This window comes from Calypte anna, chromosome 1, assembly GCF_003957555.1.
Source record: "Calypte anna isolate BGI_N300 chromosome 1, bCalAnn1_v1.p, whole genome shotgun sequence".
In the NCBI taxonomy this organism is placed as follows: domain Eukaryota; kingdom Metazoa; phylum Chordata; class Aves; order Apodiformes; family Trochilidae; genus Calypte; species Calypte anna.
Genome location: NC_044244.1, coordinates 155,973,869 through 156,118,047, shown reverse-complemented (window position 1 = coordinate 156,118,047; position 144,179 = coordinate 155,973,869). Strand labels below are relative to the sequence as shown.

At 38.0% G+C, this 144,179-nt stretch overlaps 1 protein-coding gene across 1 annotated transcript; it reads left to right on the top strand.

Moving 5' to 3' along the window:
* Positions 1 to 76,422: 76,422 nt before the first annotated feature.
* On the top strand, positions 76,423 to 125,251 carry SCEL (sciellin). The gene is made up of 18 exons (XM_030466408.1): positions 76,423 to 76,459; positions 83,042 to 83,115; positions 86,800 to 86,917; positions 87,579 to 87,641; positions 87,984 to 88,055; positions 93,608 to 93,676; positions 95,501 to 95,566; positions 96,774 to 96,839; positions 99,654 to 99,686; positions 100,844 to 101,107; positions 112,877 to 112,936; positions 114,151 to 114,207; positions 116,097 to 116,156; positions 117,641 to 117,730; positions 120,985 to 121,059; positions 121,729 to 121,837; positions 124,185 to 124,287; positions 125,058 to 125,251. Exons 2-18 carry the CDS (start codon positions 83,073 to 83,075, stop codon positions 125,072 to 125,074), a joined length of 1,365 nt encoding a protein of 454 aa, XP_030322268.1. The 5' UTR covers positions 76,423 to 76,459; positions 83,042 to 83,072; the 3' UTR covers positions 125,075 to 125,251.
* The last annotated feature ends 18,928 nt before the right edge of the window (positions 125,252 to 144,179 follow it).

The window sequence follows — 144,179 nt, the reverse complement described above, 5'->3', positions numbered from 1 at the left end:
GAACTGTTTCTCATTCATAAACTTGCATGTGTGTATTCAGGGTAAATACACTTTTCAAATCTTTATTGATCTCTGGGATGAATAGATGTGATAGTAACAGCAGGCAGACCTGCTAACTCCTGCAAGCCTCTAAGAGTTAATGTACTTTCTATAATCCCTGAGAGTGTAAAAGGACCAGCCCTAGCTTATTAATTATCAGTGTCAACACCTAAGATATAATTAACATTTCAGACCATAAGATATAAATAAAAAATTGCATTTCCTTCGAGAAGTGGGTTGCCAGAAAAGAAAGTGTTTCAGCACTGTTCCTGAAGGAGCAAATAGAAAAACAAATTTACTGTAATATATGAAGCTCACAAAACAGATTACAGTGTTAGGGCTCTACAGGCTATGAAAGGAAATGCTGTTATAGGCAAAGGCTGTTGGCAGTAAACAACTTAGCTGTTTAAACTTAGAGGTCTTAGATGCTTTTAGGCATCTGTGCCTGTGCGTGGCATACAAGAAAGCTGAGCTAGTGACCTGAACTATGAAAGGAAAGAATCTGGAGCTTCAGAATGGGAACTGCTGTATCTGACTTAATGGAAAATGCTGCCACAGAGCAACAAGCACTTAAAGATTACAATTCAGAAATACATGTCAATTCTGCTCTTCTCCATAGTTTTGGTGCCCTTCGCTGTCTGTAAAGAAATGTGTTCTTATGCTAGAAGTGTACAGGCTTGAATTCCATGTAAAAAACCCATGTGCATATATTGTTTATTTGGTGTTGTGTTTTTTTCTTTTTCTTTTTTATTTTTATCAAACAAGTAAAAATTATGTTCTATTTTCAAAAGAGAGGTGTAGGCTGAATGAATTATTTCACTCTATTGTCTTTTAAACTATGATTTGGGATGGTATCCAAGGCCAGCTGAAACAGGAAAATTTAAGTGGGACTGATTTATCTCTCTAGTTTAAGTAGGGTGTTTTCATATGCAGGAACACTACATGGCTTTTGATATTAGTACCAAAATGAAAACTAATTGTCCCTGTACCAGCTTTGTTGGCACAGTTTCACAGTTTCTATAATCCAGACACAGCCATTCATGTTACTACTCACAAGATGATGATTTTTTTTTTCAATTTGCAATTTATGATACCATTTTACTGTAGTTTTGAGCACACATGTCATATTTAAGAAGCTAATCAAGGGAGAAGTGAGAATATACCATTTTGGATGACTGCAGAATACATTTGATTTATACAGCTTCTGATGGTACAAGTGTTTATCCAGTGTCATTACAACAAATTCCTGATACGCTTCTCTGGGCGCCGTCTGGATCTGCAGTCATCTTCCAATTTGGGATCCTGTTAGAACTTGAAGAGGGGTAAAATATCTGTTGAGAAAGCTGAAAGGTACTTAAATTGCTTGCGAATACCAAGTGTCTCAAGGAGGAGATGGATGGCAGGATCCTGTGACTGACGGTGAGTCTGCAAAGCTCATACCTCAACTCTACTTCACCATTTAGGTAGAAAAATCATGGTATCAAAGGACTGTTCATTAGTCACTTGTTTTGAAATAGAAAGTGCTATGTTCTATGAATGGTTGCAGTCATCAGAAATGATCTCTTAGTATATCTGGAAGTGATAACAAGGATTGACCTTGCAGCAAAACAAAGCTTCTGTGGAGTCAGATGGAAGGGCATGGCTAAACAATAAGTCAAAACCCATTTGTGTGATAATCTAGAAACCAAGTTAGCTGAGAAAGCCAAGATGAATTTTAGTTGGAGAAATGGGCAACTCATTTAGCTTCATTAAATATAGGTGAGTTTTTAAATAGGGCTGAATCTTACTTCAAAGACCTTATGGTACATATAATGCACTGAAATAAAGTATATTTGTTTAAGGTAATTATATTGATATTTTTCATTTTCATTTTATTGACATGTTTCAGTTTACTGTTTATAGAATAAAACCATTCACTAAGAAACACATTAAATTATACTGCAGATATGTGTTTATGTCAGTAGAGATCTATCTATCTATCTATCTATCTATATCTACCACCAGATAGGAAGGTGAGTCACTGAGAAGCTAGTATTATCACATCTGAGCAAAAGTTATAGGCGTGGATGTCTTAAAGAATCATCATCAGATTTCACCTTCTTAGCTGGCACTGCTGTCTCAGATTTCACGTTCACTGACTCACTGATTCAAACCTAGAGCTCCTATTTCTGAAGAATGACCTCACTGTCAGGATGTGAGGAGGATGGTGGCAAAAAGCCTGTATTTCGGAGCTGCATTACTTGGCAGAAAATAATTCCAGATTTATTATGCTGCTGAGAAATAAATAAAAGAGGGATTTTGGACCTAGCAGAGTGGCTAGGACCCTGGAGGGCAGAGATTGGTGTTGCAGTTACTGGATTGCTCATAGGTATTACATAGGTGTGGGCTAGTCCTGGGTATTCCTGCAGGTCTAATAGTCTTCTATGATTAGAGATGGTACTGCTTAGGAGAAAGCATAATTTATTCCCTTATTCAGGCTGAAGATGGAGGTGTGGAGAGACAATCTATTGGGAATTGAACTCAAGCAGTTAAAAAAGTTACCACTGAGAGATGCTGGCAGCAGTGAAGTCTCCCAGTATTCCTTAAAGTGAACGAAGGTGAGCATGCTCAAGTAATCAAGAAACTATGATTCCAGTGTATTCTATATGGCCTTAAATTAACAGCTGAAGCTGGTAACTTCTTAAACCATTCTTTTTTTTTTTTTTTCCTGGAGGAGTGCAGCTGACAGTCAGTGAACTTTCACTGCATCATTACTATCAATTAATTATCCATAGCAAAGAGTTATTATTGAAGAATACTATCAAAGAGTTATATAAAACACCTCTCTGAATCCAGATATGGTAAGGTAATCTTTTTCTTTGGTTGTACAGCCACCCTTGTATCAGGCAAATTCACTTTTTACTTTGAAATAATTGCCTAGTTCAAGATTCATTCAGTGTGATTGATTCATTCATTACAGCTAACTTGGGTGCCTTGGCAACACTTGGTGTATGAACATCAATACCCATTCCAGAATAAAAGTATTAGCAAGGTCTTTTTAAGTTTGTCATAGGTCTCAAGGAGATAAATAATACAGGAAATTGGTAAGAATTCAGAAAATATGATAAGAAACTATCGTGTTATCAAATGGGTTCAATGGTAAGTTAAATTCAATGATACTAGAATTTGGGTTCTGGACAGTATTGAATCAGATAATCTTATGCAAGCATTCTCAGTATTTCAGATTTTGAAAAGGCAGGAAACAAAATAATTCCTTCATCGGTCAAAGCTCATTAGGGCTTCTGGCTTAAGATTCCTACATTTTAATTAAACCAAATTCTGTAAATATTTAGAAATGCATCGGTTATAAATAAAAAAATCTTGCTTAATTTTAGAGTTAACTCATTTAATAGAATACTTCATGTGCCACCTTATCCTTTTCCATGAAGTTCTACTTACTTTATCTTTTTTTCTTTCCTTTTCTTCCTTACTTTTTCATTCTTTTTGCTCTCTAGTATTTTTTCTAACTCGATTCTTTTCCCCATTCAGAGCCTGTTTTGGCCATGTTATGTCTTCCTGCCACCCCCTCAACTCCAAATGGCTTTATGAGAGTACCTTTCAGTGTCATCTAAAATTTCCAGTGCTAGACTGCTGCCCAGTTTTCTGAGTCCTGACTCTCTTGTTACTCTGTTTTAAACCCCCAATGACCTTGATATGTGCCAGATCAGTTCCTACAATTAAAAATTAAAAAAATAACACAGGCAAGGTAGGACACTGTGGAAATACAGAATTAAAATTGTGGCTGAGAATAGAAATGAATGAGACTGCTGGTCAGCAGCATTGGTAGGGAAAGGTGGAAGGAAAGAAGAAAAAAGCTCAAAAGAGGATGTATTTCTCATTCTTTAAGTCAGTAGAAGAAAAGATTAAAAAGAAAAGATGCTTAGTGCAAAAAAGTTAGAAGAATGTGTGTTGTGAGAACTATAGAGCAGCACTTTCAATACAGAAAAGAAATAGTTAATGACTTTTTAAATTATTTTGTTATATTTTTGTAATTCCTAAAGGGGACGAGAACATTTAATGTGTTTAATACACAACTATAAAATCAAATTGAAAACTTGTCAAGCTAGACAAAAAGTTGACCTGCTTGAAAGAGTTTGCATTCATGAGAATTATGACAAATCCTACATACCCTTAGTGTTACACGGAAAAGGAATTTTCTCCCTTTTTAATAATTACCTTTAAATTCTATGTGTTTCTGATAACCATTATTCTACAAGATGCTAACCTAAAATGTACTGTTTATCATTAGTATATCTTTTTTGAAATTTCACATGATTAATTTTTCATTTCTGTTGCCTCTCTTTTCATCAGTCTCACATTATTATTTATATTTTATCACATTCCAAGTAGACTTCACCAAATCTCATGCACATGCTGATATATTCAAGTTTAAAAATACTGATTTTATGTAAGGAATATAACAGATGTTCCTTCTTAAATTTCACTTGCCTACACACCTGACTGGAACTAACTCATAAAGGTGTCATATTTAAGACATAAATATCTCTGTCCTGCAACATCAAGTCCTTGTTTTATTTTTAAATTAATACTTTTGTTTCCTCACAATTTGTGGAAAGTTGACACACTACTTTATTTTTGTTCCTTTCATAGGTAACAAAAAATAAGGTTGTTATGTATAACTTAAGCAGAAGTCTGAAAACAAAACCTCGTATTAGATAAAAATAATTATGAGCAATTAAAGTGCCTGAAAAAACCTTATATTCAAAGGATGTATATGCAGCTATAAAGACCATGTACAGGAATACAACACATAGAACCATTGGTAGTTAATGTATTCCCTAGGGTTTTTTTATAATAATGCAACTGAAGACATTCAGTCTTGCATAATCTAATCATATGATAGAATTGCATCAGGTCTATATTCTCATACTAGATTAGGATGAGAACATAAACTAATAAAAGTGAATTAACTTTCAAATCCATTTCTATTTCTACAGAGAAATGTGGAAATAGATTTCAAGATGTTTTTACTTAAATAAAGTTACATGCAAATCAGAGTGTTTTCCAGGAATTGTTAGTAGCATTAAAATAAAAGATCTGCATTTTAATTACAGATAGCAAACAAAATGCCACTGGTGCCTTTATTAGTCACTTTGTTTTTCCAGTGAGAAGGGATTACCAGTGAATAGAATGGTGGTGACAGCTTCTGGAAATGAATCATCTTTATACATCCTTGACTCATAGATTTAGAGATAGAAAAGCCCTTTCACGGTGAATCTTCTAGTGCACTTTACTGTCCACTGGAACATTTTTTTAGTATTTTGTGCTGTAACATTTTAGTGTATTACATGTAGGAGCCTATACCTGGCTCACCTGGGATCTTATTTCGTAGCCTAAGAGATTTCATTTGGCCTAATATTGCTTCTTTTATTTTCAGATATAATATCAATGGAATTATTAGGACACATATTTGCTACCAAGGACTTCTCCATGACATTCACTCTTACTGCTATCTTTCAGTTTCAGCCATTTTTCTCAAGTGTGCTTTCAAACAGGCTTTTTTTTGTCAGCACACAAAAAAAAAATAAAAAAAAAATTAAGGCACATTTTACATTTGCACGACTTCCTGGGGGAGCTTCCTATCATTTCCCAGTAAAGTACATGAAACATCCAGAAGTTACTAGTTTTGAAATGATTCGCTTTATTTCTTTTTTCTTTTTTCTTTTTTTTTTTTAACACTTCATAACACGTTATCAAGAAGTATCTAATTGCTTTTTGGTATAAATATTGCTCATGTGTATAAAGCTTCGAAGCTGTGACTGCATAGGTGCAATAGTGAAGATGTGCTCAATACGAGTTGAGCCATGTGAGAAAATAATTTTGTCTCTTGAATCTTTTTATTTTTCACACATTAATTCTTGATTTCCTATCTGTTTTCTTTTAATGCCTCCCCCAGCATCAGTGCAGGTTTATATTTTCCTCTTTGCTCCCTTAATCAACAAAATTTTTGGATGACAGTTTGTTGTAGCTGCACAAAAAGTATTTTCACAAGTCTACTGATCTGCTATTGAAGACTGATAACTATGTTGAAATCAACAGCTGGAGGAACATGTACCTGGATAACATAGTCAGAGGAGTAAATTCAAGCACAATAATTGCAGAATAGAGCAAAATAATTTCTGAAAGTGCCTTAAATGTGTGAAAAGATCATAGATGATTGTGACTATAAGAGAAGTTGCTAACAGAGAAAGCTATTGAAGGGACCTGGTCAAATAAAGTCTATAAAAATGTGTTTTCATTCTGTCATCCTGACAGGTTTTTGTGGTTTTGTTGATATTAACAAGATAGAACTCTAAATCAGGAAATTTAAAGAAATCACACCACAAAACATCAGGTAAAAATCTGAATGAGTAGGTATCACTCCAGTAATTCTGAGGGAAAAAAAGCCCCCCAAAAAGGCAAGGGCTAGTTTTGATCATCACGGAAAAAGAGACATGATCTTGAGGTAAGAATTTTTTGAATAAATGTGTACTGTAAGTGGCTGCAATCATAACAGAACAGAGAATTTAGATCCCATTTGGGATATTGAGTAGGTTTGTGTGCATCAGATAAAATGAAGAGAATGAATGTGATTATGAGTGGGATGGAACAGACAGGTAGGTAAAACTTTTCAAATCAAGTAGGGAATAGTGATTTCTCAGGGGAGAAGGGAGTTGTTAATGTGCAGGAACCATAGAATAATAGTGGTGGGAAAGCAGATTAATTTATTTATCCAAGGGTCAGGCCTTGATTTTCAGGACTTGCAGACAGGGTGGGCTTGCAGACCCTCCAAGAAAGGAGATGAAGGTGCATCTGGTATTGTGCAGTCTTGATCAGTGGAACAGACAGAAAAATATACAATGGGAGTGAATGCAGCAAGGAATAGAATAGATAGGAGCAATGCTAACAAAGACAGGTGAACTGGGATGACTGGGAAGGAAACTGGGTGCTGGTTCTCTCTGCATTGCCCCACCCAATTATGAATTTTCCTAGGTCAAATCCACTTCCCTGTGAATGAGAAACTAATCTCAGTCATAAATGCTGAGAAACTGACTGTCTTAAAGGTTTAGAAGTTAATATTTCACACTTTCAAGAAAAAAAACATTGGAGCTACTGAGTGGCACACTTCTGAAGACACTAAAGGCATCCTTTTGCTCAGTTGATTTAACAGCTATGAAGTGTGTTGCCTCCCAGTAGACAGAACCTAGAAGCTAAGAAAAAGGTTATGATACCTATGTGACTGTGATTACTATGGGTCATAGGATGTAAAGATGCTGCCATAAGTGATCTTAGGCAGGTAAGTGGTTCCATAGCTCTTGGAGTGAAAGTGAAAGCTCAAATGAAAGCTCAAAACTCAACTACCAGTGAGTTCACTTCAGTACCCGTAGATATTTATAAAAGTCCAGATAGGTGTAGATAAATTAAATAATAATATTATGTCTGCAGACTTGTAAGACTTTGTCTTCATTTCCCATGAGTGATGTTCTGAAGAGGATGGCTGAGCAGAGATTCCATTAATTTCTTCCACTGGGGTTTTCAGTCAGGTGATACCAAAGTTGAAGGAACATTCTATATCCTGAGGAAAAAGTTAACTTTATGATCAGTTTTGTGAAGCAGAAGTTTACAGGTCAGCATTAAGGGCCTAAAACTGGAAAGAGGAAAGTTTCTATGCCGTAATATTATAGAAGAACTCCCTAGTAGACGTTTTAGATGTATAATCTCATACAGACTAGATTTAGATGAATAATGCAAATGATGGACTTGATGTATTAATATACAAGTGAAATAAAGATTTAGCTCCTATTAGAGAAACTTAGTTTACAGGATTAAATTTTTTTTATATAACAAAGTACAGTTTCATTGTGAATGGAAAAGAAAGTTGTTGCCTTTCATATAAAAATGCATAGACAGCTATTCAAGCCCACAAAATGGTCATAGGTAGACACCTTGAACTTGGTTAGTAACAAAAAGTTAATTTACTGTTGAGGTCAGCTTATTCTTTAGAAAATAAAACAGTTGGTTTAATTGTGGCTTTTTGAGGGGAAAAAAAAATTGAAGGAGTCTATGTCAGAGGAAAACCCCCAACTCTTCAGTCATCAGCTTGCAAAGAAACAGTAGATTGGCTAAGGTAAGCTGACAGAGACTTTTTTGGATTTGGTTATGGCCATTTGAGAAGTCTATCTGAGAATGTGAGAGTAGTTGGGTAAGAGTTAATATGAAATAATGAGTTTTAAAGTCCTTAAGATGGAGAAAACAACTAATGTTTTGATTTCAGGAAAGGAGACATCAATGAACTCAGAGAACTGAAAACTGAGAATTCATGGAAAGTGAATCTAAAGGAATTAAAGAGCACAATGGTAAATTCTGAAAAGCCACATTCAGATCACAAATGTAAAACTGGTAGCAAAGAAAGGCTCAGATATATGCTAAACAGTGAATTTAACTGTGAGATGAACTCTTCAGAAACCTCAAACATCAGAAGGAGCTTCTCAGAAGTTGTTAAGGATGAATATGAAAAAACAGCATGAACTTGCAGAGACCAACTTGTAAAAGCAGAAAATGACAAACAGTTATTAGGAGGCAGAAAATATTCTCTAAGTATACTGGTGTTTAGAAGAACAAAGATCTCTACACAAAAGGAAAGTATATCCAATAGCAGAATATCCTGAGAACTCTGAAGTGTTTAATGTCCTTTTTTCCCCCCCATTCTTCACTAAAAAGCCTAATTATTTAACACAATTGACAAATACGGAAATAGAGGTAAGAATCATTGTAGTATAAGAAGAAGAAAGAGATTCATTAGTTGTTTTCAGATCTGCTCAGCCAAGTAAAATTCACAGTAGGAGACTTAGCAAGCTGAATAAGAGCATCTCAAAGCCTTTAGAATCAATAGCTGAGAACTCAGGCAGAATGGATGAAGTTCAAGAAAACTACAAATGGCCAAAAGTAACACTAATACTTGAAAATCAGGGAGAAGGATGTAAACCAGGAAACTTTAAATAATTTAGCCTTACTTAAATTCCTGTAAAAGTACACTTACAAATAAACTCATTGAAAGAAAGATGAAAAACAGCCCACATCAATTTGTCCATTACAGATCACGTCAAACCAAATTATTTCTCTTCATGACAGGCTAACAGTCTGATGGATAAAGAAGGAGCAGCAGATATGATTTATTTTGACACCTGAAAGGCTTCAGCAACCATTTCCCATGACTGTTTCACTCAGATAGGTGTGTAAAGTGTAAGGTGGCTGCACCGCTATGTGAAGAAATAAAGCTCAGAAGAATGGTTTCAATGGCTTGCTGTCAAAATGTAGGTATATATGAAGAAAGGCTGCACAAAGGTTGTCCTAGGCTGGACACTACTTAGTACCACCATGAATGTCTTTTGTAAAGGACAGAAAGGATGTTTACTACCTTTACAAGCAATATAAATCTGGCTACAAGCACTAAGGGTGACAGGGTTCTAATTCAAAGTGATCTTGACTGAGAGGAGTCAATCTGAAATATTTTTCAGTCAGACAGACTGAAATACGTTTGTTTCAATTATAGAATCATGAGTGAAAGGTTCTATACACGTTAGTAGAAAAAAAAGTCAAGTGCAGATGGTAAGATGGAGAAGGCTGGCTTGGTCTTAATTCTTCTGTGAAGAAACTGGCTTCCTGATTACAAACGAAATGTGACTTAAAATTATATTTTGTCTAATAGTTAATTTTTAAGGCAGTCATGATAGATGGATGATACCCATGGTTGGAGAAAGGTTTTTAGTCACATGTACCTCCTCTTTTCCTTGCACATTCTTTCTCATTTAGTATTGGATGGTTTCTCTTTGCTTTTGTGATCTGATAGGTACTAAAAGCTTCAACTGTCCTTCCTTCTAAACTATGAAGCGAAGTCTTTTAGTCTTGGATGTCCCCTTTTCAGCAGCCAGGAAAGGTCATGTGTCAGAAATTCATCTCCCTATTTATGCCCAGGTGATGTCTACCTTCTTTGATTGATCCTCAGGCTGCTTAAGTGGTGATACTTCTAAAGGACTGGCATGAATATTATCCCTTCCTCTCTCCAGGGCAGTAGGAACACTGCCTGGTCAGAGATGTAGTGGAATGAATTCAGCTTAGGTGATCATTTCTTGGGACACAGGAAAGGATTAGGCAGTTGCTTCAGTCAGCTCCAGGGCTGATCCTTATAAAAAATTCCAGACCACCCATTTAAAAAGAACAAATAAGTATCTATGTAATTAAATATTAATATAATTTATTAATTTGTACAATTTCTAAACCTCCATTTATTTATATTTACATATATGTGGCATATCCAGCGTTCAAAATGGAGTAACTGGATATCTTTAAATATCTGAATTGATTGAAATCTGTAGAGTTATTTAGCAATGCTAAGCAAATGAATTAAATTTAAGAAGATGCCCTGGTTTGAGCCAGAACTGAACCAATTTTCTTTTTAATAATTTGACTTTTCAGGTAAGCCTCCTCTAAGTAACTGCACTTGCTGACATGTTTTTCAGTCAGTGTTTCCTTGTAGGACTGGTAACACTTAATATTTATAGTTGCTGCTGGAGAATGCTATGCAGAACCAAGGACACTGCTTGGATCTGATAACCTCCCTGTGCACCTGAAATGAAAGGGAAGAAAAGGGGTCACACCTGTGACCCCTCTGGGTGTATGAGGGCACCACACAGGTGATCCAAAACTGAACAACAATATTCCATCTCATATTCATTGTACTTAATCTGAGGGGCCACAAGAGTCAATCTCTTCTCCACCCATGATCAGCTATTCTGTTCCATCCATGGTTCTTCTCCCTCCATGGTCTCTGTCTGTTCTTCTGCCTTTAAATCCTGTCTGTGCCCTCCTGAATCTGTGTCTTCCTTCGTTCAGCTTCCATCTGCCACTGACTCCTCAAGTCTGGTCCAGGGCTTTCCCAGGGACTGTCCTGCAGTCTTGGTGGTGATGGGAGTGTTGTTGGGGGGGAGGCCAATACTGGGGTTTGCATATGTTTATATATGTTTCTATTATTTTCTTTTTTTCATTATTGCTTTCATCAAAGCTGTGTAGTTTAGTTTCCAACCTGTAAGTCTCTCTCCCTTATTCTCTCTCATTTCCTTCTCTGGGATGGGAAAGGGGTTAATGAAGAGCATCTCTCATTTGTTTACTTGCTGGCCTAGAGTTAAGCCTTAAGAGAAGATCATAGAGAAAATCACCTGTAGAGCTAGTGGTCATTCTTAAATTAAACCAGACAGAGTATTAATAAAAACATTTTAGGGAAGTATTGAAAATATCAATGTTAAGTCTGTAACACATAAAGATGTAAGGCAAAACTCTTTGGTGAGAGAGGGTGTGAGGAACCTGTGAAGTCACCCAGCTGTCATTAAAGGAATGAAAAAGATTTTGTACTATAGATGAGCTTTCACAGAAGACTGAGTGCTTATGATATCACTCTAGCAGACTTCTGAAATTAAAAGCCTGGTGTTATAAATGCTCTCACATATTTTAAAAGTGAGACCTCTGCTATCATAACCATTTTTTACTCCTTGAGATGATGTTCTAGTGAGATTTTCTACTGGAAAATGTAGACTACTCCACTGTGAGTCACACAAGAGCCTGGGGAATATAAAACATTTAGTATGAGTATGTTTAGCTCTGCTTACAATGACACAAATATGAAGGTACTCTGCACACAATTTTTTAAAATTGTTTTAAAGTAGGTAATGAGGTATTCACATTTTCTGAACTAAAGCAGAGATTGTATTTACATGATTTGTCTTGCTTATGGATGTTCATACAAGGCTCTGAGAAACTCTATTGAACCCTCTTCAGAAATGTTTCCACTGCCTGAGTATTCTAAGGATATGGGAAACCTGAGTTGATATTTTCTGCAGCCTGAGGTGATTCTGACCCACAGATCTCCTTTCATAAGAACACCTCCACCCCTGCCAGAGTAATCACAGTTTGCCTAAGGACTGGCAACCTTAAACCAGGATACACTGCTGCCTGAAATGTAAAATGGAGAGATAGAAGATGACAGACAACTCAGTGATCCTGTGACTGGGGGTTTCAGCTGAGAGGATGTGGAGGGCCCTGTGCAACTTTTTAATCCAAGATCTATCTAAAGGACACTGTATCTATTGTTCAGGCCTTTTGAAAAAGAATAATTTCATTGGCATACTTGAAGGGCAAATTCCAACTAATTAGTTAAGAAGAGCCAGACATTCTAGGTCCTAAGAGACTATGGATGCATACAATCCGCAGCGTGAAAGAAATCTTATTTTGTGTGTGTCTTTATATGAGTGTCTTCCCACTCCTCTTCCAGGCTGGTTACTTATTTGGCATTTAAGTTGCTCTCCAGAGACACCCAGACCTTCCCACTGGCTGCATAGCAGCCATGGCACCTCTAGCTCCCCGAGTAATTCTGATAGTGCTTAGTTCTTAGGCATTGTCATGCCAAAGCATCTGTGATCTCAGGCACACAAGGGAAGGAAGGAAACATGAGTCTTCGACTTCATAGGCAAAGTCACTCCACCTGTGAGGCTAAAACAGAGTGGAGATGCACACTGGTAGCACAAGGATCTGAATTGTGAATCCCATGTAGATGCATGGAACCTGATGGGGAGAAAAGCAGGCTTTAAAATATGCAGCTTTCTTTAGGACAGCCTACTCACTGCTCTAAATTCAGGCAGCTCTTTATACATTCTGCATGGAGTTCTACTTAATGGCACCTTGCTACAACAAATCCTTCCTCTGAATCTAGCCCTAATCCCTGATATAACATAATAATACACTAAAAAGAGAGCAAAACCACAGAATCAGCAGAGCCACTCCACTGCTTGAAACTAATACTAACTAAATGCCTTCAAGTATTTACCCTGGCAGTAATCAATTACATAGATGTTACTATTACAAAAAAAAAAATAATCACGCATGTTAAAAAAGAAACAAAAATCTTAAAAAAAAACATTAGAGCTTCCAAGTGCAGCTGGGCTTAGCACTCTTGAAATAGACATCAGGCATAAATGGCACTGAGCATTAGGAAAGCTACAAAGAAAAAAAATCTACAAAGTTGAAAAAAATTGGATTTATCAAGTCTATTTCTAGTAATATTATTATATTAATAATGCATTTGATGAGATATAAAGGAAAATTAATTCATATGTTAAAGCTATTGCCTAGGAAATTTATTTCTGCTACACTAGAGATATACTTCAAATTAAACAGCCAAATGAAGAAATCCTTTATCTCTCTAAATTTTTGTCTATTGAGAAACAGTTTTCAACATCTACATAAGCAATTTGATGTACTAGAATATATTAACTGTGCAGCGAAGTACAGAGTATTAACAGTGCATTTTAGAACTATAAGTTAGTCTGGGACTCATGGTAGTTGCATTTTAGTCTAGTCCTGGAGCCTCTCTCAATGCAGGCAATTCGGTTCCCATTCCTTTGATTGAAAGAAGTGGTTCATTGTGTTATCCATATGAGCAGCAGGCTGAATAACAAAGATTAAAGGGCACATGATTGTGTCCTTGCCAATGACAACAAAAGACCAATGGCATGTTGCCACCTCCTGTCATTACAGGCCTTCCTTTGATTCTCCCCTCCAGAGTTTCAAAAGAGGAATTTCAGCTTTAGTTAATACAAGTTAACTTTTGTGGACTCATTCAGTACTACCAAATAATAAGGGCTAATGCATTTTAGAAGTTGCATTATCCTGTTTCCTATAAAATTAATGACATTTTCTTATGTTTTTTTTAGTGAGTTTAAACATTCTGTTGATAAGATGTTAGGTTCCTGCAAGGTAGTGCAAAGGAGGAGTGTTTGGTTCTTGTAATCTGATCAAAGCAGGTGGAAATTTTTTAGGATGCTGCAGAGACTAAAGAAGGTAAAAGACTGCAAGACTGCCTGCATAAAGATGTTGGTACCTACAATCATTCTGTCTATTCAGCTTTAAATCCTTTGAATCCTCTCACACAGAGCCCACAGAAAAATTTCCACAAGATTTTATGAGATGAAACACAGAACATATTGGGGAGTTCCTGGCACGAAATGATTTACACATACCTGGTGAGCTATGTACTTTGTAAAGTTCATGAGGACAAAGGTGCCTTGTTGGTATTAGTTTCACATCTTCAGTTGATCCAAGCACTGTGCTGTGAAATGAGTTGATAGTTCTGTTTGCTATAAATAAAGGTTTGTGTGATTAGTTAAACATTTTTTGTTACATAACAAAATATTTTTTATGCTTTCATTTTCTTGCTACATTTTTGATTGTTACTGATGAGATGATGAGATTGATCTAAATTATCATTTATCAATTAAACTTTAGATGAACTGAGTCATTTTCTTTTGTTGCTTATTTGTAAGTATCTCAATTTATGTATATGAATCAATCAAGATTAGCCAAGCCAAGTTTTCTGAGTTGTTATTCATAAATGTATAAGACATTGGCAACTCAAAACATAAGGTGTTGGTTTTGTTTCCTAATTAAATGTCTCAGACATTTCTAAATCAGAAGTACTAGTAGTTGCTAACCACAAATTAGTTTTCTCACACATGCTTTATTGAACTTGTGATTAGAGGATATGTCATACATACAAATATCCATTCTAATAAGAAATCCCTTGTGAAAAACACTGAACGTTAGATCCATGAGATGCAAGCCTGGCTGAGCAAAACATCTATTGAAAAGCTCATTTTAGGTTCTTGAAAGATATCTGACAGCACTAAGCACCCATTGCTAGATTTAATTTGCAGTAAATGCTGTGAAATGTAAATACATCTATAGTTTCTTAAGAAGCTCACAAGGAGACAGTGCTTCAGTAGCTGGTAAGAGTGAATGGGCTAGATAGGCCTATCGTCAGGGATCTGAGAAAAGTCAAAACTTTGTTTTTTGGGGTTTTTTGTGTCCAGATGATATTTTACATGAGTTACTGTTTACCTGTGAAAGCCTTGAATCATAGAATGAGTCTATCCAGCTGGATATATATGCTCTTTTCTCTACTCTTTTCTATTAGGCATGGGAGAGGTCCTTCATATTTAATAATTTGTTATGCTAAATATTGCTATATAATACCCTTGTACCTTTTATTTATCTAACTCCTACCTACAAGAAGTTTTTGAAGAAAAATAGAATCCAAAAGTTCTAAGATAAATTATTTTATATGACATATTGTGACTAAATAGAAGATACATGTATAGTATTTATTATATGTCGTGTTATATACATTATATATTATATATAAAAATATAATATATATAAAAATATACATATTATATATGTATTATACATACCTAATACAGTTCCTCGGTATCATCCCTCAATATATGTGGGGTTTTTTTTTGTTATTCCATGTTCAGGGCATATTCCTGCTGGGTTAGGAACATCAGCAGTTAAGTAATACCATAAATAATTCTCCTAGATTAATCACCACATCAGCAATGAGAAGCAGAAGGTGTGGGAGTAGCTCCTGGGTAGCCAACTGGGGCGAGAAAGTGTTGAAGTGCTGAAGCAGGAGATTTGCAGGATGTCTCAGGGAGTTCAAACCCACATCTCCCCTCTTAGGGCAAGACCCACAACACCCATCTATTAGACATGAGCAGAACTTTATCCAGGGTTTAGGAACAGAGTGTGTTTCAGGGTCTACATTTATAGCTTCACAAGACACCATTCCTACACCTGCTTTTGCTTATTAACTAGATAGCAAAACATCATTAATGACTTAGCAGCAGGGCAGCTTGTACCTCCCTCTAGGAAGCAGATTAATAATGCAGCAAAGGCAGAAATTGCACACAGAACATGGTACATATTTACATTTAATGTCTCACATCTCTGAAAATGTGATGCCAAGTTTCAACAGAGGAGCTGAATCATGGTACTGAAATAAGACGCGCTCCATGTGACATCTCCTGACCCAATAAAAAAAAAGAAAAAAAAAAGGAAAAAAAAAAGGAAAAGAAACAAATAACAGAGTAGATGACGTTCACTAATGTTATTTCTGTTCATTTTTGTTTCAGTGAGAATTTTGTATGAAATGCATCTAAAAAAGTGATTTTCTGTAATGGAAATCATTGAATTGGTGACTAAAGAGGAGAAAAAAAGGAATAAGGATCTTTTAAAGTAACAGCTGATTTCTGCAATCTGTTAATGATTCCCTTGGAGATTCCTGAAAGCATCCTGAAGACAAATGAATAAAAATTGCAGCATCAATGGTTTTCTCTGGGAAGGCACTATTGCTGCAAAATTCTCTTTGCCAGCCAGAGGGGAAAATATAATTTGCAAGCAATATTACTCCCTGCTATTTGAGACCATGTAATGTGGACCACATTAGGTGAGAGAGCATGTCCACATCCCTAGATACTGAGCTCATTTGTCACCAATTACTTCATTGCCAGTCTCTTCAAGTTTAGAACATAAGTAAATAAGCACATGCTCTATCTGCATGTTATTCAAGCTTGCAACTGGAGTCCACCCTGCTGAGCATCCTAGATGGAGCTCAGAGAATAAGCATGTAACTGATACCATAAAAAAGCAAGATGCTTTTTTACACTCAGACTTATTACAAAACATTAGAAAGATGTTTCAAAGACCCCTGCTAAATTCTAATGAATAAAAAACTGTAAGAATGCACGGAATGAGATGCTTAGATAAAAAGAAAAACATAAAAGCATATCTTTGTTGAAACTATCCTGTGGTGTTTAACTTCTCGAAGATCAAAATATACAGACATTTTTATAAACACATCTATACTGCCAAATGCATTCATCTCTTATTGAAAGGGTGTGAGATAATGGTAAGGCTGAGATGAGGCCCAACTGTAGGATGCTTTAGTGGAATGAAAGCATGGTATGCATGACAAGTAGTAAAGGCTAGAGGAGAGGAAGAAAAGGGTTCAAAACCTATTGGAATAGCATTGGAGATGGTTGGGGCAAAGGGGTTCCAAACCTGATACTTCCTCACTTTACACCCAGTATTGCAATGCCCAGAATAGCATCCAAGTGTACTCATAAAAGAAATCTATTAATCTTTTTACTTGTCCTTAGCATTTCTGTAACTCTAGGTGGAAGTCATCAGGACTACAGTATTGTGTGTACCACTAGGCTGAAATTTACTTTAACCTTTTAGACTCACAAAAAATAGTTACAGAACTACGGTATAAACTGCAAAAAGCTGAAATGAATTTCAGAAGTCATGGGTATATGTAATTTCTAAGTTTAATAAATAGATTATCATATCTTGCTCATATCCTTCTTCATTAAATGTACTGCAGTATAAAAACTCATTGTCCCTTAATCAGGGAAATTAATTGTCACCTTGGACTCGACTAATTTGTCAAAATTTGCTTTAAGGGTTTGTTACAAAGCTTTCCAGTATTAGTAATAAAAAAAAAAAAAAAAAGGTTTCACAGTAAATTTTTCCTGGAAGTATCATGCAACAATATCACCTTGATTTTTATAACACATAGCATCTTTTTCAAAACTTGCAGGTACCTTTCTCTTAGTACTCTGCATCTCTCCAACAGCAAAAGTTTGAAGCATTTTTGAGTGCCCAATTTCGAATATTTTAGAGATTCCCAAAACTAGTTTTGAACCTAAGCTAGTATGTTTTGTATAGGACTAAAAATATGCTTGGGCTGCAAGATTATGTGTAACTGCATAGCTAAAGCAGACATTCTTACAAAAGTGGTCCGTGGTGCACTTGTATTTGGTACCAGAACTGTTCCTTGTAGCTTGACCTGTCTTTCCTGTTTTCAGTGGTCCATGCTTATCATGGGTTGGGAGTTTGGGCTGAACAAAAACCAGAGCCCTATTAAAGCCCCCTCTCCCCCCTCCGTAAGGACGAGAGATTTAAAGTTGGAAATTAAAACTGAAACAGGTTTCCTAGAACCGGAGAAGCACAGTGACAAGTGGGATAAGGAACAAAAATACAAATGTACACAACTACAAATCACAGCCCCATCTCGATGCTGGCAGGGATAGGTGCCCCAGGGCCCCTTGCAGCAGGGCCGACTCAGGAGAGGGCTCCACGGCTCTTCCCAGCACCCGATGGATGTGGATTCTGGAGAGCAGGTGGAGACATGGTGGTGAAAGAGAGGAGGGGCTGGGTTCTGCCTGAGCTTCATGGAGTGTGGGCAGGGAATGGGAGTGGATAGACCCCTCTGTGTTCCGCCTCTCTCGGTGTCTGTAAAACATCCTGCTTTACTTCCTCGTACTCAAACTATGAGAGGGATGAAGCCCGTGTAGTGATTCTTCCTCATTTTCATCTAGCAATTTAGTTCTAAAACGTACGTAAACTGGAATATTTTGCTTTTTAAAGTTCAGTGAAGGCAATTAGGTATACAGATGCAGAACTTCTTTGTAACTGGGAGAGAGGAGCATTCATAGGCTTAATCTATGTGCCAACCAACCACCTTGCAGTATTTTTTCTTCTCAAATATTATACACATATTATTAAGAAGTTTGTTTATCTTTTAAGTTCCAAGCTCTAACTCCAAAGATTACCATAGTTTTAAGAAGTAACCAGTAAATTCATAATATTTTTAAAATATGCAAGTTCTGAGTTGCCTTGGGATTTTAATGTTCATATTAAGATTCAAAATGGAAATTATTTCAAATACTTAATTTAGACCTATGAATATTTTAAAAGACCAATTTAATGTGTAGGGTGTTACACGGTGCCTAAAGACAGTGTGCAAATCAGTAAACTTAAATGAGATGATCTCTGTGTTTTTATGCAAGGTTCTTTTAGAATATAGATAATTTCTAGGGAGTATCACATGAAGCTTTCGGTTTACGTTTTGTTAATTATAGCATATATATTATTAAACAATGAATTATTAACAGCAAGATTGTTATTAACAGCAAGATTTTGATGAATCATAGCAGGTGTCTAAGTACCAGTGTGGTGTTTCAAGGAAACGTGAGCAGAAAGGCACAGAGAATAGCTGTATAAAATATTATAAATTGCAATCCATAAAAAAAAAATATTAATGGTTATTGACCAGGTTAGGAAAAGACACAGGCACTGGAAAATCCATTTCAGAGTTTAACTATGAAAGCCTCAATCATTGTCCCAGGTTCCTAGTCCTGATGCCAATATAAATTCATGCTTATCTGTCATAGATATTGTTATAATTGTTATAAATGCTAGTAATACCACTCTAAGACTTTATTCCAGGGAAATGGCATATAGATTCTATGACTGAGAGCCTTATTTCATGTCATAAGAAACAGAAAGCTGGAGCAATATTCCTGAATTGTAAATATTACAGAAATCATTGCAGATTACAATTATAATAACTAATAATCCAGGTTTTTGACTTTTTCTTTCCCCATAGCTGATAAATGCTGACAATCATGATAGTACTACTGTGAACACATGGAACAAAATACTGATCAGCAATGTAACATCAGCTTTTCCACCTGCTGAACAGAAAAATTGCTGTATGGGATTTCTGGAATCTTGACCATGCACATGACAGCAGAGTGCTGAATACAGCTCGAGGTAGTGCTTGGCTTTCCTCCATTGGTCTAGGAAATGCTCTCCCAGAAAATGGGAGGGTATGAAATGTGCCATTCTCTGGTTATGGTGGTGAAAACTGCTTCCACCACACCAATCAGGAGGATGCCCACAACTTCAGCATCGCTACCTAGAACCTCCTCTGAGTTGCGTATGATGCCCCATCAGTTATGAAACAAAACCTACTAATTTCTATGCTGTTTATTTTGTTCTTAGTCAAAAAGGGCTGAAACCATGGGAGGGGGGCATTTTTGAAGTGTGAAAATGAACGTTTGCAATCAAGTGTCCTCCAGAAGGCACTGCAAAGTGAAGCAGCTTTCCAAAAGTCTTGCTTCATATCTAGCAACATGACAGGGATGTAGCATATCTCATAAAGCATCTAAACTGGAACTAGATGCTGGTGGCTGGATATTAAATATCAACTTATTCTGAAGGAAAATACTTCTTCAAAATCATGTTCTAAAACCTGTAAATATTGCATCTGAATATTCTTACTGCAATTGAATAAAAAAAGAGGGTATAGCCAATAAAGTTTATCTTTTACAATAACGCTAAAATACATATATACTTTCATGTATTTAATTAACTTTTAGATGCAGAAAATAGAGAACCAATAGCTACAACACAAATTTTACTTTTAGAAAATCATTCTGATTATTATCCCATTTTCCCATTTTCAATTTCATACTAACTGTGGTCTGTTTTGTGATGGAAACTCAGTCATAGAGTATGTTAAAAGTTGTAATGGAACCTTTCAAAGCCACAAACCTTTTCAAACACAAGTGCTTTAAAACATCTGACCTTGATAGTCTCATTTCAAGCCCTGATTTCATCTGTCTTTATATTTGCACTCGAATATGAGAAAACATGAAGTGTAGCTGTCACAATTTAATGCTGGGCCAGCAAGTAAATGGATGACATGCTCTCTATTAACCCCCAGAAAGGGAAAGGAGAGAGACTAGGGGAGAGAGACTTGGGGGTTGGAAACTGAGCTACATAGCTTTAATGAAAACAATAATGAGAAAGAAAATAATCAAATATATACAAACATATACAAAACCCCAGTGTCAGGCTTCCCCCCAGTAACGCTCATGCCACCACTAAAGGCTGCAGGGTAGCCCTGGGAAAGTCCCAAACTGTACTCCTGGATTCAGTGGCAGACAGGAGCTGGATTCAGGGATGCCTGGATGGGGATGAAAGGCAGACAAACTGATGAGAGTCCTCTCTGGACACTGGCCCTGGATGAAGAAGAGCTTTGCCCTCCTGATCCCTCAGGTTTATACCAAGTATAACATGTATGGGATGAAGTACTTCATTTGGTCAGTGTGGGTCACCTGCCCTGCCCAGTTCACTTTTCCCTGCCCTAGGGTCACAGGTGTGACCCTGTTCCTCCCTTTTGTTTCCAAAGCACGTTGTGTTTAGCAGAACCAATCAGTGATATAAACACCACTGGTAAGAACTTCCCTTTCTGAGAAGCTGAACCTTTTCCCTCCACTGAAGACTGAGAACCACAAACTAGGCATTGCTCTCAGCATCTGAGTCCTCTGAGGAACTCAATTCCTAAAGGAGTTTTTAGAGCAATTCCAACAAACAGTGAATCAGGTTTCTCAGACAACCTGATTGAAGAAGTCTTTTCCTCTAGGAGAGAGCTAGAAGAAGTGGTCATTTCTGCAATAACCTAGGAGGAATGCAGTCCATCCAACCCGCGTGGCACTAATTCAATTCTGTGTCTGAATGAGTTAAAATCTACATTTTTCAGCACAGTGTCTTAACAGCAGGCTCTATCCTGCCCCATGTCAAGCCTGAAAAGAAGTTCAAAGCATTGGGAAGGAAGAAAATAGCAGAGAAAGGAATGTTACAACATATAAATTGTCAGAGGAATCACTGAAGATGCAAAGATGACTGCTGTGCTCCAAGATTGACACAATTTACTTTTAGCAGTCAGGTAAGTATGAATCTTTTTGAGTAGTGGCATCACCTACTAGCTTTTAACATGTCAGTTGCATTCCTACAAAGTTCTTTGACAGAAAGGATGTGAACCTATATTTTCAAAAGAACATTATGCAGATCAAAAAACCATGGGCTCTAGAGAGCAATGGGGTTTCAGACATCTTTTGGTTATGTCTAGACATTTGCCTGCTTAGCATGCCAGCTCTTTTGAATCACATCCTGAGGTATCTACTTTTAGAGTGACAATGCAGATAATTTTCAGGAGATGTTTTATTCACATAACTTTTAGGCATCTAACTTCTTTCTCTGGGTTAGTCTTAAATTAGTGTTCTCTGACCTTATTATGGGAATAATTTTATTCAAAATGGAATTTATACACCATTCTCATCAGTCCCCCATGGAAGAGGGGTTGGAACTAGATATCTTTAAGGTCCCTTCCAACCAGTCTATGATTCTGAAGGGAACATTATTGGTTTTTTGCCATTATATTTCAAGTGTGTTTTGTCATTATATTTGACAAGCGGTTTAAGGAGTAAATCCCATCTCCTTCTAAAAACAACTCACAGACTTTATTATAAGGCAGCACAGCCTGTGCTGAAACGAGGTGCAGTCACACTGCTGTCAGAGGTGGTGAGCTGCAGCCTCATTCCAGCATTGCTGAAGGACCTCAGTAATGAATGCTGTCCCTCCTCTCTTCTCTACTGATGAGTTTCATGTGAACAGTGAGAGCTCTGTCCCATTATTCACAAACATTTGGTTTCTGTAAAGACACTCATTAAGGGCTTGAGGACAGGGCCAATGTGTCCTCTACAGCTCAGTCAGATATGCTTTATCTTGGTCACTCAAAGACCAATGAGGAGAATTTTAGTTACCATCAAACGCAGTGCAGGTTGCTGAAGATTTGTAAGGGCAATTGTCTGAGCCCACACTGAGTATCATTTCAGCCTAGCACCTTTTAAAATCCTCTGAGCCATGACAGATCACTAACAATCTTACAATTAAAGAACTAATGCATTTAAACGGATATTAAATTTACAATACAATTTTGCGTAAAATGCTATTGCAATACAGTACAGACTTGCTTGGGTATTTGCATTGTTACTAGGAAGGGTGTTATTTTTTTAGCAAGCAATTTGTGATGGTGTGGTATTCCTGATGAAACAGCAAGTGGGTGATAATTTATTCTTCTCTTAAATGTGTTACCCCACTTGCAAGCCTTTGTCTTTTAATAACGACCTTTTAATAACCATGGTTAACTTCTGCCAGTCCTCATTCCAAGCAGTTCTTTGAAGAGTAAAATCAAGTGTCTAATTTGTATCTATATAATAACCTGCTGTATGTCAAGCATCTTTGTTAAATACTCCAGATTTCATTATATTGTCATATCTCCTTCCAGGAACTTCTGACTTTTAAAATCCAAGCGATATTTTTGACTTTGTACTTGACCCATACATTGTTCCAGGATCTTCCATGCCGCAGTCAGAGTTGCCAGTTTCCTGTTCTTTTCTTAACATTGGTGTGGATGTGACATCCTACATTCCTAAAGGGTGCACTGGATCCATTTCCCCAGAGGAGTATTAATGTCAAGTCAGGATGATGCAATGATAAACCCAAAGCCAGTAGGGTTGAACTGGCAAAGCATTAAAGAAAACCAACAGCTTTAAAACTTCAAGAAAGAAGACGTGAAGTATTGATTCAGGCAAGCATGCCAACTTTGAGTTCATAATTTTTAACCAGAATTGCATAGGTATAGATATCACATATTCAGGAGTACTGACTTTTAGAAGACTGAAGTAGGCAAAAACAGCTCTAAGCCTGACATCCAGTCTGTAGAGCACCTATAGTTTTTTAGGGCTACACAAAATAAGCTGCTTCTAATGAGCTCCATTTTTCAAGAAATTTCTAGGTTCAGAAGGCTGAACATTTTAATATATGCAGTAGGCAGTCATCCAGTGATCTTAGCTACAAAGCCAGAAGTGCTTAATATAGAACATGTTCTTTAAAAATATCATTTTGAGACACTCTAAATGATGTTGAACAGATTATATTTTCTTAAAAACAATTCAAGATGTATTTTTGCTGTCCCAAGTTGCATTTTTTGCTTGTATTTTCACAGTTTGTTTTTTTTTTAGTTTCTGTTTGGAATTCAACCCTTGGTTTTCTTTCACAGTAATTTTCAGTGTGTCCTGGTTTGGGCCAGGATAAAGGTGATTTTCTGCCTTGTACTTTTGCTTCAAGCTAAATATCTTGTAAGTAGCTGCACTTGCTGAAATTAACAGCAAGTTTCTCAGACATTGTCTGCTTCTAGGACTGATAACACTCAATGTTTATAGTTACAGCCAGAGACTGGTGTGCAGACCCAAGGACACTGCTCAGCTCTGAGGAACATTTTGCCCTCTGGAAGGAGAGAAGGAGCAAAGAGGTCACACCTGCAAACCCTCCCTTTGGGGAGGAACAGACAAGATAGATGCCAGAATTGACCAGAGTATTCCATCCCAAACACGTCATACTCTGTATAAATTTAAGGGTCAGACCCCTTCCTGCTTCCCCTTCTTCCCCTGTCCCTGTTTGCTTCAGCATCCTGGGAGGATTCCATCCATTCCTCTGCCTGTGCTCCTGATCCGTGCCAGCCCATATCTGTGTGTTCCTGCCTCCAGTTCCCGACTGCTGCTGACTCCAGGATTCCAGCCTGGACTTTCCCAGGGCTGCCCTGCAGCCTCGGTGGTGACATGAGAGTTATTAGGGGTAAGGGGAGAGGAACATGGTATCAATTTTCCTAGATATTTGTATATATTTAGTAATTTTTTCCTTTTAATCATTAAACTGTTTCATTAAAGCTGTGTAGTTTAGTTTCCAACCCATAAGTCTCTCCCTTATTCTCTCTCCTTTCCTTATCAAGAAGGGAAATTAATAGAGAGCATCTGTTATTTGGTTTAATTGCTGAGCCAGTGTTAAACCATGACACAGTGATACATAACATAAATGTTAAATCTTTTTTCCAAAAATTCAAGAAGTTAAAATATTGACCTCGTGATAATTCTTAATGTATTGTGGGCTGGTTTTTTGTTGGGTTTTTTTTCAGGAGAAAAGTAAAACTTAGCGATAGTGGCAGTTTAAATAAATTATCAAAGAGAAGCTCTTGAAAGATTCAGCATTTTTGTAAAAGTGAAGATATGAATCATACAATTAGGAATAATTTGACAGAGTTTCAAGACAATATGAGACTTCTGATAAACACAGTAACAGCCCCTTGTATTGGATTTTTCAAATAATTTTAAATAAAACCAGCAATAAACTGCAATACTCTCCCCACCCAAAATAACTACTAAGTATATTAAAATGATAGGACACAGATTAAAATGACGTTTCAGATACAAATATGTTCTTGATTACAGGTGAGTTAGCACTGGGCAATGTATTTAACTCAGTGAAGACATTGTAATGAGAGCAGCTGTAAATTGTTTTCACGAGGTGGTTGCATGGGTGGTAGAACATTGTGAGGCTTCCCATGCTGCATGTCAAGTACCAGCATCTCAGCATCACAGCAGGGGAGAGAGGTGAGCAAAACCTTGTGTGCATAATGGGAAAATAGGTATAAAAGCACACTGCAAAATGGAAGCTTGGATTCAGCTAGTTAATAGGACAAAATCCCTCTGATAAAATTTTTCTGTCTTCTTTGAGATATGTCTATATATTAAATATGCATTCAAATATATACTATAAAAAAGTGTTGGAGAACCTATTGTCCCTCTTCTACCCCAGTTATTCTGTGGAGGCTGAGTTTGTTTGTGGTACAGATCAAGCTAGGAGACACAATCAGGGAGCAGAATTACAGCCTCATTGTGCTAAAACCCCAACAGACTGAATCAAATTGACAATCAGAGACGGTGATTTGCATTTGAAAAAGAGAGAAAAGAATTTGCTACGATGAGGTCTTAATCCTTCCACTTCAGATCCTGCAGGTAGCTTAACTGAAGTCAATGGGATCACTTTCTGGAGTAAAACAAGCAGGACTTAGTTCTTCCTCAGTGCTACGCATTAATTAAAACGAGGGGCAGAGAGGGCTAAAGCAGCCGTGCTGCAGCCCTATTTCCAAGTCCTTTGTGTCTGCCCGACAGGAAGAGGAACACTCAGAACTACTGTTTTTGCTTTCAAGGGACAGGTTGTGCATGCTGTTCTTCTTACATTTCAGTCTTTCATCAGGGAACAATAAAATACACTGCATTTTCCTCTATAAGGTTTGTTTGCACAGGAAAATTCATTAGTGCATTTATAGGAGGAGATGATCAGGCCAATGTAACAACCCATTTCTAATACTGTAATGCACAAATAGTTACTCCATAGATTTCTTCATTTTAGACATCACCTTTGTTCTGAACATTTGATGATACAGAAGGTGGCTGCCCTGCTATGCCTACAGAAGAACTCACTACCCAGGATTATTTCCTATATAGTTTAAGATCCTCCTGCATACTCTTTGGTGGTCTCATTAAGTAAATACTCAATTTTATATCTACATGAAGAGCTCAAACAATGTCCACAAGGTCCCCTCTAGGTGGGCTTATCACAGGCACACACAATGCCTTCTGTCAGTGTGATTCAGGGATTAAGCTCCATCCAACAGAGAATTTGGAGTTTCATGTGCCTGTCATATATCCTGAGCATTTGTGTGGTCAGCCCTGACCTCTCTGCTGTGATTCTTGTTAGCCCTTTTCTCCCTTATCTCCAAAGCCACCAGTTCCCTTCTGGCTAAGGACCAGAACTCACTCAAACCTTTTTGGCAGTGCAGAATATTTTTGCAGGGAACCAGGTTTCAAGGAAGCTGATGGGATTCCACAGGGGTAAGAAAGGGTGGAGGAAGTTCTTTAGGAAACTACAGATAGGGGAAATCAATACCAAGGAAAACTGGGTCTGAGATGCTGTTGGTTGGTATGATTCCCTTATACCTCTCCAAAGCCATTGCTCCCTTTCAGACCTTTCTCATCCCTGTAGTGATCTGGGTGACCATTTTGCTTACTGCTTTTTGCCCTCCAGAGTTTCTCAGATTGTAGAAAAGAGCAAAGAAGGCAAGGCTCCCCCATTAAAGAAAGAAAGGAGATGAAGCACAGCAAAGCCAGAGCTACACCATGCAACTGTTGATGATCCTTTACATAATTCCTCTTCAGGAAGAACAGGAGACTGTATGGGTTGAGTCACACTTTGTTAGGATGAGCAGTTCCATCACCAGGCAAGACCTTCCATCTCCCCTTAGAACAGCTGCATGATAATGAAGAACCTACTTCAATCCCAAGGGCAACAACTCCAAGTGAAATGGTTTAAAAAAACAAAAAAAAAAAAAGAAAAAAAGGAAGGAAAAAACCCAACAGCTTATCTGACCCTTATTTCTCTCCCCTGTTCAGTCATTTTCTTTGTATTATTATTTCCTCTTAACCTGCAAGGCCAGCAAAATATCTCCAAGGCAAACTTGACACCATGACTCTCCCTTCTACCACCTGCTTTTTTTTGTCAGGTTGGGCACAGGTAGAAAAGGAAATTAGAACCAGAAGCTTCTTGAACCATTTCTGGACAGTTTCCCTATCACACATGTATATATCATCATATGAGTGTGCATATAAATTCTTTAATTTTCAGTGTTATAGTAGCTAGGTTAAAAATATTAAGCTGGCTCACTCAATGCTGATTTGCAGTGTGATGTCCCAGCCCTGTAATTCTAACAAAAGACAGGGTGAGTGGTATAATGAGTTGGTTTTGGTTTGCCTTAAATAAGAGAGGAAAGATAACTAGCCATTTTTTGTCCTGCCTTTTTGTGGTTGTAAACAACAGAGCAAATGTTCTTAAAACCTAAATGGGAATACAGAATGAGTGCAGTATCATAGCAACAGACAGAGGTTTGTATCAATATTTGAACGATTATGAACATCCTTGCTAAGTGTTTAGTAAATTGATATTTCATAAGGAATACCTAGTAAATTAATCCTATAAAAGTAAGATGTCAAAACTGAGGCTCTTATATTCCCTGTTGTTGGTATTTATTTAGCAGTGCAAGAGTGAATTCCGATTCCCATGCATCTTTTTTAAGGGCAGAAGACAGCTCACAAGAAATAGAGTAGTATGTCCTGCCCCACTGGGAGCAAAAACCCTCAGATGTTTTTGGAAAGATCTTTGTGCTTCTCAATTTTCAAATTAATGTGCAAGTTAACCTTTGTCTGACATTAATTTTCATGTTTACTGTTCAAACTGGGTGAACTGTCAACAATGACATAGCATGAAAAGCTTGTTTTATTGAAATTAATGGCAAAAATACCGATTTCTGTGGAATTTAGTCTGTATTGGATTTTCTCTTTTAGATGATTTTTTTGCACCAGGTTGTTAAAGTCTGTTGTGTCCAAGTTCTGAAATATTGTGTGTTGTAACCAAGCAACATGACTAACATTTTGAAAAGCACCTAGTTAGCCTCCTACACCAGGGCTAGAATCACAGAAAAAATGTGGAGTTACAATACATGCCTTGCAAGGATGCCTAGTGAAATCCCTCTGTATCACCATGGGATGAGAGTTCCTTGCACACCAGGAGAGGTATTTATGTGTGTATGTGTTCGTGGATGCATGTCTATGTGCATGTGTGTGTAGAATTAAGGCTTATGGATGTGGAGTATAAAATTCCAGCAAGCCAAAGCTGCTCAGTAGGAGAAATGTGTGGAAAGGCATCTTACAAAAGACACTAATTTAGCCCTGGGGTGCATGGAAGTAGTTGCGTTAAACTAGGATCCAGAGTAAATAACATGATTGGAGACCAGGCTTCATTTGTGCCCTGTTTGCCACTCCCTGTCCCATTTTCATTATTTTGTTTAAGGTAGAAAATATTCAGCAGGGAGGATAGAGGATATTCCCTCTTCCCGGGATAACCTTCTTACTCTAAAAATGAAAAAGGTCTCGAGGAATGCAGAGAATGCAGCCAAAATCACCTAAGATGTCTTCATTAACCTCCAGCTATATTTTAAGCAACAGGACTGACTTTTGAGACAGGAATGACTTTTGAGACATGCTTTTAATTTATAGGAATCAGTAAATGCTTCCCAGAGATGAATTTTGCCTGGAAAGAAGCACTTGCTCTAGCTGTGACCAAACCTTTCCTTGTCTGTCTGGAAGAACAAGCAAACAAATGTATCATTCTCATTCTTCAGTGGGCAGTTTGGAAGAAGAAAAAGCATCCTTTTTCCTCAGTAACATAATAAATTTTTCCTAAAACTCTATGAAAACTGGTATTCTAACCACGTCGGACTACTAAGGGCATGACATCAAGCCCACAGCCCATGGGCACTTGTATAGGAAGGGAATCACACCACTTCATCCCATTTTTGGGCTCAGTGTCAATCTGTATGTTCTAGTCTTTGAGTATGTCTGTTTAGTGAAGTACTGACAGCAGACTTTGGGGATTTATTGCTGGCCTTGGGGTCAAATGGTATAGAGTGAAATCCCTACTGCTTTCTCTGTGGCAAAACGGTTTTAGCTGAATCCATCCAAAACAGAGGCAGGGAGTAGGTACCACTTAGGTAGTGGAGACAGGTGGGGTGGCTAGCAGTGTGACTTGAACAGTATTTTAGGTTTTCATTCTTTTAAAAATGCAGTAATGAGGCTTCTAAGGTGCTTGGAAAATTATCTAATGTCCCCTAACAGAGAGAAGGCTTTAAATAAGGCTTTACAGTTCTGATTTTTTTTTTTTTTTTTGAGTTACAGTGTTTTGATTTGATTCTAAACTGAAAAGTATCCATTTTTTTCTTTATGATGCAGGCCAAAGTCATCTTATATGCTCCTTCACAGGAGGTCTGATGAATGCAGAGAAAACCTAGAGTAAGATAATATAAATGTTAAATAGGATGTGCATGAAATGTCTTAATTTCACTACGAGCTGGGCTAATTAACCTTAATTCCTTTTAATGAAAGAGATGATATATAAATCAATATTCAAGCTCTTACCTTCTTGCTTTAATGGTGGTGTTACTCTATTATCTTTCCTCCCTGTTTTCCATTGGTGTAAGAGAAGAATCAGGCCCTGTTGTTGTAGGGAGGAAATCCTTGAAATGAGAACTCTCCTCTGTGACTGCAAATCAGTGCAGCACAGGAGAGACAACCACTTCCCTGAGCTGATTTCCAGAGGTACCTGAGGGAGTTATCCCACTCAGAAACAACTTGGCTGCACTACAGAATTACTTCTTTTGGAAACATGGACAAGTTCATTTTCACTGAACTTGAGAACCTGACATATTATATTCAAGTTTCTTTTTCCTATAAGCACTCCCTCTCCCTCCAGATGCTTATTGTAGAGGTGGCTTTTCCTTTAAGTTAAAATGAGAATTTCAAAGTGCCCTTTTGGTAAGTGGTAGCAATGGAATACAGCCTGTAGTCCTTTGGCATTGAAAAATACATGCTTCCAGTTGAAAAGATGCATTTTTATAAGTCTCTCTTCCCAGGCAATTTTAAGCCTAAGAAATGATGCAGCAGATGCTGAGCTGAAAACTAGAAGACATGTAATGATTTAAGTGTCAGCTGCCTAGTATTTACTGTTCCTTTAGTTCACTATGATAGAAGACTGCAGCTGTACAAATTTAAAAAGAAATTTGAAAAACATAATCTTTTTCATTACATCTTTTTTTCCTAGTAGGTTACTGTATTTTCGAAAAGACATACTCTTTGTAAATTAAAATCAGTATATATTTTATTCTATTTTTTTACATGTTAACTTTGTTGTTGCCAGTGGCAACTACGAAATAAGTAAAAACAAGGGGGCAAGTTTTTCCATGTTTCTTTTCTGATTGTGACTGTGACATGGGCAAAACACTTGGGAGGATCAACTCCTTGTCATAATTTTACTGGGTTAAGATAGGAGATATTTGGTTCTGTTCATGACCCCAGACCCTCCATAGGCCCTGGGAAGACATACGAACTGATGGGCTACATTTTAGCTTTTCTCCACAAGGAAATTTTGAAGTAAGGTGGATTTTTATGTTTGACAACATTAACTACATACCAACCCAGTGATCACCTGTATTCTTATCTATTTGCCATTGGCTATTTCTTGGGAATATTTCAAAAATAAAATCCCTGGACACCATTAGTGTGTGGGTTTTCTTTAAAATTGCCCTTCCTTGTAAGGAGTCATATATAAAGGAGTCAAAATAAATATTTTGCCTGGACTGCAGATAAACTGTCTGTGTGTTGTATGAGGGGAGTTTCTGATACTGTTATGCAATCCAATTTTTGCATTATCTTTTAATCTGTTTTCTTAAACCTGCTATAATCCATAGAGCTATTTCATTTCAGTGTCACAACTCAGTCCTACAAAAGAGAGATCTAGGAATTACAGTTAAAAAAAGCTGAAAATTCATGAATGTTCACACACAAAAAAAATCCTTTCTAGCTGTTTCACTTGCTGCTTTTTTTTTTTTTTGGCTCTGTTTTAGGATACAATCTAACCTGGATGCAATAAAGACAGACTAGTTTTCAGTCTCAATCCACCTTTTTAAAGCTTAGTCACAAAATCCACTCCAGAAATTAGCAGCTCAACAATTTTTTTTTTTTTTTAGCAGAAAAGACAATGCCTGAAGCAGTTACAAAGATCAGCAAGGGAGCTTTGGAAACATGACTAAATTACATAAAAATTACATGCTATAAAATGGACTGAAGATATTGAAGGGGGAGATTCTCCCACAATCAGTGACCTCTAAAACAAAAGGTTCAGCTGTAATTCTACTGAAAGTACATGAAAGGCATCATGACTTTTCTGTAAGTTATAAAGGAGACTTAGGTTTCAGTCTGTTACTTTATAGATAAAAGTCACATCTCTGTACATAAATAATCAAATACTTAATGGAAGGTGAAATGTTTCATAATATTTTGGTGCTCTCTTGAGGTGCTCTTATTTCCTCCATGTGCATACTGATTTTCCTCTCCTTTTTCCTATCCATCAGTCAATACTATGATGTTTTATCTGCTGGATGGGTAAGAAATTACACTGCTGTGGTAGTTAATTGCTTGTAATACAAATAGCACAGTGGAGCTGGATGAGTTAAATTGAATGGGTGTGTAGCTGACAGGCATGTACAGAATAAGCACTTTTCAGTATGCACTTCTCAGTGCCACTCAATTCACAGTGTGCTCCACAAATATTGGCAAGGAAATATGTCATGTGCCAGGGAATGAGTAATAGAGATTTGTGTGAATTATAGATGCCAGAGAATGTCTAATTATAGCTCGTGGAAGACCAAACAATAGGGGTAAAAAATCCCAACAGAAACATTCCCTCAAACCAAAGGTAGATTGAGTTTTTGGGAGAACTGACAATATTAATAGTCACTGGAATTCCTATGAGACCAAGAACCCATGGATAAAGGACTGGCCTAGATCTTTGCAAAAGAGGGTATGATGATGACAAAGTGCAGGATGAAATGAACTTTGGTTGTCTTAAATCTTAAATATAAAACTGTGTGTTAAGCTAGGCTGGAAGCAGGGAAGGAGCAGCTTTTTTTAACTGAAAAAAGAGAAATCTGACTTGTACTCCCAACATACATAATAAGGGAGCAGATGGAGTTGCTAGGAGACAGAAGGCAAAGAACAGGAGCACGAGTGTGCTCTGGTGTCTCTACACAATAGTAAAGAGCCCATGAAATGAGCCAGAGCTGCAGATCTCACCATCAGCTCTTAACAATTACAAGTGGTGAAATTTTGTCTTTGTGCTAACCAGGTTAGTGGTAATTTTGAACAATTTTAATAAGAGGATCTATGACAGTGATATTATGTGATACTTAATGCTACTCTGTGGGTGATTTTTTTTTGTAACCATAGAATAAGAGTTTGTGTCAGGTGGGAAGCACCTCAGAGGTTTCTATTCCAACTTCCTGCCCAAAGTATGGCCAACTCTGAGGTCACACTAGGATGCTCAGGACTTTTATCCATCATCAATAGAGATGCAATAGAGATGACACAACCTCTCTGGACAGCCTTGCTCCACTGACTGACTGCCCTCTTGGAGGGGAAAGGTTTTCCTCATATCCTGCTAAAACCACTCACGTTTCAATTTATGTCTCTTCATCCTCCCACCACGCATTACTGTGACACACCTAGTTCCATATATCTACTGCCTTAGAAGACAATACAATTTTTTCCTCTAAATATATGAGCAACAAATGGAGGCCTAAGGAGAATCTCCATCCTTTATTGCATGCAAGGGAAAACATAGCAACAAAGGATGAGGAAAAGGCTGAGGTACTTAATGCCTTCCCTGCCTCAGCCTTTAGAAGTACAGAGTAGTGTTCTCTCTTCTCTGGCTACACAAGCCCTTGAGCTAGAAGACAGGGACAAAAAGCACAGGTAAGCCCCCACAGTCTGAGGGAAAATAGTCAGTGTCCTGCTGGACCACTCAGACTCACACAGGTTTAGGGGGCCAGATGGGATCCACCCAAGAGTCCTGAGGGAGGTGGCAGAAGTGCTCCCCAAGCCATTTCCCACCATTTACCAGCAGTCCTGGCTAGCTGGGGAGGTCCAAGTTGATTGGAGATGGGCAAATGTGACACCCATCTGTAAGAAGGGCCAGAAGGAGAATCTGGTGAACATTGATCTTTGTGCCAGCAAAGTTTATGGAGAAAATCATCCTGAGTGCCATCATATGGCACATTCAGGACAACAAAATGATCAGGCCCAGTCAACATGGGCAGGTCCTGCTTGACTGACCTGATTTCCTTCTGTTGCCCAGGACAGTGGCGGAGTCACCATCCCTGGAGGCATTTAAAAGGCATTTGGACCTGGTCCTTAAGGACGTAGTTTAGTAGTTGACAGTGGTGTTAGTCAAACGTTGGACTGGATGATATTGGAGGTCTCTTCCAACCTAAACATTCTGTGATTCTGTGATTCTGTGGCAAGGTGACCCATTAAATAGATGAGGGAATGGCTGTGGATGTTGCTTACCGGGACTTCAGTAAGGACACTTCAGTAAAGATTTTGACACCATTTCCCACAGCATTCTTCTGAAGAAAATGGCTTTTCATGGCTTAGATGGGTGCACACTTTGCTGGGTTAAAAACTGGCTGGTTGGCCAGGCCCAAAGAGTTGGGGTGAATGGAGTTAAATCCAGCTGGTACTGGAGTATGCCCAAGAGGAGTTCCTCACCTAGAGAAAAGTAAGCTGTGGAGAGACCTGATCACCCTCTACAACTACTTGAAAAGAGGTTGCAGTGGGGTGAGTGTTGGTGTCTTCTCCCAGGTAACCAGCAACAGCGTGAGAGGGAATAGCCTCAAGTTGTGCCAGGGGAGGTTTAGATTGGATATGAGGAAAAATATTTTCACCAAAAGGGTTTTTGGGCACTGGAACAGGCTGTCCAGGAAAGCGGTAGAATCATCATCTTTGGAGGTATTTAAAAGCTCTATAGGGCCATGGCTTAGTGGTAGACTTGTAAATGTTAGGTGAACAGTTGGACTTGGTGATGTTAAAGGTCTTTTCCAACCTAAATGATTCCATGCGTCTCTGATCTACTTGCTGACATCCCCGTCAATTCATTTGTACATCACTGGATAACCAGGCCTCACGGCTGAGCTTTGTAAGCTACATTTAAAAAAATGTAGAATATAGATAATAAAATATCCATTGAATGATTACCATCTTCAACTTCTTATTTATGATAGTGATAACGAGTGAAAATCTGAAGCAAAATATCCAGTTATGGCAAAATACTTACCTTTAATAGTATAGGAAGGGTTTATGAACTATGATGTTAGAAGGCCATCAAATTTTGAGATAGATATGTCTGCATGGCAATGAAACATGGGAAATTTTGTAAATCAGAGAATTAATTGGTTCTAAGTGTGGAAAAAAACACTGCAAATTAAAAAAAAAAAACACAAAAAACCCACCCCCCCCAAAAAGCAACACACCAAAACATAAGTAATTTCTCTGTATCATTGTTATTACAATGTAAAATGGCAAGGACAACCAAAAACATACAAGAGATTCGAAGTAGAGTCAAGGATTGCTTTAAGGCCTCCACATAAACCCCCCAAATTTACAAGCATAGTAAAAACAGGAAAAGCTTACAAAATTGGCTTAAATTAAAAGGCCAAAAGGATAAGCTGTTTCATCAGCAAAATCAGAGATTACTTTTAAGAAAAGAATAAAGATGTATTTTGAAAATTATTTCAAACAATTCTGTGTTGACCTCCACTGCTACGTGACCTAGTCTATAGAAAAAATTATAGATATAAAAGAAAGTAAGAGGAAAATATTGCATACAACAAATTTTCATTACAAGAATGATTCAAGGAAATGCTTGCTGGAACAAGCTACTGGTGGAAGGAAGAAAGTGGCATAGTACTTATGTAGATTTTAATAAAATATTTTAATTATTATCCATTATTATATTACGTATTTAATCCAAATACAATTTGCTATTGTATTCAATTCAATATTGAATTCTGATGATGTTTACAAGTCTCCTATAGAGTTCAGTGTTATCATCTAAACACAGTGATGAATGATATTAAAAAAAAACCCACAAAAACACTTGAACAATGTGATTATGTTCATACGAGGTAGAGCGCTGGAGATAATCAGAGTTGACATAAAGAAGAGGAAAACAATACAATTAGAAACAAGAATAGATAAAAATAAAATTATTTTCATATCCCAGAAAATTCAGGTAATAAGGCATTTTGACATAACAAACCCAACCCAACCTCACCCAAACCAAACCACAGAAAGTAGAAACAGGCATTGGGGTGAAAGTAGACAAGAAACTAGGGAGGAGTCACCGAACAAAAAGAAGTAGGTTGTGAATCTGTACACAGCATCAAGCCCTGGGGCAGGGCTGGTTAACCAAACCTGATCTGCAGCATTCAGTACAGGGTATCTCAGTGATTAAAATAAAACCAACCCAAACAAGAAAAAAAATACAAACAAAAACAAGCAAGTAGAGAGGGCATTCAGTGCCTGACCAGCTGATACTAGTTCTGAAGTTAAGACTTAGGAGGAAACAAGCTACAAGTAAGCTTCAGTAGTGACATTGCCAGAATTCTCATTTGCAGGCTCTCTGGGGTTGGCTTGTGCACAGACTCTCTCTGTAAGCATCCACCAGGGAGAGGATGTCTGTGTCTATGCTGATGCCACCAACTGCTCCAGGGATGGATTCCCACTTCTCCATTTAGTGAACCGTGTCCTAGAACTTGCTGCACTCCCTCTTGAGCAGTCTGGCCCTATCAGTAGCACTTGGATATCATAGATGCAGAAGGTACCCCTTGCAGCCACCTCCTCACAGGCATCTCTAACACTGGTGTGCTTGTGTGTGCTGCCAAGGGTGTGTTTGCATAAGGAGTTATGTATTATGACAGCTCACCCCTTGGTAGAACAGTGTTGGAAGGCTGGGCCAGGTGGAGGTGGTGAGAGCTGGCATGCTTCCACCCATAGTGCTTACTGGAGCAGTCTGAGAGGGTTTTGTTATTGAGTCAGTTCCAGGTTTTAGCTGGGTGGATACCAAGTTGTTCCAGTCCATGAAGAATTCCACATGTGCACACAGGCAACAGGAGCAAGCCCAGCTGACAGCTCAGATGCACCCAGAACTTGTGTTTGCCATGGACTTGAACTCGTTCTTACCACCTGGCAAGTCTTCAAAGTGAAAACTGGCACATTTAGTTTAGGAAAGCAACTGTTCACAGTCTTCACTGTAATACTAGAAATGTTCTTTCTGTTAATTTTCAGGTCTCCTGGTCCAAACGACCATAAATATTTTCAGTGTTTTCCCACATGCCTATGGAATGTAAATGTGTATACACCCCTAAACTTACAGAGAAGTGATCTGATAAGATTCAGACCCAGGACATACCTATTTAATATCAGTATAAAAATAAAAATAAAAAGCTGTCAACATTCCTTATCTTATTATCCAGTGGCATTATGTCTGTGCTATAATGTCTTGGATTAAATTAGATAAGGGAAAAATGAAGAATCATGTAAGAAACCTATTTTAAATAAGCAAAAGAACATAAACACAATATTTCCAACAGTCTGAAATGTCTATTCTTGTGCCAGGCAGGGAAATACAGAAAACTCTGCAGTGATACAGAATTGAGTGATACAATCCAGTGAAGGAGTGGATCAGACAAAAATTAAGGCACCTATTCAAGCTGTTGCCTTTGGCCTCTTAAAAGTGCCTAAATTAGGAACCAAGTGCCTTCAGCAACCTAAATATTCAGCAATTGGAATTAAGTTACTGTGCCCTGCAGTCCTGTGTCTCTGATTGCCCAGACAGGGCAGAGCTGCTGAAGTACATGGGGGCTCCTTTCTGTCTTCTGCACCTCTATCTTCCCATTCGTCTGGAAACCAAGGCAGAGTCACTTGAGTGTCTGGATAATCTTGGAGCTGGAATGCATGAGATTGGGCATGCAACTAAGTCTGGGAACTCTAATGGATTTCCAGGGGCATATCCAGATAGTAATTAAGGTTTGAGACACTCAAAAGAATGTCTTAATAGACTACCAAAGACCTCTAGGCACATCAATTAAATGCCAAGAGATGTAGGGTGAATCCAGGTCCTAAGAACTCAGACATGAAGACAGCAAAATACCTGAATTTCAGGCACACTGCTGGCTTTTATGTGCCATGTGTAGTCTATCTAAACAGTGTATCTAAACCCCACTATAGATTCAGAGTAGTCAATGGTGTGAGCAGAGAGCAGAGACACTGCTGGCAGAGGTGTGTGCCAGAATGCCAATGTATGCTCTTTCAGGAATATGCACCTCTGCCTGTGATCCACCATTAAAATTCACCTTCTGAAGACGAAGTTTTTTCCTTCAGAGTGGAAAGACTTTGATTTTAAAGGCTGAAGTCATGACACAGAGGTATTCCCCTTGCTTTCCTATCATTTCAGCATGTTTCAGCACTTAAAAACTGAGGTTCAAATCCCTCCTCTGCTTTAGGTCTGAAGGAATCAGAGGTCACACCCACCTTCTCTACCTCCTAGATAAAACCTTCCTCCCATTTTTGGAACTGTGCCCAGTTGTTAATTTCTCTGTATGACTTGGAGCCCTTCTCAGGGCTACCTTCTCAGAGATGTGAGATGGGGATTTGGGCCTCCATTAGGCTCAGGGGAGAGGTGGAACTATGTCCTGGGTACTGGCAAGTGCCCTGCTTTTATATAATTTGACACCAAGTGGGTAAGTCCATCATCATCATCATCATCTTTGCCCTCGGAGGGTCTATGAAGAAAAAATACAGGGTTCAGTTGCTATTTACAAAATCCCTTTTGATTGAAGTTAGTCTTATTCTCAGATAAAGTACTGGACTGGACCTTTGGGGAGATGAGGCAGATGAAAGGTATCAAGTTATAGTTGATGTGACACCTGGGATACGTATGGAAGGTCAGCCTTTATAAAGGGTGTTAAAGCCATACAAAAAGGTGACTGGCAGCCTTAGGTGTCTTTGGTCTCCTTGTTCTTATCTTGATCAACAAGCTTCAAGTTATATTTTAACTCCCCTGTCCAGTTGAGGAGAGAGTGGGAAGAGGTGACGGAGGGGCTTGGGTGGGCATCTGGCATTCAGCCAGGGTCAACCCACCACAGTTAATGAGAAGATTTGGTGTTGCAGTTTTGGCTACAGAGGCACACACTGTCAGAATACTGCTTCCACCTCAGGCATCTTTAGGTAGAAAGAAAACTGATGACTTCTGAGGGATATCCTCTGTTCATTTTTTGCTTCACATACACATCTCTGGCGTAACCATGGTATTGAGCACCTTGTAGTCCGCTCTTGGTTTCTAGTGGTGTGAAGTACCCTGTACTCAGCGCTGGTGAGGCCACACCTTGAGTACTGTGTTCAGTTCTGGGCCCCTCAGTTTAGGAAGGATATTGAGGTACTGGAGCAGGTCCAAAGGAGGCCAACCAGGCTGGTGAAGGGACTTAAGCACATATCCTATGAGGAGAGGCTGAGGGAGCTGGGGCTGTTCAGCCTAAGGAAGAGGAGGCTCCGGGGAGACCTCATCGCTCTCTACAACTAACTGAAAGGAGGGTGTAGCCAGGGGGGGGTTGGTCTCTTTTGCCAGACGACTTTCAACAAGACAAGAGGGCATGGTCTTAAGTTGTGCCAGGGGAAGTTTAGATTAGATATTAGAAAGAATTTCTTTACAGAGAGAGTGATCAGGCATTGGAATGGGCTGCCCAGGGAAGTAGTGGATTCTCCGTCCCTGGAGATATTTAAAAAGAGACTGGATGTGGCACTCAGTGCCATAGTCTAGCAACCGCAACAGTGGTTCAAGGGTTGGACTCGATGATCTCTGAGGTCCCTTCCAACCCAGCCAATTCTATGATTCTATGAAGTAATTAGTTAATTCAGACTTGTCAGGATCAGCTCTGCTCTGGGGTGCAGGGGAAGGACATGCCTGTAGAGCTGAGTTGCCACCAAGACAGCAGGTGCCACATCAAGTGGCCCTGCAAACCAGGACACTGATTTTTCTCTCCTCTGACCAAATTAAACCCACATTCAAGATATCTCTATCAAAATGACTGTTTCTTGTGCCTCCTGCTGGAAGCAAAAATTGCTCAATGTGTCTGTTCTTTGTCCTCCAAACTGGCAGAATGATTTGTTACATGGGTGTGGCATTTTAATCAAGATGCTGTGAGGAGGTAAGGGGCAAAGCAATTATTTCACACTGCAGAAAGAAATGCTCTAAGATCTTTTATCTTTCATTAGAATCTATTGTGTTATTTATAAACGCAAATACCATTACAGAACAGGTTCATACAGGAAATGAAGAAGCTTCAGTGAAAGTAGTTGTAGGATAAAATAAAAATCCAGTTTAGTTCACTCTTTTGAAAAGGAAAACATCTATATTGGGTTTGGTTCAGGGATAAGCACGTTTTTTTTTTTTTTCTGGTTTGGGCTTTAAATTAACATCTAGCTGACACAGCTGTTAGTATGCTTTATTGAGTCAGTGTGTAACAAAACTAAATTTATTATCTAGCGTTTCTTAATTAATTCATCTTAATGAAATCCTAAAAAAGAGGCATTGTCTAATAGCATCTTTTGACTTAGTCGTGGCAATATCACGGTTTAACCAAGGAGAGGAGCATGTCCAAAGAAGGGCAAGAAAGCAGGTGAAAGATCTAGAGAACAAGTTTTAGAAATGGCTGAAGGAATTGGGTTTGTTTAGTCTGAAGAAGAGGAGGCTGAGGGTAGACCTCCTTGCTCTCTATAGCTACCTGAAAGGGGGTTATAGTGAGGTGGGTTTTGGTCTCTTCTCCCAAGTAACTAGTGATAGAATGAGAGGAAGTGGCCTCAAGTTGCACCAGGGGAGGTTAAGGTTGGATATTAGGAAAAAATATTTTTACTGAAGGAGCTGTCAGGCACCGGAAGAGGCTGCCCAGGGAGGTGGTGGAACTTCAGGACATGTTTTAGTTGGCATGGTGGTGTTTGGTTGGCAGTTGGATTTGATGATCATAGAGGTCTTTTGCAACCTTAATGATTCTATGATTATCTTCTGAGTAAAGAAAATAATCATAATGAATAACAAATAACCTTTTTAGATGTATCTACATATATAAAGATATATTTTTGGGACAACCGTGCGCCTTTTTTGAAATTACATCTGTTTACTTACTTTGTTTTAGCTTAAGTGATAGAATAAATGTACATTTGCTCCTTTCCATTCTGTTTAATTAACCCAAACTAGGTGCTAGTTTGTCTAAAAAAATGGCAAATTTAAGAGGGTTTATTCAGCATTTCTAATTTATAACAAAAGCTTATGACTTGGCAAGCCCACCTCATCTTGATATAATGCAAACATCTCCCAAAGCCACGGAAAAGCATTGACCAAAATACAAAGTAACCCAAAAAAGATTTTTAGTCTTGAAAATTTTGAATTCATCTGCAAGCACCAAAATGTGCTCAGGGGAGCCTGTTTCCCCTGTCTTCTCAGAACAGCACATCTATTAACTTCACCTGCTTTCAGACCTGCTCAAATCAACATCAGCCCTTATCAAACTGGGGGGTATAAGCAGGGTTTTCACCTCTAAGCTTCTGGTCCTTCCACAAGTGTTTACTGCTGTTTGCACTTCCACTGATTTCTTCCCATTCCTAGCATTAAACATACCAGGTTTTTTCTTATCAGCACCCAAGGGCTACCCTTCTATTTGTAAATTTAGCAGTGCCAGGATCCATATACAGATACTCTGGCCAGCTGGCCATGCTCATACTACTGATGTCTCATAAACAAACTTACAGCTTTCCAAGCTACCTATTGGGAAATAGTTCCTTGTCTTTCCTAACTCTGGATCTATGCTGGGAGTTTGTTTGGGAACCTATTAGCTGGTGAGAGCCAGAGCCATTTAAAGGCCTCTTTTACCTGTTAAGCAGCAGATATGGCAAACCAGCACTGTCAGGGTCTATCAGTCTGCCAGTGTAGAGAGAACCATCTGGATTTCTTTCTAAGGATGGTCCTGGATTTTCTTTTGGATCCACAGTCTCCTCTGGAGCTGGTGGGGCAACTCCAAACTGAGAATCATCTCTCCCCTCTCAGTCTGGTCAGTAGCAGTACAAGTGAGGAGGGGATCCCTTGGAAAACACTTCCTCAGTATCCTTGACCTGACCATGGAAAAGGGAGCTAAGTCTGTCTTTTGCTGTGGTGCACTTTTTTTTTTTTTTTTTTTTTTTTTTTTTTTTTTTTTTTTTTTAATTTTTATTTTATTATACAGTGGCTTCTGTTGTCCTTCCTGGGAAAACAGACATTTCTTGGGGGCCAGAGGCTAATGGACAAGCAGTAGGAGAGCCTGAAAATTTTCATTCAGCAGGGAAAACAATACTGCAGAGAGGTTTATTTTCAGGAGATTAATTTCAACTAACAGCTTTTAAAATCTGGCAAAATCTTACATGCTTCAAGTAAGCTATACTCCTTCCTTTATTTCAGAAAGAGCAGGTTAACAGCCTCATCTTCCCAGTCCTTAAGAGAGCTGAAACAGCAGCTTATCTCAGCCACCCACAAGCCTGACTCTCTGCAATTTTTTTCCTGCAAACTGAAAGCCACAAGCTGCAAATGGAAAGGAAGATGAAGTAAAAAAATAATTTAAAAAAGATAACAAAAAAAATCTTTTTACTGTATTAAGGAATAGCTTGCATAATTTCAGGCTCCCAAGATTTCTATTTCTAATTTTATCATGACCTTTATTTTAAGATTTTGTCACACAGTAAGAAGGGCAGAGTCACATCCTTGCATCTTGTGATGAGGTATGTAAGTCAGCTGAGTCCTTGTGTGAAAAAAGAAAACAAAGCATTTTTAGTTCAGCCTGAACACTTCTTTTAATTGTAGTTTGTTTAGTTCATCATGGGCCTGTCAGATTTGAGGCCACAAAATAAACAGACTTTCAGAGATGATGTTGGCTCCAAGTGTGACTCTTTTTTTATATTGAAACAATTTTTAGTTCCCTTTGTTTGCTACAGAATGATTTCTTTGATGTTCTTATGCTGAACTGAAATTTGGCAATGTTTTCCAATGGAATGTAGTGCTGTCGTGTCAGGTCAAAAGGGAGCATGCCAGTCAGTGTTTCCCAGTGGTTGTACACATATAACATTATGTCCTTTTATTGAACTCAGCCTTTATTCCTGAGAAAGAATTGTTATTTTAGCTTGATACACTGCAGATATTATCAGTCATAAACATATGCAGCTTTTTGTAAGTCTTATGTTCAACAGTCAAACAAAAATACCTTCTAACCTCATAAAATATACATTCTCACTTCCCAGAACTAATATTCCTTTTTTTCCTTCCATTCTTCTTTTCTTATTCTGTCTGTTTGTCTTCGTGCATTGGATTTTTTCCAGGATGGATAGAGAAAGGCTGGTGTATCTATAGTTAGCAAGGCCTAGACCTTGGACTAGGTTTGTACAAAGCTTTGGCCATGACTGCCTGTACAAACAGTTCAAATAAAGCCCTCTCATGTCTTTTGTTTCTAAAACAGAGATGAATAATAATTACCTTTTTCTTTAAATTCTTTAAAGAGTATCTATATAAAAAGCTATTATTATCTCTGCTAGAATCCCTACAAGTAACAGTAGAAGCTTTTAGAGATGGAGAGGGTAGGATTAATTCATTCTTTGATTTATTTTGAACCTTAGCCTTTTGACTGACAGAAATGCAATGCCCATTACCTTGGAGATGGGCACATCTGCAAATCTCTTGGAGTTAAGTAATGGACTACTGCTTGCACAAGCTTGTAATTGAACGGTTGAAAAATCTTGCATCGTCCCTGAAATACAAACCCACACATGCTCTGTTTCCCAACCCTGCATTTTACAAAGCTCTGGGCCAATTCCTTAAGGAAGTCCTTACACAGTTCTGTTTAGTCTTCTTGAAGGGAAATGTCTACTTTAATGTATCTCTTTTAACTTAATATGAATTGTTCTGTGTAAAGACATATTAAAAACCAAGAAGGCATCTCTCTTGTTCTGTTTGATTACAGGAATGTCAGTGGGAAATTAATATTTTTCATTACAAAATAAATTCCCTTTCATGCATGTCTTTGCATTTTTAAACACTTAGCTTTTACCTAGTGCTACATTGCCACTGGTCTCTGCCTGCTGTATCCTGTGGGTTTATAATGGAGACGTGATGCCTTAGGACTCTAAACCCCTGCAATAATTGCAAGGTTTTTAATTCTTTCTGAACTTTTCTTTAAATCCTATTAGAGAGAGAGGTCCACCTTCAAAACTGAGCAACACATCTCAATTCCTGATCGATGATTTTGACATAACTACATCAAGAGTTCAAATGTCTATGTAATTTTTCTTGCAAGTGAAATAAACTTTCTGTAGCAATTCCATTAATCACGATTAAGGGTGGGCTGATTATTGCTTTTGTCATGTTACAATAATCTGTATGTACCAAGAAAACTCACAAGTGAATTTCAGTGAAGTGCAAGCCACCTGGAATGAGCAGGTGTGAATATCCCTATGTACACATCAGTTCAGGCCCTACGAGCAATAGATCTGAATTAGCATGGCAATGGAGTAGACTAATTATTCCTACCTTTGAGGAAGGGCTAATTACCATAAATGTAGTGTTACATTGGCACTGTTATATAGCATTTAGTCTAAATCAAGCTGTAGTATCCTTATAATGTCATGAATTTCAAATATCCATGTACCTAGATAAACCCAGCCAGACAGAAACTAATCGCTCATCTCTGAATATGCATTTACACCATGATGCTGGGAATCCTCTGTGTTTATCCCAGCATCCAGCTCCTCATATTCAAGACATATTACTCCAGTCTGATCTGGAAGAGGGTGGTTTTTTTTCAGGGGGATGAGGAACACTACTGAGAAATAGCTTCTGATGGAGTCCACATGAGATAGAACTGACACAGGACTATTTATTACCCCACTCCAGCAAGCCAGCAACCTTCACTTTTTGGTGAGGTTAAGGAAGGCAGATAAACCTTCACTCAGCTTTACAAAGAACTATTCTTGGTTTGAAAGCTTCCTGGATCAAACACATTCTCCATGCCTTGGCCATTTTTATTTTCCCTCCTCTGGCCAAAGTAAGCAATCAGTTTTCAATTTAGGTACCAACGTGAGGTGGGTGCTTAGAAATACCTTGAGTGCTGAACAACCTGCAAATGAAATGCAAATAAATTGCATTTCAAAATGCAAAAGGTAGGCCTCTGCCTTATGAAATTTAGCTTACAACCAGGTATCAGCTTCTCCTTTGCTACATGTTACAATGAAGTCATAATTATGTGTTTGGCATTAGTCGGTTGCCATGGATAGTAAGAATCAGGGTAGGATGTGATGACATTAAAAGGTCACTTCAATCTCTAATGGCTATAGTTCTGGGAATGACTAATGGCATTGTACTGTTACAAATGTAGAGCTGGAACAACATGATGAACTGTAACTGACTCTTATTTAAGCATAAATATCTCTGAGATTTAGAAGAAAGGATAATGAAACCATATTAAAAAGTGAACAGGTTTCCTTTTTTATTTTTTTTTTAAATTGAGATTGCTTGAATAGTCATTGGATGGCATCATTTCACTTGCACAAAAATATATTTTAGCAAAGTGGGCATATGAATAAATGTTATTTCTGGTATAAATATATGTTTGTATTTAAACTATCGTCCCCATATAATGCTTTACAGGGGAATGACATTGACCAATAATTAAAACTATTTTTGTCTTCCTAGAAATATCTCAAGGATGTCTTTAAGAACTGGCCCTTCTTGTCTGCTCATGGCAAATAAGGAATAATATTTATTTTCAGAAATATATATTTGAATGGTCTAACTGAAACCGTGGAATTCATGCTTGGTTTGGGACAGCCAGGTTTGATCTCACAGAAGAGCATGGCTGAGTCATTCTCAGTTGTTAACACAGCTCTTTAGGGGATGGGAAGGAGATGAAGCACAGATTTCTACTACAGCAAAAACTGTTAGAACAGTGAGAAACACAAAGTATGACAATTGTGAAAGCTTTTTTGTAAAATTTCTGTGTAGCTCTAACATGAAGCTTTTATTGACCCATACAGTTCAACAGGAAAGTAAAAAAAATATGAAGCCTTCCAACCATCTCTCCGCTCTTCCCATCCTTTCCCTTCCCTTCTTTTCATCATATTCTGAATTTAAAAAGTGATCTAGTCTGTCTTTCTATGTCTATTTTAGCACTTAGCTGTAACCATTTTCCAGTTATGGTATGTTTATTCATCTACAAGTATTGCCACATGTGTGTTGTTCTATATTTTACTTTAACATGTAGAGGAGTTCACTGCATATGTTGCATTGTTGAGAACTGTTTGTAGAAGGTTTTCTCTGCACATCAACACCTAGACCAAGCTGCTGTTCATTGCTGCTGTGGATTGGTTAGGTCTCCATCCTCCTTTAAACAATACTCACATCACTAAAGCTCTTTGCTTTAATGCCCTCTGTCCATGACATCATTTCACAATCACAGTTCCCACAACTTGTACACCAGATGAAAATTTCCTCTTGTCCCTCAACTGCTGCTTGCCAGAAACATCACGGGAAGATAATGTGTCCAGAGAAGAGAGGAGTTTAGCTTAAAACCTCAATAACCCACAGTGCTCTTCTCACTGTCAACCAAGACTCTGCTTTCAGCAACTGACTCATCCCATAGCAGTGTGCTTCATTTGGGTAGCCCAAAAGCTCATGTATCTGCCAAGTTTTTCCTTGTGCTGAAGCAATCCAGTGCTCATCACAAAGCCAGTGTCAAAGTGCACTGCCCAGTCTGTGCTGACTTGCAATACTTTTGGCCATAGAATTGCACATAACCCTTGGTGACATCTACAGTGCCAAAAGAGGAGGACAAGGGACCAACTCCCAACCCCATGGTCAACTGTTACAGATCACCTCATGTCCCCACTGCCTGTGTCTTGTCAATTTTCCAACAAATTTGCCTTGGAGACAACTAGTACATGTCATCCACAGTGGATCCATGTAGAAAAGTTAGGCAATGTGGGTGGTGGAAGATCCCGAGAAGGAGCCCAGAGCCTGTCCCTATTTAGCAGTGAGGAGCTATCTTTTCAGGTTAATTCAGTGCCTGGTCTTAAGCTGGGAAGAAAATCAATAATAACTAACTAAATGAAATGCAAATTCATGCTGATAAAAAGCCCTCTCAAAATAGTATTGGGATGCACTTGTCAGTACATGTTAATGTAAGGCTGCCCTTTGAAAACCTTTTGGCAGTAAGGGAAGATTCTGCTTTGTGGTAGCAGCTCCAATGGGACCTTCTTCCTGATGGCTGAGAAGAGGATGAAATTGCCCTTACTTACGCAGTTTTGCAAACAAATGGAACTCTTTGGTCCCTTTTCTACTTCCCCTGCCATCTGCAACCTGCTGTGGGCACTGCCTCTTGAGAAGTATAGGTATGCCATGGTGTTCCTCCTGTCCAGCCTCCCAGCATCTTCTTTATAAAGAAGTGAAATCCTTTTGCTTCCTGAAGGATGATTACAAGTTACTTGAGCATGTCCCTTGAAAACAGCAAATAATCAAACATGAATTTGCATTTATTATCTAAAGCTGTTTACATTCATTTGTGAATGGAGCTTTACCATCATCAGCTCTGCTAAAGAGTGGTGGTCATCAAATCATAGAATCCTAGAATGATTTAGATTGGAAGGGACCTTAAAGATCATCAAGATCCAACCCCTCTGCATGGGCAGGGACACCTTCCACCAGACCAAGTCGCACAGGGCCTCATCCAACCTGGCCTTAAACACCTCCAGGGAGGGGGAATCCACAACCTCCCTGGGGAAGCTGGGACACATACATCTCACAGTTAAGGGACTTGCCCAGGCGGTCATGGAAAATCAGAATGAAAAACCTATAACCTATATCTTCTCCTTCCCAATCCTTCACAGTAATTGTGCGCTTTGCCTCCTCATTATGAGTATTTGGCCATCCTCAGAGGCAGCTGAACTTTGATTGTACCAGGAGAATAAGCAAAGGAAGAGTAAATCCTTTCTTTAATCTCAAGTGCAGAGATAGTTTTTCTCCAACAATAAGAAACTTAATTCTAAGGGTGCACAGCGGTGCCACTGGAGCATCTGTCTTGTGTCTTGGCACATGATGCAGATGATCAAAGCAGCAGCTTTTGTTTAAAGCAATAGAAAAACAGGGTGGCAGAACATCCAGGGATAGATATAGCACCACAAACTAAGGAAGAAATGTAAGAGCCAAACTGTATAAAATGTTTTTTTAGCAGTTTGCCAGTGTGCAAAATAACAAGGTAGATCAAGTGACACACTTCTGGAATAGTTTATTCAACAGACATTTCCTCCATTCTTGTTCTCCCACAGATTCCTTATTTAGAATTTGGGAATGTAGATTTTTGCAGCATCAGTTTCTCAGTTCTGTAGCTAATCAGTCCAACAGTCAAAATATTGTTGCTATTTTCAATGACAATGAGAAACAGGGCTTTTTAACCAACATTTTTACTTTCTTGCTAGACAAATTGAAACTCCATTATTAAGTGAGCTGTGCATAAACCCAGGCACTTTGTTCCTAAGCAGTAATACTCAAAATGAAGTAGACTCTATTTCTGCTATACAAACATAACACTGAATAAAGTGTTTTTTCACAGGATTTCTATAAGTGTTCAATTCACTTCATGCCATCAAACACTACAGACAAGACAAACATTCTCAATCTGCAACAAATCACTAATATATGTATTTTTAGGCACCTGCTTCTTTTCAGGAACTTGAGGTCTAAAGTATTCCTTGTGAGTAATCATCAGTAATCTTTACATGTTTTATTAATGCCATGATAAAAACCCCTGATGTAACAGTCCACTGCTTTCTTTTTTTTTCTACAGGAAGAAGAAAACCCCAAGCATTGTCATCATTGGCTGGATTGTGTCCAATAATTCCAAATTAATTTAAGCTGCCAAGAACTGGGCGTTAACTTCTCTCATATGTCAGGAGAGTAGGTAATAAAATAAAACCAATCAGTCAAACTGTAGCAGTTCTTTACTCCACAACAGTGGTAGAACAGGGTGAGATCACCAGTTCTGCGAAGCTGAAAAGAGCAGCTGATTTCTTTGTTACTCTGCATGGTGTCTGCTAGCAAAGCAAGAGAGGAAACCATTTCTCCTTGCTACTTTGGTAATAAGCAGCTTTCACATCTAGCCACTCTTCATGATGAAGCTAAGTGACCTGGTGACAGCTCTCTGGAAGACAGTTTATGCCTCCATAATTTGATTTCTTCTCACATCACACCTGTGAAAAGAACCAGCTCAGTTAATGATGCACAACTTTAATGCTCATGGTTATGAAAGCGAGTAAGGCCCCTGAGAACACTGGAAGTAATGACATTATATCCCTTTCTGTTTTAGCTACTGGGGCTGGCTTTGTTCACAGCAGATGTTACAAGAATTTCTTGGCATCTTTAAGACTAGTACTTTCTCTTTTTGGCTTGGAATGGTTTAGGATGTGTCATTTCAATTGTGAAGAATGGATTATGAAGCCATTTATTGCTGAGCTGCCTTCCAAGAAAGAAAAGCTCTTCCATCCTGAAGTAAAATTTTCCATTTTTTTCTATTGATGTGTTGAACTATCACTTGTCCAGAATGCATTGTAATGGATTGTTTGATTTTGAGATTTCTTTATTCAAGACCAGAAGCTATATCAATTTATATATAGCAGGCATGCCTATTATTTGAGTCTAGTCTTTTGTAGAGTCATAGGAGACATGGTACATTAGGTTAATACAAAACACTGAACAGAAAGCACTCTTAAGGTACAAGCCACACACTTCTGTGTACTGTGTGTAGGAAGAGAAAATTTCATTTTTCACGTGCCAATTAGGTTTCTGTTTAAAACACAGCTATAAGAAGATATATTATCAGTAAAAATCCAACTTACTTTTAGTTTGTTGTTTTATACAATCAAAGAGAAGTTGTACCTGATTGTAAGTGTAAGTCTGTCATGAGTTCGTTGTTACTTTGAGGAAACACCAGATATTCTTCAATAGCTCCCTTCATTCCAGCTGGAAAAGAAAATATTTTTAAGTATCTCCATTTATAAACTGCAGAGGGGGGCTTAATACACTGTCATTATTCTGAATTAAGATTAAAATGCTGCTTGGTAGCTGCTGACTTTTTTTAGCAGCAATTATTCTCAGTGCATGATAATACTTGTTAGTGACTGCATGTGCTTTAAGCTCCCCACTCCTTGATATGTTCTTGAACTTCTGCCATTTTGCAAGGGCCACGGAATCAAAGGTTTTCATGGGGTGATGAAGGACTGACACGATAAAATTAACATGTCCTGAATTACTGTCCGAAAATCACACACTTTAAGGCAGTGTGTGTTTTGTAGAATTACAGTCTTTGCTAAAGGACATTAAATGGAGATTCTTGTCTTATTAAAATGCTGTTAAGGCTTTTATTTAATCATTCAGTATGACTTTGCAATAAATGGCAGTAAATATTTTAAAATATTTTTGGTTATGGACTACTTTAATGGGAAATCATTGTGCCAACCTTATATAATAATGCATACCTGGTATTTTCAGTACTGTCCACTGAGTATTGGCAGATAGTGGTTTATTTGGTTGTATAATATCATTACAGTAAATGCATTCAAGACTCACTTATGATATTCAATCCATCAGTCTACTTAAACGACCTAAAACATATTTGATGTGGAGACTGAATATTTAGTATGTTCATGCTTGCCTACATCTGTGTATTCAGAGCTCTTAATGGATTAGTTTCACCTTTTACTTATGAAGATAAAGACCAGCATCCAAAAGCCAATCAAACCACACAGATAAACTACTTCTGGCTTTAGAGAAGGCTTGTACGTCTAAAAGTATTTTACAAGCAACAGCTCTGCATCTAAGATGCTTATGTTTTAATCAAGGGCTGTCAAACCCTTTGACTTAGCTGTCAAAACTAAGAGATCACTTTATAGCTGTTTACTTAAAGATTTGATGACAAATAAATTTTACAGTGTTAACAGTTGATGGGAAATGATCTGGGGACCATTTGAGAATACTTCCATGGCCTGCCAGTTTGATGGCCTAATTTGATGGTTCAGCAAATTTTGTTATGCTCTGCACACAGGTTCCAAAAATAACTGTAAAAGATGCAGCTTTGCTGCAGAGATCCAATTTTCTAATATCTGTGATAAAGCAGAAAGGATACTGCTCTGTCTGATAAATTATAGTATTATCCATTTATACATGTTCTAATGTACACAAAATTCAGAGCAGTTCAATGGCCTTTACAGCATATCAATGGTCTTTGCAGGATGTCAGAGCAATGATTAAAGTTTTCTCTTTCTTTTTATTCTGCAATACCATAGTGACAAAAAATGTAGATTCATTAGTGGATATGCAGGTAATTCAAGTTATCACTCATGAAGAAACCCTGACTTCATGGAGTCAGTCTTCCTACTTCTTTAATTCCATGTCTTCATTTCTCCTTGAATTTTCTTAAACAATTTTAAAACTATGTTTATCTCTGTTGCTTCAATTTATTTGTGATAGCAAGATTGGGTAGAGTCTGTGAGGAACATGGCTGTATGTCTTTTTTCTGTCAAGCATCAGCTTATTTCATGTATTTGAAACACAAATTCATGATGTCCTCTGTTGCAGAAGCACAGTCCCAGTTTTCTATTGAATTTATTTCTTTAACATTTTATATACACAATTCAGTTTTCACAGTGGTGGTAAGTAGCTTCAGTGCCTGAATATAGAATCCTGCTGAACACCTGCTTAAAATCCAGTCTCAGAAGATACTCTACACTTCCAAGACCTGTACTGTGTGATACTAACTCAGGAAAGTAAATTATTCTCTCCACGGTGTGTTGCACAAAGTCATGCTCTGAAGAGTTCTGCTAAATAACTCTTGCTTCATCACAGTTATTCACCTGGAAAAAAAGTTAATTTATAAAGATTTCAGATTATGTTCTTAGCTGGAACTTTATGAAAATAAACTAGAGTATACAAGCAGCCTGTTTGAGTAAGCAGTGGAAACAAATTTGTCCTGAGGGGTTTTCTGGTGGAGGAAACTGTCTGGAAGGAAAGAGGAGAAGATGCAAAGTGGACAGAAGAGTAAGATGGAGAGGAAGAAAATGGGATCTGAGGGAAGCCTCCTCTAAAGTGGTCTGCAATGTCTTGGGGTAATGCCATTATTCTATTGAGATCAATGGGATTTTGCTCTTGGCTTTAGAACAGCCAGGATCTCCCTCTTGATGCTTATCACTCATGCTCGACCTTGCAGGCAAGAAAGTCATTGCAATTTAAAGTGCCTCAAAAAATAACCCGTGTCACATGCCCATTGAGCTCAGTACAAGGATAGTCTTTATGTGTCAGAAAGGCAGATATATTTATTGCATCTAAAGACCACAAAAGTCAGATTTCTGTATCAGATCACTTTATTTACAGAGCAGAAGCAAAGTTGGGCATGTCTAGATTTATCCCACAGACTGACTCACGACTATCCTAACTTGAAGCCAAAACCACTCCTAGTAACACTTTCAGTCACCAGCAGCAACTTCCAACCAGCAAGAGTAGATAACAGCAGAGGCAAACTTTCAGTCTTCTTTAACCTGAAACTTGAATTTTGGTGTAAGACTGATTTTAGGTGATGGAGGCACATTAGGGATCCTCTATTCAACCGTCAATAAATCAGCGGGTTTATAAGCAGTGGAAGTTTTTGCATCTGGAAAGCTCTCCTGAGCTACACTCTTCAGTGCCAGCTTTGGTAAGTCCATGTTATAGCAATAAGCTTACCTGTGGAACCTGGAAATGGGGATTAATTTGAATACTTTTTTTTTTTTTTAAAGAACATTTGTTTTTGACTTTCAGTGTTTTCCACATAACCTCTGCTTAACTTACAAGTAGCATTTCTCCTGCACATCTGCAATGTGTACTCTGGGATCTGGTTGTCCTAAAAAGTTATTTTTTTTTCTAATTTCAGCACTACTATGTGACTTCTTTAAATTTACATCAGGAAACTGTTCAGTCAGTTAGCTAGATTGTGCAAGACAGTCACACTGATATAAAACTCTGTTCCTACACACTTAGCAGAGTTGGAATAATAGCACAAATAAAAGATGTCAATATTTTCTGATGCTGTTTCAAGCAGAGATGAAACTGAATGTACACAAAAAGCTGGTTTCTTAAAGATGTGTTGCTTTTCAGCATTTAACAATTGCTATATTTTATTTAGAAATTCATTACCTTTCAATAGCAAGGGAAGGATGGCTGACACTCTTGGTTTTTTGCTAGGAGATTTCCATCTTATTTGACATATGTCTTCTCCAAAAGATTACCTTAAGCATAAGGATTGGAACGGCCATCTTCTGAAGAACAAAGAACTAGTTAGACATTACTTGTCATACAGATTTAAAAATTTTTTTTTAATTTTCAAAAACCTTTGAAGAAATAAACAGTACCCCACAGGTTTAATTCAATGGCAACTGGCACTGAATTCCCCAAACCCCTTCCCAAATATAAGTTCTTACTATATGACTGCATTTAGATCTTGCCCTATCTGAGCTTCCTTGCACCCACCACACACAAATTTTCTTCAGGGAAGAAGACAGCAGCTACCTGATATTTGCTCTTTGAGTTTAGCTTAGCATTGTTAGCAGCTTTGTTCCTGCAAAGTTTACAAAATATTCTCAAAATCACTCAATCTAACATATTGAATTAAAATACCCAGAACATGGAAGAAAGTTATATTTACTTGGCTCAGGATCAACAGGCTAAGTTTCTCCCCAGGCTTCAACAGGTTTCACATTCAGTTAAAGTTTTTGACTTGCATTCCACCAAGTGTGAATACTTGCTCTGGCATCTAAGCCAACTGGCTAAGTCACCTCAGGCAGCTGAAACACACTTAAAACTGTTTGTAAAACTAGCCTGTGATACTAGTATCTGCCTTTTTAAAAAGAAGAACTCAGTTAAATATGCAGAAAGAAATAGAATAAATTTTTGCTGATCACCAATGTTTTAATTAAAAATATAGAAGAGTTTGGAAAAGTGAAAATATTGCAGGAAAACCTCATGGTTTTGCTATATTCATTCTGGATATGTCATGGTTTGATGCTTTTAACAATTAAACAAATGACAGATGCTCTCTACTGCTCATTCTCCCTTGCTAGAAAAGGAAAGGAAAGAGAGTAAAGTAAGGGAGATTTATGGGTTGGAAACTAAACTTTAATTTAAAACAAGCTTTAATTAAAACAATAATGATGAAAAAGAAAAAAAAAGAAATACGTGGAAATATATCTAAAGACATTATTGCACTCTCCCCCCTAATCGTGCTCACATCACCACCAAGGCTGCAGTGCAGGCTCTGGGAAAGTCCTGGACGGGGCTCCTGAAGTCAGCAACAGATGGGAGCTGGATTGAGGAATGTATGGACAGAGTCCTCCCATGACATCAGCCACAGCAGAAGAGAACTTGGCTCTCATGATCCCTCAGATTTGTATCGAGTCTGATGCATGTGGGTTGGCATACTTCATCTGGTTAATTTCAGGTCACTTGTCTGTTCTGCCTCTCCCCACAGGAGGCTCGCAGGTGTGACCCTTTTTCTTCCCTTTCATTTCTGATGCACAAGAAGTTTAGCAGAACCAAGCAATGTTGTTGGTTCTGCATATTTTTCTCCAGTGGCAACTATAAACATCGGGTGTTATCAGTCCTACAAGCAGACACTGACTGAAAAACGTCAGCATGTGCAGTTACTTAGAGGAGACTTTACTGAAAAGTAAAACTACTAGAAAGAAAATTGATTCTCTTCTGGCTCAAACAAGAACAGAATACAAGCAAGATACCAATCACAACTGAAGCAGCATGAGATGAACTTGAAATTAGTATTCAAGGACAGGCTGGATGGGGCTCTAAGTAACCTGATCTAGTGGTATGTGTCCTTGCTCATGGCAGGAGGGATGAACCTAGAGGTTCTTTAAGGTCCCTTCCCACCCTAGCCATTCTATGATTCTAAATAAAACTAGAAATGGGGCCACAGGGTCAGTGGACAAGAGGAGAGCAACAAACATCATCTACCTGGACTTGTATGCGAAGAGTTCAACACTGTCCCACATGACATCCTGGACTCTAAATTGGAAAGGTATGGATTTTATGGGTGGACCACTCAGTAGATCAGGAATTGGCTGGATGGTTGCACTCAAAGGGTAGTAATTAATGGTTTGGTATCCAAATGGAGACCAGTATCAAGAGGCATTCCACAAGGTTTGGTACTGGGACCAGTGCTGTTCATCATCTTTTACAGAGATATGGACAGTGGAATTGATTATAACCTCACCATATTTGCTGATGACACCAAGCTGTGTGGTGTGGTTGAGATGGAGGGAAGGGATGCCATCTCCTTGACAGGCTGGAGAGGTGGGCACCTGCCAGCCTCAGGAAATTCAATGAAGCCAAGAGCAAGTTCCCATCCATGGGCCAGGGCAATCCCAAGCACAGTTACAGGTTTGGTAGAGAATGGAAGGAGAACAGCCCTGAGGAAAAGGACTTGGGGTTGTTGGTTGCTGAGAAGCTCAACATGAGCTGTCAATGTGCACTTGCAGCCCAGAAAGCCAGATGTATCCTGGGCCGCATCAAAAGAAGTGTGGCTGGCAGGTCCAGGGAGATGAATCTCCCCCTCTACTCCACTTTCATGAGACATCACCTGAAGGACTGTGTGCAGTTCAGCACAAGAAGGTCATGAATCTTTGCAGTGAGTCCAGAGAAGGGCCACAAAGATGATCACAGGTCTGGAGCACCTCTCCTATGAAGACAGACTGAGAGAGTTGGGGTTATTCAACCTGGAGAGGAGAAGGGTCTGGGGAGACTTTATAGTGGCCTTCCAGTACCTGAAGGGCCCTATAGAAAAGCTGAGTAGGAAGGGTGTGTGGTGATAGGAGCAGGGTCAATGTCTTTAAACTGGAATATATAGGTTAGACATTAGGAAGAAATTTTTAACCGTGACTGTGGTGAGACACTGGAAGAGGTTGCCCAGGGAGGTTGTGGCTGCCTCATCCCTGGAAGTGTTCAAGACCAGGTTGGATGGGCCTTGATCTGGTGGAAAGTGTTCCTGGCCATGAGGGGGGTTGGAACTAGAGAATCTTAAAGCTCCCTTCCAATCCAAACCATTCTATGATTCTATGACCCTTGTTACTTTACCAGTTCCTAAACTCATACCTTTCAAGCTCTGCAGACAGTAATGAAAGGGCTGAAGGATGAGTTGTTCAGCTTCTTTTGAGGCTGCACAAATCATGGCTGTATCCTTTCAAATGGGCAGTCTTACATTAAGATTGGTCATTTCTTGGAAGTTAAATAGGAATGTCTGGGAGTCCCATCCTGACCATGCAGGATTTGACCAGCACTGCTGTTGTGCAGCTCAGTTCTGCTTTGTGGTTTCCCATGAAGTGCTACATCACTCCTCATTTCTGTGGGCTTATGCTGCAGTTGTGTTCTGCATATGGATTTTTCTGGAACCAAATTTTCCACAAGCAGCACAGTATCTAAAATATCATCCAGAGCTAAATATCATTTCAGTTCTCTTTTGTGGAGCTTAAACATTTTAGAATTATAATGAAGAGGTTCCTAGAAATGGGTTATACAAAGAAGTGAAATTAGGGTGACATTTCTAGCTGTGCTTTTCTAGTTGCATAAGCCTGCAGGGAGTGAAAGGAAGGCATTAGTGTCTATTCTCACTATTTTATTTGTTTTGAATCTGTGACAAGCAAATGGCAGCAGACAAAAGTGGCTCAGCTGAGGTATATGTTCAACCTAAAGTTTTTCAAAACTGCAATAGCAATAGAGGACAAATTGCTTCATATTTAATTCAGGTACTCATTTCCACTGAACAGCAATCAATTGGAATATATCTGAGCACTCTGAATAGTTGCATCTCAAAATTTAAAGCAAGTCAGCAAGGAAAGAAAATTTTAGGATACTGTTTCAGAAGGATAGGGAGAGTATTTTCTCTTACTCTTGTGTGCAAGAAACGAGAATGAGAAATAAATAAAATAAAGCAGGTTGAAGCTGCCATTTGTCCCTTCTGGGATTTCAGTCGTGTGTTGGAGAAAGCTCTTCCATTTCTTATGCTGAAGAGCTGATAATGGGTCTTATTTTCATTGCTCTATTTCCACCTAGTGCTCAAACTTCAAACTGCACTAAATTGAAAGTATGTTCTAGAATTGATAACTGTAAATTTGAATTGGTTTCAGGGAGTCTGAATAAACAAGCGGATATAGTAAGGCTAAATATTTCTTTTATAAGAAATTATTTTCACTAGCTGCCAGACTAAAAGCTGTCAAGTATCTAATATGGTCTTTGCTGCAAGATCTGTTTAGAAACAAGAGTATCAGTTATTTGATTTATATGTTAAAATCCCCCCTGTGGAAGTAAGCTTTGTGTAAGTTGTTAACTGCAGACAGATAAATGGATATGAATAAAAAGGGCACACTGTGGTCATTGAGAGGCATTCATTTCTCCCACGGGCAAGTGTGTGTTTAAGATGAATTTAGCAAGGGATAATTAAGCCACCTGGAAGTTTTGAGGTGGATTCATCTGAACAATATTTCCCCCATATATCTCAAGGTGTAAAGTACCTTTCACACTTCATATAACTGTAACAGTTTAGTAACAAAATTGGAGTGTTCAAAAACTTGATTGTGCTGCAGGAAAGAAAAAAAAAGAAATTTTGTGCTGAAATTTGAAATGTATTTTTTTCAAGATGTTGAGTAGAGCATATCTAGAAGACACAACCTGTGGATTTACCTTGTGAGAAGCGGCAAAAGGTATAAACATAGCATACATAGGCAGTACAAGGGATGTTATAGATCTCTTTCATGTTCAAAATTAGAATATATTGCTCTTAAACTTTGTGTTATGTATTATGCTTACTAAAAGTAAAAAACAGTGGTATTGCTAATCTTAGGCAGTTCTTCGGACAGTGCAAGTACGGCAATAACTTTGATAGCTGAGACATGTATAATTCATGCATTTTTATAGCAAAATTTAGATATAGCAAGTCTTACTATTTATCTGTTTTGAAGAAGCACAAAACAGCAAAATGACTCTAAGTTGCACCACAGGCGCTGTCTGAAAAACACAGGATGGCTATTAGCTCCTAGCATCTGAAGATGGAGCCTCCCATCTTCAGAATCTGTGGTTTGGACACCTTCTTTAGGAAAAAGGTTCAAGCTCCTGCTTTTCCCTTGTGCTTTCTCTTTGATCACATGCAAAATATAAATGAGTTCATGCCCACACAAAGGAACTGCATCATCCTTCACTCTGGACAGTGTACTAATTACTCTTTTTTTTTTTGACAGGAGGCAGCACAGCTGTGGCCACCTTTTTGTCCTGGGTACAAGCAGGGTACCAGTCACAAATGATACAGAATGTCACGAGCTATGAATAAAACAAGAGAGGTCCCTTGTGGTCACATTTATTTCATAAAAAAAGCATCTGTAGCAACTCTGTTTTTTCAAGTGTTCAGCACTGAGGGTTAGACAGGGTTAGACAATCCCTGAAAATATACTTTGCACCAAAGAATTTTCAGGACTTTGTCAGGGGAGTATCCTCTCTGTATAGTCCTCGAGTACTTTAGATGTAAGGTAGACATCAAATTGATTGCTCTAAACCAGACAGGTACCTACACACAGACATCCATATACATGTCTGGAGACCTCTGAATAGAGTGATCTGTGCCCGGAATTTACATTTGTCTAAGGAGAGGGAAGAGGTGGGTTGATGGTTTGTTGGGGTTTTTTTTTTGGAGTTACAGCTTTGGATTTAAATTTCATTTTACAGAACAATTTATTTAACCTTTCAGAAGACTAAATGCATAGAACTCTATAGGTCAGCAGTTTTCTAGCAAAACCACCTTGTTAAAATACTGGATTATTTTTACCACTGTGAGCATTATAGTGAACAGTGAGCTACAGGATGGCTCAAGTCCAAACCTGTTTCTATTATCCAATATTTCTGCTTGAATAGTAAAATAAAATAATTTAATTAATTGAATAGTGCTTTTTTGGAGAATACGTGGTGGGGGGAAGTGAACAGCTCTATTTTATTGCATCTGTTGTTACCTGAGAGTCCTGTTCCTGAAAGAGAGTTTCCTGCATTGGAGCATAGATTTCCTTTGATTTGAGTACTAAACTCACCCTCATCTGCCACGAAGTGTAGATTAGGAAAAGGATTTCTGTGGATGTAGCTCTGCATTACAGAAAGCAGCCTCTGAAGAGGGCAGATGCTACATGTGGGCTCTCTGGGACAGTCCTGCACATCTTGGAATAGCTGCATGTGTCTTTTTCATGTTTCTCTTTAATTGCCCTGTCTGGTGAAGACTGAGTCTTTATATTACTTCAGGCAGAGTGAAACTAAACCAGTATTCCTCCAAGGGTAGGGAAGGCAAGACTTTGTTGCAAGAGCAAAAAGGTACTGTCAGTACCTAAGAGCAACTATAAACTAGTGCATACAGAATAAATTATTTTTTGAAAGTATGGGAAGCCTCAAGATTACCCAATATAATTAAAATGAATACATTGAACTCTAAGTAATTATTTGTAATAAGAGGTGTAGTATTTCTTACCCTATCATCCTTCAAGGAACTGCTCTTGGCAAAATAAAAAGATACTTTCTTGGAGGACTGTATTTATGTAAATACTTAATCGATTGTGATTAAATTAAATTAACACTACGTATCCTCTTCAGACTTGTTTATATTGTCCTGTCCTGTGATCTTTGGGTTAATGAGTATCTAGATAACAATATTTGGTTTTTAAGAGAGAGAGTATGGAAAATTAAATCAATTAAATCATTTATACAGTTAAAAGTGAAGGGGAAGCTGACTTCTATATTTGTATCATTTTAATGGCAATATCATGTTTTGGATCACTCTATTGTGAAATCTGATAGGAAAAAGGCACCCTCTGCTTTTCAGTGTTTTCCACCAGAGAGGTATGAACATACCAAATTAGACCTATGCACCAGCCAGATTTGTTTCAGAGTCCAGAGACAGATGTCTTGGAGTAAGATGCAAGGAGCTGCAGTCAGAAGTAAGGAAACTGCTCTCAGTCTAGCATCAAGATATAAACGCTTTCATACAGCTTGAAGATTCATCTTGTGGTACCAGAGATAATAAACAAACCCTTCACATATTTTTCTGCCTATTGTACAGTGTGATTCTGAAATACAGCAGGAGTTCTCAAGTCTAATCTTTCCTTGAAGCTTTTGGGAAACACAATGTAAGAGCTGCTGTGACATGAAGGGGCTGTGCAGGGCTGGGAGGCAGAGGCAGCCACAGCCAGGGGCAGACTCCACTGCAAGACCCATAAAAATTTATACCTGGTCATGCCAAAGCACATGTGCTGATAATCTCCTTCTTCTGACAAGCATCAGTAGGTTCGTCCTTGTATCTGTTACAAGGGAGTAATGTGTTTGGTGCTGGCTTGCGAGGATTTCAGAGCTGGTATCTGGCATTACCCTTAGTCCTGAGTTTCTCCCTGATTTTATGTGGAGAACTCACAGAGGTCCCAAGAAGAACATCAGAGCACTTCACAAAAGGTCAGACATAGCCAGAGGATGCTGTGAAGTGTCTGCCACTCACACTGCCATGCAAAGCTCTGAGTCATGCTGCCTCTGCCTGCTTGAAATGATGTGTGGAGTCAAGAGAGCACTGAGCACAGAGCCACCTGGAAATCCCTTTCTCTTTGTGCAGTCACTTAGGAGTGATCAATACAGAAACACTGAGGGCAGGAGATGTCTTACATCTGGCTTGCAGGTGCTTATTCTGAGGTCTATCCACCTGGAAGCAGGAACAGATGGATGTCCACCACCATTACCCTGAAGTACTGACTAAGGTCTACTTCATTAAACACAAATTGAGGAGAAGGTCACATGAGGGACATGTGGCTGTCTTGTGTTCAGGGACCCTGCATGAGCAGCCCTAGGGTCAGAACTGGGACTCCTGTTTGTATAGCATGCTGCTCATTATATATATTATATATAGAGGAAGCTTGTAATCTGAAACATTAGTTTTGTAGATTATGTACATATTTAAACTCAATAAACTGATATTTATTTAATTTTTCTAAACATGAAATTTACTGTGAAATTAAAGTATATGAAGTAGTGGTTAATGTTTACTTCATCCATACACTATCTATGATGTCTGCTTCTAATGTGTGGTCATATATTTGCCTGAATACATATTCTGTATCTTTTTGAATAAATCAAAGCTGGTTTGTTTTGGTTTTTAACCTTTCATAGTACCAGTCATTATAAGATACTGTGCCTGCATATATTCATATTAGCTTGGATGTTCATCACAGAGCAACACTTCTAGTACTTACACACAACTGCAAGTGATTAAATACTGTTTAACCCAGTGGAAACATGACAATATAATAATACAAATTTATATTTCTGTTTCAACAGTCTCCTCTATATGAATTTCATTTTTGGATCTGGTCCTATTTTTTACTTTCACAAACTTTTTAATAGCCATCTCTGTTGCAACAGAAGAATAAAACTAAATCAGTACGTTTTGGTAATTACAATAAATTAACTAGAAGGCAGAAGTGGAGATGGTTTACATTTCATTGACTTTATAATTATAGAGTGGTCAATGTATGGGTAATTACCTCCTTCCTTCTTGTTGTTATTAAATGAAGAGTTCAAGGAAGCCCTTAATCTTTTCTACCTACCATGGTTGTCAGAAATTGGATATTGCAAGGCTTAAAGAAAAAGAGGAAGGGAACAGGTTAGCGCTGTCCCATGAAGAGAAGCTGTACATAATTACAGAGGGAGAACTTGGACTACTTTTCAAAGTTATTAATTCTGTCTTGGTTTTCCTCAGGGGGAAGTAGTAATTTATATAGTGCACACACAGCTTAGGGAGAAGAAAAATTGTCACTCGGCATAAAAAGAAGGAAGGTTTATGATTTAGATGGTTTAGTGCACGTTCAGAAGGTTGACAGATGGTTCAAAACTGGCCAGACTGGCTGAGGGGCCATGTGGTCATCACCATTCAAAGGGATGTTGACAGGCTGGACAATAGGACAGAGAGGAATCCCATCAACTTCAACAATAGCAAAGGTAAAGCCTTACATCTGTGGAGAAACAACCCCAGGCACAAGTAGGTGCTGGAAAATTGCTCTTCTTAGGAGGTTCTTGGAGTAGAAGTTGTCTTGGAGGTGGACAAGATGCCTGTGAGCCAACAATGGCAACTTTTTGCCTTCATGGCACCTTCCTGAGCTATGTTAGGAAGAGAAATGCCAGCAGGCTGAGTGAAGTGCTCCTTTTCTTCAGCATTGGTTAAATTACATCTTGGAGTATTATGTCCAGTACTGGACTACTCAGAACAAGAAAGATATGGACTTACTGGAACGAGTCCAGAGCAAGGTCACAAAAATTATTAAAGGACTGGAGCACATTTCAAATAATGAGAAACTGAGACAGATGAGGCTGTTCATCCTGGAGAAGAGAATGTTTAAGGGGATGTCATCAGGGGAGGGAATGAAGAGGCAACTAGGCTCTTCTCACTAGCACTCACTGATGGGACAAGAGGCAGAAGATATGAATTAGAATCATGAAATTCCAGTGAGCACAATTCTAATCTGAACACAAGAAAAGACTTCTTTATTGCAGCATTAATCAAGCATTGAAATAAAATGTCCAGAAATGTTGTGGAGTTTCCAGCCTTATAGGTATTCAAAGCCTATACTCATCCTGGGTAATGTACTCTAGCTGATCATGCTTGAGAAGAGGCATTGGACTATGTGATCAAAGACATCCTTTCCAAAATCAAAAAATTTGTGATTCTGTGCTTCTGTGAAATGAAGTGTGTGTTGTGGGATAACCCCAGTATGCAGCTAAAAAACATAAATCCACTTGCTCACTTCCCCTATTGTAAAATGGGGGAGAAAATTCAAAGGGTAAAAGTGACATAAAGTTAGAAAACTCATGGGTTGAGATGAAGAACTTAACAGTAAAAGAAAATGGCTTTTTGTGTGCACATGCAAAGCACTATAAGGAATGAATTCACTGCTTCCCATTGGCAGGCAGATGTTTAGCCACGTCCAAGCAGGGCTCCATCACATGTAACAGTTGCTTGGGAAGAAAAATGCCATGACTCCAAATGTCCCCCTTTCCTCCTTTCCCCAAGCTTTTATTGCTGAGCATGACATCACATGTTATGGGATATCCCTCTGGTCAGATGGGGTCAGATATCTCAGCTGTGAACCCTCCCACCTTCTTGTGTACCTCGAGCCTGCCTGCTGGAGGGGCTGCGTGAGAAACCAAAAAGGCCTGGATGCTGTGTGAGTACAGTTCAGCAACAGATAAACCATCCCTGTGTTATAAACATTGGTTTGATTGCAAATCCTAACAACAAAACTGCATGAACTACTCATGCAGAAAATTCTGTACCAGTCTGTCTTCAAGGGTAGTGATGGAGAAACAGAGGAAAGTATGGTGGTTTTTTAATTTTCATTACTGATTACTTTGGAGGTCAGCTGACTTCCTTAATACTTAAAGTGGTAATGTTCCTGTCACTCAAATCCCATCATCATGTTTTACCCTTCCCTGTAGTGCCTGAAAGATATCACAGACCACTAATATGGACACAAATGTTGAGATCAGAAAAAGTTTTTACATGTAGAAAAGAAGATGTATGAGTAACAATTGGCAAATTATCCATTTTACCCAATTATGGTTTTAAAAGCCTTTCCTACATGGGTACATGTAGAGACTTGGGCAAGGTGTGACATATAGTTGAGAGGAAAGCTAATGCAGTACTTCAAGAAACTTAGGATGTATTCTGAAAGGACATAGATGGTTCCTTCTAAGGGCTGGACAGCCCTTTCAACTGAAATCCTGTGGGACAATTCTCTTGTATTAAGTCTGCTGTTGTTAGGGCAGGAAAATTACAGTAGTGAAAGGAAATCACAAGTAAGAACATGACTGAATTTACAGAGGTTAAACTACAGATTTCAAGGTGTCAGCTGCCAATTTAGTAGTTTCTAAATTAAGATGGCAACTTTAAGAGATGGTTTCCTGACTGATATAAACCATCTAATATCACACTGTGACAACAGAGTGGTCTTGCTCTACTCCATATCTTTTTTTGTCTGTTTGGGTTTTTTGTTCCATATGCTTTGCTTCAGTTATTTTGATTGTGAATTTGCAGTGGATCGGACCATGATGTTTCCTGAGCTGACCAAGGCAATCTAAGGGACCATCTGAAGAGCATGGCCAAGGGCAGGATAGGGAAGGTACAGCTGTTCCTTTTGGTGGGAATGTGGTAATAGATGAGTTTAAACTGAGAATGAAGCCACACCCTTGCTGTTCACTGCAAAACCTACTGCCTGCCAACACCTGTTTTCTGGATCACCACACTGCACAGTTAGATAAAAGACACAGATACCAATTCCTGACAGTCTCTGTGGCATTTCCTGAATGGGAAATCCTGCAGTTATCCCTCTGACTGTTCAGCAGGCTGATCTCATAAAACCTTGAGGAAAATTGTATTGAGAAGCTACAACTGCACTTGCCCTTCTGTATGTACCTCTGAGGATTGCTTGTTTGTGGCATCATCTTCAAATCCCTTGGTTCCCTTGTCTGCAGCTCAGCAACCATCCTTTCTCATCCTGTGTGTTCACCTTTATTTGCTCCTTCTGCAGCATAATTCAGATGTTGAGCTGTCCTGATCACAAGCCATGTGGAAGGAATAGCTGACATGCCATGCATTGTTCATGACATAGTTCTTGTGCAACATCATTGCTTATCCTGTCTCTTTTCACTTGATTGCAGTTCTTCTAAAATGTAGGATATCTGGGAAAACAGTTCTATTTTTTTAATTAAAACCACTTCTATAATTACTTAAAAAACACTAGGAAGCATTAATATACATTATATACATATTGATATACATTAATAATATATAGTTAATAATATGTATTAATATACATAAGGAAATAGTTCTAAAAAACCTTCACGAGCACATCTCTGTAGGATTTGCATTGTCAGTAAATGAGAGCAGACTGGTCTTTGACCTTCTAGATCCTTTGCTGCTTGTTACCATTTTCTCTTCAACTTCCTCCTTCATGTTTATTTCTCTTGCTCTTCAGTTACTTTGCTACCTACTTCCAAATTTCAGTCTTTATCTACTCTGCTTTTTCCAGACAGGCACTTGCAACTCCCATCACCACTCTTCTCTTTTCGTAAATAAATTTTTGGTTTGGCTGTCTGGATAACAATGATTTTTTGTGTGTGTGCCATGTTGTTCCCTTACTACCTTTATAAAAAGGATTTTAAAAGATGTTTTTTCTCAGGCAACTAAATACTGGACATTTTGGTGTTGAATGTTTCTGTTATACAGATGTTGCATAGCTCTCTAAATACTCTAGTACAATGCCATGGGAGAAAAAAAAATTTAACATATTTATCAACTGTCAGAAAAAAAAAAGTTATTAAGTGATTAAAAATATTCCATAGAGAGAAATGTTGAATCCTGCCAAACAAAGGCTTTAGTCTTATTTACAATAATGCCAGGCTGAAGTTTGTACATACAGTGTCCTTTGCTAATTCTGTTCTCCTATACCAAGCAAGGGTTTGAAATGGATATTCCAGTCACCTCTTGCGAAATCTGTTTGAGAAAGATTGCTCCCATTTTCAGCAGGAATTATCCTTGGCTCCAGTAAGATAGCCCTAAGGCAAAAATACTCCAAGGCTCTAAGCCAATACTGTGTGTATTAAAGATTTAAAATTATGTCCGTTCTCCATGCAAAACTTCCGAGAAACAAGAAAATTCAGAGCTTCCTAGAAACTTGCAGCCTAGACCTTGGACTGGGGTATTTCAAACCCTAGAGTGGTGGCCCCAGCAACACTAATAAAGTTTCTGTGCCTCTCTGAGTGAAGAAATAATTTGATTCAAGTATTGCTTACCTCCACCATAGCTATTTTTACAGAAAGCCACAAGATTTTACTGGCTGAACTTGATGGTTTTTGAATTCTGCTCTCCAAGTAGTGCAAAGGGCAGCAATTTCATTCCCTGATTGATGGAAAAATAAATAAATAGGTAAATAAATAAATAAGACAGAGAGGGTGACCAGTGTGACACAGAACTGCTACACTGGATTTTGTGGTATCACTTAAACAGAGAGGCAGGGTGCAGCTCAGCTGTTTGTAACCACAGAAACAGAAAATGTTATTTGGAAGGAAGGAAGGAGGAACTACACCAAATCTACTAGGTCTCAAACCTGACAGTGTCTCTTTAAATGTTCTTAAACCTGTTTAACACACCCCTACTTTTCACCACTCCCTAGGAACAGGCATCTCTTCTAGCAACTTGTAAATCAAGAAAAACCAAGCCCAGCAATTTATTCTCCAGTATGTGGTGGCTCTTTTCACACACCCAGCCTGGTCATATAATTAAGCTACAACATGGCTCACTAACATTTTCCACTTCAACTGAAAACGAGTATAGCACTGTGAGTTTAAAACTTTCAAATACTCTGGAGCAGAATTGCATATTTCAGAACAAAAATTATGAAAAGATGAAGGATTCAGAAATTGTGATTTAGGCACAATACTATGGAGGTTCTGCTTCCAGGTCTATAGGTGATATCAAACCCCATTTACACTGGTTTGTCTATAGCTCAGGGTGTCAATACAGCTAAGTAAAGCTAAGCCCAAAAATTCAAGTCTCAATTTTTTTTATAGATAGACCATCCAAATCCAGAAAGATCTGACATATTGCTTCTAAAAATAGAATGAGTATTTCCTTTTTATGTAAGTATGAAAGGGATGGAGCTGCCAAGAAAGCACAGTGATTTTTTTTCTTTTTTTTCTTGTTTCTTTCTCTCCTGTCATCTTGCCATTTCTCTAAGGGTCAGGCTCCCACATGGCTACCTTATAGTTTTCTACTTACATTTCTGTGTAAGTGGCCACAGAGCAGTAGGGAAGCTGTTTTCTGCAACGCATCACAGGGATTGCAGTTGGTTGAAATGAGGCAGATTTTGATGCAGCAATGCTGAGGCTGCAGAATGAGCTTTGTGACTTGAATTTTGGCTAGACACAGAAAAAAAAAAATAAAGTCTGCATGCTTGTTTCCTTTTTCATTTTAATTTGGCAAGAAGTCATTCATTTCTAGAAGAGCAAAACACTTATTTGAAATCCTGCCATTACGTAGGATCCGTCTGGCATGTCTAGGTGTTTAGAATGGAGATGCCTACATCTGACTTGTCATCTCAGGCTCCCTTTCAAGACAGTGAGGAGAAAGAGTAACTTCTGGAGCCCAATGCTCTGACCTACTTTAGTCATCTACATTAGAGTGAGATGCATTACATTAGGGACTAGCTTTTGATGTAGCCTAGCTTTTTTGTTAAATAGGGCCTGTGACGGAAAGTCTCACCCAGCTCCGAGGAAAAGCATTTGAAATTAGCTGTCACCAGTTTGGCTTCTCCTTTCATTGAGTAGAATTCAGATTATTTACTTAGACATAAACTGCCACTTAGTTTTCTAAGGCTAAAAGCCTGCATGTGGATCCAGAGCAGCCCACGCTTGAAATTACTGGCTGCTTCACAGGATGCTCCTATAGCACTGTGGAACTTCAGGAAATGATCTGGGACTCCATGATTACATCCAGACAATCATAATAACACTCTTCTGACTCTTTCCCTTGTAATATCATCCAAATTATTTTTAAATCATCCTGTTTCAGAGCCCAGCCTTGTTTTCATTGCACTTAACAACAACAGCAACCAAAACAAATGAAAAAAACTTCAGCTCAATTCTTAGTGCAATCTACATTGAAACTCATGTATAAGATTTTTCTGCCAAAATTCTTTTGAAAGTACTCACAATTTTGAAAACATTTAGTCAGGAGAATATCATTTACTCCGAATAAAGAGGAAGAAGTCAATACTTAAAATGTATTAACAACTTTCTCATCATTCTACCAGTCTACTGGCCAGTTTAAAAGGCGATTGTTTTTTAAAGGCAAGAAGAGAGCTCAGTTGTTTCTTCAGCTTCCCAGCCCATGAAGCCCTACTTGCAAATGTGTTTATTGAAGAAAATTATTCTCCTTTCTTTCACATCATTCTGTTTGTGATTGAAATCACCACCTGAAATTTATCCCCTGGAATATGCTTAGATATTAATCCCTGTGATTCTGTGGACAAGGCAGGACTATGAGACAGCTGAATTCATCTCTAAAGAAGCTGGGAGGGGAATGTGAAGGAAGATGCCACTTCCATGATAACATTTTTACTCCTGCAGATGACCTATATTTCAACACATATCATCTGCCTTGTTATTTTATCTGTTATTTGAACAGATGAACAATTTTATTTTGACTGCAAAGGTATTTATGAGTAAGGAAAGAGTCTTAAATATGTGCTAACAAAATGTGGTGCTCTCTGTATTTATCTGTATACATACAGTCCACACATATCAAGCAACTAAAGAAATTCAGTCTGAAGAAACTAAAATGACAGTACTAAAACTAAAATGACAGCTGAGGGAATGAATGAAAGCCCCTTCACTAGGGACAGTGGCTTATTTTATTACCGAAAGCATCAGCATTCTATAAAATCTGGTATCACCTACTGCTAATTTTTTACAGCAATATAAAAAAAATCAGAAGTAATTTTAATGTAATTTTACTTATCTGCCTTACACATGTCATAGGGACATAACATAGGAGTGGCAGTCCTTAGTCAGCCCAAAGGTCCATGTAGCCCAATGCTCTTCAGTTGCTTCCTGCAGAAGCTTACATACGTATTGTAGGAAGAAACACCTATTTTTCTTTCTTTCTTTCTTTTTTTTTTCCTTTTACTTCTTACTATCTTACCTTTGATGCCAAATAGATTTTGTACTGGGGAAGAATTGAAATACACCCTACTCATACTGTTTGTGATTTTTAGATCATTTGTACTTCCTTTCAGATACCACTTCAGCAGACTAAAAGGGGCTTAGCTGATGAATTTGTTGTCTGTGTGAAGTAATTCAGAATCCTTGACTGTCTTTTTTTTTGTACTTCTCTAAACATTTTAACTTCAACTCCATCCTTTCAGATTGACATTTTTGGCCTTTATCTTGTTTGTGCAGATTCTGATTTTGGAACACATTTTCTAACAACTTTTCTACAGAGAGCCCTTCTGTGCTGGCTGTACCACAGCCAATATTTAGCAGGAATGGGGAACAGCCTGTCTTTCTTCACAAATCACAGAATGGTTTGGGTTGGAAGGGACTTTGAGGATTGCCTAGTTCCAGCCCCCTGGGGCAGGGACATTTCCCTCTAGACCAGGTTGCTCAAAACCCCATCCAACCTGGCCTTGAACACTTCCAGGGATGCAGCATCCACAACTTCTCTGGGCAACCTCTTCCAGTGTCTCACGACCCTCACAGGTAAGAATTTCTTCCAAATATCCAACCTAAATCTACCATCTTCCAGTTTAAAGCTATTAACCCTTGTCCTATGACTACATGCTTTTGTAAAAAGTCCCTCCCCAGCTTTCCTGTAGGAAAAGGAACAGGTACTGGAAGTCTGATATAAGGTTTCCCTGGATTGCTGTCTTCTCCAGTCTGAACAATCCCAAATTTCTCAGTCTGTCTTCCCAGGAGAGGTGCTCCATCCCTCTGACCATCTTTGTGGCCCTTCTCTGGACTCACTGCATCCACGTCCTCCTTGTGCTGAGCCTTCTTCCATGCTCACATTCAGCTCTGATGGGGATAGGGAACTGGATCACAAGCTGTTATATTTGGCTGGCACATGTAGCAGTTTTGTGTGCTGTTAACAGTGGAGTGGAGACCACCTGACAAAGAATGATTTCATTAACTGGGTAGATATCAGTTCCCTGTTGTTTTGTTTTGTTTTTTTTTTTTAGTAGGTATAACATTTCCATATAGGTTTTCAAATAACAATCAAGTTCTCCGACAGCAAATTTGATCCAAATAGTGCAAGGAAAAAATGATCGTTACCAGAGAAAAAGCTGCCTAGCCCTAGCAGGTAATCCAAGCACAATACCAGGACAAGGAGAGAAACCAAATCTATCAGATAAGTGTAATATGAAGTTCCTCACATGGAAATCATTTAATGGGGCAGATAAATCTCCTTATCTGCAACATAAAAGGAACAGCCTGGGGGGATGTTGTCTCCTATGTATTTACAGTACCTATGACCAATTAATTGCTAAAAGAAAATTTCAGATAGGGAGCAGGAAGAAACTTTCCCTCCCTTCAGTTCTCCTGTAAAAACTTTGAACAAAATGTCTTTCCCTGAGACCAGCACTGTGAGTTCTTTCCCAGAGCCTTCTCAGTGGCGGCATTTAGGTCATGGGGATGTTATGAAGTCTTTCTTACTCTTTGATGAAAAAAGCACATCTGATCATAATCCTCACACTCCCACTACTATTGGTGATTTTCATTTCTTTAGCCACTCATATGAGTGTTCTTTGTTAATTCAGATGACAGTGACACCTTAACAAATAGGCTATCAATAACATAAACTACTAAACTGGTTACAGCCGTTCCGTTGGTACTACGCAGATGTCATTTGACTTAGCCAGATTTTCAGTACAATGTTCCCTCAGTAACTGATTTTATCAGTAACTCTTTGTGTTCTTTACAGATCACAGAAAGTCAGGGGTTGGAAGGGACCTGAAAAGATCATCGAGTCCAACCCTCGCTGCCAGAGCAGGGTCACCTACAGGGAGGTCACACAGGAACGTGTCCAGGTGGGCTTTGAATGTCTCCAGGGAAGGAGACTCAACAACCTCCCTGGGCAGCCTGTTCCTCACAGTGAAAAAATCTTTTCTCTTGTTTATATGGAACCTCCTATGCTCAAGTTTATATCCATTGCCTCTTGTCCTATCATTGAGCATAATCGAGAAGAGCCTGGCACCACCCTCCTGGCTTTCTCCCTTTATGTATTTATAAACATTGATAAGGTCGCTCCTCATTCTCCTCCAGGCTGAAGAGACCCAGCTCCCTCAGCCTTTCCTCATAAGGAAGATTTTCCACTCCATCATCTTGTATGCTCTGCAATGGACTCTTTCCTTGTCCTTGAACTGAGGGGCCCAGAAGTGGACTACTTTTATCTAAGGTAGTAATGACAGTGGCGCAAGATCAAGATATGCATACTTGGCATGCTATGGACCAGAATTTCAGGGACTTCTGCAAGATATTTCACCCATTTGCAGAGTAATGAGCTATTCAAATTGTGGGGAAAGCAAGCCCAGTGACACTGAAGACTGCATCTCCATGGAATATGCTGGCACCTACTATGATTAGCATTTTTCTCTGCCAGGCATTTTTAGATACGAGAGCAGGAGACACAGCTCTACCATTTTCTCTGGCAACTAGAGGCAACAAAAAGATTTAGATGTTTTGCATACTATTTATAGCAATTTTTTTTCTTCCCTCTTTAGTTTGTGAACTTTGCCACACCTTGAGGGAGAACAATGGGCTGCCAAAAACATCTGCATCGTCATAAGGTGTGCTTAGCATTTAAGAACTGCATATGAAAATGCTCTGTCAGTGCTCCTTCCTGTACTGGGGAAGGTGTGGTCAACCAATCAGACTGCATATCTCACTTTAACCAGCTGAAAGGTCTTCCCAGGGGAAAAGCAACTGGAAATAGCAGGGGAAGTTTAAATGAGCTGGCAAAAGTTAATCCATAAGACACAACAGTATCTCTGGTGCATGCTGTTGTTTCATGTCAGGCGTACTGAAATGGCACATTGACAGTAACACAATCTACTGAAAGTGACTTTAATTTATTCTGCCTCTGGACAACATCTGTCTCTACATGATATTACAGAATTACTCTTCTCTACTTTTTTTAATCATTCGAGTGATAAAATTCTGAAAAGTGTAATATAGAAAGAAAAGGAAGTTTTCCATATATGATACCTAAATATTCATTTAAGCAGTGGTGGGACCAATATCTCTATGTCATAGGAAAAGGACTCTAACATTATTCTCTCTCCAGTGAATATTTGAACTATAGGGAAGTAGAAAAACTCAGGTAATTGTGCTCCCTCCCATGAAAAATTTCTTATAATTGAATAGTTAAGGTAGTCTGCTGGTAAAAATGGGCTGCTGTCAAAAGAAGGAATGACTTGAACTTATGTTTACCCATAGGCTAAGTGATATTTTGTTTAAGGCAGGGCTGGCCTTAAAAAAATAAAGGGCTGGGCAAAAAAAAATTACCTCTGTCCTAGCTCAAACTAGCTGTCACAGTCATGAGTGATAGTGGGTTTCACAAAAACTTTTCAGTCCTGGTTCTGAGTCATAGGTATCTCTTAGGTAAGGGTGTACCCATGGGCACCATATTCTCTTCATTAATTATGTTGGCCAGGCCTGAAAAGTACCTCTGTACTTAGAGGTAGCACAAGTCCCAAGCATCCCTTTATTTTATGCAGGGCTGGAGTAGGAATTAAGGGTGGAGCAGTCCTTGTTTTAGCTACCTTCAAGAGGAAGGTGTCAACCTGTGCCATGAATACCACTTGCTTTTCTGTTAAGTTGTATTGTATCTGATTTGCTGCATTTTTTCGCTAAATGACCTCTGCCCTTTTGATGGAAGTGTTAGAACTGCTGCCTATATATATATATATATATATACATATATTTATATAGGTGATCTTAAGCCAAGTTTAAGCAAGAAAAAATGTGTGGGTGGCACAGATGTGCAACCCACCTTTCCGATAAAGGTTAATTAGCTAACTACATGACATCTGCCTTCTAAGTGCTGCCTGGCACCTGGCCATCATTCACTGCTGACACCTACCTAGGTGTTTTAGAATGTTTAGTTTTAGTCATCATGTGATATGAATTACGTCAAACACAATTCTCTTAGGAAAGATCAGATCCAATGAGTAGGACCAAATTGCTAACTGAGTAGGGGTAGGACCTGAGCTTGAACAAAACCCTCTGTTTGTCCACACCATTATTATGCACACACCTTGACAAAGTTTCATTCCTGCCAATTATGTATCTCTGAAAAAAAACGTGGATGTGGATGTCTCCAGTAGAAGGCTTAGACTGTGTCCATTAGGAGTGCAAATTAGGCCACACAGTTCTTTTTGGAAAGCCAGTTTAACAATATACATACAAGCCATGCTATGTTTAACTTTATAGGTTAACTGCAGCAGTTTTATTTGTATCTTTAAGATAAAATTTGAACAGCATTTGCTAGGATGTCTTTAAATATTTTGGACACACCAATTATAATAATAGCATCTTATAACCTAGAACTTACCAATCCTACTTGGAAAGTGAAATATTAAAGAACTTTACTTTTGGAGGAGTAGGTGTACGAAAAAAATATTTTCAGCAGCATATTCCTCCCTTTTTGGGAGGAGTCACAGAATGGTATTTGCCCAGAAAGTTGCCTGCTGAGTCACTGCTCATTCCTGCCTCTTTCTTGTGAATCTACATAGAAGCTTGATAGGGCTGGGCTGCATTATGTTCCTTTCATGTGACAGCCATCCTACAAATCTTGATAAGGATCTGGAGGTAGAACAATATTTTTCAGGACGTTTTGTACTTCAGAATGGAAACTCAACAAAAATTGACAGGGAAATCATGCAGACAAAATGCAATCAAGGGACATAGAATAGAAAAGTATGAACTAAAGTTAAGTACACAGAACACAAACATCTTGTTAAGAGAAAGGAGGGGACTGGGAAGTAGGATAACCCACTGTAGGGTGATACGTGCATTTGACTATGCATAACACTGCATAAGCCATTAAAATATAAATTATGGTATTTCTGAACTAGGTATGTTCACTTTTCTGCCAGTGCTAGTCTATTTTATGTAGAGAGACATTGTCAACCAGGTGCCTTGAGTTGCCAAAGAGTGGGTGTGAGTCCACCTGTGCCTGATTAGGACAGGCCCCTATTGGGCATGAGCAAGACCAGGGGGCCAATAAAGGTGGGACACACACCCACAGAAGGCACCTCAGCTCACTCTGGTGCGAGGCATGGAGAGGCCAGCAGCTCGTCGAGCCTCTGGCGCAAGAAAGGCTCTTCCCGCTATACTTCTACCCTGGAAGCGCTGTGTGGTGGCTGGAGTCCTGGAAGAGACCAGCAGCTTGTCAAGCTTCAGGAGCAAGAATGGCTCCTCCCGCTACAATTTTATATGTAAACATCACCTACTGGCAGTCTCTTAGGTGACATTTTAAGAATTCTTTGGATGACAAGCCTAAGAGTATGTTGATGAGGTATTTAAAATGAGCTTGCTAGGAATGGTGTCCAAAATATGCCAGAAGTTTAAGCACCAAGAGACAGTGACTTCTGATTCAGCAATGTGTCCCCATTGCTTTTTATTAATCTGTTAAAAAGAGGAGTTAATGTAGGGAGGAATTTCAAGACATTTCTTCTTTTCTTTCACGAATGATGCCAGGCCATACACTCTACTCATACAAATTAAGCTATCAGAAGGATTTTGGTGGAGTTATATCCTGTTAGATCAGCTGAGGATGTGGCCATTTCTGTTTCATGAGCTTTTCAGAGAAGTTCTTTTTTCTTGCTAGAATGACAAGAAAGAGCAGACGATTAACCTAGCTCCCAAGAACATTACATAGACATTGTGGTGATAGGTATGAAATTAGTTACTTACTGTCACCAAAGCACTTTAGTGTTTGAAGTAAAAAAAAATAAATCTTTGAGCTTTGGCAAATCAATAGTAAAACATGGCCCAATGCTGTGAACAAGCAGATTAGGTAAATTACATCCTTTGATTAAAAGTCATCAATGGACAGAAACATAAACACAATTGCATGTTTTGCATTGCTCTTTTTGACACTGCTGAAAAATCTGTGTTGAGAATGCTATCCATGCTTCAACTGGGGAATTTTCTTGTGAGCTACAAAGGGTATAAAAGAGACATAATTAAAGTTATGAGATAGTCTAAGCAATTAAATTTCACTATATCTATATTTCTATCCTTCGCTCAATTAAATAAGGACCTTAGAATAGATAATTAAAACAGAGATTTAAATCAACGCAGTCCTTTAAATCTCACTGCGGAAAGATTCATACAATCCAGGGATGGATGCATTTGTAGTACATCTTATTTTTTATACTGAGATCCAGAAGCAAAGCTTGAGTTCCTCTGACTCTCTGAAAATTGAACTTTCCAGAGAATGGGAAGTTTGCTCTTACAAAAAAAATCTGAGTCACTTTCACTGCATGCTTATACTGAAAATATTTGATTCCTTATACATGACACTGCATCGTATGTTCTTTATTTACCAAGTACAATACTTGTATGTGATTTCCACAGAGCAAATCAGACTGAATGATTAGTAGTAAGCTGCATTTGCTTTAATTAAAAAAGAAGCTTTATTTTTCATCTTTGTAATCAGCATAACTAATATAAAAACTCATCTATTGAATCTATTGGTTTTTGCAGGTCAGCCAATTAAAGACAGTTCGTCTGCTTTTTTCTTAAGCTCAGGTCAGTACCATAGGCTTTTCCTCTAGAGAGTCTATTCCATTTTGCCAGCCACTAAAGACTTAGCTAGGACTGTCCAAGAATAAGCTTCTGGCTTATTTTGGGTAGCAGAACTGGATTGTTGTGCCTCATGGTTTCTTCTCTGTGTTGAAAGTTTATAAATACATGAAAATAGGAATTCTATTTCTCCAGACTGTATTGATTGCATCTCTTTTTCTGCTTCTTAAATAGCTGGGCTAAAGCAGGCAGTGCTATGAGACAGGTTAAGCTTCTCTCTGATTTATAAGCAGAACTCTTCTCATTGAATATAAAATGATGACAAATTAATACCCTCTAGCACCAGGACTGTGGAAAAAAAACACTACTTCAAAACTAAAAGTTATGAGTAGTCTCAAGTGTTGTTAGTATAAATCTAAGCTATTTGTCTGTTTCAACTCAGAGTGTATGTAGATCTTTGTTTAAGCTGTTCCCATTGGACATTGCTCCTGAGGAAAGACAACTCTGTCATTTGGGAGGCAGGTGTTTTAAAACTGTAAAATCATAATGTGTCTGTAAAGCGATGCATTTGCAAAATTTTATTCTTGATCATGAAAAGATAAACAGATAGTACTGTATACCTGAACATGCCGGGACTCCTACAAGTATTTTTCACTTTCCGAAACCTGACAGGTGAGATGTACAAAGTTCAGAAGGGTTTGCTTGTTTGTATTCATTAATTCTGAAACTTGTGGTAGTGAGCAGTTTATACTTGGAATTTTCTTGTCTACCACTCTGCTTCATCAGCTGTGTTTTATCAGATATAACAAATGTTTAGACAATATTTTCATGCTACTAATTACCAAGCCTATCCAGAGGTAATGATCAGCAAAAACAAGGACTAGAAATATAGCTAAGAAGGCATTTACTAAGGTAATTTGTGTCAATTTCCTTTTTTCTATGTTGAAAAAAAATCTTAATTTTCACAAAAGACATAAAGGGTACTCAGAATATAACTGCATCTCAAATATTTCAATACAAAACCTCCACAAACATAGGAGAAGTGTGGGCTTGTATAAGACACTTTGAAAACAGACTGTATCTTAAACAGACCCATAGGGCTGTATATAGCATTTCTATAAGGAAATTTGTTCCCTTCTAGTGTATTTATTAATAGTAAGACAGTTTCAATCTACAGAGAAAGGTATTGCAGCAATTGTAAAGGGAGGAAAATGAAAAAAAAGGAAAAAAAAATAAAAAAAAGAAGTGGTGAAGGCAGTCTCCTCTCTCCTTCCTGTTAATTACTGGCTGTACTGAATGAGAATGCAAATGTTCACAGCTAAGAGGGACTTAAGATCTCATGTGGGAGGGTTTTCCCCCACAGATCTTTTGCCTCTGCCCACATATTCAAACAGCACAAAACTTAATGCATATCAGATTCCAGAGTATGTTGCCTCTCGTAACACTTCTGCAGAATTTTCTTTGATGCAATCCAGTGTTTTTTATGTTCACCTCTGTAAATATCCAAAGCCTTCGAGCTAAGAAGCAGCCCTTTAACTCTGCAATCCATATTTCTGTAGAAAATCCAAATGAGCCTAGAGTATTTTTCAAAATAGTAATTGCTTGGTTTTCTATTTCAAAGTCTGTGAAAACATTTGAATTGGTGAAACCCAGCCCTTCAGCACTTGAAAAGTACAGCAAGCACACAAATATAACAACTTCCCAGGTACTTTTAATTGATTTGGTATTTCTACAAGGTGCCACCCTTTTCCACACCTCCTACCTCCTCCTTAAGTGACTCAGCCTCTGAAGAAGAAATCTCTTGACTTTTCAGACAGCTGGATGGGGAACAACAGTTCAGCTCTCAGTCTGCTTTGATTGTACCTCACTTCCAGGTATCTCCAGGTTGAGTTACCACACTGAGCCCAGCTAGGACACTAGTTTCCATCTTATCTAGGTAAGAATGTTTATTTTTCTGGTTTTATGTACCATGTATTGAAAGTTCCACATTTTGGGGGGTTCTGTGATTTATTAGTGTACAGCTGTGGATCCCACTTCAAAGATTTCCAAGAAGTGTGGAGAAACTGAATATGAAAACTCAGCTCTCTGTGTCTCAGTTTCAGTTCTCAGATTCCCTGACATTTCTGAAATATTTTCTTGACTGTGCTATCTCAATTACTTCATTATTTACATCACATTGCTGATTTTATTTTATTCCAGTGCTATTTCTCTGATGAGAAACTCACTGTTCAGACTACTTTTGATGAATTATTGTTTTAATGTAGTTTCTACTCATTGGTTCATTTTATTGTTTCCTTATTCTTTTTTTGGCTTTTTAATCTAAAATTAAAGAGCGTTAAAAATCTCACATACTTCCATCTGCTTCAAGTATATGGTTTTAGGAAAAAAATTAGCAACAGTTTGCTTTCATTTCTATCTTTGCAAAAGGTATAGTAAAAATGCCCATTCTGCTTTGATGCAATGCTTATCTCTAACATGAACTGAATCCACGTCTAAACAGGAAGATTCTTCATTTAGAATCAAACAAAGTGAAAGGAAACAGTTGAAGAAAAAAATTTAAAATTATCATCTCCCTTCCACATTCCATTCCAAATGCCATTTATGTCTAAGCATATATTTCAAATTTGAAAACACATATGAATTTGGGTTCTGACTTAGCAGCTGATTTTACATTAGTGACAGTTCCAAAGCTTTATTTCTTTCAAAACACAATCTCCTCCGCCTACGTCCTGAAAAACCAGTTTTGGGAGCTCTTTCAGCTTCAGAGGAATGATTTCTGTTGTACATTCACGTGTTCTCTCATCCTGCCTTGCCTGTTCTAACCTTGCCTTTCTCTTTTACACACATGCACTTTATTCCTGTTCTCTGTGAGAGTTGCTACTAATCCTGTGGCCTTAACTGTAAAGTACTATTTTAAACAAAATATATTGATTCCAGAAGTTTACAAATGCATTATACAGATCTGACTCTGATGTGTAACCCTTGAAAAAAAAGGAAAAAAAAAAGAGTAATTCCAGAACATGTTGTATACTGTCTGTAAAATCAATGTAGTTATTTTTACATGCAGTTTTCAGCAAAAGGACAGCAATAATTTTACTTATAATTTTGAGGCACATTAGTGATACTCAGATGTTTATTTGTGAAGCCCTGAGTACACCCATGATACTGTGCTGAGGTAGCAACCCTGTTCTTTCTGTTTTGTGTCCTGACCTGTTTGTGACAGAACCCACAGTTCTGAGCAGCTGCAGTGGGTTCTGGTGACAATTTTGTAGGGACAAAGTGCAGTACCAGCTGTGCTTACAAATCTGCACCTGACAGAGAGGGCCCTTAAGGCTGTTGAGGAGATCATATGCTTGACTGATATAGCAAGTTTGGAAGTGTGAAGGATGGCACATCCCTGGCTAACTCTAGATATGATGGTACTTTGAAAAACAGGGATTATCTGTAATGAAAAAGGAAAGCCATGTTTAGAAATTGAAATTCTTCTTTGAGTTGAAATATAAGTTGCCAGGTTGACAGCCCAGAACTCCTGACATGTGAGGGGAGAAATTATGGATGTAGAGAACAGCACAATTGGTACTGATTTCTGAATCAGAAAGATTTCACCTAGGATGGCTACCTAGAAGAGCAGTTGTTATGTTGTTCTTCCCTGTGCCTTATTTCTAAGTTCTAGAGATCTTTAGCCAGTCTCAAGTCAGAATGGTTTTAATCAGTTGCTTGCTCACACAACTAGGTCTTATGATATTCAAGAGAAATGATGGAGAAAATAACAAAGTTTGCTGACCTGACTCCAAGGAAATACTCCAGTGTGCTTCATGACTGTGATTAAGTAGAATCAAATGTGCTTTTGTTTAAAATATCTTCCTCCCCACATTTATTTCATAAGCCATGTACTATAGAATTAGCACTACAATGGAAAACTAAACAAAAGATCGAAACCAAACCAAAAAATAAGGCTGAGGTGAGCCTTTGTTTTATTCTCTTACCAAGTTATTTTATATAGAATTTCTCCTGTGCTGCAGTGAAAGCAAGGAAATGGGTTAAAACACAAATGGTGTGGAAAATTACTTTTTTCATAGCCTTTTATTAGGCTTCTAATGGAATAATTCTAAAATTTTGAGCTCTGATTACTCATAAGATACTGAACGTTCATCTTACTTCAGAGCAGAGTAGTCCTTTAAGAAGATGCAGTTTTGGTGGAAAGTTTCATATTTGGGATAAAGAAAGAACAAATTATATGTCTATTTTCTTTTTTATATGGTAGATATTCGTTGGTTTTGAAACGCTGGAACTTGAAGGATCTGTAGTAAACAGTAGTCAGGAAGCTGTGGCTTTGCAGGGCCATGTGTAAGAAACCTGTTTTTTTCCACCTGGCATTTTATGTGGACTTGCCAAACTCATCAGCTCCTTTGCAATCCAGATGCTTTGGCAATGCAGCATAAAGTGCTGGAAGGCAAGAGAATTATGAATTTTTTTTTTTAACTATTTGTTCACCTACAACATTTTGTATCATCCACTTCATTAATAGCAGTATGAACTTTACTATTTTAGGCACTCAGATTTGACAGTCCTTCATATGAAAATCTTCAGTAAAAAAACAAAGGTATTTTGGCTTTAAAGGTGTGCCTCCCTCCACACTCCCTCAGCATCTACTATGTTGATTTATTTATTATACAGTGTGATGATGTGCAGTACCTTTAAGCTGTGGAAAGAAATATTGTTTATTAAAAGCAAAATACATTTAAACTGAATATTTATAAATAAAGTCTTAATTACTGTCATACCCAGAAGCCAAAGAACAAAGAGGTTTTTTTGGTCGTAACTAGTTCAGTCTGATGTGGAAAACATGACTCTACCGGAAATGTTTGTGAAATTCTTATGTATTTTTTTTTTTAATACAGCAATGCATATATGTGAAATCTATTTATGTAGAAAGCTACAGCCAAGAACAGAAGGAAGGCAGTAGGACTCCTTGTTGGAAGAACAGGTGTGTTCAGACCAGCTGAAAACCAGAAGGTCTAGCTTTGAAAATTTAAGGCAGGCCTGAGGTCTTCTGCCGATCATTCACTGCAGGATGTGGAAAGTAGATGTAGAAGTGTGAATATAGATATTTGTGATAAAAATAGAATTGGAGACCTATGCTGCTTTCTAAATAACTTTTTACCAGCTTGGAGGGGCATTCGACTTTCCCTGAAGCCACGTGTGAAGTTTTTTCTGGATTTCTTTGGAACTGCATTTGTATTTACCACCAAATGGAAGAGAGTCTGAACCCAGGATTCCACTCGGGGAACTGCTCATTCGACTGGCTGGGGCAGTTTTAGTTTTCTTTTAAAGTCTCCTGACGCTGTTTTTAAATGCAAATTACACTGGAGCTGCATTCCTGTTTGTTTTTGTTTTGCATTCCAGCTGAGTTGTTTTGCTTCAGAGGCTGAGGTCTTATTAAGAATGCCTGAAATATAATTTACTACTATGCTATACCTTGGAAGCCAGTGACGTATCTTTCTTACAGATTCATTTACAAAGTTATTTTTTTTTATCTCCCTTTAACTATGGACTGAAGATTAGCAGTTGACTAATGTGTGAATAATGTGGTGCTTCCAGATTTGTCAGAGCTGAAGTTTTTCAACCGATGTGATTCTCACAATCTTCTGTCCATTCCCCTCTCCTCACACACACAGAGACACACATACTTACTTCACAATACTGAAGACCAAGAAGAAAATGCTTTGAATTGTATTCTGCCTCCTTATACGTGATTCTTATCATTTCTAAGGTCTTGAAATTTAAATCTTACTCTGATGATTCTTAATTGTCTGTGCGAGAGACTAAAGAAGGATTTTTTTTTTAATTAACATTTTAAATTTTAATGCGTTAATCTTTGATATGCAATCAGAAAGTTCAGAAGCAAGAAGTAAACCTTGAGGACAATACGGCAGTATTCTGTAAGACTAAAATGCCTGGTTCTAAAATTTCAGAGCACCTGGCACATTTTCAGTGCTGACTATAAAAGGGAGTGTGCCTGTTTCTTACATTCATTTATGCACACTAATTTCAGGCTGGCAGACTAGGTAGTAGTTTATTCTGGATGTTGTATACATGTGCAACAGAAATGTTGCTTTGCCCTAAAAACATAAAAAATTTAACCTAGGACATGAGACAAAGCAGCTTCAATAACATGATGGGGAATGAAAGAGACGTGCTGGATTTTCTGTTGTCATGCATGAATATAAGTGGAAGCTGCAAACCTTTCCATTTTCTTCCAGGGTCTCAGTGCCATTAATGCATTTGTAGTGACTGTGAATTTTAAACACAAGCCCCAACCCTATGGATTTTTACTTTGGCAAAAATTTTTATGTACAAAGCTTTCTTGTTTTGAAACAAAGACATGATACTTTCTTCCCAGTTCTGTGAGAAATTTCAGATCCCACCATGAACCTGTGGAAAAGAAGACTGTAGTATAGCATGAAGTCTGCATAGCAGTTTCCTGGTATTTTTAATGAGAAATAATAAAACTGCAAAATATGTACTTTTAACAAGATATTCTAGGCTTTAGAATGACCACTTTTATTTTCCACAAAGGAGGGCTCCATTTTCAAGGCTTTATGGAAATGGCTTTAAAAATCTTAGACAATAAATCCAAGTTTCTTCTGTACAAAACTATTGGTTTTTCTGCAGATGAAAAAGTGCCAGCGCTCATTGTTTGTGAAATATACCAAAATGTCAAGCTTCCTATTATTTTGGGACTGACTGAAATAAAGACCAGTTTCAAACTTCTGCCTGTTGCTAAGCAGAAAACATAAATAAATAAGAGTCCCCTCTATCACCTTTGACAGTTCAGGAAAATTTATAGCAAGATTGGTTATTACCTGAAACAGATTGCTTGATAGCCTACCTGAACAGTTTCTAGAAAACTCAATACATATCTGCTTAAAACCTTATATCAGTGATTTTGAAAGATATTTTATAAGTTATTGCAAAATAAATAAAGCTCACCATAGCCCAGAGCATATTTTTATTGGGTGGGAACAATATCCAGCAGTCACATGTTTTTGGCATACACTGTGCCAATGCATGCTTATCAGCAACAGCTAAGGTTAAAAGAAAGGATATTGGGTCAGAGCCTTCCAGTCAACATGCCAGAATTTTAAAATCTTACAGACATCTGGAATTTCACAACAGGGAGAGATATAATGTAGTCTTTTGGACTCTGATATTATTTTTGCATTTATATCTTTACTTTCTAAAAAGACCTGTATTTGTTTACATCCAGGTTTTGGTTTCTTGCTCTTTTCTCAGTAATTATAAGCTCTTTTAGCAATAAGAAACAAAAGTTGTGTCTAAGTGTAATTCATTGTGGCATCCAATTGTTTTATATGCTTTGCTGTCAGCATTACATTGCTAAGATTTTGCCAAAATTCAACATCTTCACTTTCTATCATTAAAGAAACAGCCCCAGGCTCTGGCCTCTCAATCCACTCTACTTTAAGTGACTGATCAATAAACTTGACATCTGCAAAAAAAAAAACCCCAAACAACAACAAAAAAACAAAAAAAGCAAGCCAAAACTGTGTCACCCAGAGAAGTGGGAATATTTCTGATTTTTAATGACTTCTCTTGTCACAAAAACTGGTTTCTGGTGTTTTCTGTAGATTTTAGCGGCCTGACCAGTGGAGCTGGTTGAGAGCTTTCCAGCTTAACATTGCTTTCTTGGAAAATGCTGCTTTTCAAAAAGGAATCCTTTAGCTTAAGAAGGTCAGTTTTGTCCCCAGTCTTAAGTCAATGTCAGGACTGCTTATTTTTTCTTAAGAGGGAATTTTTTTGTCATTAAATGCCATTATGTTCTGCTTGATGCTTTCTGTAGGAAAGCTGGTACTCCAAACACAGTTTCAAAGCATAACATGAAATCCTTTGAGTAGCTCAACTCCTAAATAATTAAGATAAAAAAGATGTCTTGGGCTCATTTTTCAACCTGATTTGAGATAAGGGAAGAAGTCAGTGACTGGAAAACTGCCACAGGGTGGAAGAACCATCTCTCTCCTGGACCTGAGGTTGTGAGACCCTTCAAGCAGGGCTGGGTGAGCCCATGTGTACTCAAGGCATGGCTCCAAGCCACAGGCTGATACCATCTCCCCACGAAGATAAACACCTCACCCCATTCTCTATTACTCTCTCTCCTTCTCCGGAGGCTCTTACCAGCAGACATGTTCTCAGGGAAGGAGCTCACAAGCATAGGGAGGGAGAGGTGGTGTGGCAGGCAGAGACCCAGGGGCAGGAACACACATAATCACATAGGCATCACCAGGGAGGGACAAGCCACCACCATGCCTGGTCTTCAGTTCAAAGAGAGCTGTGGTTTGTGCTGTCATCCCACCCTGTCAGACTTAAAACTTGTGCGAGGAAGTGATCAAAGCGGCAAAGTTAAACTGCGCTTGGGGCTAAATCCTAATCTCACCACAAACTTTCTCTTTTTAATTTGTTTTGTTTTGTTTTGTTTTGTTTTGTTTTGTTTTTGTTTTAGATTCCTCCAGAAGGACACCCCACTGAACAAAATGTCAGCTTCCAGCATACAAAAACCCTCTCCTCACCGAAGCGGTAAAACTGAGTCTCCATTTTCTGCTCTCAGGGCACTCCAGAGGTTGAGGCATGGCCCCCCCCTTTTCCCAAGCATTGCCATGCCCATCCTGCAGATTCCAGGCACTCCTGGTGGTGACAGGATGGTTGTTAGATAGGCAGTGGGACTCCGTCTGGTTGCAAAGCCAATGGAGTTGTGCATCAGCTTTTGCTGGCAAAGATTTGGGCCGAACCACCCCTCTGGGCAGTGCAGGGGGAGGAAGCCAAGGAGCATGGTACAAGATGGAGGTTCTGCTGAGGCCTCTGATGGCTGTGGAAATGCCACGGGAGCATGGAGGCGAGTGGGAAGATGGGGCATCCACAGGGCTCAGCACTGCCTCTGACTTGCTTGGGAGAAATTGAGGAAAATTAGAATCGGGGGGAGGGAAAAGAGAAGGTATCTAATCATTGTCAGGTGGGATTTTTTTGTTTCTCTGAAGGAACAAAACTTGAGGAGGGCTGCAGTTTGCTTTCTACGCAAAGAAATGACTGGAGGCAAACTGTAAACATGATAAAATTTTCCATTTCCCTGGAACCTATGAAATAATTGTAAAAGCTTAAAGGTTTTGATGCGCAAGAGGACCTATTTTGGGTCCAGGCCTAAGTACACCAAAATGGGTGCAGCCATGGTGGGGTGCAGCTTGGCTGCTGCCATGTTCAGGACATAAACTTTTTATTGCCAAAACAAGAAAGGCATAACCTCCATCTGCCTGAGTTTATGAGACCTGAGCTCTTGTATCAGATCCCTGTTTAATGTTTTAACTGGAATTGAGGAAGTGATTCACCAGACCAGAAATGAGAACTCTTCAACAAACCCAAGAAAGGCTTCATGCATTAGCAAATTGTTTGTGCCATTTCTTTAGAAGAAAACACAATATAAATATCTTGGCTACCTCCTTTGAAGGAGATTTCCCAAAACCTCGTTTGCACTAAGCAACTAAGAAAGTCATGATTGCTGTGAAATCCAAGTGATTTTTGGGTAGGTGATAAGAGTTTTCCTCTAATGCTATTGGGGAAAAAAGCCAATATTGTACATGCAAGCTTAATTTTAATAACTGGATATATACTGAATAGTTCTTGAATTTATAGAAATATGCATGTTCATGTCAATGAAGACTGTTTCCTCAAGATTCAGAGGAAGTTTTGGCTAACAATAAAGCAGAGATTAGAATGTATTGCAGAGAGCTGAAAACATCTTTGGCTAAAGCTATTGGTATGAAGGGAAGCTTGAATAATTTCCACTCCTTTAGTTTCCATCAGCTACCCTTGCTGTAGAGAAGTTTTATCTCTGAAATGTATAAACTTGAATTCACGCTTTTCCAAGTTTCCAAAATTAGCTATTTTTTTCAATGACTATTATTGTACCAAATTAAGAAAATCTAAGTATTTATGTGAATATGAAGGTATAATTTTTACTATTGGATCTTCATTCAAATCCTTGATTACTGTATGTTGAAAAGTTTTTTTCTATTTATGTAAGTTCATCAAAGTCTTACTACATCCCAATCATTGCTAGTATTATCTGTATATTCAGATCAGTAAATATTTAGAGAAAATGCTCTTAATACAGTCTTATTTGCCAATTACAACCACCCCCCATTCTTGCCAGAGACTCTGAGACAATGCTATTGTTTAAACCAATGGAGTCCTTCCTCTCATCAGTTTGCAAGAAGTATTCATTTTAATAGATATTTTATTTAACAACTGGAGCCCTGCAGGCAAGGCTGGGATGTGCTCATTTTTTGAAGTCCTTAAAGTCGTATTTTAATAATTATTTTTAATAGAAAAACTAGCTTTAATGGCAGTGAACAGGCTGGTATAGTAATCATGTAGAGAGAATAAATGACTTTCTGCATTTAATCTACCATGACTCTCAGAACATTTTTGTGAATTTCATCTTATCTTTGATGTGCCTCTTTATGTCTTAATGATCTCAAAGTTAAAACCTGGCATCAGGGTCAAGAGACAGTAACACAGATCCGTGCTATCACAGCCACACTTCTTAAATGTCTGTCACTTCTCTAGCAGCTTAGCCTTGCAGAGAGCTAATCCAGCACAGAGACAGAAAAAGCTTGCAACTAGGCGAACAGGAATGATGAGTCCAGTCCTTCAATGCCTTCACTGGCCTTCTTTTCTTTGGCAGTGTGGACATACCTTGTGAATTGCAACAGATAAGAGCAGACAAAGTTTGAGTTACAGTCAGATATATATTTTTAGACTGAATTTTATCTTCATGCTGCACTGCTTTTCTTCAGTGAGAAAAATATATTTTAAAAAACAGTTTTGGCCATTGTCACTTAAAAGAAATGTTTTCGTGCTTTATTATGATTTGATTCACTGTGGCTATTTTTATAACTTTATTATGATTTGATTCACTGTTGCTATTTTTATAACTATCAGCCCAGCTGAAGTTCTTGGATTAAATGCAAGAGCTGCATTTTCTTATAAATTGTGGCAGAATGCCAAAACACAGCTCTGAAAGATGACATAATACTGACCTCATGTATTTCTGTGAAGTATGGTATTTCTATGCACAACCTTTACAGTCAGATGTCCTTACTGAACACAAGATAATGAATTCCTCCTGAAATCTTGCTGTGTTGAATTCTTTTTGCATGGATGCTCAGAGTGAGACAACTTCTAATCTTCCACTTTAAAGGGGAATGTCAAAACAACAATAACAGGAATAACAATATTCTCCTTTACCTCAAGCAGGCAGATGACATGAAAATTAGATGGGAAGAAAAAGAACAAAGAATACTGGACAATAGTCTTTGAATATTTTTGCTTGCTTTGGGGCCAAACACCTCTTAAAGGGAGACCAAAGGAGATAAACAACAGCTTTTTGGTACAATGAGGAATTTATATTCTCACAAATCAATTGCACATTATATGGTTTGTCCCTCAATATGCTAAATATCAGTGTTGTTGGGGAAAGACATTTTTAGTTCATTTTCTTAAGTAAATAAGGCTTCCATGTTCCCATAGCATGTGACTGTGCATTCCTGTCTGTCTCTTCCACTAGCCTTTGAAGCTATATACTAATTTTATTTAAATCTGATGTGAAATACAGGCTTTAAAGGTATTGCTTCTATTAAAAGATCAGTAAAACCAGGTAGCTGGTTAGGAAAGAGACTCTGTTCATTCAGCCACCAAGAAAAAAGCTTCAGAGTATAAACCTTTTGAGAAACCTGAAAATCCGTGTGTTTTGGGTTAGATGTAGTAGGAGGATGATGTGATCACCTCAAGATTAGATTTCATTCAAAATTTGCATCCTGTTACACATCTAAAAATACCAAAACCACAAAAGCCACCTCAGGAAATAGGATTAATTAGTCTGGCTTTCCTGGAATTACTGTTGTATGTATATCTCATAGTTTCTTTATCAGACTTACTGTATTTGTTTACACTAAAAATACAATGATCTGTTTCATATTAAAGATGAAACTGAATTGAATTTTGATAAACTGGGCTTCTGTGGTTCCTTCAAGGATGAAGGGATTAAGCCACAAACTTTTCAAGGATGCAGTCTGCACTAAGCAGGTGTGATAACTGAAGATTCAACCTGTGATGAACTTTTACATATTGCAACCTTCTAACAGTAATCTACTTTTCCAGAATTTTCACATATATTCACTTTCAAGACATGTTAATCTGTGTTTGCAGACAATAAGAGCCCTTCTGTGGCAATTAAAAGCAGACAACAGGCTGCTCATGATTCTAATAAACGACGGACCCTTTTGCAAGATAACAGCTGGATAAAGAAGAGGCCTGAAGAGGAAAGGTAAGAATGATATTAAATACATTTCTTTCATATTTAGTTTGGTATACTATGCATATTTTCTTGGAATGTCTACCTTTTAATGATGCTACCAAGCAAAGTTACATAAATTTAATCAAATAACTATTATTTGCTTATTTTGATGAGGTACTGATTACCTTCTGGAGGTCTTAATCTTCTGGGCTTTGACAATTTTTTATTGGGAATGTTGAGTACTGAGATGAAATGATGATTTAATGAGATGTCAGGCATCTGCTCTACAAGGAAAATCCTACATTTCATATATTAGGTTGCAGGAGTAGTAGCATCTGACTTTTTCTCTTTCCAAGCATGAAGATTATAAATCTTGGCAAGTTCTAAGGACCTTAATTCAGAATTAGTTGAAATTTACTGTAATGCAAACTAGGACCTGTATTAAAGTAGAAACTCTACCTGAGACCAGGCCCTTACTATCTGGGCCTTTCTATACTATCAGATTGTAGGAAGAGATAATTCTTACTCCAAAATGCCTAGAGTCATCTAATGCAGAGATGAGTAGCTTGTGTGGTTGCATTGGTAGTAAATAGCAGTGGAATCTGATCAAGGTAAAATTTTTTACCAAGAAACTATTTTTTAATTTTAATACTAAAATTTTAACTATCCACTGTCTTTCTTTTTCTTGAAGTGCTGATGAAAACTATGGAAGGGCTGTGCTTAATCAATACAAATCCCAAGATAGCCTAAACAGGTACAGTAGAGTATCTGAACATGTTTCTAATGACATTGTTAAAGAAAATTGGATATCCTTTTGCTATATATATCCTGTTTATAGCAAGAGCTTGCTTTGTTCAGTTTTAGTCTATACATGTTTCCACTGTAAATCAGACCCTGATGTCAATTATTTTTAAGTAGAACATTGCTGTGGATGCAGGGGTGGCTCTGTTGACACCTGGATAGTCTGAAATGTACGATATCTTAATCATACATTAATCAGTGTATGATATCTTAATTCAAGAATTAAATATTGTTTTATTTGTGATGAATTGTTTAATTAAACAGTACCAAAATGGCATTGTAATGTCTTTTATAGAAGCAGCCCAAATGAAAAGGAAGATGAGAAAGCTGTACTTGGAAGATACAGGTCTGATACTACCCTGGACAGGTAGGGTTTTTTTCTCTATGCATTATATTTTGTGATTCTCATACCTATGAGAGGTCTTAAAAATGAAAGCATCAATTAAATCAGTGGGGTTTAAAATGCCATTATTTATTAAGCATGTGAGTAGAAGACTGAATGCTTTGTGGATGAATTGCTAATGAGACAAATGAAAATGTGACTTGAGAAAAAAATTTTTTGACATTTTGGTCATGTTCTGTATCAATTTCTGTGTACTCTTGTCCTCAGAAAATTATCTATGAACAGATAGATTCCTCCCCTTTTTCCTGCTTTTCGAACTATAAATCAACGTCCTTTTTCAGTTGTTAATCAAAACACAGCTAAACCCTGAGTTCTTTGCAAAACCTTGCTACCACTTCATTATCATGATCTGTACAAATATCAGAATCATGTGCTTATCATACAGGTGCTTAATTTTAGAGGCTACAGAGCTGTGTGATATCACCTCTCCACTGATTGTTTTAAAGACTGCTGAATCCTGCTGTATTTGCTCTCCCATCACAAGGAAGCCATTCTGTAACTTCCATTTACCTACTGCTCTTCTTTGTATCTTTTCTATTTCCATGTTAGTCTTTCTGATCTGGGGGTCCAAATCTCCATGAAGTTATTTAATATGGGCTCACACCTTATATATACATATATATATATATATATAGGAGAATAAAAGCAGCTTCTGCCTCATTTGCTATTCCTACCCTTGTACTTCATAATATTGTATTTACTCTTTTGAGTGCTGCTGAGAATTGATCTTTCGTTTTCATAACATTATCTATGTCATTCCAAGACCTATTTCCTGAGTAATAATAGCTGTTTTAGGGATCACTCATTTTTCTTGGCAGGCATTACTTTGCATCTATCAAAGTGAACATCATCTGCCATTTTAGAAATCTGACATGTTAGCAGATGACTTCTGAAAGCCTTGCCAGTCAGCATTTGTTTTGCCTACCATGAGTTAGTTTCACAGGCAAACATCATCATCTTGCTCTTCTTCTTTTCCAGATAATTTGTGACCATATGGAAAAACACAGGTCTTGCAGAGATTCCCCCTTCCACTCTGAAAAATTGTTTGTGCCAAACCTTTGTTTCTTACTTTTAAAACAGTTATTTATGCATGAAAAGGCCTTCTCCATTACCACATAGGAGATGAGTTTATTTAAGAGCTGTTAAGACAAACTTCTGTGTAGCTCTTTGGAAATTCAAGTAGAACATATCATCTGTGTCACTTTTATCCACATGCTCCTTGACTTCAAAACAATTTCAAAGGCTTGATTTTCATGCATTGGAGCCCTAATTTACTAATTTAGAAGTCAGAGGAAAACTCCAGTTTCTACAGAGTCCCTGGCCAGAATAGTTCTTTTGTCTTCTATCTATCTAGTTATGTCTTTTTGCTTTATGCTGAGATATTAAGAGGTCTGAATTATTTTAGGTTGTTAGCTGACTGTCTTTGTGTTTTCATACAAACCAATACCTAACATGAAGGGTTCTTAATATGCAACAAATAACAGGCAATACTAAGAAAGGATTATAGGTGTGGATATATAACTGTGATAACTGTTGCCAAGTATCTCTATAAATGAAGTGAATAATGATGGATCAACCTTGAAATGATCATAAGGAAGCTGTAGTCAAGTTGTTTATTTTATCTCACTAATCACCAGTGTTCTCAAAGCTGTGTAATATAGCCACTCCAGGATTAATTTGTTCACACCCATTGCCATCAGGCACTTCTCTAAGAGTGGACCACGTGTTCTGCATCTCCTCAAATTTGCATCCTAATGCACAAGAGGGTGTGGTGATATATATTCTCTTAGCACCCTTTTGTAGCCTGCAGTCAAATTTGATACTTCTGCTTCCTCTCTGAAGGATCTTCTCCACCAGGTACAACTCCCTTATTTTCTTATAAATTATATCAGACAACCATAAGCATAGTAGATAAGTCTCCCACCTCAGAATAGACTAGTTTGCAGAACAGCTACATTTTTTAGCTGCATGTGTGAAAAAAGAAGCATTCTCTTGTTTTCCTGTTCAAAACTAATATGTTCCTGGAATGTAGAATAAAGTCTAAAGGACTGCTCCTAGTACTAGACTGCTACCTTGGTACTGGAGAACTCCTAGAGCTGTTTAGAGAACTATTGTAAGTCATGCTGTTTATATGGAAAATTATTTTTATCTAGCTAAGATGTTGTAAAATGGCAGTCTTGTATCCTGAAAAAGGTCTTCAGGAGTTACCTGTTTTCAAGTTAATTTTTAAACATCTTATCACAGTTTTACTTAGCATCTCTTCTGGCCATGACTGTAATATTCCAAAAGACAAGGTTTTAAAGAATCTGGATCAATCTGGATTAATGTCTCTTCAACAACTAGTTTTCAGAATGGCAAAACAATCACTGAAATTTTAATAAAAACCAAACCAAACCAAAACCAAGCGTGGAAAATAAAATGTTTGAGGAGCACAGCAGTAACTTTGAGTTCTTCATTGCATGTGTAAATGTGACAATGAAAACTTATCTAAAAGCCATATTTATTACAACTACTTGCATCCTGGATATTGCCATATCCATGTTCAAAGAATGAATTGTTGGATATCTACAAAAATTACCCAATATCTACACAATTACCAGTTTCAGTGTTAAGGACTTAGGGCAGGTTGACCACAGGCTCTCTGTATGTGAGGAAAAACCTTATTTCTCAGTTAGTAGAAGCTAGCTAAATATTTAAAAAAAGATGAGAGAAAAGTTAAAAATCAGATACTGACAGTGAAAATTACATTGCTATTTTTCCAAGTACTAAATGATTCTAAGATCAGAATAGCTCCCAGGAAGAATAAATCCTTACTGCATTTATAGCAATTAGATCTGAAGAGATGGGACTGAAGCAAACAAGATGCTCTCATAGTTTGTTTGTCAATAATCTAAACCTCTGGAATAGTAGAAATTATTAGAAAAGGAAATGAGAGTGAATGGAAAACCACAGTATGAACTGTTTTGCACTTCCTGAGCACCACATGCAGCATTTCATTTAAGGGAAGAAACTATGATAGAATCAGAAAAAAACGAAGAGGAAGATGAGAAAGACTGATCACATTGTGGAGGCCAAAAATTAAAAAAACAAAAAAAAATTAAAAACCCCCAAACAAACAAAAAAACCCAAACCAAAACCAGAAAAATGATAGACAAGTAAATGGATCACTGAATCAAAGATGTCTGTTGGATACAGCATTTTAGGTGCAAACAGAGAATATTCTTTGAACACTGTTTATCAGAAGCTGAGAAGTACAAGAAGAGGATAACATTATGCTTACCTTTCTTCTTTTACTGTTTTCAAAGCTTCTGCTATATTGAGCAGCTAGATGTTATTTTAAAGCCCAAACCAGAAAAAAAAAAAAACGTGCTTATCCCTGAACCAAGCCCAATATAGATGTTTTCCTTTTCAAAAGAGTGAACTAAACTGGATTTTTATTTTATCCTACAACTACTTTCACTGAAGCTTCTTCATTTCCTGTATGAACCTGTTCTGTAATGGTATTTGCGTTTATAAATAACACAATAGATTCTAATGAAAGATAAAAGATCTTAGAGCATTTCTTTCTGCAGTGTGAAATAATTGCTTTGCCCCTTACCTCCTCATAGCATCTTGATTAAAATGCCACACCCATGTAACAAATCATTCTGCCAGTTTGGAGGACAAAGAACAGACATATTGAGCAATTTTTGCTTCCAGCAGGAGGCACAAGAAACAGTCATTTTGATAGAGATATCTTGAACATGGGTTTAATTTGGTCAGAGGAGAGAAAAATCAGTGTCCTGGTTTGCAGGGCCACTTGATGTGGCACCTGCTGTCTTGGTGGCAACTCAGCTCTACAGGCATGTCCTTCCCCTGCACCCCAGAGCAGAGCTGATCCTGACAAGTCTGAATTAACTAATTACTTCATAGAATCATAGAATTGGCTGCGTTGGAAGGGACCTCAGAGATCATCGAGTCCAACCCTTTTACCACCGTTGCGGTTGCTAGACCATGGCACTGAGTGCCACATCCAGTCTCTTTTTAAATATCTCCAGGGATGGAGAATCCACTACTTCACCAGGCAGCCCATTCCAATGCTTGATCACTCTCTTCGTAAAGAAATTCTTTCTAATATCTAACCTAAATTTCCCCTGGCACAACTTAAGACCATGCCCTCTTGTCTTGTTGAAAGTCATCTGGCAAAAGAGACCAATGTCCACCCGGTTACACCCTCCTTTCAGGGAGTTGTAGACAGCGATGAGGTCTCCCCGGAGCCTCCTCTTCCTTAGGCTGAACAGCCCCAGCTCTCTCAGCCTCTCCTCATAGGGTCTGTGCTCGAGTCCCTTCACCAGCCTGGTTGCCCTCCTTTGGACCTGCTCCAGGACCTCAATATCCTTCCTGAACTGGGGGGCCCAGAACTGGACACAGTACTCGAGGTGTGGCCTCACCAGGGCTGAGTATAGGGGCAGAATCACTTCCCTGGAATCACTTCCTTTAAGTCTTTAAAACGAGCAGAAACAGAACGACTTAAAGTATGGTGCTGAAATGTTGAAAATGTAAAAGGAGACATGAAAGAATTGCTCTTTCATTGGATAGCTGTGAATTAGAAGAAAAATTCCATTGGCAAGTTCAGTGAGACCTCTAGTGATCTTCTGAGTAACCAACTGCTGGTCACAGTCACAAGCTGATCATCATGTGAGATAATTATTTGCACAACTAAATTTTAACATTTGAAAAAAGCAGAGAGGATATGCTGGTGCAGATTGTGTCCCAAAGCTCCCCTGAAGGCTTTTCATAAAATACAATAGTATTTGTAATCTATTTCAATCTACATCACTTTGTATTTGAAATGTTTGAAGTTCCCCTGTTCGTATTAAAGGATATTCCATACGTGGGAAGAAAGCTGAAATAAAATAAGTCCTTAAGATGTTTCAGCTACAATAGCTACATTGTGGTTTCTGTGAAAATTGGGAAGACTTCTAGGCAACAACTGTGGAATCCACAGAGGGCTTGGAAAATCACATGGTTTTTTTAGGGTAAATTTCATGGCTTAATAAAATCAATTCAAACAAAAATAATCTAACTTCTTTGATAAATGTTATTCCTATTGGTCACTACCATTACTATTGAGGGGCTTTACACTAGACTATTTTCAAATCACATTTTTGTCTAGAAACTGTAAAGAAAATGAGTCTGTTGGATATCTCAAAGGATCGCAAGGGAGAGGACATGTGGATGGTTTAGGTACTTCCTGTCTGAAAAACATTGCTTTCTTTCTAGTATTCTGATCTAATTCAAAGAAGTTGTAATAAATTAACTGCTGACAACTATGAGGCTTGATGCAGTGTATTAACTAAGGTACGAAAACCTACAAGTCTTTTTCAGTCAGCTGCTTAGACTCTTCAGGTATTTAATATTTTTTAATCACCACACGGGGCAAAGAGATGTTTAATCTTCTCATTTTAGTCAACTGTTGTGGTGGCTTTTTTAAAGTATCTAGAATTTGTGTTATTAATAATTTGTGTTTCTTACAGAATTCCAGCCAGAAGTGATACAGATAAAACAAATAAGTCTCCAAATCTGAATAATAAGCAAAGTGACAGGTATGAGTTTTGGAAACCTTATCACCTAAGTATTATATATTATCATAACTTTTTGTACGTAACAAGAATATACTGTAGAGAGAAATAATTTCTATGGGATACAGCCTATTTGTAGGCTTTGTTTCACCACCTGATACCTGGAATGCAGACATTTCTATCTAGGTTATCATAGGCTCTTTTTATAGCCAGTGAGGAGAAAAAAGGAATCTTCTGGAGGAGAATTCTGATATCTGTCTACTTTTTTTTTTTATATAATAAGAGGAATTTCCTTATTACTTTGCTATTTTTCCACATAGGTTGAAAGAAATCTGTGGTTCAGATTACACATTTACTCAGGAAAACAATTCTCTAAGAAACAAAGTATTTTAAATACAAGAAAGAAAGAGTAAGAGTTTTGGAAAACAGTCCATTTTGGGTATGTTCTGGAGCACTGCATTTCTCTGCATTTCTTCTACCAACTACGGTGCATACTTCTGAGAATAGTCTACATGAAAAAATTCTGATTAAGGTTTTCAGTGGAAAATGCCACTTAACATTGTCAATGGAAAATTTGAGTATCAAAATATGAAGAATGTTTTTTTTCCATTTCTGATAGACAGTCTAACTGATTTTTCCAATGGAAAGCAATCAGAAAATGTATGATTAATTTGAAAGCTTTTCTTTTGTCAAAAGGTCAGTCTTTTGTTTAAAACAGGTTGAAACCAATTTTCAATTTAAGATAATTTAGGGCTATATTTCTTATATGTTATAAAACATTTGTTATCATTTAGTGATAGCAACTTTATATATGTAATATGGCTACACAACACTGAAAATTTAATTTCTAAAGAATTTACAGCTCTTAACTGCTTGAAATTTTTATAAGAATGAAAGTGAAAAGCTCAGCCACCATACTTACAAGTATAAAGGGACAATTATATCACTTTGTGCCTTCATCAATGTCAGTAGTGTTCTATCTGTAATAAATTACACTGAAAATACTTGCTAGTGAAGACTGTGCACAGCAATTAAATGTCATCTTGCAAAGTGATGAGATATTACTCTGAAGAGAAAATTAGTATTTCTGGCATTTAAAGTTCAAGCGAGGTCATTCTTTTAAATTATGATTTTACACCATTATGTTGTAAATCATGTTGATGGTGACACATGAAACATTATATAAATTGAATTTTATGTTATTTTGTGCAGAGATTATTTTTTAATAGACCAACCATGAATTCTGAAGTGGGACTTCAGTCAGACTTAAAGGGTGTATATTTTTTCTTGCCAGAGAGTAATACAATAATTTGTACAAATCTGCTCTTCAGAGCTATTGTCATTACATTAGGAATTGCAGAGGATAAATTATGTTAGTATTATTCTAGCTTTTTTGAGAAAAATCACTGGCTTGGAATTTATATCATTGGTAGTATGAGGAATACTGGCTCTTTTTACAGGTATATTGTAAAATAGAGAAGCACTAACATAGTCCTAATAGAATAAGGAACATAAAAATTAAAGTATGGAAAACAACAGTATTAATATTTTAGTGGTTGGAGACTGAATTGTAGGTACAGAAATCAGGATTTTAAGAGCTCAGAAATTACTGTGGATATAAAGTAAAACCACAACTTGCCTCTAAGTATCAGAATCCCAAAGTGTCCCAAACCTTGCATCCTTTAAAGCATTTCCAGAATTTCCAGCTGGCATATATAGACATAATCATACCATTTGCCATACACAGTTGTATCATTTTGATGGTAGAAATATGATGTCTTATAATTATTTTTTTCACTGGAAATTGTACACTTAGTGAAGATTAATTAAAGTATATTTCCTTAACAGACAGTCTTTGACACCCAATCCATCACCCTCAAACACTGCTGCAACTTCTCCGATCAAGAAAAAAAGGTATTTATTACCACCAAGATACAGAGCACTCCATTGAACCTCAGTAAATGTATCACAATTACATTAAAAAAAATTACCAACTTTCTCCTTGAGCATGGTCTAACTCCTCAGCAAGCTTCAAGAACGCATCTTTCACTTGCTCTGGCTTTTTCTGTGGGAGTACTGTGTTGCAAAGTTGCCTGTGTAGAGCAACTTTTATGAGTATATTGCAATAGATGTTAACTCTCTGCTGCAGCCCCTAGCTCAGCTGGCATATGCCTTTTCTGTGCCTAAGTTTAAATCATTGTATGAATTATCTAAATTTAAAGGACTGTAACTGGGAGCAGCTGAAATCTGTGATGCCAAACTTGACCTTGTGCTGTTGCAGTATGTACGACCTACACTAAGATTTACTGCATGATACTCACTAGCTTTAAAAATTTTGATCTCAGGTACTGTCATCTGGGAAAAAATAAAAACAGGGTGTTGAACAAAGAACTAGATTTTTCATAGAAAGTATACTGCTGGCAGTAGCTGTATCTTTATGCATGCTTTCCAACTGCAAATTCTGTCCATTTGTGATTTTTTCCATTTTTTATGCATAAAAATTTTGATCAGTAGAATTCTGAAAGTAGAAATTAAAATGTCAGCATTTCATATTACCAGCCCTGCTTGTTCCATGGAAGTTTATGGTGTTTTCAGCCAAGCAGTTCTCCTCAGGCTCTTTGCAGATGTGAAAGGCCATCACTGAATGGCACTGTTCTTGGTGTAATTGCTTTTTCCTCAGAAACAATTGCTGGATTGGTAGTTTTGAGGGGGGAAATAATAATAAAAAAAGAAAAAGACCTCTGTGACCTCTGATACCATCCTGAATGAGTTTCTCGGGTTGATACTTGACACCCTTTCCTTTGTGCATTCTATCTGATTGTCCTTCCCCTGAATAATACAATTATTTGTAACATTCAAGCTGCAGAAAAGATTACCTAGAGTCAGAGGGTAAATTTTTCAAGAGAAAAATTTGAAATTACTGTATCATTTCCAACTCAATTAATTTGTCAGGGAAAAAAAGGTCTAAAAAGTATTGTCATGTAGTATTTCAAAATATGAATGATTTAAGAAAAGCTCCAGGTATTTCAGCATCACTTCTGATAGTCTAATATTCCAAGAATGCTGTTCAGCCCCATAGCATGAAACTAATACTTAAATATTCCTTTGTTACCTTCACCAGGCAATCTTGGATGCCTCCTCCAGTTTCAGGTAGCACAACCACAACAGAAACAACGGGAACTAAACAGTGAGTATTGATGATCGCTACTGTTTTCCTAACTTTTGGCTAGATTTTTTGAGGGGGATAGAGGGCAATCCTTTGAGAGACTGAGATTGATTAATAAGATGCAAAGAGAAAACATCCCATGCCTAAATTCTTCTTTGGGCTCAGAGCAGCTTGATGCTCAGCGTTGACTGAGGTCAGAGTAGATGAAGTACCTTAAGAACTTGTCACGGTTTAACACTGGCCCGGCAATTAAACCGAGTAACAGATGCTCTCTATTAATGTCTCTCTCCTCCTGGACAAAGAAAGGAGAGAGAATAAGGGAGAGAGACTTATGGGTTGGAAACTAAACTACACAGCTTTAATGAAACAGTAATGATAAATAGGAAAAATTGCTAAATATATACAAATATACAGGAAAATGGATACCACATTCCTCCCCCCTTTTCCCTCAATAACTCACGTCACCACAGAGGCTGCAGGGCAGCCCTGGGAAAGTCCAGGCTGGACTCCTGGAGTCGGCAGCAGTCGGGAACTGGAGGCAGGAACACACAGATATGGGCTGGCATGGATCAGGACCACAGGCAGACGAACGAACGGAATCCTCCCAGGATGCTGGGTGAAGGAAGGGAAGCAGGAAATCAGGAAATCATGGCTTAGCCCTCATGATGCCTCAAATTTATACTGAGTGTGATGTATATGGGATGGAATACTCTGTTTGGTCAATTCTGGCATCTATCTTGTCTGTTCCTCCCCAAAGGAGGGCTCAGGTGGGACCTCTTTATCCTTCTGGACGGTAAAATGTTCTCATCAGAGCTGAGAAGTGCCCTTGGCTCTGCACACCAGTCTCTAACAGTAACTATAAACATTGAGTGTTATCAGTTCTAGAAGCATACACTGTCTGAGAAACTTGCTGTTAATTTCAGCAAGTGCAACTACTTAAAGAGACTCAGCTAAAAGTAAAAGCACAAGACAGAAAATCACCTTTATCCTGGCCCAAACCTGGACAGAACTTTTAATTTTTTTCTACAATATTTGTATTCTTTATTCATGGTTTGGCTTTGGTCTATTACAGCTAGCTCTCCACAAGACATGTTTTCTATAGAGCACCTAGCCATAAGAGCAGGAATCTCTTAGTGTCCTTTGGTCTGACAGCCAGGGACAAAGTCTGGGCCATTTGGTTAACAATACAGACAAAATATCAAGATCTGTTTAGTCAGCTCTTAAAAAGGTGTCCAAGAAATAGTTTTGAAGACAAAATCAGGCTAAATTTACTTGCAGCTGAATGTTTAATGTTTATTTCTAAAGTTGTGGTTGCTTTCTGGAAATAGAGCAGAGAATATGTCTTGTGCTGGCATGTAGTATGGATTGTTTAAAATATTAATGTATGAACTTTTATGATATTCTTTGCTTAGGTCCCCTATTGGATGCAACATGGCCTTCTGTTTCCCTGGTTTTATTCTGGGAAACTTCCAACACATATCACATGCATAACAATGTTGAAAATTATGTGAAATGAAAATGAATGGATACATTGTCATGTTAGGCATAATTCCTTGGCAGAACATAGCCTCGGGAGTTTGTAGAATCTCTTCCAGTGGAAGACTTTAAGATGAATCCTTAAACCAAATCTGGCAATTATTTTTAACCTTATTCTATATTTACTATCATCCATCTGTTTGGGCAAGATTCAAAGTCACTCACCTGCCAGCAGAAAGATAGCTCCTATATACTAAAATCTGTTTTCTTTTAGGTCAGTTCTTCATAGATGTTTTTAATATGTCAAATGTGATGAAATTATCTGGCCTCATTCCAAATTCTCATCTCTTATGATCATGGCAATTTTGAAAGCATAGGATAGGAGGCATCCTATGTTCAGCATCTGCCCAGATTAAAAAAAAAAAAAAACAAAAAATAGCTGTCTTGTGTCCTTTCCAGCACTTACTATCCAGTTACTCCTTTACTCTCATAGTTCAGAGATCAAAATACAGATATTCTTTCTGAAGCTTTCATGACCCCTCCTGGATGATGTAATAATGATGTCACCCAAGGACAGTTGGCTAAGCAGAGATAGGTATTAAATGATTAGTTGTGTATTTTTTAAAAGTGCTTTGAAGACGTGACAGGAATTTCACTTGGTGAATATTACTATGAAAAACAAAGGTTACCAAAGGAAAGCCTTTTTCTCTCCTGTGAAGTTCAGGAAATAAAGTGCTGTGCATAGATGTTAATAATGACAGTTTTAAAAGGTCACTCACTGTATGTCTTAAAGGTGGGTGGAGCAAAGAGCTGTGTATTTTCTTCAGATGTAAGAATGGCTGACTGACTGTTCTGCCCCTCCACTCAGGAAGGGACTTCATCAGTCATGGGTTTGTGGGGTCTAACTTTTCTAATTCGTAGACCTGATTCTAGCCTTCTACAGTCAAGCATGATATAAACTTCTGGTGTGCTTGGCCTCAGTTGCAAGACGATTAAGGACACTTCACAGTGCATTTAGAAGAAATTGCAATTGAAACTAAGAATACAGGAAGCTCACTGTAATTGATTATTTTGGCTGTGAATTGAGTACTGAAAAGAAAAAAGCTATTGATCAGAGTGATTGACTAAGGAATGTTAATTGAAGAATGATTGACTGAGTAGCATATAAAGAATATGAAAAGATTTTAATATTATGCAATTTGGGTTAATATGTTATGTTCCACATTAAGAAAAATACTGTCTTGAAATGAAAGAAAAGTAAAATTAATTTCTGTTCATTGATATAAAATCTTTAATAGTTCTTTGATAGTAGTATTTTGCTACTTGGTTTCCGAAATAGTAACTCTTTTCTTTCTCTAGGACCACTTCAGAAAACTCAGAGGGTCCAACAATGTAGGTCTTGCTTACTTTGCTTTGTATTACATTTATAAATGTAACACATTCCTGTGCACAAGCATTGAGTATTAATTTATATTCATTTATAATACAAAGACTGTATAATTGCCTGGGAGGGTTTCTCCATTGTCAGTGTCACAGAAACACATGAAGACAACTTCCTTCTTTGCAGAAATGTAATTATTTTCACATAGCTTAGAAAATTTCACTGCATATTTATTAAAATTAAAAAAACTTTAATTGCACAAAAAAAACCTGTGTCACAGTTTTAGTTCCACAGTTCTGTTGCTAATACAAATACTTCTCCATATTAAAATGATATGAGAGTGAAAAAATGATAAGTGATATGAGAGTGAGACATGAGAGTGAAAAAAAAGAGTGTGAGCTAAGCGAAGAGAAAGTGTTAAATTAAAAAGCTGTGTACATGCAAAGGCTTGTAATAGAAGGCATTAACATGAGATGAATTGACATGAAGTACCCTAAACTTATTTGAATATCTTCAAAGGTTGCTCTAATTTTAGAAAATAATTGAATTCAATAATTTACTAATTAAATGTACATTTAACATGGTCAAAATTAGGAAAAGATTACTTAACTGACCTGTAATTTCATGGCTTATAATTAAGACAGCTACAAAATTCATCATGGTTTAGTTGCTATCCTAATAGAAAGATTCTCTTAGAATCATTGAATCATAAGAAGCATATAACTCTAATTTCCAACTGTATTGGTCACCTTCTCCCTTTCTTATAATTTCCTATAATTTTAGTATTTTTGTAGTGACCGATTACTAAAATAATTTTGAAGCAGTAAAGAAACTCTACTTTATTGCTGTAGTCATACTAGAAATCTGCTAGTCTTGGAATACTAATTGTTAGAAAGACTTGGTGGATACAGTAATCTAGTGAAACAGAGTATAACATAAGTCTTTATAAATATTTTTCATATATAATTTAATATTATATATATTTACATATTACATACCTATTTAAAGAAAAAAAACACAGAAAAGCATTTGTCAATGAAAATGCACACTTACTGCTGTTACTCTTGTAAGAAATGTAGTATCTGCAGTGATAACCCATTTAAATGATATAATGTGTTTCCTAATATCTTCATGTGCTGTAAATACATTTTCACCATTCCTATTGCAGGGCTGCCTTGTCATCAGAACAGGTAACCCCTCAAAAATCAAAGGCTGATGTAGAAGAAAAAACTACAGCAAGGACCCCTCAAAAATCAAAGGCTGATATGGAAGAAAAAGCCACAGCAAGGACCCCTCAAAAATCAAAAGCTGATGTGGAAGAAAAAGCCACAGCAAGGACCCCTCAAAAATCAAAAGCTGATGTGGAAGAAAAAGCCACAGCAAGGACCCCTCAAAAGTCAAAGACTGATGTAGAAGGAAAAGCTACAGCAAGGTAACATAAGCAGATATAATCAAAAGACCAAATGATAAACACTTATAACTGGGATAAATGTGACGTAATAGTGTTCAATTTGTTTGATTCCTGTATTTAATAGTTCATTTGGACAGGGTGATGAGATAAATACAGAATTTATCTAGTCTTAACAAGTGGCCCAGAAGTACAAACGTTGAGTTCCATCTAACTTGACTTGGGAGGTTATCTCAGAGGTTTCGTTCTTCCTTCTTTCAGTCTGTCTGGCCTGCATCTTAAAGAGAAGCATTTAGACAGTTGCTGTAAATCTTTGGAAGTAGATGACTTGTGGTATCATAGATTACACAGTATATTTTCTTTGATCTTCATTAAATTGTGAGAGAGGTAATATGTACAGACATCTATTTATGTAAAAAAACCCAGAACAAAATAAAAAACCCCAAAACTCACAAGAAGAAAAATCCCTCCAAAACCCCCTCCAAAAAAGCCCAAAAAAACATTCATGCATTGTAATGTTAGCATTTTAAATAGTAAACTCTCCATCAGATACTATTTAGTGTGACACAAGTAGTATGTTTAAACAGATGGACTTGTTCTTGTGGGATATGTTAGATGGCATATGTACCAATTTATCTTGGAAAGTATACAGGATAACATGAAAACCATTGTTGGAAAAGACATAGAATACATTTTTTAACTGAAACTCCAACAAATTGTAAGGTTCTCTATTGATGGAGATGTTACATTTTCCAAAACAATGATCCACAACCATGCAAAAAATTTGACTCTGTAACTTTGAACAGAATAAAATGCCTGAATTAAGAAGTGAATGAATTACAAACAGATTTCCAGATTTGCACTGAGAAATATACCAGCTCATTTTGCAGATTTTACCTGGAAATATTAAATGATGTGAACACTAAAATTAGTTTAAATTAGCTAATTTGATTCCATTTTTGTGGCGGGAGGAGCCCTTCTTGCTCCTAGGGCTGATCCTGAGGCCTCAGGGCTTAGCCCATTCCTGGACGATGTCCTAGGGCTGTTCCTGGGGCTCCGGGATCTACCCCTTCTTGCCTGCTCCTGGGGCTCCTTGAGCTGTGGGCTTCTCAATCCTCACTGAAGAGTGAGAGCTCTCTCTGTGGGTGTCAGCTGCTCTCTTATTGGCCCCGTGCTCCTGCACATGCTCAGGAGGGAGGCCAGACACAGGTGAACCCACTCCCACTCATCGATAACTCAGGGCACCTGGTCCTGTCTCACTACATTTCCCCCTTTTTTTTTTTTTTTTTTTTTTACACAGACATTTACATAGTACACAGACATTTACATAGACATTTACATATTTACATAGCACGATTTTTTATACACAAGAATACACTTACAGGATTTCTCTTCGGGCCCCGCAGGACACTCAGCTAAGAGCATCAAGGGGGCGCCGAGGGGCAGTACAAAACACACTTATACAGGATTTAGACATAGACATACAGGATTTTTACAGGATTTTTCTTCGGGCCCCGCGGGACACTCAACTAAGAGCATCGAGGAGGCGCCGAGAGGTTAGAGGATTTTTACACAAAAATATAACTTACAAGATTTAAACATATAACTTACATATAACATATAACTTATTTTACATATATTTTTAGGGAGAATTCTCAACCCTTACACGTATTTTGGGGAGAATTCTCAACCTTCTTTCTTTCAACCTTCTTTAAGGGGAATTAAACATACCCACATATTCGCTCGATGTCAGCCCCTTTCTGGCAAAGTCTCTGCAAGCTGTCTGAGCACTCTTCACAAAGTCTCTGCAAATTGTCCCAGGCACTTGCCCTCTGTTCCGGGGTTTCTTTCCTCATGGGCCTCGGGATTTAACCCTTCCTCATGGGATTTCCCTCTGCTCAAGGGCTTAGCCTAGGCATATTTCACAAAGCCTCTGCAAGTTGCACCAGGCACTTTTCACAGAGTCTCTGCAAGTTGTTCTTCTCCCTCCTGTTTCTGCTCTTCTCTTGGTTTCCCTCTGCTCAGGGGCTTCCAAAGAGAGAATCCTTCTCTTGGCTTTCCTTTGCTCAGGGGTTTCCAAAGAGATTTCTGGTTCCTCATGGGTTTCTGGTTCCTTCGTGGGATTCCATACTTTTACTTTTATTTACTTTTACTTTTTTATTTTTTTTTTTTCTTTTTCCTCCGTGGGATTCCATACTATGAGATTCCATCCTCCTAGCTTCCTTCCCTCTGCTCAGGGGTTTCCAAAGAGAGAATCCTTATCTTGGCTTCCCTCTGCTCAGGGGTTTCCAAACCAAAGAGCTTGCTGGTCACACCTTTCAGGGAGAGTGTTAGCCCAGGCATTTTTTCAAATCAGGGAGAATGTTCCTGTTGCCAGCTCCTCACACTGCTGCTTCTTTAGACATCCGTATGTTGCCCGCATTCTCCACCAGCTGTGGCGGGAGGAGCCCTTCTTGCTCCTAGGGCTGATCCTGAGGCCTCAGGGCTTAGCCCATTCCTGGACGATGTCCTAGGGCTGTTCCTGGGGCTCCGGGATCTACCCCTTCTTGCCTGCTCCTGGGGCTCCTTGAGCTGTGGGCTTCTCAATCCTCACTGAAGAGTGAGAGCTCTCTCTGTGGGTGTCAGCTGCTCTCTTATTGGCCCCGTGCTCCTGCACATGCTCAGGAGGGAGGCCAGACACAGGTGAACCCACTCCCACTCATCGATAACTCAGGGCACCTGGTCCTGTCTCACTACACATTTTATCCATAAAGTACAGGTTTCTGAGGCCTGGAGCCATAGTCTGTATTATTTTGAATTGTGCCTCCCTCCAGCAAACCCCCAGTGGATCAGACCGGTACAAAACATTTAAGAGAAACATCCAAAAGATGTCTGACTGCAATACCTAGGAAAAACCCAATGCTTCAGTGAAACATTTCCTTGCCAACAAATGTGGGAAATCTTAGAGAATGAAACATGCCACTGTATTAACCAGGGAAGTCACAGCTATTCTTCACTCCTAATGGCTTGTTAAGGTTTTGCTTAATCCTCACTCCTAATCAGTTCACATTCATCATCCCCCTGTGGCCCTCATTACCACATCCAGCTCTGTATTCCTGTTCCTCCATTGGTGGAGAGCTGGAGGAATATTTCCCTGGTCTACAAGTTTCTATGGTAACACTGCACTGCTACAGCGATTTCTGACAGTATATAAACTATAAGTAGCCTGTAATCTTAGTGAGCAAAATCAGCCCTCTCTACTCCTGCTGTAATTCCTTTGGCTGGTGCTTCAGCCATCATCCATCTGCTGCTGCTGTGTTAGCTTCACAAAACTGCAGATTTTTGTTAAATTTATGATAAACAAAATTTAATTTGGAAGCTGTCAGCAGAAGTACCTTTTTTTCTATTAAAGATGCCATCTAATTATTATGTTTTTGGCAAAAATAATTGAGTGGCACAGGGAAAGTAAACAGTTCCATGAAAAGTATTTCTAGTAACACTGACATTTACTAGAATAATATTTTATCTTACATCCTTAGTTTCAGTATTTTTACTTGTAATCAAAAGATTTTGAGGTCACACTTTTTAAAGCCATATGCGATTGATTATTTGTCTTTCACTCAAGATTCTGATAGGGATTTTAAAGGAATAACACTAATTTCAGTATAAAATAAGTGGGAAACGGCAACTGACTTTCTATCAAAACTGACTTTCTATCAAAAACCCCATGAATTTTCTAAGAAAAATCTATCACTTTGTATCAGTGATACAAAGAAAATTTTTGGAAGGGATTTATCCAGAAAAGATGTCAGATACTACATCTTTTGCCTAAAAGGTTTGGTGTCATTGTGTAGTGTTTCATACAAGGCCTAACACTGATTCTGTAAATGTAAACTCAGCCTTTGCATCATTTTCAAGTACAGCAGTTAGATGTGACATCCATCTTAAAACATAGATAATGCAATAATATACATAGCATATCTCGAGGCATGGACACATGGACCTTCACCTTTTGGATATGATTAACATAATGGAATAAAAATCTCATGGCTAGTTACATCTGCAGGTATCCTAGACAACATAAGTAGGCTAGGATCCAGAAAAAGTAAAGCTACTGCCTAATAATTGTGTATTTTCATAGCACAATAGCATCTTCCTCAAATAAGGTTTCTTGGTATCCCACAAATGCAGCAGCATATGAGCACTGCACTTGATCCATGCAGAGACATTTTTCTGATTTACTCAATGGGTCTTTTATTCATTGCTCATCAAGGGTTTTTTTGGTGTTTATTTTCCATGGCAGTGGGGTGTTATCATTCTGTATTTTTTCACTACAGAACTGTAAGATTTGTAGCAACCAGTAAATGCGGGTGTTCAAAAAACTGCATTTTTAAAATAACCACTTTCCTGTTAAACCGTTTCAAACATCTTGACAATGTTTAACACAGATTTAGTCACTTTTATTAATGATTATAGTTAATCAAGCAAAATGTTTATATTTCTATGAAATGCTTTTATATGAGCTTCACTTGTATTCAACTATGCTGCTTCCTTGCATATGATCTGTAAAGAAAATATGTGTATTTGGCACATTTAACAGTGCAGTAACAAAGACATTGTAGCCAAAAGATGGAGAATAACCAAAAACCATATTTCCAGCAGTTCACAAGCTACATGTTTTTGGGACACTGAGTATTTTGAGACACTGGCCAATTATGTATTAATATTAGATTAAGAAGAAATCTCATCTAAAGAGAGAGAATGGCAATTTCAGACAGCCACTATAAACCAGCAGCCAGGTCTTCCATTGGTTACAATGATATTTTTTTAATTTATGGTTCGGTGAAGTTACACTTTACACTTTCTAAGGATTTTTTAATAATACAAATTAATACAGTGATTTTTGATAATACATTTTTGCATTCCAGCAGCAGGCACTTTCTAGTGACAGGGACCTTTTGCTTTCCAGTTCTGACAGATTCAGCATTGAGAGGGATGCTGGTTTACAGGTTTTCTGCATGTTGACATAAGTGATTTGCTATTGCAGAGCTTATTTGAAGAGATCTAAGCCCATTAATTCCCATCTGAAAAGTTAGTACCATGTTTACAGGGTCTTACATATCCTCCAAGCAAAACTGAGTAAGTTGTCCTTTCTTCAGTGATGTTTCCCATCCTGTCTCTGACAAACAACTTCTTCCTCTGTATTTAAGTCTGAGCCCTTCAGGTTAAGCCTTACACTGGTTTTGGAACTGTATAAATTGGCTTTTACAGTTTAGTGCAGAGCTCTTCTGTTCCCTCATCCTTGGCTTTTACTGATGAAAGATCTGGATGGAAGTTCCTGGCATTGGTTAGTGAGCATAGCAGTGTGGAAAGAAATGTACCCTGCTTCAGAATAAATGCCAATATCTTCTCAAATAACTTCTTTATTAATTCTCAGTTATAAATTGCAAAGTTTGATACAGGGACCTGTAGTGGAACAAAGCAATCAGACGCCTCTGATTACCGAGAAGTGGGTGTGAGCTGGTATCAAATCCACCTGTGCCCAATTAGGGCAGGCCCCCTATTGAGCATGTGCAAGACCAGGGGGCCAATGAAAGGTGAAACTCACAGCCACAGACTAGCTCACTCTCAAGCACTGTATTACCTTTATTGCGCCACTAGCGCTCATCGCCTCCAAGGTGAGGCTCTCGTGGCGCAGCTGGTTAAGACCCAGTACTGCAATGCCGAAAGCCCCGGGTTCGAGACTCCACAGAGAGCCTCACCTTGGAGGCAATGAGCACTAGTGGCGCAATAAAGGTAATACAGTGCTTGAGAGTGAGCTAGTCTGTGGCTGTGAGTTTCACCTTTCATTGGCCCCCTGGTCTTGCACATGCTCAATAGGGGGCCTGCCCTAATTGGGCACAGGTGGATTTGATACCAGCTCACACCCACTTCTCGGTAATCAGAGGCGTCTGATTGCTTTGTTCCACTACAGGGACCGTAAGGTAACCGTGGATGGCAGATCAAAATTCAGGCCCATGGTGTTAAGCTTTATCCAGTGAGATGCATGACAATACTATCGAAACCAACTGTTTCAGTTTAGATTTGGAAGGTTCAGTTGGCAACTGGTAGGTTTTGTCTTCTGTGCTGACATGACCAGGCCAGAAAAGCCCTGAAGATCTTAGCCAGACTTTATTAGTGTGGTCTTTGCATATTCCCTCACATCACAAGAAGCTGTTGATCAGTATGATTTGAAGGAGTTCATCTGGGAGAGATCACTGAAGAAAGGACAACAGATGGAATTGTTTGGTATCACATGTAGAATTATCATATATAAATCTTATAATGCCATCTATTAGAAATTCCCCCCAGTTGTTTTTCTAATATCATGGAGGGGTTTTAATCAGAAAACAGAGATCTGTTAAAAGTACTGCGTGTGCCTCACTCAATGTATCTGCATCTGGATTACTGCTGATTACAGAGTAACTAGACTGGAACCTTCACTGAGTACCCTGGGATTTGACATGAAGCATCCCACTGATTCAGGAAATTACAGCAAGTTTTCTGAAGTTTTGTTGTCCTTCAGTTTGCTGGTCCATAAAACAACATCTACAATATTGTTGCTTTGTATTATGTGAACTATTTGTGTGTCAGTGAAGAGGGAAGACAAAATTCTAGGTAACAAGGCAAGAATACCTGCAGTAATTTGGGTACCTAGAACTAGAAGTGGGCTCAGCAAACACAGGTTTAGTAAGCATTCAGTGAATGACTAGGGAATTGTGTTCGCATCCTGGAGCAAGTTGCTCAGGGAGGTATTTGAGGCCTCATCCCCAGAGATATTCAAGGTGAAGCTTGAGGAGGCTCTGAGCAACCTGACTTAGATAAGGGTGTCTCTTCTTACTGCATGGGGGTTGGACTAGATGACTTTTGGAGGTCTCTTCCAATCCAAATTCTCCTGTGATTCTGTGATCCTCTCCTGCCTGATAATTGAGGTTCAGGAGCACTGCTGGGGGCTGTTTAATTTTTTTTTCTCACTGTCTTTCCTACAAATGTTCAGGATCAATTTCAATTTGGTCTCAGCACAAGAAAGATTATGAAAATGTGATCAAACTTCTTAAGATCTGTTTTATAAAAGTGTTTTCTTCATTGCCGTTTAGAATTGCAAATACACACATTAGAGATGTTTTAATTCCTTTCATCAAACTAATGACATCACTAAGGCTCTTTGTAGGTATGGTACATGTGTTTGCTGTTTCTGTGTCATTTGAAACTTTATCTGAGTGTTTTCAAGACAAAAATGCCCCTACTATTAGCTGTGCTTGAATGTCTGCATGAGATTCAATTTTGTTCTCCTTTTTGGTTGTGGTCTGACTTGTCACCAGTTAAACCAGAATTACAGAAATGTGATCCACTCAAATAATTGAGATTCACAAACTTATCTGACAGAGCAGAAGGACTGAAAACTGGTCTCTGGCTCAGGTGAACTGAGTTAGAGATCAAATGCAGGATGAAAGTCAAAGCAAAATGTAAGCAATTCAGTTTCTGAAAGTTTTTAATACAGAGCATAAAAGGAAAAAAAAATCTGACTTTGTGATTACATGATACATTCCTTTTTATAACTTTAAGGATTAATTACTGACCATATCTGTAGATATTTTGTGTATTAAATCAATGAAGGCAATAGATACCTAACATTAGTAAAATTAGATAACTCAAAAGATAATCGTTCTGTAAGGGAAGGAACTTCTGCTGTTATTAATTTAGGCATATTACACTTCTGAAATTTAGATAATTTCTGGACAGCTTGTTACACAAGCATGAAATAATTTCTCTTTTTGTTTGTGTCTCAGAGGAATAGGTGTCTAAGATCCAGCAGAAGAGTGTCCAGTGTGTCCAGTCAGACTAAGCTATAATTTTTGCATGTAGTCTGCCTTGACAGCTTTTTCTAAACCTACTTTATTTATATTCTTTGCTAGCCTTTATTGTGCTAGATTCTCTTCATTAGCTGTCAAATTTCTTATCCTACTTTACACATGCAGCTAGAGGCAAAGCAGCAGGCAGCAGCAGAATTAAAATTTTGGTTAACAACTTCATAGCATGAGGCCCACAAGGGCCCAGTTGCACAGAGTTTTCTGCCCTTCAGAGAAGGGATTTTCTGTATATTTATAGGGCTATATTAAGCGTTTTTCTGCAAAAGGATGTTAGAGGCAGAAAAGGCTTTTTTTTTCTTCTGGAGGTGGTCACTTACAAAGGGAAAAGTAAATTAATTGATAGAATTGACTTCCATACTTCAATGATGATAACAAGCACACCTAGGTCTTAATCTAAGTCTTAATGTTTTTATTTTAAAAAAATTATTAGTTTTATCAAGACTTGACCCTTTTCTACAAAATGTGATTTAGAATCCTATGTATTGCCATTGAAGTATTTTTATACAGAATACAAATATACATATTTCTTATTCTGAGTTAGCTTCTCCTAAAAATCTCAGTCATGTTCTGAGGCTGTATTAAAATATTTCATTTTCTTGAATTTATGAGTAAACAATATATTCTCCTCCTGGCAGCTGTCTGACCTACCTCATCCTCATCTGTTTCAAAAAATTCTGGACAGAATGTTTACAGTGTTACAGAATGTTATGGCTTTCTCTAAAAACATTGTACTTGGAGGTGGCATCCATTTGGATGACCTATGAAAATTGTGAGCATCCATTACAAGCCACCTGCTGGTTTTGAAAGATATTTTCCCAAGTTTGTCTAAACTGCTTTGTGTAAAAGTTTCATGTTGTTGTTTTCTGTTATCATCTATATTTTAACAAAATTGTTGACAAATTTAAGAAGTGTGAATTCCATTCAGCAAGCCCTGGACACTGAAATAGTTTCTTTTTTTCAAATAATAGTTATGCTTGCAACTGGGAAAGACTTCTCCTTTCACTGCATGTGATAGTCTGATAGTCAAGGAGCTTCTTTAATGTGTGAATATACATGTTAGCCTTTTCCTTACTTTAATACCTGGCAATTCTTTTAGAAGTATTAGAAAAAGTATAAATAATATTGCTGATTTTTAGCCTGCTAGCTGCTCTCAAACAAAACCTGAAATTCAGTTTAGGCTCTGTCTTGCACATCCAATTTTTAATGCAAGGATGGGTTATGTGGTGATGCCAACACCGGTGCCCACTGTGTGCTACTGCTAATGTAAAGGTAGCTTTGATAACAGTGAGATTTAAAAAAAAACATGCAAAAACATGCTCCAAGCCTCATCAGATAAATTCTGACTTATCTAATAAGTCCTGCAGCTTGCCCCACTTTTCATTCTGCTCTGTTATAATCAGCTCTCCAGCTTTAGCTGTAGCTGGTAATATCCTGAACCATGCTTGAAGCAGTAGCTTGAAGTTGTGCATCCCATGACCTGTCCTTGGCACTAGTCTGCCACCTCAAGGCAAAGAATTTACCAGACATCAGCCCTGATTACTTACCACAATCAGAGCAAGCAGATATTTCATGAGGGTGAAAGGTGCAGGCGTGTTACCAGTGCCATAAACTAGTATCTTCTTAAGGTTTATATTTTACAGAAGTTTTGTTCCAAAGGAACCACGAAGTGTAGCTGAACAGCTCAGACAGCATGTATTTTTTTTTTTTGTGCAGCTGCAACTGTTTGGCTTCACAAATCAGGACTCTTCAGTGTTGGTGTTCTATAAACCAGGCTGATAGCTGACAAGGAGTGCACAAACATCCTAGATTTTCATGGCTTTTGTTACTGTCCCTTTGGAGAGCAACCAAAATCTTCCTTGTGAGACACTCAGTGCACAGGGATACTCAGAAGCAATGAATATTAATGTACAAGGAAGTAAAAAAAAAAAAAAAAAAGAAAGAAAAAAAGAAAAGAAAAAAGCTGTTGGATGCAAAGGCATGGTGATTTAAGGTCTACAGAAGGGAAAAAACCTCATCTATCCCTCGAGTTGCAGAAAGGATTAATATGGACCAATAAAAATATTTCTGAAGGAATAATGCACCTTAAGCTACTGAAGTTTGTAAATCTATATTTTTCTTTTTTTTTCATTATTTCCAAATGGGTGGTAGGGCAAGGTTTTAGAGAACTCTGGTTTTGGTTAGTTTTGGTTTTAATTTTTTGTTGTTGGGGGGTTTTTTGTTTTGTTTTGGGTTTTTTTGTTGTTGGTGGTTTGTTTTTTGTTTTTTGGTTTTTTGTTTTGTTTTGTTTTGTTTTGTTTTTTGAAAACTCTGTGCAAAAAGGAATGGAGCAATTTAAGGTAAAGAAAATCTGAAGTTACCTGGACTGATTGTTAAAGTACATGCGAAAACTTAAAAAAGGCCTGGTTTCCAAATCAGAATCTCCCCTGTTGATCTTGAAGGAATTTCTTCCTTTCCTGCTGACAGAAAAATATTGCCTACAACAATTACAGAAAAAATATAACTTTTCCATGTTGTACAATCACTCTCTATAGCATCATTAATTCAATTATGTAGGACATGATTAAAAAAATCCAGAAATTATAAAAAAAATATGAAATTGAAAATATTAGGAGACTGAAAGCAATCTTTTGTATCTATCCTGGGGGGAGATTTTCAAACATACCTGTTTTACCGGGCTTAGACTCATAGAAAGCATATTGGAATTTGGTTCTCCAAAATATTCCTTTCATATTCCTTTGAAAATCAGGCACAGGAGCACACTGTCCTGCAGGTCACAGCTTTGCTACTGTCACAGCCTTTCTGTTGCCCCATGCTGTGACTGTCAGCAAAGGTAAGCAGAATGCCTACTGATAACCCTGCTAAATAAACTGCATATAATCCCATGGCTGCAGCCAGGATGAACAGGAGCCCCAAATGTCCTGCTTTTGGGTTTTGGATGAATAAAACCAAAGTCCACCCTGAGAGAGGCTTATATATAACATAAAGATGGTAACGGGGAGCTGCACTTGCAGAACTTCAGTATGCTTTATAGAAGACTTGAGTTGCATATTTTAAGTACATCTAAGAACACAAAGGAATAGAGAATGCAGGAGACAAGAAAAATAACAAATATTTTACTTAAGCCAGACACATGGACAGCTGGAGGTTTTTTCTTAATAAAAATTGTAAAAATGTAAGTAAAGAAAGTGACTACCTGAAGTCGTATTAAAATTATCATTTTAGTATTGCTCCCTCTAAGGACTGAGGAAGTAATTTGCCATTCAGTTCACAAAGGAGAGGATATTTTTAGATAACCACAAGATTTTAGCTTCTGGAGGAAAACTTTGAAAAGTGTGAAATCTGTGAAAATATAAAGAGAATTTGCCCAAGTACATAATATCCAGATTTATTAATGACTGCTACAGAATTCTAGCTAAATGACAGTAGATTTTTCTTGCATTTAACTGCTTTTGTTTCATTCCTAAACAAATGGAGATCTTGCATGGGCAGGGACACCTCCCATTACACCAGGTTGCTCGAAGCCCCATCCAACCTGTCCTAGATGTCACAGCACTTTACAGGTCAGGCAAACTTCGAAGTTGTCCATGACACATTTTCAGCAGGAATTATCCTTTCTGACATAAGTATTGGGTATAGCTTGTTCTTTCCAAACATAACTTGCTTCCTTTATTCCAGGAAGATTATTTGCTTACGAACATATGTGGGGCATATGGCTGTGTCTATGAATATCTTTGAATTAATACAATGATGTATGCTTTGAACTTTTTGTCGGTTTAATTTTCTCTTTTAACAAAGTGTGTGTAAATTATGATTTCTTCTAAATTGAGTATTTAATTTGGCTAATTGACAGATGGCTATAGTATTGTATTTTTTATTTGATCTGTGTTTTGTTCTGTCTCTGAAGGAACCAAGATCTCGATAACCTCGCCAAAGTGAATCCAAGCTCTTTCTCAAGTGACAAGGAGTAAGTCTTCAAAGCTTCTCAGGCCCTGCTTTTCTAAGGCAGTGAGTAGTTTGTAACTATGAGAATGTCAGGAAAGGTAATATTGCAACTCTGTAAAATATTTATAGATCAATAAAAATAGCATTTCTTATACAGGATTATTAATATTGAAACACAGATAAATTAAGTGGCATGTGCTCTATCAGCTGAAAAATAGTATCTATGCCAAGCTTCCCTCCATCGCTTAGTTGCTTCCTCACTAAAAATTTAAAAGAAATATTTTAATATAATTACAGAAGAGGCATTACATAAAATATTGAAGAACTCATGGATGATAACTGTTGAGTTTGTAACAAAGCGTTTCAGTCACCAAAGGCAGTGATCCATAAAGAACAGCTTGAACTTACTGAACTGATGTGCTGTTCAAAAATGTGTGTTTCAGGCCAAGCTTTTTCTGGTCTGTAAGCAGTCTTTCAGCATAGAGAAAGAGAGGAACTTCCAGGGTACTGTGCTAGTAAGAGCAGTGTGATATTTGTCTCACAACTAACATTAAAATCTACAGATAACTTGAATAATTATGTTTTACACAGTAGCAGCACACAAATGTTGCCAACATGTAATCCTCTCTTTTGCAGTAAACAGTCTCACACACGTGCATACATACATACACATACATATGTACACATTGCACCAACCTGGAAGCTGAGTAGGATTTTTTTGCAAATTTTAATTCATAGATATTTAATTGGGATGGAGTCCAAGACATTGAGTCACTACTGAATTTTAGGAGTCATCCAAAATTTTAAGAGCCTATTTTAAGCCTATTGTGGACTTTTTCATTCACATTCATTTACAAATAATTTTTTTAAAAATTCCAGAGGAAAAACTAGGCACTGGTTTAATTGTATTTATGAATTTTAAAAAAAGTATTTCCTTATATCTACACTTCATGAATCACTTCATGAATTTAAACTATGGCATTGATATGAAGACTTTTTCTCTTTTGGCTCTGCTAGATAATATTTTTTATTTAACTGTGCAGAACTTTATCTTTCTAGTAGAAAATTGTAAGCATACTTTCTTATTGTGTTATTCTAATTATTTCTTATTCTAATTAGCAGTGTCTGCTAATTTTGAACAAAACTTCACTAACACTTGAGATTTTTCCTCTTTTTTTTCCTCCCCTTCCTACTTAGGGACAATATTTTAACAGTTGTATTTGTTTATTGTTGCAGACGAAAAGACCTTGAAGATGTTACTGAAACAAATACTACTGGCCAGAAAAATAAGAGGTAAGGCTGTCATATTTCCTCTATATACTTATATACAAACAAGTAAGTTTGTGATTGGCTAATAGTATAGTGTCTGTTCTCTAAAAATCATAAGAGGAGTCAGTATTTTTATTTGATTTAAACCATAGAATTTTACTTCTAAAAATTCTTAATTAATTACAGGCTAGTAAATATGAAAAATTTATTGTGTAAGAAACAGTTAGCACTTTGCTATTGGAACTCTAAATAGTGCATGATCATTGAAGGTCTTTAAATTACTGTGAAATGCTCTGTCAAGCTAAAAATTGTCCTTTAAATAGAAAAGAAGTGTATCATAAATTCTTTTAAATCCTTTTTTTTCTTAGTATCATTAGGAATTTTCAAATAAGAAGCAGTGTGGCCTTTTAAAAATCTTAAATAATTTTCCAGTGGATAACTATTTAATTACAAACCATTTCATATAAAATATTGAGAATTACATTAATATTTTATATAGATTGAGTGTGTCAATATATAAGTTTTCTTATTTGTGATATATATGTGATATAAAATCAGCTTTTTCACAGCCAGTGGTTTGCCAGTTACCAGTATAAATGTGGTTATATGGTCCTACACACTGGATACAACCCTGGACAACCGCAGTTGTAAGAGAAATCTGTGCTGGGTAAAACAACAAAGAAAAAAACCACGCTTTGGCAGCCGTTGCCATAGCTCACAATGCTTGTGTCTCTATTGATTGAAATTGTATTATTGAGTTAAAATGATAGAGCCATTGTTGAGACAGTCATTTTAGAAGATGTTGGCAAGCCCTTCACCTGTAGCATGGCAACACAATGTGACACAGCAGTCGTAAACTGGAATGAGAGAGATTTGGGATGGATAGAGGGAGGACTGTCTAGCAGTGGAACAGGAAGCCTGGAGGAAACTTGAGAGTAGGTTGAGGGAGGTGATTCTTCCCCTCTACTCCTCTTTTTGTGAGACCCCACATGGAGTCCCTTTCTGGAGGCCCAATCAGGAAGGACATGGAGCTGTTGGGACGGCCAGAGCAGGGCAAAGATGATCAGAGGGCTGGAGCACCTCTCCTGTGAGGATGGGCTGAGATTGTCGGGGTTGTTCAGCCTGGAGAAGAGAAGGCTCTGGGGACACCTTATAGCAACCTTCCAGTACCTGAAGGGGCCCCCAGGAAAGCTGGGGAAGCACTTTTTACAAGGATGTATAGCAACAGGACTTGTTGTAATGGCTTTAAACTGGAAGAGGGTAGGTTTAGGTTAGACATTGAGAAGGAATTCTAGTGTGAGAGTGGTGAGACACTGGCACAGGTTGCTCAGAGAAGTTGTGGGTGCTCCCTCCCTGGAAGTCTTCAAGGCCAGGTTTGATGGGGCTTTGAGCAAGCTGGTCTGGTGGGAGGTGTCCCTTCCCACGAAGAGGGCCTAGAACTGGATGATCTTTAAGGTCTCTCCCAACTCAACCCATTTTATGATTCTACAAGAGTTTGTCCCACCTCTGTCCTTGGAGGTCTGCAAGAACCAATGAGAAAAAAGTGATGAGCAACCTGGTGTGACCTCAGAGCTCAGACATGCTTTGATCAGAAGGTTAGGCTAGAGACCTCCCAAGGTACCTGAATTTCAGCCTGAATTATCCAATCCTCTAAGGAACTTCGCAATTTTGAGTAGTTTCTCATTCCCACTGGACAGAAACTGAAAAATATTGGAGCATGAACTGATAACTCATTCTTCATAACTAATTAAACACATACGAAACACTTGACATACTCAGTGAAGTCACGAATCTTCCTCGTGAAATGCATATTTTCTTTTTCCTTCTTCAGCATAAATAATTCAACCCATTTAGTATGTTGAGGTTGTAGCAAATAATTTGATTAATTTTTAAAGTCTTTCTCATTTTCATAGAGATAAGGACCTTGGTGATCACACTAAAGTCAAGCCTGGTAATGACCAAAGCAAAAAACGGTGAGACTCAATTCATTGTTCTCTCTGAAATGTAAAGAGCCAATGTCAAGAGTTATAGCTGCCTAGTGTGGCACCAGAAAATATGCATTCCTAATAGAAGCAAGCAGATTTTGCATAACTTGAGTGAGGTATCTGTAGTGTTTCTAAATTGTGACTGATTAACCTCATATAACAATATAGCAGCATGTATTTTGATAATAAGCAGTGGCTCAAATCTAGAAACTCTTGTAATGAATGAAAATGCCTGGGGATAAGATCATTGGAACTATTTTGGTGATTATCTAGGTGTTCTGTGAACTTGACTGTCTGTATATCAAAGAAATATAAGTAAATGCATTTATAGTTTAAAAATTTCACTTCTACCAGTTTCATTATTTGCAAAAACTATGATTATTTTTGTCAATTAATGTGAGGTCAGTACTATGGTTTTAGGGACAAGTCTGATGGTATCTTTTTGAGTCTTACAATTAGCTCTAAATCTAAATGAAGAGGAAGAACTTGAAAATCGGTATACAGAAGTAGTTTTGGTATTTTTTTAGTATAAAATATTTTTATCCTGGCAGTCCCTCTTGAGAAGCATATACTGAATAACTTCAGTGAATGAGTTTTTCTTTCAGTTCTGAAAGGGGCCCTGCTAGATTAGGAGTCAGGCACAATAGAGGGTGCTGCTTCAGGCAGCATGCTATGCATATAAAACAGTGACCAGCACTGAGCAAGGTTTGCTTACCAAAGCTTCAGACCTTGGCAAGCTCACTGAAATAAATCAAGCTGCAGCCCAAACATCCAGAGTTAAGGCTTATAATCACCACGTTGTTTCAGCAAATAACCTTTGGCAGAACCAAACATGAGCAGCCTTTGAGCTGCTTTGTAAAATCATCAAAAACGTTATTAGCACTTATTCCTTAAATCTTATAATTTATCTGACATGGTTTATTTTTATGTTTATTTGCACATCATGTTGGTGGCAGGGAAGGCTGCAGGAGACATAGTTTCTTTTGCTCTAATTAAAATACTGCTTTATGAAATAAGAGTTTATGTATCTGTTTAGCTGGTCACTTCTAATAAAACAGAATTATAGTGTGTATATATATATATATATAAATGGAATGAAAATACAGTAAAACCAAAAATAAAACATTATACAATACTGCTAAGAAAATGCAGAATACCATCAAGTACTAAGACATTACTGCAAAGGTAAAATCCTCAGTGGGCACTTTGAGGCAAATAGAATTCAATTAAAGTTAGATGAAGTTTCTTATGTGAAACTACCAGGATAAACTAGAGGACCTAAAACTATAAGTCAGTGATTACATTATTTTTCACAAGGATGATTTAACAACAGGGAGAAAGAGATAAATTTATTTTACTTTATGTTTCTAGACCAAGATACTACATTTTTGGCTGTAACTGAAAGTTACGTAGATGAAAATTATTTTGGAAAAGTATTTGCTTTCATCTTGTGTGTTTTGTTTTTTTTTTAGGGTAACTGAGCAAGTACATGAAAATCCTCCAAAGACTCCAAATAACCTCCCAGAAACAAACTATTATAGTGACAGTGAAAGAAAGACCAGGTACTGTTGACAATGAATTGAGAACCATAATGTCTAAAGTGCCATTTCATGCACAAATTGAAGAGAAATCATCTTTATGCAACAAATTTCAGGGGTGTTTAGAAAACTCACACTTGGCTCTGGAATTATGCCATCTCTTCCAAATTCTGCTTCCAGGATCCCATGCATAGGAACCCCCAAAGCACACATAGCTCCAGTGCACAGCTTGGGGAGGCACTTTCTTTCTCTCTTTAGCTCCAGAGGTGTAGCTAAAGCACGAAATTTAGGAGGGCAGTTAAGACAGAATTCCTATATAATCCATAGAGGAAAGGAATTTCCCTGCATGTTAGATACACTGTGCTCTCAGGGAGCTTATTTCTTTCTGAGGCTGTAAGTACAACATTACACTCTTCACTCAAGTGCCTTAAGTTCCTGACAATGTATAGGACGAATCTGAACCCATGAAATCATCTGTCCCAGTCACTGAGACTGTAACATCAGTTTCTAAATTTCTGACCAGGTACAAATTATTTTAAAAACAATTTCTCCTGCAATACTCCTGCTCTAGATGTATTCTGTCTCTCACATATTGCAATCTGAGAGAAAAATGTAATGCTAGGATATTTAATAGCACTAATTAACATTAGATCTCTTGGTAACAGAACAATGAAATAAACAGTATATTTTTCTTCACAGTAAAAATGTATTTTCAGGATATAAGGCAACAGAAAATATAATTCTTGAATGAAAAACCGTTTTGGATTAGGAAAAACTTTCTCCAGTACCAGTTCACCCATCCATGTGGATTAAATGATTATTAATGTAGACAGGACTGTTTAAACACAGTTTTAAGTCTGTTTAAAGACATAGTCTTATGTGAAGGTCTAGTATTGCTGTATAGTGATTGTGAATTGCCTGAGTCAAGGCTGATGATTTGGAAAGGAAAGCAGAAACCTTCTGTCAAGCCTGATTTAGAGGAAAAAAAGCAGTTACAGACTGGTACTTTAAGGGAACTATGGCAAATGTCCCAAAGTTTAAGTTTATGCACACCTGAGTCTTGATGTGGATATGACTGGGTACAAGGTCTTAGATCTCTCATTTTCCTACATTTGATGTAGGAGGTTGGAGTCCAGTAGAAATTTGTGTATTCTGACACTTGTGCATGTCCTTGAAGGCCAAGTCCATAAATGGGCTGAGAATAAAAGGAAATTCAAACAGCATACAATACTAAGACACAAAATGAATATTCAATACAAAAATTAATTAACATTTTGCAGACACAGAGCTTCTGAGGAGTCATATTCTGATCATCTTTGAAAATTAAAATAGAAAAAAAATAATACAAGAATGGTAGGGCAAAGAATGTGCTTCAATATGCAGTATTACCGTACACTTGGCAACATGTATACTCTCTACCTGACATGGTGGTGGGTGATATGAACTGAAAGAAGGGACTTGTTCAGAAAGAGAGTTCTCAGTCTATATTGTGCCTTATTTTAAACTTAGTGTCTTGCCAAGCTCTCAGACTGTCCATTTAGTAGAAAAGGTTCTGAGTTTCCTGACACTTTTAGTTGGGAAGTCTAGAAACTGATGCTTCAGAAATATTTTTCCTGTAGCTTCATAGCTCTTTATTCTGTACAGTACAACTTCTTTCTTAAGATGTGGCTATGAATGTATGTACATTTTGACCATAATACTCAAGCCAGTGATTAAAATCCAAGGGAAACTTGAGGAAAGCATTTTTCTCCATACAATTTTCTCTAAGATAAACTCCATCTAAATCCCATATTATGTTGCGTGTGCAGTACACAGTACTCACTTTGCCTTGATCTCAACCCTGATTTAACTAGATGATGTGAAATGTGAACCTAACTTGGAACTAGATTCTCCAGCTAAATACAATCAGTTAAGTGGAAAGCTTGGGAAAAATAAGCTTAACAAGAAAAAGAAGCACAGACGTGCCACACTTTATAGGAACAAGTGATACTCCTATGACACTATAGCAAGAAAATTTAGGCACTTGCACTGTCAATATAGTCCACCCTATGACATGAATTATACAAGTGTCCATCTTGGTGGAGGCAAAAATAGAAAAAAAAAAAATGCAAAACCTCTTTCAAAAAGCAATCTTTAGCTTCATTTTGCTTTCGTACTTAGGAAAAGTAAGTAGGAAATAAGTAAGCTTACTTTCATCTTGCCTAAAATGTAAATGGAGTACTGGGTGTTTGAGGAGCATGGTGAGCACACGCAGGTTACTGCTAAATAACAAGCATAGTGTTACGGTCTATGAAACATAACCCAACATTTATCATTTAAGCTTCTTAGTAACTGTGCAATTTTAAGACATATCTGGTGTTGCATAGAACGCAAATAATCATATAAGGCACACACATATCACAAAAGACAGGTATGCAGAAAAGTGCAGTGGTGTGTGTAACACCTTATCAAATCTGTTATACTTTCCCTGAAAAAAAGACACGTTCTGAAAATTCATGATTCTAAAAAATTGCACCTAACATTGCTAAATATTATCCAAGAGTGATATGAAACACATAATATTTTTCCATATGCCTTATGAATTCCTGGGGGAATAATTGAATCACTTCAGAAATGCTCAAAACATGTATGGCAGGATGACTTCAGCTGTCACATACATGCTCATCCCTTCCATCCAAATAAAACTGACAACTAGGCAACTAGAACTGGAACTGTTAAAAGAGGAAGATTTCACTTCCCTGATAGTTAAATTCAGTATATCCCTTCCTGCTGTGAAACAAAAAACAGTCCAATTGCTGCAGTGAACACAAATCACACACTGAAATGCCTCACTCTACTTCTAGGGACATGTAATTTTGTTTGGCTGTTTGACAGCTCTTTGAGGACAGTGAAACAAGGAGGGAAAACAAAAAAGGGAAAAATGTGTTATTTCACCGTTTCCTGATATGTATCATCTAGGCTGGGATAATCAGCACAAGTAATCCAAATACCATCATGTAGATTTTGGTAAATGAATTTGTGTATTTAATTTTGAAACACCAAGGAATCATTCAGCAACAAAACATAGTCTCAGGACACTATGCTTTTCATTTATGCTTTTTCATTTGTTTGTGGTTTTTTTTTCATGTTTGCAAAAATATAGAAAAAGAACTCATCACCAAGTATGATGATTTTTTTATAAGCATGTTACCTTAATTTGCATATTATCATCAGTGTACTTAAACCTTTGAAAATAAAAAGTACTATTCAGTGACCGCTCTGCACTCACTGCTTCACAGCAAATCATCCTATGGTGCCTATGAAGATAATATAACTGGAAATACTATCAAAACTGTTTACTCTACTTCTGATCGGTAAGTACACATTAATAACACTGTAGAGTATCAAAGGACACAGACATTTTGCATTAGCATTCAAGTGTTCAGAAAAAAGAGAGCAGTGGAAGTCACTATGAGGCTCGTCAGACAGCTTTTCATTCAGAGCCTCCTTTCAGTGGGATCTTGCCATCAAATCATTTTCACAGTTCAGCAGCCTAATATGATGTTAGGCTTGTCACAGCTGACATTTCAAAATATCCACAGAAACAATAGCCAATGCATGAAGTGATAGAGATGGCACTTCTGCAATATAGGGAAGAATTCTCTATCAGACTACCAGTTTCCTTTTGGGCTTAAAACTTTAAAATCATTAGACTCTACTTCTTCCTCATTTAGTATACATGCTCTCAGACATCCAGCAGCTTAATACAGTCTCACTGTAATTTAAAATAATTCACTTCATCAAAGAGGGACACTCCTTCTATGTAGTTATTTTTGATAACAGACATTACACAGCAATTTCTCCATCACAGGACCGTGTATATTAAACCTATCAAATAATACACACAACATTTTTTTTCATTTATGGCCATTGTACAGAATACAAATGTATTTCCCAAGTAGTGCACTAAGCTTATCAACTTTCTCTTTGAAATTTCAATGGCAGCTTTTTTCCTGACAGCTGATATTTTATTATATACACAGGAGTATAATTGGAAAAGATATATGTACATACTGCAGGAAGCCCTTGGGCTTTGATGCCAAGATGATCTTAGATGCCCTGCAAATTTGCTGTCATTCAACTTGCTTCAAGGTAAGATTTCACCTGCTACTAAGAAATTGAGTTTGAATGTAATACCTGCATTATATTGCACATGTAATAGCAGAATATTCAGGCCATAGGCCTTCTATATCTTGCACAGTGGAGGAGAAGATTAATGTAGGAAATACTGGTATCTCTCTCTTGCCTCTATAAAAGCCTATTCTTTACATTTATAAGTTTTAACTTATATATGTTCCCAGTCTTATATAGTTAATTATATCCTACTTACACTTTCTCAATGTTGTAAAATTGTATGCTATTTCTTTTTCTTATGAAGTTTCATAGATGTTCTTGATTAAGTGATATCTAAGACAATGGCTTGTGCAGAAGTCACACTCAACAGCATTAGTAAGAGGTATTTAACCCATAGAGGCAAAGTCTCTTTACTCACTGGCATCAAAGATTCGGTTATATTTGATTAAATTACATTAAAATTTATAATTTGAAATTAAATTAAAATTTGGTTAATTTTATTGAAATATCTTATGGATAGTTTCTGCTGCAGGATAAAATCATGTTGAAATTGGATGAGTCTTCACCTCAGTCCTAATTAAAATTAGGGGGAAAAAATTTCCTGTTTCAAATAAAAATGAAAGCATAGAAGGAAATTCTTGCTTGTCATTCCAAAGCCTAAGCCTCAGTCTAAAAGTCAATCTTAAATTTTTCTCAGGGTACATCTACCAGCACTGGTCTAGACCTCTGGTTTATTTTCTTTCTGCCTCATTTGTCTTAATTCTGCTTGCACCTCCACACAGAGTTTGTTGTTCTAACAAAAAATACTTGGCAAAATCACTGCATTAGCAGTGTTCATTTTTCTTCTCAGGCTTCCATAGGTTTTGCTTCTGCCTCTGAAATCAGTTCTTTTACCTAGTTATTGCATAAAAATAACCCAAAGCAGAACACAGCAATAACGTTGTACTTAATCTATATGAAGTTACATGTACTTTTTGCCTCATATGGTTTGCTTACATTCTTTTTAGATGCATCAACCCACATAAACAGAAATGGGCTTTTTATGCAGTTAGGAATGTTAACATGTTGGTATTGGATGAATAATCTCTTTAATGTTTGAACTGATTTTTAAAATTATATTAGCTTTGATACTTATTCCCAAGTGGACATCTGTCTGGCCAGTAAAATTCACCTTAAGTTTGTGTCACTGGCAAAAAAAAATTAACAACTCGTGTAATTCTGTGTTTCATGCTTGAAGTTATGTATTTAGCTAAGCAGTACAATTTCTGATCATTAATATTCATTTAGCTCCTTACATATACCCTGCATCCATTAGAGATTTGTGTGTAGCTGACAGAAGTATAAGGTCTTGGGTTCCTTGTAAAGGTACATACAAAAGCTCAGTGAGTAGATAATCTAAATTGTAGAGGTTTTTTTGGCTGTATAAAAATGCTAGCTAATCTTGGTGGTCAAAGCTTTGAAAACAAGCCCACCCTTTTGTAATTTATATATAGAAACACAAAATGAGTGAAAAAAAGAGACTGCTTCAATAGTATGTTAATACTAACAGTTTATGCAAAAACTATACATAAAATACATAATTCTGTAAAACTGGAAAACAAGAAAGGTTCTCCAGTACTCTAACATGTTATATTAATCAATACTGAGTGCTCAGCTGCAATTTCATACTAGCCCTAGTGAGCATGTGTGACACAGGGCAATTGCATTTTGTCTGGATCCTGGATCTAGTAATTTAAACTGCACTTAAGTCCCTGTTGACAATGCACAATTTATTTGTTTAGCTGCACAGGTATGTTCTGGGTAAGACTTCTCTATCTCTAAAATTAATGAGATTTTTTTGACACATTTGTGGAGGCAGTGTTGAGATTCTGCAATAATGAGAAACGTTGTTAATGGCTGAGATAATGTATCATGAAATGTTTGGAAATAATCAGAAACAGATTCTTTTAGACCTACTTTGAGCTGGATAATTAAGTCTGATCATGCTTTTCTCAATGAAGTAGCAAAAGGGTCTCAAAAGGGTGATTCACCTTATTTTAGAATAAATTTATAAGATAAGACAGAGAAAGTTCACTTTGAAAATGTATGGGGGTGAGAAGGGGTCACTGATTTTAATAAAAATCTAGGGAACCAGTTGAGACTTCAGTATCCTATTTTTAGGTGTCTAAAGGTGAGACATTCATATGTTTAATTCATTATTCATTAAAACTACTCTCTTGTAGTTCAAATTTGATGATATTGCAGTACTCACAACCCTTATTCTGGTCTGGGTTTGCTTACTCCATCAAAGACATCATGTTGGGAATGAATATTAAAGAAGTGTTTCATTTTAATTTTCCTTGTTACTTCTACTTGTGTGTTGAAGTGTGAAGTGTGTAAAAGACCACTGGAAGATCTGAAAGCAGGAGACAGTATTTGGATTTACAGACAAACAGTGCATTGTGAGCCTTGCTATTCCAAAATTAAAGGTAAGTTGCAAGATGTATTATACTGAACATACAAAAAACAATGCAGAAGTTTTAATATAATTAACTTTAAAAGAATGGAACACAGCTATTGCTTTTGCTCATTTCTGTGCACTTAAACTTTTCAGTTGCTTAGGACTGAGCTGCTTAGGATGATAAGAGCCCCAGGTTCTAGATACAATAATTACTCTGTACCTGTGAGGTGTTATTGTAATCTGTAGAGTCCTTACCTCTTGAGTCAGTGGAGAAACCTACAGTGAGGCAATGGCATCTTGCCCTGAAAGTCACAAGAATAAACTGCATCTGAGGCCATCTGAGCGTCAGGTTGTTATACTATAATGAATAAGCCAGAGTTCAGAAGTATTTTCACCTAATGAAGTCATTGTGACCCATAAGGAGAGGATAGAAATCTATTAAATCATCATGAAAATATTATACTGAGTACCATTCTTATGTGAGCAAGGCGCTTAGTGAGTAAACATATGTGCGAGGCAATGAAGAATGAAACTTTTGTTTTAGTAATTCTTCCAGAAGTTTATAAGAAGTTTTATCAGATTATAAAATTAAGAAGGCATTGTGACAATTATATAACAGTAGAAAGACATACCAAACATTGCAAATCCTATTTCAGCAAATGGCAAGGTCAGACAGTCAGGGACAGTCAGACTTCTGTTGTATTTCTATAAAAATTAATTGATCTAAAGTTTCCTTGTGTGACATTTAGATAATACTGGTTTGCTTGTCATTTCTGATCAATCTTTTCTCTCTTGCAGAAAAATGGATCTACTAATTTGAACATGCAAAAACATGATAAAGAAGTCCCATTAGTGTTTAGTTGTGTGTTGACGTGTTATTCAAACCACTATGGAAAAGGATTAGTTTTTATTGCTAAAAATACACTAAATGCAGTCCTTCTGCATGTTTCCCAAAGGACTTGACTTCATGAAAAATTAAATGTCTTTTCATGCACACATTCCAGGAAGCAAACCAATATATTGTTCAGTATATTCATGAGATCTGTGAAACTGCTAAACCGTATGTAAAACTACTGATAATTTGTTGAAATCTTCTGAACAGAAAACATACACCTGTTACGAAGCAATTTACTGAATCTGCATCTCCTCAGGTATCAAGATCTGTTACCTGAAGGGGATTAATCTTTTCCAAAGATTAGTCATTTATAAGCCAGCTGATCAGTGAAAACTACTGTTTTCATACTGAGTAGGGTGGGTTCACTCTGTACCTTTGAGGAGAGGCATCAATCTCCAGAGGAAGATTCTTCCCAAGGAACTTATATGATAACTTTTGGAATGAGGAAATTCATCTCTATTATTGTAGAGGAATTCTAGAAAAAAACAAAAAAAAAGTTAGAGGATTTTAATTAGAAATATCCCAGTCCATGTTTTTAATTCTGGTATCAATTACGTTATCTTTTTTTGAAAGAAGTGAACACTTAATAGTTGCCATGAAAGCATTAAATACATACTTTGCATGATATTATGTGATTGTATTTATCTTTCCTTTATTAAGCTGTCTAAACACCTTGGATGGATTCATCTCACCTCAATTTAAACATCTACAGTGTAGACAGCTAATTCTAAGTTACCTGATCAATTCTGTCTTTAAAGTCATATAGAGAAGCAGACATTTTTAGGAAGTGAGTCAGTTGGTCAGATTGCAAACATCTATTTTAATATGATGTTAACCATGTCTTACTTTCCATGGTTTGCAAAGGAACCTGCAGTGAATAGTTCAGATTTCTAGACATCTACATAAGGCCAGATAAACTTCCTTTGAGACTACAATGAAAGTATTTGTTTTCCTTGTTTTCCTTTTGTGCAGCATATGTGTATTAAAGTACAGAAACTGAAACGAGTTAATGATTTTTTTATAATACATTTCTGCAACATTCAATAGTTACCTGCCTTATTTGCCTAAAGTAATAGGCATCGACTACTAGTGTCTGCTATAATATGTTTTATACCATAGCTACTCAGAACTTTATTTTCTGCCTTACATCTCAGTATAAAAGGACTTCTTGGATATGACCATGACAGAGCTCACAGGCTGCTGGACCCGAGCAACAACTTAGAAGGTACAAAGTGCCAAAGCCATGGATTAATATCAGATTGTTCAATGGCTGCCCCAGTCAAACTTCTCTCCTCATCTGCACATTCAGTAGTGGAGACAGGAGGTATGGATGTCTGTGTAATTTAAACCATTGGGCCTGCAGCTGAATAATGATGTGATCTGTCTTACCTGGCTTAAAGGATGTTCAAACTGATATGCACAGGAGCCAAGAAACAGTAGATAGTTTGTTTTGTTAATTTTATGACATTTTCTTATAAATTAATGATAGTAGCTTTAATAAACCTATTATTACAGATATTTTTTCTGGTGTGTGTTTCTTGCTAGTGACATATTCTAGTTAAAGCACACTTGTTATCACCCTGTACTTCACCAGGAAACTCTGACATCTACGCAACAAGTGGAGATGGGTAGTGGCTAAATTTTAATGCTGGGGTCACAAATTTGGTCCTCTTAAAAAGGCCAACAGTTATTGCTAAGGCTTAGTTACACTGGAATATGTTAGAAGTTTGGTGGTTTCAGCACATTAGAATCCAGGACTTCCTCGTGTTAGAGAGGATGAGAGATTTTAGTTCACTCCACTACAGACCTGGAGGAAACTGTATCCAAATATGTCCTTAAAAGCACACAGGCAGAGAAGAAGCAATAAGAAACAATACCAAATAATTCTGTGCTCATTAACTCCTCCTTGCTTAACAGCCCTGGTAATTTTACCATGTGGGGTTTGGGCTTTTTTAGTTGTTTGGGTTTTTTTTTTGGTTTTTTTTTTTAATCACGTGTTATATATTTGCTGAAAAGAAACACCAGTTTTGTGATGCTTGATATTTACCAGATAAAAGCTGGGATGGCAGTACTCATTAAAAAAAATCATATTAACATCTCAATACCGATGTATCAAAACTTAATTGTTTTTTGTCCTTTTTTGCATATCATTAGCATGTGGTGTTTTATCTCTCTTTGACTAGTGCTTCCACAAAACAATCCAAATGAGCAGTTTGCTGGCAGCTGTTTTAATGAACACGTTATCTTCAATAATGCATTAAATTAGACTGAAAAGCTGTATTTGAGAGATGATGTACTCAATTATGTGGGGGGCTGTGATTCATCAGGCCCATTTTCTCAGTGTGTAATGGATACTTTATTTTACAAAGCTGGGCCATAGCTCTACAGGGGGAAGAATCAAGCAATAAGAGGAAAGGAGTGAAATAATGCATATCATACATATTGATGCACTTAAATATGTAAATTACTTGAAAGCTATGGATATTTACAAGAAGAAGGAATGTCATAAGAACCATTTTGCTGTATGAATATATTGTATTGTATCCTGTGCAGGTTATTACACAACACTCAGCCTGAGCATCTCTCTTCTTAGCAGTGCTTAACACAGGGTGGCAAACATCTGTAACATTGTCCTCTCATCCTCTTCCTCTTGTAACAAATATATTTGTGAGTTTGACAAGACATTCTCTCCATTCTGTCATAGAGCCTCTTTAGCCAGGCTTGTAAATAACAAGTCAGCATCTAAGGGGCCTTGGTTTTATTCATTATGTCAGCTCTATTCCTTGCTGATTCATATGGAGATGCATGTCATTTTGGGATAGTTTCATGTGCTCAGAATGTGCTCAATTTTGTTTACTCAAAATATATGTAGGTCAGAACACTGAGGCAAGACTGCTTGTCTTCCTAGATAGTTTAACATAATTCTGTTGTTTAGAATGAAAAGTATCCACTTTTGTGGCTGGACATGCTATCTGATCATGCATGTTGTTCACTGTAGCTACGCTACAGGAGATGTAGCTGTTTACAACAGGAGATGGCTTTAGCATCCAATCAAGTTGGTATCAAGACTATGAGGGAGAAATGTAGACTTCTTTTTTCCCTTCTGCTGAACCAAAACAAAAAATCTCATTTTTCATCACAGCAGCACAACAGCAGAGGCATCCTTAACTCCATAAAAACAAAGGATAAAGACACTTAGTACTTAGGTAGGTTTGATGAGCTGAAGTCTGAAATTGTTGACCAAAATAGTTCTGTTTAGTTACTTGAAGCAGTCTCACTGAGGTCTTAAACTCATGAGATATTTCCTCCTTTGACTTCAGATGCCCGCTGTCTTGTTTTGTGCTCTGCCTGGTCTGAGCAACTCAGCTTCAATCTCCTGCAAGAGTAAAGCTGGAGCTTACAAACACTGCATTTCAGGGAGAAGAATTTGCAGACATTCTGCAACATGTTTGGTACACGCTGCTAAGATCAGACATCCCAAAAAAATCTCCTGATAACAACTATCATGGAACTGGTGTTCCCCTCTTTGAACAGATCCCTGGCCCAGAAAGTGAGAGGGACAAGCTTGATTTCTCCCTCAATGTACCTATGTTTTAACCAAGCCACGTAACATAGCAGAGCAGGCTGGTTTGAGGGACTAAACTAGATATTCCCACTAATGTCTTTGCCACGTTCCCTGACTTGTCCAGGGTGAGTTCTTATAGCCCATGGCCCAGAGGATACCTGCACTGCCTGCATGGTCACTTTGTGCCTGTTGATGCCTCAGGATCAACTGCTGTACAGAAAATACAAGCAGTTCTGTGAACAAAGACTAGAACCTGAAATTTATCCATCTTATCAGAGCAGTCTAATTCATAAGCAAAAAAAAAAAAAAAAAAAAGCCTGAATGATTCCCGGCTTATTGCTATTAATGCTGTGTTCAGTTAGAGCAAAACAGGAGTTGTCTATACTAAGATTTGTCTGGAGAAGCATAGCGAGGGAGTGGAAGTTTTGCCACCTGAGAGTACTAAAAATTTCTTCATATGATGCTCTCCTCTAAGCTTTAATATCTTCTTTCTACTCTCTGAGCTTTTTTGGGCAGACATGAACTCCCTTAATGCAGCGCCCAGCATAGCAGTGGCCTCTGGGTGGTACTGCTGTACCTGAGAAAGTGCCTCAAGAAAAAAATCAGATTTCACCCCCTTTCCAAGAAAGCTAGTTGCAAGTTTACTGTTTTTCATTGGGCTTTTATTACTGTGAGTAATAAAAAGCTAGAGTCTCATAGTCCGCACCAAAACTAAGACCTAGTTGGTTATGTCCTGCTAAAAATCAGTATCTGGTTATAACCATGCCCAAAGCACTCGTCTGAATTTTGGCATTGCTGTGCAGTCAGAAGACATCTGTTTAGGGAGCTCAAACAGCTATTAAGGTCAAATCAATGTGCAGCAAACATTTTAAAGCTACATACCTGGGAATATTAAAAACAAAAACCAAAACGCCCCCAAACAACAGATTAATTTCTGAAAAGAAAATGCAAAGGTTTTCTGGAATGCAAGCACTTTTTCCTGGTGGGGAAAAAATACTGTTGACACGTCAAAATACCCTAAAGAAACAGAAGAAGGAGGAAATATTAATTAAAAGATTGAAGCATTATGCAAAGAAGCCAATTAAGGACAAGTAGAATCAGTGACTTTGAAAACCAGAGATAGGAATTTAAATAGCAATAATGTTGCCATAAATAATGGTGCCATTGAAATCAGTAGTCAACCTTGACTGCAAGATAAATATTCCAGAAAACTCTGGTCTGCTTTCATAACTTCTGATTCCTCTAAGGAGTTTCCACCCCTGAAACTTTGAATTACATTATCCCCATACGTAGTTCAAACCCTGGAATTAAGGATGGGAAACCAGCTAACCAGACTTGTAGCATTATAATCTCAAACAGCCAACTACTTAAAATACTAATATTTGGAAAATCTACAGAGGTATGTGATTGATAATGCATTTGAACTTTTATCTGTTTACCAAAGTAACATAAAAAAAAAATAATACTAAAGCCTTCTGTAGTAAAATACCAGTTTTCTCACAACAAAATCCTCCATGGGAACAAGTGTACCAGTTTTCACATGAATGGCATCCGAGGAAAGCTGAAGGAGGAAACTGGTGGTGGTGGGGAGGCAGTATTTTTTCTGCCTCTTCCAGTGTAGTGTGAGACATCCAAGATAGTCAGAGGAGAACACATGCTTTGGGCATCTCACTTTCTGTCTTTTAACTCAGAGACCATCAAGACTGTTTAAAAACTCACCTGGTTTCTAATACAGAATCAGAATGTCTTCTGTAGGGACAGAAATCAAGCAGGGGAATGGAGGCAGCAGGGACTTTTCTTCCCCTAAAGAAACTGGAACACAAGGAAAAGATCTAGCTAAGTAAAGTATTCTCTTTTTATACCAGAGTTCTTCGGCTCTTCATCAATCCAGCAAGTATACTGAAGGAATGTCTTTGCTGCTATCTTCTATTTCCACATTGTCCCAGATTAATCTGATTATAGAGCAGCTCTCCTCCATCCTTGAAGCTTTGTACACCTAACTGTGCACCTGCAGAACAGACTAAAGGGACTCCAAGCCACAAAATTTCACAGATCCATCACTATCCAGATCCAAGAGACCTGGCATGGCAAGAAGAATGGTAAAGTTTTCTATACAGATCCAATGATCCATTGCAGGAAAGATCTCAAGTACTCTACAAGTTTTCTGGTACATAGAAAAGAGGTTCTGGAAAACAAATTTGGATTTAGGTTTTATAAAAGTGCCTAAATTCCTCTTTAGGTATCTTTGCCATTAATTGGATCATTTGTGATGGAGTGGGCTACAGATAGTGTGCAAGGACACATTTTTTGATGCTAGGCTTTTTTAGATGCCATCTAATGGGAAAAAAGAAACCACAAAAATAAATTACACCAGCATTTCTGGATGCTCTCATTAAACATCTCTGCTTCATCAAACTGCACATGGATGAAAGTTCAGGTACTTATTTTTCAAAACTATTCCCCATCTGAAAATTTAACACACCCACTCTGACAAAGGAAAAACCTTCCATGCAATTTCAAACTTTCCCTGCTTACTTGACAATCATTCAACCATAGCATCAGTGGGGCTCAGATGTGCCTTCTCAAAAAAATCTTTACTGCTGGACTGAGGGTTTTTTTCAGTATTTAATTTTTCCTAGATATGTCACATAACCAATGATAAGCATATTACGGTTTAGTTTTTTAACATGTAAAACATTTTTAACATGTAAACAATTTTACAGTATCAAAAAGTGTTCAGCCTTTTGACCTATGCTTGCTAAAATTTTGCAAACTGAAAAAATCACTTAGTTATCTGTATGACCGGGCTGCTAACATCAAAAGAAAAATTTTCCACTTAATTGCAAAGCTCCTGATTTTCTTGAATCTTCCTCTCGAACTATAGGCAGACAGACAAGATTAAAGATATCAGAAGATGGAAAAAAATAAATAAAATTACCAGAATTAGTTAAACCCTCCAGTATATTAATGCTATCATGAAATAAGACATTTCTTCTCTGTCAACGGCCACTATTCCCTGAAGACAAATCAAACTGAAATTGGGATTCTTGGCAAAACGTGTGTCATGGATTTTTAGTCTCCTGGAGAGAAGCTGTAATTTGTCATGATGTTCTTCAGAGTTTTACACTCAGCCTATCTGCTATTTCAAAACCTTTATTTATATAACATTTATTAACAACCTTGAACTCCACATCTGCTCCTCAGCCTTATTGTTGTTATTCATTAGGTTCTGTGAGCCAAATTATATTCTCCAATAAACACACACGTCTACTGGACACAGTGCAAACGTTCAAGCTTCTTTGAAAGCATTATTAGTCTTTATTCTTGATGAAGACTCATTAGAAGGAAGCAACCCATGCAGATTCAGGCCTGATGCTCTGTTGGAAAGGGAATGGGAAGAGAATGGGAAGGGAATGGGAAGATTAGGGGTTAATGTATTTCAAAGACAGAATGATTTGATATGTAATTGATGAGCAAAAATAATAACAATCTATTAAATTAGAACTGTCACAGCTCAGTCCAGATGGATCTACAGATTAGGAGTCACTAAGCTTAATGTACAGAAAATATTTTTGGACACCATGAACATTGCTTTTCTGGAGCTCATAGAAAATTATGACATTTTGGATTTTATTCTACAGCAAATCCATTCTAATAGTGATTACAATGTACTTCAAATGAATATTAATTCAATAAGGGAATTCAATAAGGAATTATAGTCGTCAAAAAAAGGAAACTGTATAAAAAGGAGAAAGCCAATTAGCAGGGAATTAGCAACACCTAGGTTGTAAGTAACAATGTTTGCAAGAGACATTGAGAATGAAGAATGCATTCTGTAGTAGGAGAAAAATGCTTAACTATTCAATTATTTTAGAACAAATTTTGAAACTAACAATAACAAATTGCTAGGTCCAGGTAGCAAAAAACTCCACAGCAGCTGAAGTGTGGCATTGTTCAACTTCTCACAGCATTGACTCCATCTTTCAAAGCAGGCTTGCTGCCAAAGGAGCTGGAAGCATCAGCTGGGACATCAGTCTTGAAAAAATATGAAAGCCACTCTGGGGAAACTACATTGAGTTAGTCTGATTTTCTATCAAGCCAATTTCTACAAATCATATTAAATAATATAGTGGGGTCTGGTTATGCATGATATATCGGAGGAGAGTCCGTACTGTTTTTTTAAAACAAGGTATGCTCATGATTATATGAGTGTTTCTGAAGAAGAAAATATGATTTGGATAAGCTGATTAGTCTATAACTGAGTATGTTTGGATTTACAAGACTTTTTGTCTCAGTCTTTCCCTAAAATATCCTGACATAAGAAAACATGAAGTATTAATAGAGAGGAAATAATGGCTTAGAACATTCAGTTTTCATTATGGAAGGAGACAGGAAACAATGGGAGATTCAGCCTGACTTCTGTGGGGGCAAGGCTGTATAAATTAGGGCTTGCCAGCTTGGAAGGAAAGTAACTGAGTTTTATAGTCATGAATGACAAAGAGAAGCTGAATAGATAATGATTAATCATTCTGCCTTTCTTAGAAAATCAGAACTAAGGGACAGCCAATTAAATCACTAGGCAGCAAATTTAAAGCAGATAATAGGAAGCAGTCTTTCTTATAATACATAATTAAATTGCACTGCTAATTGCCACAGGGTGTTATAGATTCCTAGTATTTGAATGGTTTAAAAATGGGGCTCAGCACTTGTAATATTGTTACACATTGGTGGCTACAAAAAACAAATGGTCCAGATGTCCCACTCAAGTGACTTCTGAGTCGCTGTAGAAAATCCCTCAATATTTTTAATTTCAGAAATATTTTCCTTAGGAAGCTTCTATCAGTCTTTGTTTAAGATAAAATACTGGATTAGATAGACTTCTGCTGGCATGGCAGTGGCTCAATTTTTATAAAACCACTTTCACGGTCATTTTACAGATTGGAACTCTACTTTAAAATACTGTCACCAGACTTGGAGTTTACTGCCTGTGCTCTGACCTTATTTTAACACCTCTTTTGTATAGCCCAGACTGGATTACTGCAATTAATTCTTTACTGGCTTGCCTGAAAGGCAGGTCCAGCCTGTGGCAATTGCAGCATAAAGCAACAGGCTTATTATCAGAGAAGAGCAGATGGGATTTGTAGACTTCCTGCTCCTTTGTTCTCTGCATTGGGAGTCTATTAGTAACAACACTGAGTCAAAAGTTTCTGCCATAGGACACCACTGAAGTAGCATCCTGTAGTAGATCTCTGCTGATTTAGGGCATATAATTTCCCAGGTCCAGGGATAACAGGTTTCATGGGCGTATTAGGATGTTCAGAGTTGGTGTTAAACATGTTTTATCAAGTCTTCATTGTGGTTTATAAAGAGCTTATGAAGTCCTACGCTGATCAAACTCATCAACTTGTGTTGGCAAAATGAATGGAGCTCATTAACAATTTATTAATCATGTCAGTACTGGGAGGAGAACAATTTGTGTTTAAACTCCCCCAAAATTTAGCCAAATATTTTAATAGCTAAGATATTCAAACGATCTTTGTAGAAGACTAGCAGGCTGGCATGAAGACCATGAGACTGTGAGCTCCTGGACACACATCATATACACCAGCACCTTTACATGAACTTACATTGCTAGTGAAATTACATGTACATTCAAAAGAGAGCAACAAATGCAAAATGGATTTGTACCCTTTACTAGACCAACCTCTCCAGGAAATGCCTGGTAAAAAGATGAAGTCTCTAACACTGACTGCTAGCACTGGATTGTGCACAAGTTTAAGCTGTTTTCTACTCATACTGCTGAATGGAAACTAGGCTCAAAGCAGTCACATTTTGGGACAACAAGGACTTCTGGACTTTTTTGTTTTTTGGTTTTTTTGGGGGGTTTTTTTGGTTTTTGTTTTTTTTTTTGAGGCTGGGGGTGTGAGATGTAATGGGCCTGACCTTGCCTGTGATTGATTCAGAACTGCCTGGAAAAGCCTTTGTACTCATACCAAGGCACTATGCTCAACCCTAAACTTTTTCTCCTCAGGAACACAGCCCTGAAATAACTCCACGCAGCATTTGTGTAGGTGGCACAAACAGTAGAAGGCAGCTGAAAAACTTGGCAACTACTTTCACTCATAACTGAGGGCAAGCATTTCCATGGTGACTCTTAAGATCCTGTGCCACGATGCTACATACTGTAGTGTGTCTCCAAATGTGTCCCCTGCTGTATCTCCAGACTGGTGTCTACACCAGTGATTTGTTTAACGATGCAATGTCATGACCACGCTGTCGTGTTCCTGTTCTGGCAACTGAAAAAAAATGAGACCTGTTTCCTGGTTTTTTGTTGGCCCACTAAATAGCTTTGCTTGTCTGATTCAAAGAGAAAAAACAATTCCTCCATTTTGCATCTCTTTTAAGTATTTCTTCTGCCTTATTGCATCATCCAGCACTGAAATTGTTATAAACCTTCTTGGCCTTCTATGCTTCATATATTACACATTCTGCTAAAACTACCTTTTTTATCACTTTATCATCTTACTGGATTAGCATACGCATTTCAAAGAATTAAAGCTAGTACCATGAATAGTGATAATAACCCGGGATATAAACCTTTTGCCGGGGGCTAAACATGTAGAAACTCAATTCTTATTTTTCTTCTGGGAACACAGATTACAGCTATCTGTAGTCGTGAAAACTGGATTACGTTACTCACTCTGATGATGCATGGCAGAATTGAGGCCTCTCAGCCTTTTTGCACTTCTTCCAAAGGAATGGAAGGGACCAAAGAAAAGTTTTGCACCCAGCACTATGTGGGTGCAATCTAGTATGCTAGGGAATACATTTGTTCTCCGCAGTGATAAAAGTTAACTTTATCTGGAAGTCAATGCTTTGTGCCCAGCTCTTCCTTCTTCAGCCATTCTTGTAACAATTTTTAATATTTGTGCTCTACAAGCACATAGAAGACTGACAATAGTGCCATTGTGCTGTTCATGGGCAGCAGAAAGTTTCCAGGCTGTAAACAAAAGAGGGAAAACTGTGACAAGCTGGATGATTCCAAAATTGACTCAGGCCAGGAGCAGAGAATTAGTTTCTGTATCTTGGTAGAAAAGAAACCTGAGACAGTGATGAAGCACTGTGAAGGCAGTGACTGGTTATTTCTACTACTGGGCCTAAAGCTGATGCTCAAGAATTGGTTAGCGACCTGATAGCTATTATCGGTGGCCGGCTGAGTGATTCACACACTTCCTGGAGATTTGTTCCCTATTTCCTACCAGAACCTTAGGAGACTTTTGGATGGTAGCCCAGAAGGTTATCCCTTCTAGATGCTATTAAGGGAGGTGAGCCCAACGAGGGCTGTGTGATGCCTTGGACAACCTGCTCATCTGCCAGGCAGGAGGAAGGGATGAAAGTAATGTCAAGTAATGGCTTCTTTCAATGCCGGATAATATAAAAACACTATCATGAGTGAATCTTATGGATCCCTCCATCAAACTGCGACCTGAAAGTTACATTCCACTTACGTAACTGAACTTCAGTAAAGGAAATTATTTCAATACAACCCTATCTTCCATCTCAGGGGTTCTCCTACACGTAACCAATTCTGTAGTTTTCTACTACACTTGGCTCAGTCTTCTTGCTCCACCAGCAACAGATCTTCAGAACTACATCACCTTCCTCGCTATGAATCAAAACTACTGAAATCAGCACGTTTCAAGTCCACAAACGCCTGCTTTTGGCAGAACTCGCTCCTTTCAAGCCCAACAAAGCCTCTATTTTGTGATTCCCATTCCCATCACACTTTCAATCTGCATAATTATAACCCTGACACCACCAGGCTCTAATTACACAGCTCACGAGAGGAGCGGCGTCCTGGGCCGGATCCAACGCGGGAATGGGGTGGGGGGGAGGGAAGGCACCTTTGTTTAGAGACCCTCGCTAAGACAGCCCCTACCCCCAGGGCTACCCGCGGTAGTCCCCAACGAGGCAACCCCCGCCGCCCTTCCCCTGGGCGGATGGAGGGGGAGCCGGGGGGCTCTTTGTTCCCGCCGTGTGCGCAGCGTTCGGGCTGCCGGAGTGGGAGGAGATCCCACCCGCGTCCCCATCGCCGCTGACGGGAGGGGCGGGAAGCGCACACCGCAAAGCCGGGCCCCCAGCTCGGCGAGCGGTGCTCCCCGGCCCTCCCGCCTCCCCGCCGCCCGCGGGGGCCGGGCGCTGCCCTCCGGCGGCGCGGCGGAGCAGGTGCCGGTGGCGGTGGTGGCGGCGGGCCGGCAGGATGGAGGCTGCCTTGCTGAAGCCGGCGATGATGGCGGAGGTGAAAGGGAACGGCGCCGGCCCCGCTGTCAGCGCCGAGCTGGAGGTGAAGAAGCTGCAGGAGCTGGTGCGGAAGCTGGAGAAGCAAAACGAGCAGCTCCGGAGCAGAGCCGCCGCCGCGGTGGCCACCGGCCCGCCCAGCCCGCACCTGCTGCTGGCTCCGCCGCCGGCTCCCGCCGGGCTGCGCCCCGCCAGCCCACCCTCCGCGGCGGCCGGTGGGGCCGCGCCCTGCATGCCCAGCCCGGTGCCCACCCTGCTGTGCCCCGCCGCGCTAGGCCCGCCGGAGCCCCTCGCCTATTTCAAGCCCTCGCCCGGCCCGCCGGTGGCCGGCGGCGGGGGCCTGGAGGCCGGCAGCGGTCCAGGGACGGCGGCCACGGTGCTGGACGAGGTGGCGGTGCTGGAGCTGGAAGACGGCGGCTGCGGACAGGACGAAGATACCTGGTACATGCGGTTCGGCCCTGCCCCGCCCCAGCTGTGCCCCCCGCACCCGGGTGTCCGTAGCTCCCCAGCACCTGGCCGGGCTTGGCGGCGCCCGCCGCCTCCCGCGGCGGCCACCCCGCTGATGCTCTTCGGGCTCTGATTAGCATTAGCCCCCAAAGAGACTTGAGCTCATTCTTCTTGAACTGATATCTGCCTTTTATTTTATTTTGGTTTTTTTTTTTTTTTCCTAATCTAAAACGTGTCATCAGGGCAGTTAACTACCGACGGGAAGGGGCCCGGCATGAGGTTTGGGTTGGGGCTTCACCCTTCCATCTCCCCCCCGGGGTCTTGCCCTCGGTGGGGGATCTGTGCTCGTTTTCCCCTTTGAGGGAGGTCGTCTCTCCGTAATTTCAGGTCTCAGCCTAGTTTCAGTCTCCTGTTTACATAAGGAATTAAAAATAGCGGAATTGTTCCGGCAAAGCCTTTTATCTGAACCAGCGCTGCCTCCCCATCCTAAAATCTCTGCCCAAATGTCTTCCCATCTTCAGGGATTTGGGAGGGCTTTTGTCTTTTAAACATTGATCTAAATGCTCGGTTGTGTATCTTAAGCGCCTGGTTAGCTCCAAAAGGCACGGCTGGGTGCTAGTAAATTGAATAAAGCAGAAATGAATAGAGACCGAATAAAGCAGAAAATAAGATCTAGCTTGAGGAGTGATTACAGTCACTTAAAAACAGATAGATGGGGAAATTAGAGATAAATAAATAAGCCAGGCGCCTCAAAACTTGTCTCAAAAACCTGGGTGAGCATCGTAGGAACGCTGTGGGAATACAATGGAAATCGTTGGCCACATTACCATCTCAGATGTAATTGGTGCTCAGTTGTTTTTAAGTGTTGGTAGTAAAATACAGATTATCTGTATTTAATAAACATTTTAAATGTCTGTCAAAGCTTCAACATAGCTTTTTATGTTTTTTTTTTTTTTAAATTAACCAGAAGTTTGTCAGTGGAGAGTAAAATGCAGTATAATGCAGCAGAGATGCATGTAAACATCATTATTTTGGGTAGAAGAGAGGATTTTAAATTACATATCAAGTATTTATTGAATGCTGGTTGTGTGTACTTTATGGTACAAATAATACCATCTTGCAGTTTTGCAAAAGTGCTTTTGAGGATCATCAAGAAATTGTATGGAATGTTTTGTCAGTGTTTTTTCATTGTGTGAACTGTTAGTGTGTGCAGGGCTGTTCTGGGGTTGTTTATCTGCACTTGAATGAAATTTTACATTGGTCCTAACCCCTAAATATCTTTCACATTAAGGTATATTGAATTTGTTTGATCCTGTCCTGTTAAACAAAATGTTCTCCTCTTCATATTTCAGGGTGGTAGATAGTAATTGTTTATTTTATGTGCCTCATTAAAATTTCCTATTTGATTTGCCCCCTGGAAGAAATCCTAACTGCTTTTTCTGATATACAAAACTTAACCTGGTTGTCAGGCACATATTTGTGTGTGGGAAGAATTTGGTAACAGGGACTGTTGTTTAATTTATTCCATCAAGAGTGAGTTGTTTTAGCTGTTGAATGTTTTTAGTTCAAGGCTAAATCTCCATTGTTGTCCATGAAAGGTCAGCTGTGTGATGGCAGCTGCTTGAGCCTTTTTATAATGACAATCTTTAAAGAAACTGCTATCTAGAAAGCCAAAGACTGATGCATATCCTAGTTATTGATTAATAATTTTGGGCCTTAAATATCTTTGGAGTTTGTTTTTGGTTTTTTAACTGTAGTTACAAAAAAACCCACAGATTTAGCATCATTGCACACAAGTCAAACCTCATTTGCTGTTCATCTTTTTACACAAACATCTGATCACTGAGAATTCATCAGTCAGATGCTTAGCTTTTGAAGCACTTCTGCAGGTTAAAAGGAAAGCCAAAATCTGTTTTTTTTTTTTCTGTATTTTTGTTTTTCTCAGTATCATTTTTAAAATGTGTATTGAGGCACTGCAGGAAGTTGGAGGGAGATGGGCTCTCTCCTCAGGGAAATGCAATAATTGATCTCTGCTGGGATTGCCAAGAGAGACAGGAATTGTGGCAAGGGTATTCCTTGTGAGATAGAGAGTGCTGCTGGACTTCACAGGGAAAATAAAACCAAAACATTGAGCAGAAGTGAGATGTGGGAGAACAGTTGCACTTTGGGAACGTAGGTATCTGCTGACCCAAATCCCTGAAGGTGAAAGGATGCTGCTATCTGTTAGTGAAGAGCTCAAGCTTTCTTTATTATATTTTTTTTTGTTGATTTTTGTTTTGTTTTTTGTTTTTGTTTTTGGCTTTTGGTGTTTTTTTTGGAGGAGGGGTTTGCCATTTGCACCCCATGTGTCCAGGCCAGGTTCCTTTGCAGCCTGTTTTGCTGGTGCTTGGGGAGCTGCTTCTGACCATCTGCAGCTCTGTGGATCAGAAGTGGTCAGGCCAAGGAGCTGTGGGCTGTCTCTGGTGGCCACGAATAGTTCTCTTCCCAGGAGGTCTGTGCTCTCCCAGGTGAGCTGCTGTCTGCTCTTGTCTTCTAATCTGCAAGGGCAACAGCAGCCAGGCAGATCCCAGCTTCAAGAATTTCCCCATGAAATCTGCTTTGATACCTCGTTTCCTAATGTGCAGTAAATGTTTTCTAATCTCTATAAATCTCGCTTGTAAAAAACCAGTTTAGGTCACCTGGGAGAAGATACCTTGTGTGAAAAATTATAATCAGCACTCTGACAAGTTGATTGGATTGTTATAGGTAAAGAATGAAATAGAACAGTAAAATAATGACTTAATGGGAAAACCAAATACTGGAATTATCTAATCTCCAGTAGATACATATATATATAAAGGAAAACTGATGGCATCTTTGGCATGTTTAGAGCTCCTAATACATTTGAACTTTGGAAAGTGCTGAAAATCAAATAGTGGTAATAATGTGATATAAAATTTTTATGAGAAATCTTCTTAACTTTGACTGAATTGCCAGACCTGCAGAGTTCATATTTTGCCACATACTTTTCTGGGAAGAAGAAAATTTATATAAACTCTTTTACTTCATAGTATCTTTTGCTATTAGATACCACATCACACTGTTATACATTATTAGTGGGCAGGGAATTGAGAATACAGTAGTAAACTTTTAAGTATGGCATATCTTGCTTATATATGTGTGTATTTTGCTTAAGGTTGTACGTCTTGCCTACAAAGACTCTCACTCCTCAAGAGAAATCACTGAGTCCTCTGCAATGGTGCAGGCGTGTTCTGGATCATCCAAGTCCTGAGGTGGAGGCTGCAAAACGTTCCCTGTGCTTCAGACTGGAACAAGGTACTCTTATTCTTTGAATTTCTGTACTAGTAAGTTGTCGCTTTTGGTCTAATATTTCACTCCTATTTCACTCAATTTAGCAAATCTTACAAATGGCAGACGTGACGTTGAACGCTTGTCTTCCTCCACTACATAAATGCTAACAATTGTTTGCAAATCTTTTTATCATAGTGCATTTTCAATTGTTCTTCTGCCTTGCTATCCTTTTTCCCCTCCTTCAAATTTCTTGCCTTTTAACCTTTGTAGTTTTCATCCAGTCCTTAAAATAGTGGACCTCTTGGCAAGAAAACTTTTATGGCTTGCTTTACTATTGGTATCTTTATTGAGATTTGAAGAACAGTGGCTTTATTTTTTTTTTTGTGAAGTCAAAAGTGCTATAAACTTTTAAAGGCATATTTTTCCACATCGAATGTAGTAACAGGACTTTGCTAAATGTAGGACAGAGCAGGAGGAGCTGTAACATGACTGCATTGTTTTGTTGGGTTTTTGGTATTCTCAAGGACTGGAAACAATTTGATAGCTGTTATGTGCCAGGGAACTTACACCGTTAGATCTGGGTCTGCTGAATTTTGTTCTAAAAAATATCAACCAGCACTACCTTACTTTTTACTATCTAGGGTCCCAGTAAGATTGTGTTATTGCATAAAATTAAGGTGGGATATTATCTTATGGTTTATAACTCATACAGATGGAAAAAGGAAATGAACGCTATAGGAGAATGACAGGAGAAGGAAATAAAGCTAATGACAGGCACTGTGAGCATATGGTTGTATAAGCTAGCTGCAGCTGTCATTTAAGAGGGATTGAGCATGTTCCTGTATGTTTTGGATGACATGTGTAGCTGCTCATTAGTCTTACCCAAAATCAGGCATTTAACTGAATTAGTCCCTGAAGGCATCAGTCTCTTTGCTTTGACTGTAAAAGATCCTACAATGATTATTGTCCTAGCAATATTTAGGGGTTTTAGGTGGGCCAAGGTGTGGTTCCTATGTTGGTAATCATCCCACCTAGCTTTAAGGTGGGAAATTAGCTTGTGATTTGGACCCCTGAGTTCAGGTATCTGTAGTGTGAGCTGGGTGTTTGTGCTTGGGACTTAATGGGAGTTTTGTCTGTAGATTCAGAGAGGAATGGGGGCAGCTGCTCAGGTGACAAGATGTAGGTGTTGGCCTTAGAATGAGGTCAGTAGCTCCCTTGAGTCCTCTGATAGCAATGGATGCTTGGTACTCAGATCCTGTCTTGCAGGCAGGGGAGTCTGTGTGGTGTAGGGCATTCCAGTCTGGAGCAGCATGTAGAAGCTCCATTAAGGCTGCATCACATAGACATCTGGTGCCATTTGAGATGGCTTTGGTTACCTTGGTTTCCACTCAGGGCTGATACAGACCTTCTGTAGGTCCTGTGCCTTACCTGCTATCCCTTTGATGATACTGTGGCTTCCCAAGGGCTTCTCAGGTGGACAAGTGCATCTGGGCATGGGCATTCCTGAAAGGAGGTTGTAACCGGGTGGACGTTGGTCTCTTTTGCCAGACGACTTTCAACAAGACAAGAGGGCATGGTCTTAAGTTGTGCCAGGGGAAATTTAGGTTGGATATTAGAAAGAATTTCTTTACGGAGAGAGTGATCCGGCATTGGAATGGGCTGCCCAGGGAAGTAGTGGATTCTCCATCCCTGGAGATATTTAAAAAGAGACTGGATGTGGCACTCAGTGCCATGGTCTAGCAACCGCAACGGTGGTTCAAGGGTTGGACTCGATGATCTCTGAGGTCCCTTCCAACCCATCCAATTCTATGATTCTATGATTCTATGATTGAATCAAGCCCATAATGTGAATGCAGAAACGAGCCAGAGGAGTGCATGGTGTATTTTTCCCTTAAAAGCCATTATTTAATAGGGAATAAAGGTAGATTTACTGTTTCTAATCTCTTACAGTTCTCAGTTCAATCTCTGTGCAGAAGTTGCAGCAAGGGACAAATGTCACAGAAAGTAATGTGGACAGCGAGTTGCTTTGGTCCAAGTGCTTTACTCCTGGTGATAGTTCCAGGGGTTGTGTAAAAAAAATTTCAGTTTATATGTCATCTATAAAACTCATGGGAGCAGGATCTTCAAGGAGGAAATGGAGTCATGTTTCTATCACAACAATTTTATGCTAAAATTGTTTTAGTTAATAATTCAGACTTGATTAACTCTTGTAGTTCTCAAAGTATTCCTTTTATCACCTACACATTTACAAATAATACATAATAACCAACAGTCTTTGCACCTACAAATAACTTCAGTTTCATAGTATTTTATTTCTTGCTCAGTTTGGAAACCATATGTGAGATTTCCATGCGAATCCAATAATTCATTATCAAAAATACAATAACTTGATGTAACCTGACTTACTTTCATTCTATCAGTAAAGATATGTGTATAAGTATATACACATAGTTTTTTCTTACTTTAAAAAGTGACTTGGTAAAAGTGGTATTCTTCTTCCTGTAATCCAGTTGTGCTTCCTCTGTTTGTCATTGAGTCAATGGCAATACTGGAGTATTTGGGAAGTATTAAAGTGTAGTCATAAAAATTTATAATGTTACCTCAGTGTTTGATTTCTAGAATGGCTTACAGGTAGAATTCTCTTAGTAATTTTATTCATGATGCACTAGACAAAAATGTATCTAGTTTTGATTGTCATAGATACTCAGGCACTATAGAGTGCATAGAAGTAAAAAGCAGTAACAATTGATTTTTGTTTGCAAAGTCAGTACACAGAGAGAAGATCTGTGAGCCAAAAGAAGCAAAATTTTGCCATGCTATTTCTCAGTTTTAACCAATTCCAATTATCTTCTTTATTTTAAAAAATCTGCTCATTTATTCCTGCTCATATACATTTTCCCTGTTACATTAAATCCTTTTTTTCATAAAAGTATAAATTAATTTTCTGAAATACTCCAGCATTAAGATAGCTGATGGCAAGACTAAAAACCTCTCTTCTGCTGAAGCAGTCCTAGGCAGTGAAGTTACACAATGACCACTTGGTCTTTTTGACTGGAGAATCACTCAGGTGATGCTATTTTACTTTTCATCTTGTTGTGCTCAGCAGCCTGCTTCTTTTCTGGTGACAGTTACTATTTTAAGTATTTCATGGTGGAAGTAAATCATCATCTTGGCATAAATCTTTAAGCATTTAAGCATAATGTTGGTCTCCAGCAGGTGGTTCTTCTGTGAACCACTGTAGGAACTTGGACAAACTTCTCAGTGTTCCTCTGGTCTACCACTAAGTAGGTGAAGCTTTTATTGTGTTTATAATGAGCTAGGCCTATTACAAGCCCTGTTTCTGTGGATTAAGCATGCTAGCTTTAAGGAGGATGAAAGTTAAATGTAGCCTCCTATGATAAGATCTTTGCTTGGAATTGTTCCT

Excerpts from the sequence above, each read along its gene's own strand:
- SCEL (XM_030466408.1), top strand. The coding sequence starts at position 83,073 with ATGTCAGCTTCCAGCATACAAAAACCCTCTCCTCACCGAAGCG. Across the intron at positions 101,108-112,876 it reads GAAGGAAAAGCTACAGCAAG|GAACCAAGATCTCGATAACC; the intron begins GTAACATAAGCA and ends CTGTCTCTGAAG. Across the intron at positions 112,937-114,150 it reads TCTTTCTCAAGTGACAAGGA|ACGAAAAGACCTTGAAGATG; the intron begins GTAAGTCTTCAA and ends TTATTGTTGCAG.